Genomic DNA, 144,179 nt, shown 5'->3' with positions numbered 1-144,179 from the left:
CTCTACATGTGAATTCTAAAGAAATGTCGCTTCTTTCAAGCTTCCACCTCGATACCTTGAGAAAACTTCAGTCTCTTCCGAAAAGGACAGCATGTGCATCAGTATACCTACTTCTGGGAGCTCTACCGCTTATTGCTGAAATTCACAAAAGACAACTTAGCCTCTTATTTGGTGTTCTCAATAGCGACAATGAAACTATTAGATCACTAGCTATGCGTCAATATATGTCCGGAAGATCAACAAGCTTCTTCACCAAAACAGCAGAAATTTTAGAGATGTACAACCTACCTTTCTTTCTGGAATTATGCGAAAAGAAGTATTCAAAAATAGAATGGAAAAAACGGACAAAATCAGCAATAAACGGTCATTGGACTAACAAACTACGCCTAGAATGTGAAGAAAAATCAACTCTACAAAATTTAACAATTTCGAACTTAACAATAGGTGTCACACATCCTGTTTGGGCTACAGTTTCTTCATCAGTCTCGGACATTAGAAAAGCAATTACAAAAAGCCGCATGTTAACGGGAACCTATCTATTACAAGCTCATAGACACAGATTTAACCAGGCCGAAGTAGACCCGATTTGTCCAAACTGCAGAACTGAAAACGAAGACCTATGTCATGTGTTAACAACTTGTCCATTGTATATGAACATCAGGATAGCGTTATATACTCCAATTAAGAACTTTATAGTGAGTATTATATCTGAATCAACATGGGTTACTCACTTCAGTAACCGTGAGGCAATATGTACACTTATAGTAGACTGTCAAAGCTTCGCAAATCTGAACATTATACCGAACAACCCAGAAATACTTGGAAAGATTGAAAATATGTCCAGAATATACTGCTATGAAATTCACAAAAAGAGACTATCAGCCGAGATATAACACGTCCCTAGGTATCACAGCTCCCCAAAAAGACACTAATGACAATATTTACCACCATGTGTCTATATCTGATATATATCATAAATAGTAAAATAGTTGCCGTAATTAAAATACTTTAGTGTGATGTTTATGCATAAATATTTAGAACGTTAATATCTGCTTGCTTAACTATAATATACACCATATATACAAGCCTGAACGTGTGTACTGTGCAAGACTTTAACATTTGAGTACAATGTAGAACTAACTCTTATAACGCAAAAATATATCATTGCTTATTAACAAAGATATCAACATTAGATAGAAAATAACCATCTGTAGCATCCTCTAAATGCATAGTATTTTAGCTTGCACTTCTTGGCTCCCATACGAATGAAGACCTCTTAATTCATTAACTCTATCCAGTGAATTCAACAGCCAAAATAGTTAATTGATCTTATTTAACTAGACATTACTTTTATCACCGTATCTACATCCTGGATAACGGAGGAATCTACCTGAACAAAACAGAACCTGGATAATGAATGGGTAATCCGTGTATATAATATGTACATTTCTGTAAATAAATTTTGTGCATGTGCAACGTTCTGGTGGAGGATTTCATTGCAATTTGGAATAACTTGTGGATATTTTAACATTTTTAAAAACTAATCCGTTAAGGAAACACAGCTAGCTGTGTGTGCTCCAACACTGGAGGGATTTACATAAAGAAGAAGAAGAAGAAGACGGCATACATAAATGCAAAGTCACGTAAAGTAGAAATAACAAAAAACAGACTACACAGTAAAAGTAATAATAATAAATAAAATAAATGTGTGGTTCAAAGTATGACGGGATACATAAGTACAGAGTCATGTCAAATGTATATCATAAAAAAGACTTTACAGAAAAAGTAGTATAATGAATAAAATAGTTTTTTCATTCAAAGTATGACAAGACCCATAAGTAAAAGTAATATTAATAAATGAAATAATTTTGTCGTTCAAAGTATGATGCTCACATTAAATCTGTACCGATACAGTGTGTTAAATGTCTTCCTTTTTACACCATAACCCATGGTGGTGCTCCTACTAAAGGAGGGAGATACGGAACATACATACATACATAAGCGCAGAGTCACGTCAAATAAATATCTCAAAAAACTGACTTAACAGTGAAAGTAATATTAATAAAGACAAATACAAGAATACTATAACACGTTAGTAAGATGATAACCAACGTCAGTACGCAAAATCTATACTTCAAGACCATCTTGTATTATTTGTGAAGTTGATACGGAATATTTATCAACAAGTTCTTGGTACCTTCCGATGAATATTTTTAGAAAAAGGACGAGACGTTCTTTAACATACCCCTGGTTCAGCCTACAACTGGTTACAAGCTGTAAGTGACCGCGATTTCGCGGTTTGTGTTCTAGTAGATATTGAATATTGCAAGTTTATACAAATATCGCGAATTTATAAACATACATGTCTTACTCAAAATAAAAAAAACATGAATACTGTCTGTGTATATTTAATCTCATTTCTTCATCTCAAACACAATAAACCATATATATATATAAATGTACATTGTAAATATACAGGTAAAAGGGTAAAATCAACAATTGTAAAATAAATAAAAAATAAGTCTCTTAAATTCTTTTTATAGGTAAGTTTTGGGTCATATTCAATTTTACATGTCATGATTTTGATCACAGTTTACAGGTCTTTGGTATGACTACTAGTATCGCATTTACTTGTTTGTGAGACTGTCATGACATTAAAACTTAGAAACATGTACACACTAATGAATGTTTATATATCTACTTGTAAAGGTATCTTGCATTTGAATGACATTCTCTAGTGATATTAATTATTAATAAAAAAAAATGAATAGGTCTTCTTTTATTTCAAAACTTAAAAAATAAACACAAAAACATCATTTAAATATTCAGTAATTGGTAAAGTTCAACGAATTATAAAAAGCAAATTATCCCGCCGTATTAAATTTCGTTTTATGATGACTTGTTTTGTATATCATTTGTATATGACCTGTTGGAATTAAGTAAAATAAGGATGACATATATAGGAGTATTCCCAACAGTTACATTTTAGAGAACGAAACAGTACCAACAGAGAGAACGATTAATAGGGGTTTTCTATGATTTGTACTTCGTCAGAATTTTGTTTTAATTATGGGTGCCTTTATGGTGTCAATTACTAGACGGATAGCCATTCCTGTATTAAACTTAATCAACCGTCTTTGGATAGTCATTATGCAGGAGAATCTATTATTGAATTGTGTTTCATTGGTTATAATCACATTGAACAGTTATTTATTCTAGTTTTGCCAAATATTGAATGGAAGTAACACTTTATTATCATGGATGAATATCCTTCACTAAAACCAAAGATTTCTAACGGAATAGAAACGAACTGGAAAATGTCGTATTGTAAGATAGTATATATGATACAAGGAGCATTTATAATACTAAAGTCTAATACAATATATAAGTAAGGATTTGGGGTATGATGTCAATGAAACAATTATAAGAAAATACGGAGAATGAGGGTGTACATAACAAATACTTATAACTGAATTAATATCAACGAATTCAATATCATTATCAATAAACTAGAAACCTATCCTCCCAATTACACATATTAGAATAAGCCTAATTGCTATTTGTCACATCATATACAAAGCTAGAAGAAAATTTGAGATAAAATTTCTTTTTTTAAAATCATCGGACCAAAATGAAATCGTTTTGACAGCACAATACATTTTCTGAATTTATACATGCACACTATTTAAACATAAAGGAAAAGTTGATTATATACAAGAAAGTAATGAATGCCTTGATATTGTAAATATATGGTGCCATCTTGTTGAAATAATCACAGAGGAATTGCTGAAAACTCAATACATGAATCTCAGTATAAAGCAGAAAGAAGCGGTATGACTGCCAGTGAGAAAACTATTTAACAAATTTAAATAATGTGGAATACCATAAAATTTTTAATCAAGTATTATAGTTGTTTAATCTGCATATACCGACCCTAAAACATTGACTCGGTATGGCAAACTATTAATTGTCACTACTTAAACGGATCATTTTAGTTGAATCTGTATATTATAACCAGTTTGAATATAGCTGCCACTGATGTGAACATGAAGTATGATTAACAGGAATATACAATCATTTCGAAAGTAAATTAGAACTCACCAAAATGAAAATGGAATAAAAATAATAGGATAGCAGATGCTACGTACCTTCATTAGACATACTTGAGATCAAAATATATAAAAGTCGGCGCAACAGTTAAAACGTCTAGGTCTAATATTTTCTTACAGGTTGACGGTTGCAACGTTACATTAAGCACAACTTCCAATGTTATATGCGACTGATTTCATACAAATTAAACTTTTGAATCAATCCATAAAGAAAAAAAGGGAAAACAAAGCATTACAATAACAGAACAGTAAAACAATATACAGCAATTATAATACAAATGTCTGATGATGTTTGAATAGACTCAGTACTTTGTTCATTTTGTCTTTTCATAACCTGACATAGCACCATTCAGTGGAGATTTAGTGAAGATTCGAAGGCACGTCACTGTTGAACAGTCTCCAGTTTCGTCCTCTGTGTCCATTTCAATTTCCTGCTTATGTGTGACGTAATCAATAACATCAGGTAAAGAAGAAAACTCCCGCCCAGCAAATTTTAAATGAGCATTGTATGGAGATTCGGTCAGAGCTGTCTTTGGATTACCCTACATATAAAAGACAATTAAAATTGTCATTTATTATACAATTCAACAATTTTTACTAAAACAAATTATCAGCTTCATTTTACAATGCAGCATCCTAGTATTTATAGGAAAGGAATGATATAGACAGTTTAAAATGCAAATGTCAATAATGAGTTATCTTATAATTGTGTGTTTTAATTTATGCTTTCTAAGCAAAAGATCTGTTGGTGACCTTCTGCTGTTGTTTTTTCTATGGTCGGGTTGTTGTCTCTTTGACACATTCCCCATTTTCATTCTCAATTTTATGTAACTGTATATTAATTATCATAAAAAGTCAAGAACGCAGCAAAACTTCGTCGTATTTACTGGTATAAAGATGAAAAAGGAAAGATATTGATGCATATATACCACAGTTAAAGCATTTAATAATTAAAAAAGAATCGGTGAAATATACAATAGGGCAAAAACTAATAATTGCATAGATAACAGATCTTTATGTCCATTTATATGTAATCCATACAAAACTGGTTTGATGAGATAAGACATATAATAAATAATTTAATTTAACTTGTAAAATATCTAATACATGAATAACTCGACGTAAAAACTGCAGAAGATTGCATTTTTTTCTTATTTTTGGATGTTTAAACACATTGACACATCAAGCTTGTTCAAACTCGTGTTTTCAAAACGAGTTGATCTATGTTTGAGTACACTTACGTCATGTAACTTTCAGTTCATATCAATTGCTACTTTTATCCTTTGCCTTGTTAATGTAATAGGTATACTTGTAAGTTTGAAAAATAGACGGTTTGATTTTAAATACCTAGACCTCTTTTTTAATAATACCTGTATTTTCAGATGATGACAATGATCATCGTGTCTCACAGACAAAGCAAAATCTCCATCTCCTCCATCTGTACTACTAATCCTTCAAAAACAAAAACTTGTATAGAATAGAACTCATGGGTGAATGTATCAAATGAAGACAGAAAAGTATAACTGAAAAACGCAACTTTTGAAAAAATAAATGTGAAAACCAATAAAAAACCGGTACTATACGTTATTACGCCATGGAACCAGTGCAAAAAACCCTGTCATATTCTCAATAGGTATAAGCCTTTTTCGAAAAAAGAGCCAAATTAAAGCTGAAGTTATAGCTAGCCAAACATGCCACTTGTATGATAGAATTGTATCATTGCGTTATAATAGTAAAATTGGTTGAGTAACCCAAACGAAATAATAGGTTAGTGTAACAATAATATTTGTCTGAGAAAGAGAAAGACAAGACTGTTGGTCGTATTTTAAAAAGTACTCCTGTTGTTAGTTTAATTTTTATTCTTTCTCAGGAAATTCAGTGTTGATGTTTACATATATAACTGTGTTACATGGTTTTACTTTTTTGATTGCCACTAGATGAGAAGTACTGGTTGAACAATGTATAGGAGGCAAAATTTTGTCTCGTAACATATCCTTCTGAGAGCTATAGAACATAGCACTTTACATGCAAACATAATGGCCTCCATCATTGTAAATATTACGGAATTTGATGAGACTGTCAACAAAGTGAGAAGTTTAGCGCTATAAAACCATGTTTAATCCACCATTTTCTTCATTTGAAAATGCCTGTACCAAGTCAGGAATAAGACAGTTCTTGTCCATTCGTTTTTAATGTGTTTTGTCATTTGATTTTGCCATGTGATTATGGGCTTTCCGATTAGATTTTTATTCTAAGTTCAGGATTTTTGTGATTTTCCTTTTTTTTCACACGAGATATGGATTTGAACATATCCATTCAAACCTAACATGGCAACGATCGCGAATTTTTACAACCTGCGCCACAAATCTGATGCAGCACTTTAGCAATGATTTAATTTCCGGACGAGATAACCACATTTGTTTACACAAGATATATGGATTTATTAACTATAAGATGGTTTAATCATTAATACATTTTTCTAACTAGATGGTTAGCGCAAGTACCAACCTTATGAGATAGGTTTTATCTTTACAGTCCGTTGCCAATAAACATTCCTCGGCTTCTTTTCGAGTCATATCTCCAACAAACCAACTAATAAAGAAAAAAAAAGTGTTTTGATTTTTATAAAATCCCAATGAAACGTTGATTTGTAAAATTTCTCTTTACTCGTAATATTAGAGAATTCACATATATCAAATCATGGATCAAATGTATTCAATTTATTATTGCTTCTTAATTTTTTCTTTCTATATGCCATAAACTAGAAAATTGAAGTTTACAATGTTTCTTAACTCTATTGTCCTGTAGTTTGTACTGTCGTGTATTTCTCTGTCTTGAGTGTCCTTTCATATATGTTTACTATATCCCTATCAAGTTATGTTGTCATTTTAGCGGTATTTTCAACATTGTCATATAAGCGGAAAGTTTGGCTAGACATAAAAACAGGTTCAACCATTCATTTCATTCTAATGTCTTGTACCAAGTCAGGACTAAAGCAGTTGTTATCAAATAGTCTGCTTTCATTTATTGGTGTTTGGTTTTGTTGAGCTTCGGTGTTTCTGTTGTTCGTTTTTTCCCTCTGATAGTTGATCTGTTTTCCTCAGTTTGGTTTGTGACCCGTATTAATTTTTGTTATATCGATTTATAATTATTGAATAGCGCTGTACTACTATTGCCTTTTTTTTTTTTTTTTTATCTAAAACTTCTATAAGATAGATAGTTTCAAATTGTAATTGATGCCAACAACCGTAACCCCGTCAAAACATAACAGTTAGATTGTTCATGACGCGTTAAAACAATATCGATTTAGTCAAGTTATATCTTTTAATTGTCGGTTTCTAGTATCTATGATATATATTTCGGCATTTGATGAACAGCAGGAATTTGCAACAAGAAATGTCGATCCTTCATGAAAGCCTTTGAAGAATCTATTTCTCAATTTTCTGAACTATGCACCTCCCAACATCTCCTCACTTATAATATCTATAGTAAAAAAATAATGAAATTGATTGGGCGGCTTATGGTAATCTAAAGCGCATGAAATGATCAAAATCTTCTACCTTACTACATTACCTGGATTTGATTCTTTTGTCCTTGTCTCTTGCCTTCAGTGATCTTTTAGTTAATAAATGTAACTGAATAAAACAACAATTGCATAATGAAAATAAAGTGAGGTGAAATAAAAAAAAATAACATATGGCAACATGCTAGGTATTTTATGCATATAATTTGCATTACGTGACTTTAGCTTTTTAGTTTCGATTTCTTGTTTCCGTACGTTTGATATGTTAAAGCTTTCGATTTTGCCAATTGATTAGGGACTTTCCTTTAAAATTAATTTTCCTCGGAGTTTAGTATTTTGTGATTTTACTTTTTCCTTAGCTAGGCAAAGATGAAGTTATAATATTTTGAAAAGAGTCTTACAAAACACATAAGAAAACAGGTTATATATAACCTGCAAATTAAACCTTAAAGTGTTCCTTTACATTGTATCGTAATTTCTAATTTGAATCCTACTGTTTGTCGATATGCTATGAAGCAATTACACAATGATTATGCTTGCAATTGTTAAAGCTTTTAAAATACTAGACACTGCGTATTTGTACACAAACGGAAGGTAAAAACTGACATGCACAATTCAACTTTACGCAGATAAATTGCATATACCATTGAAGAATGGGCCTCTCCACATTTTTATCTTAGGAGCATGAATAATTCTTATGTACGTGTCAACACGTGTTTGTTTTTAACTTGAAACAAACTGTATTGAAAACTGTATTTTTTATTCAAAATGTAAGTAAATTTAAGACAAAGCATTGTCCTTATCGCGCTATTTGTTAAATGTGATATATTTTCTATGAATGAGAAATTGTTAAGGGGAAAGTGTTTCCCTCGGGTTAAGTTTGTAACCCATATTTGATTTCTCTCATTCGGTTTTTGACTTTTGAACAGCGGTATACTACTGTTGCCTTTATATAAAGCAGTTTACATAATATATTGGTCTATCTTATATGCAAAGCTATGTAGCGTATGTACAAGCACTACACACCAGTAAAAGTCTGAAATAGCCTATATCTGTACTCGACTGTACTGATATTTACTCGACCCGTCTGAATTGGTCTGAATTGTACTTAACATTACTTGACCCCAGTCTTAACCATACTAGACTGTACTAATTTATATTGAACCATTATATTTGCCATTGAAATCATGTACTGGACCTATTTTGTCTGTCAAAACCATACTCGACCAAAGGTCTGAACAATACGTAACGAGTTTGAACCATACTAAACCAAATAAACTCTACTCATTTTATATTTTAACCGTTAAAATAAATTTCTTTTTAACTCTCATGACAATATCCAAAATAAAATAAAGATATACAGTATATGAAAACGGATGTTTACATTGTTATATGATTCTCAGATTTATGAATTAGAGATAATTAAATGAAATGATCTTAATATATGTATAAACTTAATTATGATAATTTTAAAGTTTAAGAGTTTTGTTGAAGAAAACAAATGCTTTACCTAAAACCCACACATATACTGAGGGGAAGTAAACTTGATTAATAGGCTTCTTGTTTGGCCACTAAATCACTGAAGTTGTTTAACTTCATATTTAAAATATATCTATTAATATTATTTTTGATATATAAAATTGAGAAAGGAAATGGGGAATGTGTCAAGGCGACAACAACCCGACCATAGAGCAGACAACAGCCGAAGTCCACCAATAGCTCTTCAATGTAGCGAAAAACACCCGCACCCGTAGGCGTCCTTCAGCTGGCCACTTAAAGAATATGTATACTAGTACAGTGATAAAAGAGGGACGAAAGATACCAAAGGGACAGTCAAACTCATAAATCTAAAACAAACTGACAACGCCATGGCTTAAAAAATAAAAAAGACAAACAGAAAAACAATAGTAAACATGACACAACATAGAAAACTAAAGAAATACACAACACGAACCCTGGGCGTCATACTAAACTCCGAATTATACACAAGAAACTAAAATTAAAAATCATACAAGACTAACAAAGGCCAGAGGCTCCTGACTTGGGACAGGCGCAAAATCGCGGCGGGGTTAAACATGTTTATGAGATCTCAACCCTCCCCCTTTACCTCTAGCCAATGTAGAAAAGTAAACGCATAACAATAAAATTCAGTTCAAGAAAAGTCCGAGTCCGATGCCAGAAGATGTAACAAATAAAATAAATAAAATGACAATAATACATAAATAACAACAGACTACTGGCAGTTAACTGACATGCCAGCCCCAGACCTCAATTAAACTTATTGAAAGATTATGTCTTCATCATATGAATATCAGGCACAATCCCTTCCGTTAGGGATACATATATATAAAACTGTTCTTCTGATTAGTGGTGAAGTATAAAACAATACCTGCTGCTTGGGGCAAAATCATTAAAATTATCACACCTAGTCAGAGAGTATTTCATTTTAAATTATATTTATTTAAAATTGCAACATCCTGTTTAACTTAAATTGCAAGACCTTTTTCATCCACAAGATAAGTAATACACGAGTTTCAGAAACATAGGGCTTTCTTTTTACCTGTAAAACACACATGTAAAACTTATCAAAGTGCTTCTAGTTAGCCATGTCTTTAATGTATAGTGTGTAATGTATTTAAATTTAATTAGTTGAAGTAAATGTTTACTGTAAATTTGGAACAGATTTTCTTTTCTAAAATGTTGTCAAGGATTGGACGGAAGTTAAATTATCTTAGTTATATTAAATTCTCGGTTTAACAACACAAAGGTGTCGGTTTTTTAAAAATTAATTAAGTTGCTCTATATACTTTTTATGCCCCACCTACGATAGTAGAGGGGCATTATGTTTTCTGGTCTGTGCCTCCGTTCGTTCGTCAGTGCGTCCGTTCGCCCCACTTCAGGTTAAAGTTTTTGATCAAGGTAGTTTTTGATGAAATTGAAGTCCAATCAACTTGAAACTTAGTACACATGTTCCCTATGATATGATCTTTCTAATTTTAATGCCAAATTAAAGTATTGACCCCAATTTCACGGTCCACTGAACTTGTAAAATGATAGTGCGAGTGGGGCATCCGTGTACTATGGACACATTCTTGTTTATATATATCTTAATAAAAAAATAAATGTTAACTCTATTAATACCTTATTAGTTATTAAAGGTACCAGGATTATAATTTAGTACGCCAGACGCGCGTTTCGTCTACATAAGACTCATCAGTGACGCTCATATCAAAATATATTTATAAAGCCAAACAAGTACAAAATTCTGAAAAGTTATGCGAAATACGGCTAAGATAATCTATGCCTGGAATAAGAAATCCTTAGTTTTCGAAAACTGAAATGACACCATTGATGTTTACTAGGTTACAGTTAATGGTGATAATTGTCCAGTAACCACAACATATATCTGAAACATTAAATTGTTTAAGCTTTTGTTAAAAACAGTTCCTAAATTGACGAAATACAATAGATAGATACAACAAATAGGTGAAGGTTAGTTAAGACTAGGTCGAGCATGGTTTAGACGGGTATAAAATGGTTAAGAACTGGTCAAGTACAACTTCAGACGGATAAGTATGGTTCAGACTACAGTCGAGTAATTTCAAGTTAATTTCAGACCAATTCAGACAACTGGTCGAGTAAAAATCAGCACAGTCGAGTACAGATATGGCCATTTTAGACTTTTACCGGTTTGTAGTGAAGGTAAGCGTGTCTTTTTCTTTGTTAAAATAGGTTTGCAACCAGTTTGAAACTGGATCCAAAATGTTTTTATTTACAAAATACTGAACAAGTAAATTGTATTCTTAAATGACAGCAAGTAACTAAAATATATACAACTGCTCTTTGCATTCAAAGATAACTATTTTGATTATCTAAGTCCTTGGTCTTATGGCTCCTGCTGATGAACCTGAATGGTAGCCGTAGGCTACAAGTACATGAAGGAGGTGGTATTCTTACAAAAAGCCTCATTGCTCGTAATAAAATTTCCACTAGAACACTCCTTCTCATTTGTCATGACTTTAATATCTTATTGTTTTCTATGTTTTATCAAAATATATACTAATACATAAAAAAGGCTTCTGCCGAAACTATCGCACATAAGATACAACATCACCACACAAATTTATATACCTGACGTATCAATTCACATCTGTCGTCCTGCTTTTTGATTGGACCAAACAAATCAGTTATCCTCTTCAAATCGGACAGCTTTATACCAGCAACAGGGTCTTTTTTAAAAGAGTGTATATTTATATAAGTATGATGCAAATGAACATAATTATGCTATGAGTACATCGAATAAAAGAATTAAAAACATAACAGATTCCTTACATTGCATGCCTGTGTTCAGTAATTCAACAGAACTTCATCGTTTTACAATGCATGATAAAATAGTACAATATAAAAAGTAAAAACTCAAAGATACACATACTGCCGTATCTAAAATAAACATAGTGAGCCGAAATATACAAGTCTTGGTGCGAGTTTGTTTAACATTAAGATTACGATTAAATTATATATAGTGCAGTGAATATATACTGCATACCTTTTGCTATTTTTATAAACAGAACAAAAAGACGAAGCAATAAAAATTACCTTTTTGGTCAACTTTTAACAGAAATTTCAAAAGATTTATGGTACTTTTAAATTTCAGACCTTCTTCTCTCGGAAATGCATCTTTCAATCTCTCCAGAAATTTTTCAAAGAACTATGAATAGAAACGAACAGATGTCAATAAACATAAAACACATTTGCAGTAAATTTTAAACTGGTGTAATAACACGGGCTTCTCAGATCCCCTGGAGCCTAAAACTAATATATCAATAAGTCTTTTTAGCGGAACCCATGACCTTATTTTGGGAATCTAGAGCCCGATAATAGGAGTAATGAGCAAATAACAAAACATTGCTTAAATGCGCTCGGAACAAATTACGTTGAACCTTGAGTCCCACTTTACAATTAGGTAGCTCCCTATCAAACTGTATTTAAAATAGTTCAGGAATATTTATATTACGTCGAGTAAATTATAATGCATGATTGAGAAATATTTTCGTAAAATTCGCATTGAAATAACAAAATGTCGAGAATTTAATTCAAACCGATTTATAACTAAATTAAGATTTTTTATTATCGAATGTATCTATTGATAAACAAATTGTTTATTGATATGGGAATATACGTAACACCAAATAATAATAATAAAAATAATAATAATAATAATAATAATAATAATAATAATAATAATAATAATAATAATAATAATAATAATAATAATAATAATAATAATAATAATAATAATAATAATAATAATAATAATAATGAAAATAATAATAATAATAATAATAATAATAATTATAATAATAATATTAATAATAATAATAATAATAATAATAATAGTAATAATAATAAAAACAATAATAATAGTAACAAAACAATGATCAAATATGTATATATATATATATATATGTAAGTTTATAAAGCATGCACAAACCTTAACATGACAGCTATTGTCAGGAATTGGTCCTTCATTGTCAATTTCTCTCCAGAATTGTTTTGTCTCCTCACAGTTCAGTTTCTGCATCAACAGTTTACATACAGCACCTGTGTAAAAATGGCTTACATTGATACCCTAACAGACAAACGTATTTTTTCTCATTACAAAAGCAATGAATAATTCAATAAGCCAGCTATTAACAAGAATTCAAATGACGGATATATATGCAATTGTTTGTTACAGGAATACAGAAATAAGAAAATGTAGTATGAGTGCCGATTAGACAACTCTCCTTCAAAGTCACAACATGTAAAAAGTAGGCAGTTTTAGGTCAAAGTACGACCTTCAACATGATTAATAGTCTCACACAGAACAGCAAGCTATAAATAGCAAAAAAAATACTTTAAAAATAATTCCATCAGGAAAATCAATGGTCCAATCTATGTAAATAAACGAGACTGTTCTGAATAGTACATGTCTTAAAAAAAATCTCTAATACATTTAAACAGGTCGAGGACTCTAGATTTCCTGACATCAGAAGATATTTGCATAATAATTTCCAAAACACAAGACCAATACAATCTTGAAAAACTGACCAATCGAGTCATTGAACTACAATGCATTTGGGCTACTACGAATTTACTATCACACTTTGTATAATTTGAAAACTGTCAACTAATATATTACCTGGGACTCTCAAAATAAATATTTTTGATCTGCGAATATTTTTATTGTAAAACATATAACACAATCTTCAAATTGCATGCTCAGATTAAAAAGGTATTGTTCACGGGCCTCACGATTCGACTTTCTTTATCGCCTTGTAAAAGTAGTTGAACAGGTTTTTGCCATTGTATAATTGTACCTGTGCAATAATTTTACGGCGTGAAACAGTGAAATTTCAGATGAATTGACCACTGTCTGGTATGATTTTTTTTAAACTCTTTAAACCTGAACAATGTCATTCCAAAAACATTTCTGCCTCGAAAAACATGAAAACTGGCACTAAAACACTTATATTTGTACTGGATAGGTAAATTTTTTTTCAGGATCTGTACTAAAAGTAAGAGCACCATTATATTCAGTATTCTAAAAATAAGCGTTGTAAAACGGGAACGGTAAATAGCTTAACACACTTTGTGTTGTTTCATCCATCGATAAAGCCCGCCTGTTGCTATTTTTTTCTCAAAATATACCTCCATATTACCTATAAAGTTTCTAAAACGTGCGTCGTATATAGAAATAAGGAAGATGAGGTATGAGTGCCAAATGAGACATCTTTGCATCCAAGACACAATCTAGTAAAGTAAGCAATCATAGGTTCAATGCTGAAAAGTAAGCTATAAAGGCACCAAAAATTACTTGTGTAAAACAATCCAAACAACAACAAAAAACACCAAAACAACGGCCTTATTTAATATACAAAAGGAGAATAAATTTATCCAAAAATAAATGAAATATAATAGGTTTATTTCCAAAGCTGCAATTTTCACATAACATATCAAAGCTCTTACCTTGTCGCACATAAACATGGATAGCATCATTAACGGTTGTAATAAGGTTGGAAGCGGTCCGAGTCCGTTAAAAAAACCCACAATATCTCCATTAGAAAAAATCAAACTTTGCAAAGACGAAAAAAAAATGAAACTATAGTTGCTGCTTTACTACCTTCAGAAAAAAATGGAACAGTTTGAAAGTCCCAAATACTGAAATATGTCAAAAATCAATTATACCTTAGATTTTGTTAACATTGTCAGACAATAATCTAAAAAAGGTTTTGTGCAGTTCAATGAAAAATGATGGATGATAAAGGTTTTGCGCATGTTCTGTATCTTTTAAATTTTCATTATGAAAATATTACTAAGTGTTCTACAGACGTCAGTAAATATTTCATAATGGAAAACCGTGCTTTCTCAAAGATGTTTGTATACAAACATAAAGAGATGTGGTATGATTGCCAATGGGACAACTATCCATTAAAGCTCAAATGAAGTAGAGGCAAGTAGTGATTGGCTTCTGTAATGCCGTCAACTAGGAGAAACACCCATACCGGATAATCGGCTATAAATGGCCCCGATTGATGAATATTCGTTGTTGTTTTTTACAGACAAAAGAAAACACACATTCTTTTCCTTGATTTAAGTTACTGTTTAATCATAAAAGAAGGTAAAAACTTATAAAGTTTAGTGAACTCATCAGATATTTGACAAACTTAAGTCTTCGCTTTTTTAGAAAAACAAAACAAAAAAGCCCCGGCTATAATCGACGACTAACATTTCACTAGTAAGTTTGTCTGATGGGAATTGTGTGTTTCACTGATGTTTCGCTGCTGTCTGGTGGACGAATACCAGAAATATCCGTGTCATCGTCAAACATAATAACGGCTGTATATCGGATAATTCAAACACTTGTTTCTTCGCATAGAAACATCTCTTCGTTAATCAGAGCATGGAACGAATGCTTTATATCAAGAACTATAAATATGGATACAAAAAATGAAAAACTAAGTGAAATTGTTAATCCCGCATTGCACGAAAAAATGTGTTGTTCTTCAGTAAATAACACGCGTGTTTGGTTGATTGTAAACACGTAGTAGTCCATCATGCATTGTTACTCTTGTAGTGGATTGGTAAAAAACCAAGGTAAAAATAAAATGCGTCACACGTAAATAAACAATTACATGTGCGAGGACATAAGTATGCTAATCTTTTTTTTTCTTTTTTTTATAATTCATGCATTTCCATATAAAGTAGTGTTCCCGACCTGTTATAGCATCCTGAGTTCCCCAACTGTATAATATTTAAAAAAGCGTTCTTTGAACATAAATCATTGCAATAATTGAGTAAGGACAATCAGTTAGTGAATAATTAAAATATTTGTATTAACCTCATATATGCGGTAACATTGCTAAGGTGAGAATAGTAAAGAAACAAATAAAAATGTACATATCACAAGTAACATTTACAATGGTAACACATTAATAACGGAAGAAGAATGTTTTGTAGTCTATTTGGATTTTCCTTCACAATGTATTTATTATCTTTAAATTTAAAATAGGAAGATGTGGTATGATACAACTATCTGACAGACTCCAAATGAAGTGGATTTCAGCAATAATGTGTTACAGTAAGGTCCTCAACACCAGCCAAATCGTTACCGTAGTGCATGCTTTATAAATGCAGGTTGAAAACAAAAGATCAATTTAAAAAGATGAATCATTGGTTTGGTATTCATCGATGTGACTTAAGTCCTCACTTTAAGCCATAAAAAAAGACTAGTTGTTATAAAAAAAATATATTTTCAATGATGTAATATAGTAAAGATAATAGTAATATGGTACATACAGTCTCTATTAAATGAGCCACTAAAACGACTAGATCCTCGGCTTAATTCAAGTTCAGAATAACTACTAGTGTCAGTGGATAAAGCTCTAGCTAAACGTAAGTACTGTGTTTCTACATCTACAGTATTTGGACTGTCTTCGACCACGGGGTTTCCCTTCTCAGACACTCCATCTTCATGTGTATTAGCCAGGGGATTGGAGAAAGGTTCAGGATGTCTTCCTATTTCGTTATGGTGGTCTAACTCCATGTGTTCACATGCAGGAGATCGCCGGTAAATAATGGTACGTGAATCATTTGTTTGTGACTGCACTGACGTATTTTTTGTGTCTCGACCACATGTTTCTCCTCTAGAAGTACAAGGACAAGCTTCTTTCTTCGGCTCTCGTGGACTTCCAGACGGACTCTTATTGTTCATATCACAACCAAAGCCTATGTTGAAAAATTGCAATCAACCAATGTCTTAGAGGAATCTATCTTAATTTAGAAAATAAAGTTGCAAACACTGAATTTAATTTTTTGGAAGTTGTTTGTCCTATGAGTATTTTGTTTTGTGCTTTTTGAAAAAATGATGAGTCATGCCTTTTTCTTAATTTGTATTGTTTCGAACTGTGACATTGCAGAAGGAGGATTGAGTACTAACAAATATGTACCATATTGCATTCCTTGTTCACTTGTTCCAAGTCAGAAATTTGTGATTAAGTTGTCGTTTTTGTTCTTGAATGCCCATCATGTTTTCTTTCAACGTTTTTAGAAAAGATCAAACCATAGCTTCTCATTTGAAATGTTGTTTATCGCCGTAAAACCCGTTTGACTGTTAATCATTGTTTAAGGCTGTAATCTGATCTTCATCGTTACTGGTGCTTCTTATCTTTTTGTATTTGATGCGAAATTGTCTCAACTGGAATTATAATTTTATAATTTTAAGACCTTTTGTGTAACTATAGGGAGTTCGATGTCAAAGTCAGATCTTTGACATTCTTTGCTAATTCGATTTCAATAGAAAATCTATAACTGTCTCTGATTGATTATTCATAACATTGCCAATCTTGGGGGGATTCATTAATTCATATTGTTTGAAAATCGCAGATTAACCTCTAGATATTCAGCAATAGTTATCTCATGAGATGTCCATAGGGCGGTCTTACACTGAAACACCAAGTCTGAATGGGATGTCTATTTTACATCCCAGCTGTTTTGAATTAGACAAAATCAATTAACAGTTCATACAATATAGTTTAGAACGCCAAACAACTATTATAATATACTTTATATATTTCTATATAGTACGTGTAAATACCCTTTGTTATTTGATTTTGCCATGTGATTATGGACTTTCCGAATTGATTTTCCTCTAAGTTCAGTATTTTTGTGATTTTACTTTTTATGACCCACTAACACGATGTTTAAATTTGAAACCATGTCAACTCGGAACATTGGCCGATCAGCCCACAATAAATCGCCACTTCCTAAAAAATCGAACCACTCTTGTTTACCAACTCGCCCCACTTTTGAAAAGACTAAAATCTTCGTGAATAATCAGTCTGAAAACTCGCCTTATTTATGAAAAGGGTTAAAATCCTACTGAATAAAGGTCTACCAGGTAGCCCCACTTTTGAAAATATCTTGCTTCCTTTAAATATGTTATATTCTTCAGGGTTGGTATTCAGTCGTCCTGGTGAAGGGGTATGTGTCGTGGGTTGATATGCTACAGGTATGGAGATTGAATCTCTGCATAGACACCGGATTATTTTCTAAATAAATTTTAAAAAGGAAAGCATGCAAAACAAAACAAAACTCAAGCTGAGGTGATCTGGAAGGGATGACCCGGCTCACATCAACAGGGATGTAATGTAGAATTAAAAGATTTGATTTAAGATTGAGTGCCAATGAGATAACATTTCTATATTTAAGTAGGTCTTGATTTCCTTTGGGTTTTTCTCGTTGTTGTTCGTTTTGCTGTGTCCTTTCCTGTTATCTAAATATGTTTACTTACCGTTATGGTTAAAAGACTTTTGTACTGGATATTTTAAAGATGTAAATTATCTTTAAATTTCTGAAAATTAAAAGAGATGATTAATTATGTAAGTTTTCCGATCATGCGGTTTTGTATAAGTGGATAAACCACAGAACATAACATCTTAAGTAATCATTTCCTCATTTACGTTATTAGAAAGGTCAAGGTTATCAATGTACTATGTTAATTGAGGGGATCACAAAAGAAATCAAAATATTTTTTCAAACACTTTTGCTATATCTCATTTACAAGAATGCAATGAAGAAAATTATTTTTCTTTGTATGCAGATGAAGGAAGAATTCAAAAAGTATTCTATTATCATCAAACTAATTATCGTTCAATATCGGTGTAGTGTCAGTGACAAAACTTAAGATTTTGAAGAAACGAGGGAAGGGAAATTTCTTTAAAATGTAAGACGCTAAAGATGAAAAACATATTATTAGAAATATTGCCACATATTTGAAGTGCTTTCTCTAAACTACCATACCCACAGAACTCGCACTCTGTTTTCCATCATGCAGTAACATATATGTAGTAAGATATGTTAGACACACACTATCATTTTAGAATGAATATGGGAATATAAATAATGCGTAGCGTTTTACACTAAGAACACACGTGCTTATATCGTCCACTTCCTACCACAAACAATATTGAATGCAAGACCTAATTCTATAACTTATATTCATTGTCCTTGCTATATCTAAACACAAAATTACCTATTGTATGAAATATGATATATTAATAAACATAAAGTAAAACTTCGTTTCATGGAGTAGAATAAAACTATATATTCTCCTTACCTGACATAAACATCTATTCACAATAATGAAAAAGAATTCATTGACTTTAATTACATTATTGAGCATGTTGAATATTTACAATAAATACTTCACGGTATGAAAAATTCAAATATTTTGAGCGAAATGACAATAAAGATGTGTGTTAAAGATGTGCAACGTGTAAAATATGAATTACAACTTACTTCCTCTGTCACTTCCTCTGCACTGCATAATAGTAAATGGTTTTCCGCGAAGACAAAAATAACTTTTGCATTTCCCAGTAATGATTGAAACATTGTTAAATTTAAATTGAACAGGTAAATATTATTATTGGATATTATCAAATTCACACAACAACAGTTAGGTCAAACATGATTAAATGTATTATGTTCATAAGAATGAGTAAACAAAAGTTCGAACCGGGATCACCTATTACATGTATTACATAACTATTATTAGAACCACTATTTCATGTGTATATGCAAGATGTCTTAGATTGTTAATTAAAAAAGATATACAAAAAATAAAAAATGAAAAATGGTTTTGGAGAAAGAGGGTGGAGGTCCATTCCTAATTAGAAGAAACACATTGCTGACGACCTGTATATCTGTAAGTCATGCCTCATTTTATTTGATTAGACCATAATATTGAGATAAAAAATATGATTGAATATTTCGTTAATTTTACATTAATGTTCCAGAAAATTTTATTTTTAGATGATATGAATATGCCATGAAACATTAAATTGACTGAGATTTAAGGCGGATATTCCCTTACTCTCAAATTCTGTAAAATAGGGGCATCATATAAAACTGTAGATATATTTCGTCAAGCCTTGAACCAACGTCTATATGTATTCGACCCGCCTTTCGCATAAATTATGGGCGGTCTAGTTGAGATACTTGATTGTATAAGATTATACATGTGATGGTTTTTATTTCATTAAGGTTCATTATAACAAATGGACAAATATGGCCGTATTTTCACCTCAAAAACAATTCTGAGTACAGACTTACCTAAGCAGTTTGGAAAGGTTTAGGGCTTAGCATCCACTAGATATAATAAAGTTAAATGTATTATGCATATCAGAAAGATAAAAAAAATATTTTGATTTTAATAGGCTTTTGTTCCGTTCGTGCAGAAGGTGTAAAAATAAACTGAGTTTGATACAAGTTCAGATAATCATTCTCAGGTAAAAACTGGTTTGTATTGCATTGATTGTCCTTAATTGGCATGGACAATAGAATTCTACACACCTATACCCTTCAGGTGAAAAAAATGCCAATCAAATTCCAAAAACAATTTTATGTTTCTGAAACACTTTTATATATCTAGTGGACAACAGGCCTTAAATAGTCATGCCTCATTTTATTTGATTAGACCATAATATTGAGATAAAAAATATGATTGAATATTTCGTTAATTTTACATTAATGTTCCAGAAAATTTTATTTTTAGATGATATGAATATGCCATGAAACATTAAATTGACTGAGATTTAAGGCGGATATTCCCTTACTCTCAAATTCTGTAAAATAGGGGCATCATATAAAACTGTAGATATATTTCGTCAAGCCTTGAACCAACGTCTATATGTATTCGACCCGCCTTTCGCATAAATTATGGGCGGTCTAGTTGAGATACTTGATTGTATAAGATTATACATGTGATGGTTTTTATTTCATTAAGGTTCATTATAACAAATGGACAAATATGGCCGTATTTTCACCTCAAAAACAATTCTGAGTACAGACTTACCTAAGCAGTTTGGAAAGGTTTAGGGCTTAGCATCCACTAGATATAATAAAGTTAAATGTATTATGCATATCAGAAAGATAAAAAAAAATATTCTGATTTTAATAGGCTTTTGTTCCGTTCGTGCAGAAGGTGTAAAAATAAACTGAGTTTGATACAAGTTCAGATAATCATTCTCAGGTAAAAACTGGTTTGTATTGCATTGATTGTCCTTAATTGGCATGGACAATAGAATTCTACACACCTATACCCTTCAGGTGAAAAAAATGCCAATCAAATCCAAAAAACTATTTTATGTTTCTGAAACACTTTTATATATCTAGTGGACAACAGGCCTTAAAACTTTCCAAACTGCACAGGTAAGTCTGTTCACAGAGTTGTTTTTTAGGTGAAAATACGGCCATATTTGTCCATTTGTTATGATGAACCTTAACACTTGTTAAAAATTATTTAATAGATAATATAATATTTTATAGTAAAGGTGGAATAATCTACCACTAATGAGCCTGTTCTTCGTGTCAAATGGGGAAAGGTAATTTTTCTTGTTTGTAAAAAGGAACAGTATTTCAATTTCTTTCAGTGAGACATGATTTATATGTGTTTAAGGCGGGATCAAACTATGTGTCAACGGGAATATTCTGAAAATAAATCAAAGCATATTCCAAATTCATAACGGACAAGTTCACCAGTTCAAATATCTGGATGAATTTTAAAATATAAAACGTAGAAATCGTTAAACTTACATATGACACATGCAGTAGAGTCATTGTAAACATGTAAAAAGTGACTTACCTGTTTTAACCTTACACAATACACAATACTACATTTAAATAACGTAAAAACATATCAATTATTTATAACGCGGTGAAAGTCATTCACCCATGTCCTATCAGAATATTAGATAAAAAAAAACAAGTCCATGTAGTCATAAGGTAAAAAGACGTAATTCTAATATGAGTAATATGAGACAATTTTTCTGTATCTAAATAAAGAAAAAAACTGGATTGTGGATGGTAATGCGATTAAACTATGATAATGTGTATTTTAATAAATATTGAAGGAGTGATTTAAAATTGCCCATTTTTTAAAAACAAAACAAGATACAAATCATTGGCACTTTGTACTTCTTTGGCTTCATGGTTACCGTAATATATATTTGCGGTAGATACAGTTACGTGAAGAAAAAAATAATGCTTGCAAATACTAAAGTAGATTTATATAATATTATGTATATTATGTCTAATATCAAAACTTAAATACTTTTTCCTTCCTTCCTTACAAGATGTATCATGTATAACACTATTTACGAAATGAGGTTGATTTGTAAGCACATCAATGTGCGAAATTGTTATAAAATTTGTCTACCATACTGCTCAAAGAGAGATAACAATCATGTTTTCCTTGTAAATTTTGTTGAAGAATATTTATAGATAACTGTTTTCTCTTTCTTCATTGTATCTACTGTGTGCACTGTCTTATTAACTAGCTGCTGTATTTTGATGTTTGTATCGTTTTATTGTAAAACAGGATGCTTAGTTAATCAAGACAGTGAAGTAAATCAATTTTAGTCTAAACGGTAATTTTGATCTTAACATCTTAAAAGACTGAACAATAAACTGTACTGTCAGCATAGTCAGATTTAGTCAATCGTCAGACTTATATCCTGACGAGGTATACTTGATAAGTAAAGACATGTCAAATAGCAACAGTGGATATTTCACAATAGAACACTGTGAGGTCCGTTGCAAATAAAGGTTCTTTTGCATCTTGTTAAATGATTGTAAATTACAATGCTATCAAATGTTCGAATGAACTATTTTCTATGGGGACCAATTTACAACGAAAACTATTCATCTGTTTATATCTTTGCTTTTTAAAACAAATCACTCTACCTGTTAATAAAGAACTGATTACTTTAACAAAGGATGCAATGGTGTCATGATTTAAATTTGGTTAGCATCAATAACAAAAGTAAAATAACAAAAATATCGAACTCCGAGGAAAAACCTTAACGGAAAGGCTATTGCAAAATCAAAAAATCAAACACATCAAACGAATGGATAACAACTGCCATAATCCTGATTTTGACCAGGCATTTTGCATCTTGTGTAGAAAATCGTGTACTAAATTGTGTTATATAGCTAGCTAAAACCCTCACTTGTATGACATTCGTATACAATTCCATCCTATACTGACGACGATGTCAAACATAGGGGTACAGCAGTAATCATTGTGTAATAATCTTAATCATTATAAAACAAGCAAAAAGGTCATCAAAATTAAACACAAAGGCATATAGAAAAAAGCAAATTAGCAAAAGATTTTGCTACTAAAGTAAGGGAAATTGATAATTTCAAAACTGAAATCGTCTCGATTGTCATTGGTTCTGTTACTTATTAAACTGCTTATGACAAACATTATTGATAAGTCTTAAAAGAGACAGAGGCAGCTAATTTCTAGATCTGGAGAACATACTAATGGTAATCATTAGAAATGTTTGAAAGAACATCATCAATATATCTTAATGTGAAATTAAATGATCTTGCATCTTCTATCTTCTTGATTTATTTTGACAAGTGTCTGAAGGACCTCCGACTCATATGCAATAAAGAAAAGGTCCTTCTTTTAGGAATGCCGATAATTTGTTACAAACTTTTACCTCCAAACTTCACAAATATCCTGTCAATAAGACCCTCCAGAATACTGACCACGTGTTCCTCTGTGTAGCGTGTTTTACCCCTTTGCTCACTTTGAACAAAATATGCTATTTGAAATCCTAATGTGGTAATAGTATTTGTATTGTGTATGCTACCATTTTTATGTTGAGAAGTATTGATAATTATTTATTGAAGACGACTTTCCCATTTTACAGGGGGGGGGGGGGGGGGGGGGGGGGGTGGTTTACAAGGTTGACAAATAATACTTTTTGATAGAACTAATTTCAGAAAAAGATATATTTAAAGAGTTAAAATTATCCTGAAGTTCTTCAAAGTTTATTTTTTTATCCACTTCGAGAAAAAAGAGTTTCACAGTAATTTCGTTTATTTGTACTGTATCTCTTTCACATATTGCCAGATATGCGGGAGGTGTGGCATGCCATTCAACCAAGTTCAGTCCACATTTTTTTCTATTAGCATTTCTTATATCAAGGCAGGAATATGACAGTTATTATCAAATATTCCGTTTATATGTATGTTGGCGTTTGTTTTGTTCAGTTCAGTGTTTCTGTTGTTCCGTTGTTTTCCTCTTTTAGTTGATAAGTGTCGATCGCTTTTTCTTACCCGGATATGTTTATGCTTAATCGATATAGGACTATTAAACATCGTTTTGCTACTGTTGCCTTTATGCATAGTATCTGTGAATTATTTTAATGTTTGCAAATCTTGATAAGTTAAAGCAGTTTCTGCTGATATTGTCACCTTATGAGTGCGTCTTTTTTATTTTGTGGCATTGTGTTAAAATAAGCCAGCAGATGTGAAACATTAATAACCATAATAAAGATACATGTCTTTAAAAAATAAATATAATAATATAGAAATGATATGCAATATCTCAAATTATCATTGCATTTACTAAAAATAATATATTAATCATCACACTCTAGTATTTTTTTTAATTGAAAGTAATAATAAAAATAATAATATAATCTTGGCAATGTATAAACGATACTGTTTTATCACTTTTGCATGAAAAAGGTAGCAACCTCTTTTTCATTTTTATTGACTTTCTCTTTCTTAATTGACATTGGAGTGGGGTATTTTGCCGCTCACTTGGCGGTATTTTCGATTGAGCTGACTTATAATGAAAGATGCGTTGTAGACCAAATTTGAGTTCTGAAATTGTTGGTGTAAACCAATTGTACGAATATGATGAATAACGAACGGCTTATACATTTATCTAAGCGACAGACTGTGTCTACGTCATGGAGCAGAGCTAAAATTATTCATCAAGTTAATCGAGGGATTGGAAGATCTAAAAGATTAACTTTACCATCAATCTTGTTATTGCAACTAAATGGTGTTGAAGTTGCTCGTGCTTTTAAATACGGTTGTCTTCTGTATTTTTTTGAAAGGTGTTGCAAGGTAAAGCTTGTTAGTCATGTCGATGGCGCGAACTAGCATAGAAAATATTGAACTATCAGATCGTTTAAAAACTGTACATTTGTCTGTTTTTTTATTTGATATTTCTATTTTGTGTCATGTGTACTATTGTTTGCCTGTTTGTCTTTTCATTTTAAGCCATGGCTTTGTCAGTTTATTTTCTAATTATGAGTTGACTTCCTCTCTGGTATCTTTTGTTCCTCTTTTGATTCTGTAATTTTATATTGATCTACCTTATTATCTCATTTGTCATAAGCATTTGACAGTTTGTCGACTGTCTGTCAGTGCGGACAACACTTTCATACGCCTATTGTCTAAATACTCATATTTGGATGCTGCTTTACTGACATTGACCCTTTAACTCATATTATTCATGTTTCATGGTACTTAATTACATTGTGTATTATTTTTAGAACAACAAATATAAAATATGCTGTCACAACTATAGCTTTAATTACTCATCTTTCTTCAATATATACATATCAATTATTCATTTTAAAATATAACTTTTCACATTACACATTTCACATTTGATTAAACACAAAGGATAAGGATGTATTATAACAACATATTGCTTTTGAAAAAAAAGCTTTCAAGAATTAAGCAGTCATTCTTAAACAAAACAAAAATAAGGAAACAACGATATTTTTTAAAGTTTAAAGATTTTTTAATCATAAAATGAAAATGTGATGAAAGTCTGTATTTAACGACTTTACAGCTAAGATATAATGGCACGGGAAAATATCGTAATATTATGTGATGTTGTGAAAAACTGGTGCGGGAGAGTATAGGCAAACATCTAGCTCCGTAAACTAAGGTAAAGCCAGGGATTCAAATAAATATAAAGTGTGAGATTAGACAAATCATTAAATGTAAGATACCCCGGAAACTTTGCCCTTAGTTACACTCTCCAAGTATTTTCCCCTTGAACCTGCAGAGAAAAAGGTATTCTGATTCCATCTTGTCTATTTCTAGCTTCCATGAACGCAAAATTGTGGACCTGCAACTGTTGATGAAATGTGTAATCCTGTTACAAGATTCAAATGGTAATGAAATGAATCAACAACAATATCATGAATATTCAACGTGCGGATATACACCGGAAACGTTTTACTAAATTTGTGAAAGGTCACTAGTTAAAACTAAATTCAAATACCATAAATAACAGATACAGATGATAAAAATTGTTTTCGAGTTATATCCCCTTTGTCATAATACTATCTTGTGTCTTTGAAATATGAAGGCACATGAACAAATAGTAATATTTCTTCAAACTTTTGGGACGTGGTACATATTTATAAACATATAGATATATAACAGTTTTAACACGATAAATTCATATTTACATACATATTATATTTATCGGTTAAACTGTTGACATCAAGACGGTAAATTTAAGAAGCGAATCTGATGCGTTTAAAATATTTATAGCTTTCAGAGCATGTAGGGATTAAAGAGCATATAGAGATTACTGAGCAGTGTGTTAACTTAGTACGACACTTGATTATCAATTAACAAATTAGTTATAAGTAAAACAAATGGTCAATGATGAATAATCGAATGTTATCACATTCTGACATTCGTATTTTATAGTTATTCTAGACTTCGTATTTTGTAGATATGATAATGAACAAACACTGAACTTGGTGAATGACGTTCATACACTTAATAGCGGTTTCTCTCTTAAACAAATAAAGCAATGGTAGCATGTGATCTAACAAAACATGTTTGTGTTAAGGGCTCTTTTTCACACATAGATGATATTCAGGAAACTTCAAATATTACTACCAAACTTGTTAAATGATTATGGTTAGAAATGTGTTAAAATGCAAATATTGAAGGTAGAAACAAAACTTGTATGTTTGTTTGGCACTATACAAAACAATACTACGATGCATGTTTCTTTACTAGCCTTCACTTCAATGCTTTCGTGTGTTCAACTTAATAAATTAGTTGGGCTTTTAGTCGGCGATTGTTTTAAAAAAAAATCGAAGTTCTCTAGTTAGACTACAAGGCATAAATATTCATATATCGATGTTGGTCTATTATACAGCAGTAAATTGACATTTCAAAATAAATAATTCCTCGTTTCTAGTTTAACACTCATCTATTAAATGAGAACCGTAGAAGACCTTACCCACGAACTTAACAGGTTTTGTGCATTGTTAAGGTCGTACAATGATCTGTATTGTTCACATATTGATCATTTGGTTTATTAATAGGTGACAAACTACATCTCCTTTTTTTTTATCAAACCATAATCCTCTGACAAATTATCCATACATATATATATACAAATCCTTTGTTTTCGATCGTTCGATAGATATATAATCTTACAATGTAGATAAAGTTTTTTGAAATTTCACCTTATTTGAAATGGCTATTGTCTATGTAAAGCTTGCCACATGGCCATTGATTTATGAGGATTCGTTAACATTTCGTTCCAATGTTTCCCCTCATGTCCCTCACGTGATGACCCAAGTACGCATTTTCCAACTATCAGGTCATGATCTATAACAGTTATTTCAAGGTTAACTTTAGGTAAAACTTCAGCAGGCACATTAAATGAAAGGGCTTCGTTCCATACTGGAGCAGTTGTTCCTTTCTTTACTGAAGTCTTCTTCCTTTTTATTTTCTTTCCATCCACAATGAGAGCTACTCGAATATATGGGTCTGTTAGAATGAGAAACATAAAAGTGCTACATTAACAATATAAATTAAAAGAGATGACGAATATACATAAAAAGACATCAAGCAGAATACAAAACAAAAAAGAGACGTTACTACCACCCCCTTCCCTTTTCACGAATGTGACCTATAGTATAAGACTTTTTACCGGATTTGTAATAATTTGAGCAATACGACGGGTGCCACTTGTGGACCAGCATCTGCTTACCCTCCCGGAGCACCTGAGATCACTCCTAGTTTTTGGTGGGTTTCGTGTTGCTTATTCTTTAGTTTTTTATGTTGTGTCTTATGTGCTGTTATTTGTCTGTTTGTTGTTTTCTTTTTTATCCATGGCGTTGTCAGATATTTTCGATTTATGAGTTTGACTGTCCCTTTAGTATCATTTGTCCCTCTTTTTAAAGTCAGCAATAGGTGATCTTCAACAACTGACCAGTATTTACACATCATATAAAAGTCTACGTAGCTCAAAAATCAAGACAAAGTCTAAATCGTGTTCATATCAGATTAATATTATCTAATCACTACAGAAACATTGGTCGTCGAATGGCACCCACTATCATATTAACACTAACACAACCTTATCCCTTTTAATATAGACCAATCAATATGTATAACAATCGTCATTGCACCTAATGTAATGCAACCATATACCAACAAATACATAAATACAAGACTTCAATCTGCTCAATTTATAGACTTATGAATTAAGAACAAGACGACTTCAGTGTGTGCTGAAAATAATGATGAAAACAAATATTCCTACAAGCTAACACAAGCAATACGACAGGCGTTACATGTGGAGCAGAATTTTCTTACCAATCCGGAGCACCTTTTTGTTGAGGTTCGTTTTGCTCTTATGTTAGTTTTTTATGTTGTTGCATTTCTTTTTTGTTTGTATTCTGTTGTTGTCTTCCATAGTTTTTCGTTTTTAGACAAGGCGTTTACAGTTTGTAAAAATAACGATTGAAACATGATTTTACGTATTCGGATTACATTTGCGATTTTTAAACATTGATAAACTGCTGTTGCCCCTTATTTGGTAGAATTGTTAATGAAGTCTTTATTACCTCCCGTTAGTTTCAAATCTTTAGCTTTCATCAATACAATAGTAAGCCTTTCTGCAGCAGGTAAATATCCGAGTGACAACAGTAAATCCCCACTCTCACCTGTAAACTATAAATATATAACAGGTAAATATCCAAGTGACAACAGTAAATCTGCACTCTCACCTGTAAACTATAAATATATAACAGGTAAATATTCTAGTGACAATAGTAAATCCCCACTTTCACCTGTGAACTATAAATATACAACAGGTAAATATCCGAGTGACAACGGTAAATCCCCACTCTCATCTGTAAACTATAAATATACTACAAGTAAATATTCAAGTGACAATAGTAAATCCCCACTCTCACCTGTAAACTATAAATATATAACAGATAATTATCCTAGTGACAACAGTAAATCCCCACTTTCACCTGTAAACTATAAATATATAACAGGTAAATATCCAAGTGACAACAGTTAATCCCCACTCTCTCCTGTAAACTATAAATATATAACAGGTAAATATCCTAGTGACAACGGTAAGTCTCCACTCTTACCTGTAAACTATAAATATATAACAGGTAATTATCCTAGTGACAACAGTAAGTATTCACTCTCACCAATACACTATACATATATAAAAGGTAAATATCCAAGTGACAACAGTAAATCTCAACTCTCATCTGTAAATTATAGATATACATGAGGTTAATACCCAACGAAAACAGTAAATCCCCACTTTCACCACATCTTCCAGTCACCTCCTCGCCACCCTTGGCATAATACGCCAATATTTGTTATCACAATGCTTTGCCATCTACCGATAGATAAAAGTCACGCCCATTCATCATATTTGACTGCAGCTTATATTTTTTGCGTGAGAAACACACCCAGGTGCTATAATAAGTTAACTTAAAAATTTCATTAAATATCGACACATATGTTAAGGGGCTTGTTGCACAATAGGCATGTGGAAGTTTCTACATTTTCACGTGATCATCTCAAGAGAGGCGATACATATTATAGGGACATTCAAACTCAAATAGCACCAACAGACAATCAATAATAAACAAAACACAACATACAAAACTAAAGACTAAGCAACACAAACCCCATCAAAACCGGGAGTGATCTTAGGTGCCCTTGAATGGTAAGGCGATCCTGCTCCACATTTGTAACCTGTGGTGTTGCTCATGTCAGTACAATCCCGGTATAAGATCTAAATCGGAAGGTCACATTCGGGAAAAGGGGACGGGATTGTAGTTTCAACAATAGGAATATTTCAATTATAATGTTTGAAACGGATAATCCATAACGGTCAACAAACTATTGAGGCTTTTTGATTGGACGCAGCATGCTACTACTGCAACGAATAGAACATCATTACATTGTAGATCCGAAATACTATATTATTCCCCCAAAGGTGAAGAGGAGATGACTGGCTTGAATAACACTTTGCTAACGAAGATGATTTCACCTGTAAACAATAAATAAACAACTACTAAATATCCTGGTGACAACAGTGGCTTTCTACTTTCACCTATAAACTAAAAAAAATACAACAGGTTAAGAGTCATTCTCTGTAAGCATCAAAGAATTACAAAGGAAATGAACAATTTATTCTCCAGGATTTCCTTTGTTTTTACATCAGGGGTTGGTTATAGTGCACTAACAACAAATATAACTTTCATTTCGAAAGTTGTAGTGTTGTTTGCTTAACATTGCCATACAAAATTTCAATTAAAAAATCTGAGGTTTTTACTGAAATAATGATTGATTTTAGCAAAAATTCACAAAAACCCATCTTTAGTTAATAGGTGACAGCTAATATCCGCTATCTTAGTGTACATAATTGTGTAAGTTCAGATTCGCCCCAAGGTATATTTCATATTAACCCAAAGATATGGTCAGACTATCAGACCAAAAAGAATGCTTAGGATTAAGAAAATTGTGCAAGAACTTAAGTGAAATAAAACGAAGTTTATTTTGTACCAAATATCATATTAATGCTGCTTTCAGGAACATAGTGCATAAGATTTCAAAAACATCCCAAAAAATACCTAGAATAATAAGGCTGAAAGCATTGTCTAGTTTTGTCACTTATATATAACACAAAAACAATGTTAGATTACCACTGATGTGTGTAGGAGGAAAAAAATAATGATGTAATTAAAATTATGCCTTAAAACAGGAAGATAGTATCGAATTTTGAAGATAGTTTAGAATTTCTTGACATCGTTCCAACTCTGTTGAAGTGTTTCTCGAGAGACAATTACATCTGCCATTTACTTATCTTTGAAACTGAGGAATGTACTTTACTATTTGTGTCAGATATACCAACAATACTTTACACTTGTCGTTGTCAAAAGTCAGCTATCTCTTCCAAGTTTGTCATATCACCGGCTGCGACTTGTCTTCACATGTTTACTTATTATGATAGCCACAAAATTGTCACTTATGGTTGGGCTCTGTTTTTAAACTTCACATCTACTGTGGTGTTCGTAGTCTTCGTGTTATCATTTTGTAGTGGTCACTGTTTTTCAATCCTTAATGTGTAAGCTGTACTTGTCCTGATGACCCTTGTTTTCTATGTGACAATTGGGGAAAGTAATTATTTCGTATACTAATGGATTTAGTGCTTTTGATATCGGTTGGTAATCTTTGATAGTTTAGTTTATTATAATCCCAAAAAGTATAACAATAAACCAAATGTTAAGGCAAACTCAAATTTATAATCTAGATTTGTACCATATTTTATATTTTACACAAATAATTATGATCACTTCTAAATTTGTTTTCTGTTGTGTTTCATGGAACTGTGTAATAAGTGTAACGCCCATTTTTTGTTTTTATATTTTGAACATTCAAAGAAGATAATTGAGACTATATTTTGTGGTTGAGCCGCACTGCTCGATCTATACGTGGATACAACATATATTTGAAAATATGCGGTATAAAAAGTGTACATTCGATCAGCGTGAAAATGGCTTACCGAAAATATATTCCATTCCTAAAGTCGGTGTTGTACGAACATATTTACTTTTAGTGTTAATATTATGGTTTCTTTTTTATAATATGTTTTTATTGATTCAGGTGCCTTATCATAAATTTTGAAGGTAAACCATTGTTCTAGAATTACAGGATAGTACTGGTTCAGATTTACATGTACTACAATGAATGATGACAGATTTCGCTCCCTCTATTCTTAATATAAGTTTTACTAAATTAGAAAGCATTAAAATGAGGTGTTTAAAGTATCACATAGAACAGGAGTACTATCGACCGAATAAAAGTGTAATTCCGTAGGCATGATAAGCTATCTCAAGACTTCAGAAGCCACAATAAATGCTTGTCAATCCACAAATACAAAACTTTTGCAAGTGTGTGTGTTTTAACTTTGATTTAGCACAGTAACATATTAATTTGAAATTGAAATTTACAAAATGTATCATTTCAATTATGACAAAATATCTACCTGACAAGAACGTTCGATTCATGTTTCACACGGCAAAACGAAGTAATATTTGTAATCTTTCTTTACGTTTTACTACTGTTGCCTTTACTTAAAAGACGTCCAGTACATACAAATTGTGAAGACCATTTTAAGTATTATAGCTTTCTTATAATTTAATTACTAGCAACTTTGACAATTTTATGGTAAGTTTGTGTCTGATAATACTGTGTATAGAGAATCTGACAAAGTTACCAATAAAGTAGGGAATTGTCTAATGAAATTGTTTATTACATTGCTCGTTTAATCAAGCGAACTTAATTAAATATCTGAAAATGCTTTGTTGTGCAGCTGTTTTTAGCGATGGAATCCTCCAATGGCTACATTTTATAATTATTAACTTGTCTGATAGGAATTGTTAAAACTAACGATGTTTTCCAAGGTTTCAGTTTTTCTTTTTATCAGGAGATGTAAACTGATTTCCATTAAGGATGTCATCTGTGTTTGCAGTATATTCTGAAGTTTAATTTGCTGTTATATTTGAAAAAGAAATATAATAGTCAAGACATACCTGGCTTGTGTATATCATATATTATTTGCAACAACATGGAAAACTTCTCTTATCTTGAGCCGCATTTTTAATCTTATATATAGCAAAGTTTGGTAATCTATTGTTAACATAACACGTGAACTCCCTTTTTTGCGTTATCGATATTCCTTAAACGTATATGCATGCATTATATCGAATAAACAACATATCATGGACGTAGATATAAACAGATGTGTTTTGAGTGCCAATGAGACAAGTCTCCATCCAGGTTACAATTTATGAAAGTAAACAAATATAGGTAAAAGTACGGTCTTCAACAAGGAGTCTTCGCTCACACCGAACAGCAAGCTAAGATATAAAGGGGCCTCAAATATCATATATTTGTTCTCATATTTACATTTCGAATACTCATATATTGAAAAGAAATGATAATCGATCAATCAATCAGGTTTTAATTTACAAGCTTTTGTTTATTGTGGAAGGCCGTATGGCTATCTGTAGTTGCCAAATTCACACCCGTAAGTCTCTATTTGGCTAGTAACACATGTAACATGTGTATTTTCACTCATACCTCACAACGTAGATAAAAAACATAACCGATGAGATATTACAAGCTATACAAATTTCTAAGAAATTACTACCACATTAACCTCTTAATACTGAAAACAATACTTCGTTATCAAGTGATTATACACACAATGTAAATTGCAGGATTTATCGCCGGAAGTAGTCCGACGTCCTGTTTCTGACGTGTCCGGAAGTTATGGCGAAAACCTATTAATAGAACGATGTTTGTAAATGTCAAAAGAGATTGCAGTAATAGAGTTGTTTACCAAAGTACTGTTAGTTTTAGATTATCTTTTATCGACCTTTCGGGGATTAGAGCATTTACATGATGCCGAATGACCGGATATCGCTAGAAAGCAATTATAACACATATTGATTTCCTTAAACAACAATTCGATAGAGACATTTGGTTTAAATACAAACGATTTGTTAAACTAGCGAATGTGTTATGTTTTCTTCTTTACCCTATTCATAGTCCTATAATTTGACAGTGACAAACATAATTATAATCGAATCTTTTGGTATTGTATAACAATAATATAAAAAGATTGTTAGATCATTTAAGATGCATACTTTACATTACAGTTCCATGTTTTGTCTTCTTCTTTTTTGCAAACATCAGGGTTGGGCACTATTTTGTATGCATCAAAATTAACATGCAACTATTTAAACTTTATTTTTGCAAAAGAAATTGCACGAAAAAGCATATATTCACGTAATGATTTTGCCTTTTAAGGGATTTGTTTGAAGCGTCACTGTCAGTTGTAGACGTACCTTGCGTCTGTTGTACAAACTTACCAGCTTTGTATCGTTGGGGATATTTATTTTATACAGGGGATTGTTGTGTTATTATGTCTTTCCACTTTTCGGGGAATGATCTATTGCTATTGTTCTGATTACTATTATTTTTTCCCGCTTAATTTTTTTACTTCGCTGTTTTGTTGTTTTAAAAGATGGCGCATAGATATTTGGAATATTGTATCGTACCGTGTATACGCTTATGAAACCCTAATTGATAGATACCTAGGATCTTTTGATTTGAGATGCTTGGTCAATGAAAATGAAAATGAGGTCAAGGTCACCTATTTCAAAAATATTAACAGAATTGTTAGTTGCAACATGTCGTAACACATAAATTTAAGTTGAAAAGGTACGTAATTGCAGTTTTCACCCCCTTATATCTAAAATTAGCTGTATGGTAATATAATTCATTAACAATTCATTAGCAGAGACCTAGAACCTTTTGTTTGGAGGCTCTTGTTTAATGTCTTTAAATTGGGTTCAAGGCCAAAGTTTGATTTGGCATTTTAGATTTTGACCTTAACTCTAACTTTTAATTGGTTCAAAGTAGAGCAATCGAGTCTTTTACATTGGGTTACAGATATATATGACCTTTAATATAGGTCAACCGTCGGGACCTTTTGTTAACCGGAAGTGGTCGCCTTACTTCGTGTACAATTTACTAGAACTTTATAAGAAGGTTCGAATCGTCCTGAAAGTAGTATTTTGTACACTGGAAGTACCATCTTATTTCCCTTATTTTTCTTAAAACTTTAATAAAAACATGCATTTTTGGAATAAGCATACATTAAGCTTATACCATTATAAACATTTTAAACCTACATTCTAGATTTTTTTATATAGAAATGTCTATTTAAATAGGGTAGAAAGACCTTTAATTTAAATTAGAATTATTACGGTACTGTGAGTATACATTGTTGGTCTCGTAAATTTTAAGACATATTTATTTATGATATTAATGTAATACAATGTTTTGATTCATTTACAATATTTATTTACAACTTCTGGACATTTCTTAAATGTATAATATTGAACATATCGCATTTATTCTTTTATACACAATTGAACACAAGCGATTGTGAAATATCCTTAAAAAAACAAAATCTTTTATAGATGTTTATGATGCATGATTGTTAAAAGTGCTATTTATTGCTTTCAACATTTTTTCTTTTGTTTTAGTTGAATAACATCCATGTAATCAATTTCTATTTTCTTTCAGTAAAAATCAATGAGTATTAATATTTATAGTGACAACAGCGTCAGCAGTAAACTGTAGACATGCACAGCCAGTGATCTCAGATAATAAATATATCATGCACACTGAAATGTATCTTAAATTAACACATAGTTTTGAGAAACTTTTGGGAAATGTACATTTTGAAACATCAAAACTACCCAAGTTTTATGCAAATTTAAAACGGGGAAAGTCATTTAAATGAGGGAGAAAGATACCAAGGGACATTCAAACTCACCAAATCTTCCTCTATAGAAATCAACGGAGCGAATGGAAACAACTGTAATATTCACGACTTCATAAACTATGGATTCATTTTTATTCATGGGATATCAATTTTCGTTGATATCGTCGGTAAAGGTGAATCCCAAATTCAATTGTTCAACGAAAAACAAATATTCTATAGGCTTGTATGTAGACTTTGGCAAAACAACGATTTTTAATATCCATGTTTACTAAATCAAGGACAATTGATCCCCACGAAAATAAATGAATCCTTAGTATACATGCATTCCTGAAGAAAGGGGTGAGTCAATAGTTACCAAAGGTAACGTTAAACATGGTTAACTAGCTCAATTTCGCATGTGTATGAAATTTCTTTATTGTTCCTTTACAAAAACAAAAACCCAAAGAGTCATAATTGGTTAACGTGACAGACTATCATAACGTTACGAATGCTATCGGTAAACACGACCTCGGACAGTTTTGTCGTTTCTGTTGAGACGCATTTTTTTTCTAATTTGTGTGTGTAAACAGTTGTTAGCTTTGTTCTTTAATTCCTGATTTAATCTATTTCTGAAACATGTAGTTGTTTTCCTCATAGGAAAATTTATAACTTTTGTTATTATTCCCCCGACATTTTTATTATAACAACAAATCCTAACGTAAGCCACGAATAAAGCAGAATGATTTTCTCAACATAGACTAAGTCAATATTTGATAGTATGAGGTATTGTCAATTGCCGTTTGACTTGTGGGCGAAAAGCTATATTTAACAGGACGAATGCTTAAGTAATAGAATTACCTTTTGATATTTTTGGATGTCGCACCACATTTCAACACTGTTACTGACATCTATTTTCCCTAGATCAACTTGTACCTCTCCTATACATTTATGTCTTGAAAATTTGTCGTAATCGTAGATAAGAAAAACAATTTGTTTATCCCGAACATCATCAAATGTCACAGGGAATTTGAAATATTCATTAAAGAACGGATTACAAGTCTTTCTCTTGACAGATGATTGACGGATTCGTTCATCAACTTCCGGTGACATGCAGATTCTTACGTAAGGATCTCCGAAACTTACTTCCGCTTCACGTGATTCTGGCAAACATAGTTCCTGAGCTGAAAAATAATTAGGCATCCGTGACTATTATAGTATATTTATGTGTTAATTTATTTCAAATGAATTATATGGTCTAAACTTATAAGAAAATAAATTTCAAAAAAACGTTAAAAACATTGATAATTTTCTGCTGATAAAACCGTTTTACGAAGAACAAACAAAGGATGCAATAATTACTAAAAGACAGACAGAAAATAAACACACTCCAAAAAATAAAACTGACAAAAATACCAGTACACATAGATCTACACAAAACACTACAACAATCCTCAATTGAGCACTACGTGCATAATTGTATATTAATTGCAAGACATAAATGACGAAAGGAAATAAAAACTTGGCCTAAAGAAATACTAGATATCATGAAACCACTACCCATGTACATTTCACCTGTACAGCATCCTCGCTTTCCTTAACTAAATATTCGTAGGGGCACGCTGTTTTTAGTCTTAAGAGATGCACAACAATTAATTATGATGGTATCCAAAAACTACAGCAGCAGATGAAATCGGTTTTCAACGAGGCCTAACTTATGGATTTATGAGGCTACCGGAAATAGTACATTTACTTTACAATAAAAACGCAGAATGCTGTATTTTGTTTATCTTAAAAGCAGCAATTCTCTCTCTCTCTCAAGAACACATTGTAAAACATACATGTACTCACTTAGTGTATCAATTAAAGGGTATTTAATATAAAACATTTTACAGGGAACTTGAAAAAAAATTGTATCAACCAAAGGGAAGTTAATAATATCTTCGAAAACACCTGCTTCTTACATGCTGTTTCGCATGTACTTAAAAAAGGAAGTAATAATTAAGTTTTCAATTCTTTTATATAAATAATGTACATTGTAAGGTGTCAGTCATCTTTACTGTTGATGTTTCAGTCAAAGTATGAAACATATCCAACTACAACAGCTAACTGTTTTTCTATTTTCTATTTTGAAATATAGGTAAACGCGACGAACCTCGCCGCTAACATCGAAATTGACATCTGTACAAAGAAACTTCCAGTTAAAGGGTGATGTTCATGTGTTAACATTTGTCTGACAAATATGGAATAAATAAAAGTATGTATGGAGATCAATCGGGTCCAACACCAAATATGGTGACGGATTCAACAAACAACACAATAATTATGTAATTTTGTAAATTTTAGATGAAGATTTTTAAGGCAACTGTTTCTCTTATAAAACATAACCACTAAGTTATCTCTATTTTAAAATAACAACTACCTTCAATTAAGTGTATAACGACGTCTGAAGTTCTAAAGTCATATTTAAGTCTGATGTGTAGTCGTCCTTGGCATTGATCTAGTGAAGACTGCTGTAAAACTGCATCTTTCCTCGGATATAAATCAGGTCGAATTACACCTAAAGAATAAATAGATACGTTTAAAGATTAAATTTAACACATTAAAAAGATAACACTGATCAAAACGTTCAGAACACAACAATGAATACAAACTTTGCCAAACATTATTTTGAATTACTGCTTTTGCCTTTCCATACCATCATTGTAATGAAATTTTTTTGGACGAACATTGTAAAAATAATTGTATAAAATTCGAGATTTCACGTAAGTTACGTAAGCGCGTCACTTTTTTTGATATCCTGAGGTGTTTGTCGTTGATGGAAATGCTTGTTATTGTTCTGTGGTTTGCATTTTGTGTCGATTATATTATTTGTTTGTGTGTTTCTCTGTTATGAATGTTCTTGCGCGTGTTTGTGTTGTATTTCTGTCACATAGTGTTCTCATTTTAGCAATATATTTAACATTGTCATAAAGCGTGAGGTTTGGCTAATCATTATACCCGGTTTAACCCACCTTTTTTTCTTAAAATGTTCTGTGCCAAAGTCAGGAATGTGACAGTTGTTTATAATAGTTCGTTTTAATTTGTTGGTGTTTGTTTTTGTTGCATTTTGGTGTTCCTGATGTTTATTTGTTTTCCTCTTGTGTTTGATGTTTCCCTGTTTTGGTTCATAATAACACCGGTATATTACAGTTGCCTTTCTTGTTGTTTTAGATTTTCATTTTATTAGTATGCAAGTATTAAGTTTACCAACTTATTATTGATTAAAAAAATTCTTTAAAATTTGAATTTATTACAGAAATTTAAAAGAAACGAAATATAATTTACCAACAGACGGATCAAAAACAAAACTATCAACACTGGTATCACTACGAGCACTAATACTACTTGTGTCTTCTGTAAAGGGATCGCTTCTAACACTACCACGTGACATTGTAGAAATGCTGCCACGAGATGTTGTAGACGACCTTGGCTGAACTGTCCTTGACTCCTTTGACAGATGAACATCCTGGAAGAGTCAATTGAATTGTAGTGATTAGCTATATGATAAAACATATACTAATATAAGATATCTGGGATTAATCGACCGCCATTTCTTCTCAAATGAGAAATTTCCTGGAAATTAACGTGTTAGCAATCTTGATTATTCATGTACAAAAACAACTTATGTTCGATGTGGTGGTTGTATGAGTTTTATTCATGAAGATTACTATCAACCGTGTAAGAAACCTTTCAATATAAGCATGATTTAAATATGTCTTTTAAAAAAATCATATAGTTCTCATTAAACTTTAAAATCAAACAATTTACTACAGATAGAATTAGCTATCCGATTTAAATAGGACTTTTATTGCTACTCAAAAACTACTTGAAAACACATGAAATACGATTAGCATTCAACATATTTACGTTAAGTCTGATGTATTCCTCACGTGATCGAGTACATTCAGATGGAACGTGTTGGTGTATTAACGTGCCAAATCTAACCCACCGTTTTTCTTAAAATGTCCTGCATCAAGTCAGGAATACTGCAGTTGTTTTCTAATAGTTCGTTTCTATTTATGTTGCAGTTTCGTTTATGTTTTGTTATACTTCAATGTTTCTAATGATATCTTTGTTTTTCTCCTATAATGGCCGTGGTTCCCTTGGTTTGAATTTGTTACCCGCATTTGTTTTCTCCTAATCGATTTATTACTTTTGAACAGCGGTACTGCTGTTGCCTTTATTTAACAGTAAGGCGGATAATACATGGAAAAAACGAAAATGACACAAAGAAAAACAAGTTTACAAAACATAGAGCACCAAAGGTTGAGCAAAACGTACCCCACCAAAAACCAGGGCTCGTTGTTAGTTACTAAACCAACCATAACATAAAAATCTAACGTAAAAAAGTGTAGAATAATAACATTAACAACTTAAAACCAGTTTAAAAAAATTAGCAAGAAGTGTTTGTACATATAAATGAGGATAGGGGATAAACACGGGTGTGCATCCAAAACATTGCTAACGAGTGATGGCTAAAATTCGCTTGTGAATTTTAAAACTTGATAAGAATCTATTTAAGGTTATTTATAATTGATGTTTTATTTTTAATATTTTTCCTAAATAAAGACTTTGAAATGTGGTATAAAAAATCCTAGTACACCGAACTCTGAGGGAAATTTACACGGAAAGTGCTTTATGAAATGGCAAAATCAAACGCTCCCGTCGAACAGTTGGAAAACAACTGGCGATTCCTAACTTAGTGTAGGCATTCCTAGTATGAAAAATGGTAGATTAATCAAGCTGGTTTTAAATCTAGCTAAATCTCTCAATAAAGTAGCATTGAGATTTTACACATATCGACGACATATTTTCTATAAATACAAACTTGCAAATTTTATAACAGTAGAAAACTAATAATATTGACACAATAACGTCAACATATATCAATATAATAACCAAATACTACATTGGATTACAGAAAAGTTACTTTACCATAAGTTTGATGACTGGAATTCTAGCAGACAATATGGTGTCGTCATCTAAAGATTTGTAAGTCAGTCGATTTAAACATATACCCATGTTGTCCTGTCATTTTTACTATAAACCATGACTTACAATAAAAGATTTACTTTAATGTAAAACTTGTAACAATGTCACATCTGGGTTTAATCGTTAACAAATCAATTTATCAAGGCTAAAACCTTTCTGTTAAGAAAGTATATAGATATAACTAATGCTGGATACTATATCAGTTTTGTTTGATTAAAGAAGGACTGATCTTCAAAAAGAAAAACAACGAATCAAACAAATAAACACAATGTAATTAACAAAACGAAAACAAAACAAAAAGGAAATCATACAACGTGTTAAATAAAAAAATAAAAAAAAACATTAAAAGATACAGCAGTACGTGTAGATACACATGTAATTAAAATATGAAAACAAATATATTATTCCAGCTTCAATAGACAACATATCATTAAGCAAGTCCGGTAAATATAATTAAAATGAACGTGTTATCAATATAGCAACGAGAACGCTTGACATATTAAGACAGTAGCTGGTCCCTATTCGAAAAATACTTTATGACGTATAATTTCCGGACGAGCTAAAATAACATGATACCATAGAAAAGGTTGTTTATGCTTCATGGGTAAACCAGATTAAAGGACGAAGAAAATGAGCTGACACTGGACAATAAAATGTTTGAATTAGTAACACGTTATAATCCTCATTTGACAATGTATTGTTATGTATGGACCAATGTTTTATTGTATTGTGGTCAGATATCTTGTTTGTATTTTATGTAATATAGAGCTTTTATACATATAACTCATTACTGACTGTTACAATGTATGATGTGGGTTCTCTTATAACTAGGCGAGCCAATTAAAACTATTCGTTATATAAAATGAATTTGAAGAATATATGATGTACGTCTTCCTATGACTAGTCTACTGATATTATGTATTAAGTTAACTGTTTGATGGTAAACTGTTGAATATATTCCATCGCGCTTTAAAGAATGGTCTCATATTATGATGAAATTCACACAAAAAAATAATTGCCAATGTTATTTTTCAATTTGTATATTTATTTTACGCCCTCTATGTATGTTCTCACATATGTCTTTTGCCAGTAATTTTCTTAATGGTGATTGAAGTTTGGATGGATGTTAAAGGTCTTCTGTTTGTCTGCAAATCTGTTTTGTTTATCAGCTCATATACATGATTTTGTAACGTGACTGTTACTTCATCCACTTTTTTTTATGATTTACTCATTACAAACTGGAATTTAGAATTATATATAAAAGGAACAACTGTAATATTTCATTCGCAGTTAGTCAGTGTGCAAATGTTTCATGTTATTTCTTCATAGAAAGGGAAAATACTACAGTCATTCTTCGAGTATCAAGTACTTCGTGTACTACAATATTCGACGACTCCTTTATATTGTGTTTATATTACCAACAGTGATTATTTGTAGTAGTCACATATCATCTAATGTCATTTTTTTCATGCCTGATATCTTGTCATTCATATGACATCTAATCGGAAATAATATTTGTCACGTGAACGTCAATGATCGTCTGCTATAAAGTTTGTCACGTGTGCTCCAATGATAGACTGTTATCAAGATTGTCACGTGTACTCCAATGATAAACTGGTATCAAATAAAGGCAAGAGTAGTATACAGCTGTTCCAATGAAAACTCCGATGATCATCTACACGGTAAAAATTCAAGTTTGTCAGGTGTACGCTAATAATCATCTGGTATCAAGTGTTTCACGTGTACTGCAATCATCATCTGGTATTAAGTGTTTCACGTGTACTGCAATCATCATCCGGTATCAAGTTTGTCACGTGTACGCCAATCATCATCCGGTATCAAGTGTGTCACTTGTACTGCAATAATCATATGGTATCAAGTTTGTTACATGTTAATAGACGTGTTAGGTAAGTCGACACTACTGCTGGCGCTCGTGTTGGATGGCAAATGAATACAATATGATGTTGGGACCATCTCAAAAAGTAAAAAAACTAAATATTGTTGTTACCTGTATGGATAAACGTGTTTGATAACTCTGAGATTAATTTTTTTTTCAAGTTCAGCGGTAAAAAGTCAATTTCCAGTCGTTTCAGGATTTTGATTAAACTTGCTAATACGTAGTCCTTATGAATATCTAGCTATAGAATCTTATAAATTTACGAGGTCAAAGGTCAAGGTTACTGTTAAGCTTGTTATCTATTTTAACCTCTAGACTTGATCTTGACTTAACTTGGCATATACTTAACCATTATGAATATATATGTAACCAAATTCATTTTCAAGTTCAGCGGTCAAAAGTCAATTTTTGACCACAAATTTTTACACCATATAAGAGACATCAATTAAGGCAGAAAACACCGAGCGAAAAAAAATTAAATAAAGGAATATCAGAGTGCAATGTGTATGTTGAACACGCAATGAGACGTTTAAAGACAGACAGGGTTGTTTGGAACTTTTTGGAGAAATTAAAGGAACGAACTAAATCAAATAGTTGAATTATGTACCGGACTTGTCGACGGATACTTTTGTAGTTAACCAATACAACTGAATGCTATGTTAATAAGCACGTAACCAAAAAATTCCAAATTTGCATATTATAATAAATCATCGAGCATTCATCTTGTGTAAAAGGGGAAACTTATGTCTAGTATCCAAAATAAATTGTGTTACTCTTATTTGTATTTTTAAATCGTTCCAGAATTATAGTATAAGTTAACGATGATTTGTTTCAATTGGGAGATAATATTAAAAAAAAGAAGATGTGGTATGATTGCCAAAGAGACAATTCTCCACATGAGACCAAAATGACACAGAAATTACCAACTTTAGGTAACCGCACGACCTTCAACAATGAGCAAAGCCCATACCGCATAGTCAGCTATAAAAAGCCCCGAAATGACAATGTAAAACAATTCAAACGAGAAAATCACGGCCTTATTTATATAAAAAAATGAGCAAAAAACAAATATGTAACACATAAAAGACAACCACTCATTTACAGGCTTCTGACTTGGGACAGGCACATGCATAAATAAGACCAAACAAAACTCTTGTTCCTTAATTTTTTGCAAGATCTTGTTGATTCTGAAACTAAATAAAAACAGGCCATCCTCACCCTTTTTCTCAACAAGAGGCATATACAGTATTTGCCTAATGGTTTTATTATATGTTGCATTCTTAAATCAAATAATTACAGTAACATGTATGGTTATACTCATATCTTCAATCATGGTATCCCACGTAATTTATTTCAAAATTCACATTAAGTTAATAATGTTGGGTCTTTAAAAATGATTGATTTGCATACTATAAATAAAGTATTTCAGTGGTCATACAGGTAATAAAAAACGATATAGTACTTATACTTTTGGAGATGACCCCCACATCATATTGTATTCATATTCCGTCCAACACGAGCGCCAGCAGTAGTGTTGACTTTCCTAACACGTCTATTCAATGACCACTTGGTATCAAATAAAGGCAAGAGTGGTATACCGCTTCTCAAATGAAAACTCTGATCATCATCTGAGTGTATGGTATCAAGTGTGTCACGTGTACGCCAATAATCATATGGTATCAAGTGTGTTACATGATATTCAAAGACCACTTGGTATCAAATAAAGGCAAGAGTGGTATACCGCTTCTCAAATGAAAACTCTGGTGATCATCTGCATGGTATTTAATTTGTCACGTGTACGCCAATCATCATCCGGTATCTAGTTAGTAATGTGTACGCCAATCATCATGTGGTATCTAGTTTGTTACATGTACTCCAATCCCCATCTGGTATCTAGTTTGTCACGTGTACGCAAATCATCATCCGGTATCAAGTGTGTCACTTGTACTGCAATAATCATATGGTATCAAGTTTGTTACATGTTATTCAATGACCACTTGGTATCAAAACTCTGGTGATCATCTGCATGGTATTTAATTTGCCACGTGTACGCCAATCATCATCCGGTATCTAGTTTGTCACGTGTACGCCAATCATCATCTGGTATCTAGATTGTCACGTGTACGCCAATCATCATCTGGTATCTAGTATGTTACATGTACTTCAATCTCCATCTGGTATCAAGTTTGTTACGCGTAAGCAAATCATCATCTAGTATCTCGTTTGTTACATGTACGCCAATCATCATCTGGTATCTAGTTTGTTACATGTACTCCAATCTCCATCTGGTATCAAGTTTGTTTCGCGTAAGCAAATCATCATCTGGTATCTCGTTTGTTACATGTACGCCAATCATCATCTGGTATCTAGTTTGTTACATGTACTCCAATCCCCATCTGGTATCAAGTTTGTTACATGTACTCCAAACCCCATCTGGTATCTAGTTTGTTTCGTGTACGCCAATCATCATCTGGTATCTAGATTGTTACATGTACGCCAATCATCTTCTGGTATCTAGTTTGTCACGTGTACTCCAATCCCCATCTGGTATCAAGTTTGTCCTGTGTTCGACGATGCCAATATGATTGTATGGTATCTAATCATGCGTCTAACGTGTTACGTGTATATTATGTATGACGCTTATCCCTCATGATTGCCTGATATTACATATCTGAAAAAGACATATAACGGTAGGTCATGCGTCCTTTCTCGTCAATGTTGTAACTGCTTTCATTTACAGCGGCGAATTTAGAACGATAATTTTTTTATCATCAGTAAATAATCAATATATTCCCTTGTTCGCTTTTTAAGACAACGTTATGCATGTTCACACAGTTCGGGCTGTTGGAACACAGTTATTGTCTTATCAATCTTTTATGTCGGTTGTAAAACCAATTTTGTAAATATAATTGAACAACTCTCATACAAGTCTAGTGGAGGTTTAATTAGCTATACAACCAGGTTTAACCGATAATGTGTCTTCTAAATATGATTAGGTCTCACACTTTGTTGATTGTGTTGTTATGACTTCCTCCATTTTAATTCACCTTGTAGTTTGCTAGTTTGCAATGTTCTTTTTTATAGATTATTCTTCAGTATAAAAGGTTTCAAACAAAATATATGATAAGTCGTTATTGAATAAGGAAGTGGTTTTCGTATTCCAGTTTTTTAAATACATAATGAAAAGAACGAAAGTTCATAGCATGTTTTCAAACAAAAACCAATTCTTGTAGTGTAAATGAAGGGCTGCCTCAACTGCACTTAGTTAATCAATCTATAATCACCATCCATTTAAACTAGGCATATAACATTATCATAAAAAGAACTTTATATTTGACTCTATAATGATATGTATTACTGCTATAAACTAGCGTTTCCACCTCCAGATTTAAAACGTGAAATGAAGAATGTTTGATTTCTTATTTTAAAACCGACTTTGATGGTTTAGTTATACAGCAAAGATTTGAATGATCTTTTATCAGGAGATGACAATTGATCAATTGGATATTGACATCCGGGTAATTACTGATGTCAAGATCAAACTACTGAAGGGAGATGATTTGTAGTAATCAAAGTCAGCTTCAAATACAACTATATAAGACGGTGGGTAATATGAAACTATAGTAGAGGGTGCGTCACATTAAAACAAGAGATAATATTGGCAATTCGGTTAAATTATTCCAAAAAAGAATAATGACCTGTTTTGCTTTTGTTTTTCATTCTTAAAAAAGAGGTTCTGAACATAATGATCAATGTCCATCTTTTTAACTTTATACATTGTCAACATGTGCTGAAAACAATTTCAAAAGGAACTGCTTAACCCAATAATATAATCTATCAATAGTATGGTTATCTATATGTAAGTATAAACTCCGGGGTTCTATTGCACTAGTGGTAAGTAAGCACCACACCAATTTACAATCGAAACTCAATCAATGCGGTTTGCTGCTGGTTAATAAGTTTGGCAATGATTAAACGTTATAGAAGCTGCTGGTGAATAAGTTTGGCAATGACTAAACGCTATAGAAGCTGCTGGTGAATAAGTTTGGCAATGACTAAACGCTATAGAAGCTGCTGGTGAATAAGTTTGGCTATGACTAAACGCTATAGAAGCTGCTGGTGAATAGGTTTGGCAATGATTAAACGTTATAGAAGCTGCTGGTGAATAAGTTTGGCAATGACTCAACGCTATAGAAGCTGCTGGTGAATAACTTTGGCAATGACTAAACGCTATAGAAGCTGCTGGTGAATAAGTTTGGCAATGACTAAACTCTATAGAAGCTGCTGGTGAATAAGTTTGACAATGACTAAACGCTATAGAAGCTGCTGGTGAATAAGTTTGGCAATGACTAAACGCTATAGAAGCTGCTGGTGAATAAGTTTAGCAAAAACTAAACGCTATAGAAGCTGCTGGTGAATAAGTTTGGCAATGACTAAACGCTATAGAAGCTGCTGGTGAATAAGTTTGGCAATGACTAAACGCTATAGAAGCTGCTGGTGAATAAGTTTGGCAATGACTAAACGCTATAGAAGCTGCTGGTGAATAAGTTTGGCAATGATTAAACGTTATAGAAACTGCTGGTGAATAAGTTTGGCAATGACTAAACTCTATAGAAGCTGCTGGTGAATAAGTTTGGCAATGACTAAACGCTATAGAAGCTGCTGGTGAATAGGTTTGGCAATACTAAACGCTATAGAAGCTGCTGGTGAATAAGTTTGGCAATGACTAAACGCTATAGAAGCTGCTGGTGAATAAGTTTGGCAATGACTAAACGCTATAGAAGCTGCTGGTGAATAAGTTTGGCAATGACTAAACGCTATAGAAGCTGCTGGTGAATAAGTTTGGCAATGACTAAACGCTATAGAAGCTGCTGGTGAATAAGTTTGGCAATGACTAAACGCTATAGAAGCTGCTGGTGAATAAGTTTGGCAATGACTTAACGCTATAGAAGCTGCTGGTGAATAAGTTTGGCAATGACTAAACGCTATAGAAGCTGCTGGTGAATAAGTTTGGCAATGACTTAGCGCTATAGAAGCATAGTCATCGAATAAATAGTTAAAACGAAAATTAATGCTTAACTTAACTGACAAGAACTTCATCACACATTTATAATTGAAGTTTATCTATATTTTATAATATAATACATACAAAATACCAAACACGTACCATCGCACGGTTTAAATTTCGATGATAGGGAAACCGAAAGACATTGCTCTTTCTTTACACACATTTATTCTTTATTTTGGAAAATTTTAACGTGTTCAGTAATATTATGTCCAATACATATGTGAGCATCGATTTACTCACGTTACTTAAGTATTTTAACCGCTTGGATCCTTGATGATAGGAATCATGCATTGTTTACCTTACTTATCAAATGTAGCTGTACTTTTTCTATAAAGGTCACGTGTGTACGTCAGGGTTTTACCTTTTATGCAATTGTTATGTTGGGTTTCTACGGTTCTATATATTTGTTTCAGTCTTTTATGGTTAATTTTGTGTGGGCAAAGTCATTATCTTTGTGAAGATAGTGTTTTAATGTAGCGGAATTATCTATACCGTACAAAATATGAGCAGTTAATATCATTCTATCGAACATGAACATTAAAGCATTGTCAGTTAAAAATAAATATCAATTGGCACATTCCCCATTTCCATTCTCAATTTTATCAATATTTTTACAAAATATAAGCTACTTATGTACTCTTTGATTATGAGTTTGTGTAGACTGAACACAATTGAAAAGTAAAACTGCCTTTAGTGTCTGGTCATAAAAAAAAATCATCTATCAAAATTAGAAGAACTATGAGATATATATGTCCATGAACCAGCAGTGTAAACCTATCGACGAAAACAATAAACATCCATAGGTCAACACATGTCGGTCTTCCAACAATAGACATCCATAGGTCAACACATGTCGGTCTTCCAACAATAGACATCCACAAGTCAACACATGTCGGTCTTCCAACAATAGACATCAATAGGTCAACATATGTCGGTCTTCCAACAATAGACATCCATAGGTCAACACATGTTGGTCTTCCAACAATAGACATCCATAGGTCAACACATGTCGGTCTCCCAACAACAGACATCCATAGGTCAACACATGTCGGTCTTCCAACAATAGACATCCATAAGTCAACACATGTCGGTCTTCCAACAATAGACATCCATAGGTCAACACATGTCGGTCTTCCAACAATAGACATCCATAGGTCAACACATGTCGGTCTTCCAACAATAGACATCCATAGGTCAACACATGTCGGTCTTCCAACAATAGACATCCATAGGTCAACACATGTCGGTCTTCCAACAATAGACATCCATAAGTCAAAACATGTCGGTCTTCCAACAACAGACATCCATAGGTCAACACATGTCGGTCTTCCAACAATAGACATCCATAGGTCAACACATGTCGGTCTTCCAACAATAGACATCCATAGGTCAACACATGTCGGTCTTCCAACAATAGACATCCATAGGTCAACACATGTTTGTCTTCCAACAATAAACATCCATAGGTCAACACATGTCGGTCTTCCAACAATATGCATGGTTTTCTTTTATTTCTATGCAATATGTCATGCTGATAATCAACCCAAAAAGTAGTTGATGAATATAACAGGGACTATGAAAGATTTGCCATCAACGATAAATAGTTTCACCAATTACTGATAGGTTACTGTTTACTGTACTGTTGCTATAATGTTTGTATCTGTCATATTTATCTTCTACCAGCAATTTAATTTTAATATCAAAATGTCCCCGAAGAAAAAAAAACAAAGGTCCATGCTTTTTTTCAATTTCGATGATAAGGACCGTATTTTTTCAAATACTGATTTTTAATTTTTTTTTTACCCTGCACGAAACTGTTGAATCGCTCGTTTTTTCATTGTTTTTATACTGCAGCAATAATTGCTACAACTAGTTACTAAAAAATATTTCATATCCTAAACAAACCCATGATTGTAAAAAAAAAGATACATGACATGACATAGCTTGAATTGAAACATCATTTTATTGCACTATTTTGTAAAAAAAGACAAATGAAAAATTTCCTTTATTATCATTGTTATCTTGCCTTTTTTATAAGACAACGTCACGTGTCATTCGCGCTCTACGTTGATTATAAAACACAAAATACTCGTAAATATTGAAGCATAAAAATGAATTTGTACTCGCAACGAAAACTCGACATATTTCGCTTATCATTCTGTTTCTAAAGCTAGATCAAATATAGTCTACAGTGCTGAACTGTATATCTTATGTCACTCGTTGTGTTGTTTTCCCTTGTACTATATATAAATAAGACAATGTAATATGGATTGCAAAGCGATTACTTTTTATCAGAGACAAAATGACGGAAGAGTTGTCAACTGTAGGCCACTTAAAGGTTTCAACGTTGAGCAAAACTTCTACCGCATAGCAAGTTGTAAAAGGTCTAAAACATGGTAAATTGTGACAAAAACATACATAACGGTGCGGGGTTAAATAAATGTATCATTGTTGGAATATGACAGTTGTTATCCATTCGTTTGATGTGTTTGAACTTTTGATTTTGCCATTTGCTTGGAGACTTTCCTTTTTGAATTTTCCTTGGAGTTCAATATTTTTGTGATTTTACTTTTTACTAATAGTATATCGCTGTTCGAAAGTCATAAATCGATTGACAGAAAACAAATCCGGGTTACAAATTAAAACCGAGGAAAACATATCAACACAACAGAAACTCTGAGTACAACAAAACACCAAACGACAATGTAACAGACACAGAAATGAACTTCAAGATAACAACTACCATTTTACTGACTTGGTACAGGACATTTTTGAAAAAAAAATGTTGGGTTGAACCTGGTTTTGTGGCTAGCCAAAACTCGCGCTTTTATAGCAATGTTAAATATAACACTAAAAGGACAACTTTACATGACAGGACTACAATACAAATAAAAAATACAATAATTCATTTCGGCATGCTAATAGCATCAATAACTTAAAATCAGTTTAAAAAAATTAACAAGAATAGTGTGTACCTATAAATGAACATACAGGATAAACACGTGAGTGCATCCAATAGTTATCAAAGGTAGCAGGCTTATAATTTCATACACCAGATGCACGTTTCAGCTACATAAGACCCATCAGTGACGCTCAGATAAAAACAGTCAGAAAGCCAAACAAGTACAAAGTTGAAGAGCATTGATGACTCAAGATTCCAAATACGGCCGAGGTTGTCTATCTATGCCTGGGATAAGAACATCCTCAGTATTTAGAATAATTCATACTTTTGCAAACAGATAATTTATATATAAAAAAATGACCATATAATTGATATTCATGTCAACACCGAAGTGCTGACCAATCACATAATATAACCGAACACGCAAAACAACCTAGGGCAGCACATAAAAACAGCACAATATAACCACATTATCTATCACACGACTGGATTGACGTCACAAAATGACGTTACAGGTATACAAAATGTAGTTCAAGATTAGGTTTGAGATTATCTTATTTCATGTTTTTGATAATTAATTGTATTATCTAGCTATATCTGTATTTCTTCTGAATCAAACTGTAAAACAAACAAGTCGTGTACGTTTAGTTGCTTTAAACTAAAATCTTACAAATGATCTGTGTGATTAATTATCTATATTTTTAAATACGAAAAGAAAAAATAAACATGCTTGCTGTTGAGCACCAAACCATACCCTTAATCTAGAACAGTTGTGTAACAGCACAACTAACGAACAAACTATATAAATCTGTAGAAATGGCCAAACCTCATTAGATCAAAACAAAGAACACAAAACAAAACAAAAACACTTAAAACATAAAATAACAATCTGAGAGTACTCAAAATTACTGAAAGCAGCTAGATCAAGGCAATAACAAAACAGAAATAAATCATGTATCAGAGAATTAAATACCATTATAAATGATTACACATCCAACAAATTTAGCGAACAGACGCCGTACACAGTCAGATAAAACATGACGTAGTGAAATGTTAAGTATATATATCGTCAGGAGAAACAACTGAACATGCCAAATTGAGAATGAAAATTGGGAATGTGTCAAAGAGGACTACAATCAGACCAAAAAAAAACCCAGAAAACAACCCGAGGTCACCAATGGGTCTTCACAACATATCGGGAGAATCCCCACCCGACCTTGGCTTCAGCTGGCCTCTGATATGCATAGCTGCATACAAATTATATTATTTTCTAATCTATTGACAACAAAATCAATGTTTGCATCGATTAAATCAATTTAAAATTTATCTGTCTCGTAAATTTCTATCTTAGCTGTTTGTCTGTTACATTTCTTTGAATAATTGGAATTGCACTAGTCTTACATAAGCTTACAAAGGAGTTATAGAGATGCATTAACTAAAGCACACACTGACAATTTTATATATAAAACCGGATTATAGTTTGTTCTTGATAAACAATCATTTTATTCTATTCTGTCCTTTCTTTTTTTAAGGGCGATATCGGAACTAATATGAAAGACATGTTTCAATCGGAATGATATTTTAATCATTTAATCTAATTTAAATTAAAAGTAATAATTCCGATAATAATTCACTTCGATGCAGCTCTTGAAAAAATAATTGCCATGCATACACAACATGATGGCGTTAGGTTTTCCAACTTAGTAACGTTAAACTGCAAATTCCAATGAGACAAAATGAAATTTATTTACAATTAAAAGTCTTATAGAACACGACTTCTTGTCTGATAAATCTTTAAATGTGCCAGTATGTTGCGTTTTAACAAAATAACATTCATTATGATTCGGAAAAACCACACAGTGCAGAATTAAATGAAATGCATTATTCAATTTATCAAGTAATTTCTATTTTAGGCGAAATGGTTTAAAATGATGGAATTTATGGTGAATACAGCAACATGTGTTCTTATATGGACGATATCATCGTTATAAAAGTTAGTTTACGATCTTATTATTTTACTGCTTGGTTTTGCTGGTAGTCTTTTACTACATATGAATGTTAACTTTTCTATATCGCAAGAATTGACTTTGATATACAAATAAAGTTATCTTTTTAACTAAGTAAAACTATTTCAAACGGGTGCCAACTGGAATTTCGGTTTGTACAAATCCCCCAACTATTTCTGGTAGGAATGTGGCCCCTAAATCAGGAGCCCCCTACAACATGTAGATTAAAGTGATACGCTAATCTTATTGTAAAAGACATAAACAATACCGTATGGTCGGCTATCAAAGTATCCGACATGAAAAATATGAATTGAGAAAAACGAATGGCCTAATTTATAATAAAACAATAGTATCATCTACCTTAAGCAGGCAGGCATTACGCAAACTTTTTTTTTTCTGATAAATTTATGTTTTTGCACATATTATGAGGACAACACACGGAGCAAATAATAGTTTCTATTGTTTTTAAATCCTTTCGCAGGAAATCTGTCAGACAATTGTCGTTAAGGATAAACGAAAACGAGATTCATTCAGCTTTCGTGTGGGAGAGCTGTTCGGAACAGGTCATGGAACATATTGTACTGGATTCTCATTTAGTGGAAATCGGTTAGGTAATTAATTGATTGCTTGGCTTCCAGTTGAAAAACATTTATGCATGTTCAAAGCGATTTAAAAATATACGAGGCAAAACAAAAACAAAACATAAACGTTACAACAGAACAGAACAACAACAACATTCGATATACGGAGGATGCAAAAGGTCTTTTAAAAAGGCACCAGAGCCAAAATCTTCCTTGTAAACAACACACATAACCAGTGCCGAATCAAACCAACTGTTTTATTTGATTAAGCATGCTTGTTCTGCTGAGACGAAATAGTAGAAATGGGGGATTTTATGGTAAAACCAGTATAGGAATTAGAATGGACTTCTGCATTAGATAATTGACTTCTTCCGAGTTCATAGTTGTCATTCACCGCTTGTTTAGGTATACTTACGCCTGATAAAGTTCGTACTCAGGTTAATTGTATAAATCTTAATCAACATTGTCATAATGAAAACGAGTTTTATAAGATAAAATGTGTCCATTTAGTAAAATTGAAGTTTAACGCTTAATGACATATGTACGATATTATGTAACGCTGTTTGTTATCAATTATTATTTTAAATATTTCGTTTCTTCTAATTTGCCAGCAGCCATAACGCCTAAGTTTTCTGACAGTTCTTTGTTTGAATATTTTTGCGTGGGAAAGTGTCTTTATAATCAGCTTAACTAACCTCGATGTAAGAGAAACCCTAAGGTAATAAGAGTTAATAGAGGTTATATGCTGAACCATTATCGTTAATACCTTCCAGTTCTGATTATAGACAATTCCAACATCCGAGCATAGCACATGAGAAAATTTTGTTATGTTGCCTGTAGCATATTAACGCATTTCATAAGCTTCTGACTAAATTATATATGTTAAAGTTGTTATTTTCTGTGAAACGTTTAGCGCCTTCAGCACAACTAGAACTCAATCAATTGGTGTCAATTAGGAAACCAGAGAAGAGAGACAGAGAAAGAGAGAGAGATGGATTTAAAAATAAAAAAATACTTATACGAAAAGATTCAAATTTTCATGATATATTTAATTTTTGCATGTAACAAATGTTTTATTATTTAAACCATGATGTTATAATTAGTATTGGATATTCTGCTTATATCATGCTATGTTATATAATGAAGTCAATTTGCCTTTATATCACTCTTTTGGCAACGTTTGAGGAGCGCTTTATCATGGAGAATGCATCGTTCAGCTGATATGCTATTCAAAGGCTTGTGATAATTGTTGTTACAAGAAAGCTATATTCTATGTTGTGTTTTGGGATTTTTGATACTCAATGCTCTTCAACTTTGTACTTGTTTGGCTTTATAAATATTTTGAGCGTCACTGGTGAGTCTTATGTAGACGAAACGCGCGTCTGGCTTACTAAATTATAATCCTGGTACCTTTGATAACTATGTGTTAACTGTGGTTTGTCATTTGTCATTTTTTGTTTTTTTGCAATGGCGATGTCAGCTTGAAATGTTTTCAACATGTGAGTTTAAAAATCTCTTTGATATCTTCCACCCCTCTTTATCTAAATTATTGAAACCTGTCAATAACATGGTAGCATTAACAAGAACAGCATGGTGTTTCTAATACACAAAACATATCTGGATTAATTATAATTATTTGCGGTGAAATATGACTTTATTGATTTTTGACAAGTGAAAATTTCACTTATTGTATATCATAGCAGAACTTCTACTCTAACCAGTATTTATAGAAGGCAAACGATATACTTTTCGTTTTCAGAGGAGACCTTCTATAGTTAAATATAGTCTAAAATACTTTCGACATCGACTCTTGATGCAATGGAATGGTTCTAAGCTGCTATCAAAAACCAACAGTACAAGAACAATATTTTTAACATCATATGATCTAACTAAAACACAAAACACAACAAAAAATACTCTGTACAGGAATGTTAATATTCAGGAACACGAACAAAATCAAAAGTGTGATCTCAGCTGCAGGTGCTCTGGAAAGGTCAACAGTTTCATTTAATTAGTTTGATCCAATGTACACCTTACTAGCGCACCTGAATCGTGTTTTCTTTAATCTAGACACTGGTTCACTGCAATGAAGAGCTGTTCCAGTCTAACTGGCTAGTTATTTTCTGCTTTGTACCGATCAAATGTTTTAAGCCCTTTTCAGTGGACTTAATAGCGGTTTATTTTTAGTTTGGCTGTTACACAACTGGCCTAGGTTATGGAAAGGGTTGGACGTCTGTCACATTTAGGTTAGTTTAGTTTAAACATATTTATTTATAGTGGATTGGGAAACAAGTTTTGCAATTTAAATTTATCCCTTTCCACTTTGCGGGTGCGAGTGCTGGACGTCTGTCACATTATATGTGTTCTACATATTCCCACATATCACGGCCGTTGGTTTTCAAGTTAGATCTGTTTTTCATTTGTCATTTCATGGCCTGTTATAGATTGCTACGCGGTTTTTTTTTTTGCTCATTGTTTAAGGCCGAACGATGACTGTGATTGTTGAATTAGTGTCGTTTGTCCCTGGTTAATAGTTGTCTCATTAGCAATCATAATACTGCAACGAAGATCAAAGATTAGAAATATCGAAAATAATATACCCTCTACTATTAGAAAGGATGTTATTAATATAACACTAATACTCTTAAAGTGATGTCCTGCTTTATTTCATATAAATTATGTGAACCAGTCAAACATGATTTTAAAAGCTTTGGTCTAGAGAACCACCGAGATAAACTGTTAGCGATATAACCAGAGAGAGACACACACACACAAAACAACAACAAATAAATAAATAATACCAAATGAATAAATAAATAAATGAATGTTTAAACAAATAACTGACAACCAAAAAACGTTACCTGTGAACTTGTAGAAACGGACATTAAAGACGGTGGTTTGTAGTCTCCAACAGCATCATATCCACAGGGTGACAAACACGTGCGATGTTTCCGCTTCCGGTACGTCCGACATATTATCACTATGACAACAGCTACAATCATTCCAGTCATTCCACAAACCACACCCAACACGACAGCAGATACCATCTTCATTGGTATCTGAAAATGTACAAATATCTCTATCCATTAGTGTTTTTTTTTTAACTTGTCACTCTATCCAAAGCCTATACTATTGTTAGTCGACAAATGTGGATTTTATTTTTCCCTATCCTCATGAACATTTCTTGTCATTATACGTTCTCACGTGAACAATCTGTTGCGCGTGTATTAGATTTGTAAAATTATTCTACAAATCAAACCCGACAAGAGCAACATGCATTTAAATAACACATAATAGTACATCAAGTCTTAAAAGGATTCAAACATAAAAGTACTTTTAAATGGGAAGATTTAAATGAATGAGTAAAATTCTATGGGGGCAATCTCACTGACAAACTATGAATAAAAGAAAGGCGGGAATATAAACACAGCACATACTTGATCGCATGTCATGGTGGTGTTTTACTCAGTCAAATTTAATTATTATCCTTCAAATGTTCCAACCGGGAACAGTATTTTCCACATTTACAAATTTTATAGTATTTATAGACTGTAATGTCATACAACTTACCAGTTCAGACAATTTCCATCATGGAATATAAACTACACTTCCATGAACAAATCTGTGTTTATGTAGAATTAGTTATATAATGATGCCCAATACTTAATACGACGTATTTATGGTTTTATTTCATTTTAACGGTGTAATCAATGAGAAAATCCTGACGTTGCATTTTCTTTATATAAACGTTTCAAACCAACTCTACTGACATCGTCCAAATACTAGACGCGGTTATTCAATGGATTTTGGTGGATGCTGACTATCTTATTTTGCTTTTTGTTTTTTGTTTTGAAATCAATCGTGAATTGGTATATCCTAGCACATGTATTCAAATGACTAGTATTTTCAAGATTTGGTATAAATTAAGGCATGTAATTGTTACGTCCTTATTCGATATAACCTGCGCAGGTATTGTTATTTCCTAAATTGATACAAACAAACACGTGTATTATTATGTCCGTTAAGTTGGTATATTGTTACGTCCTTATTCGGTATAACCTGCGCAGGTATTGTTATTTCCTAAATTGATACAAACAAACACGTGTATTATTATGTCCGTTAAGTTGGTATATTGTTACGTCCTTATTCGGTATAACCTGCGCAGGTATTGTTATTTCCTAAATTGTTACAAACAAACACGTGTATTATTATGTCCGTTAAGTTGGTATATTGTTACGTCCTTATTCGGTATAACCTGCGCAGGTATTATTATTTCCTAAATTGTTACAAACAAACACGTGTATTATTATGTCCATTAAGTTGGTATATTGTTACGTCCTTATTCGGTATAACCTGCGCAGGTATTGTTATTTCCTAAATTGATACAAACAAACACGTGTATTATTATGTCCGTTAAGTTGGTATATTGTTACGTCCTTATTCGATATAACCTGCGCAGGTATTATTATTTCCTAAATTGATACAAACAAACACGTGTATTATTATGTCCATTAAGTTGGTATATTGTTACGTCCTTATTCGGTATAACCTGCGCAGGTATTGTTATTTCCTAAATTGTTACAAACAAACACGTGTATTATTATGTCCGTTAAGTTGGTATATTGTTACGTCCTTATTCGGTATAACCTGCGCAGGTATTATTATTTCCTAAATTGATACAAACAAACACGTGTATTATTATGTCCGTTAAGTTGGTATATTGTTACGTCCTTATTCGGTATAACCTGCGCAGGTATTGTTATTTCCTAAATTGATACAAACAAACACGTGTATTATTATGTCCGTTAAGTTGGTATATTGTTACGTCCTTATTCGATATAACCTGCGCAGGTATTGTTATTTCCTAAATTGTTACAAACAAACACGTGTATTATTATGTCCGTTAAGTTGGTATATTGTTACGTCCTTATTCGGTATAACCTGCGCAGGTATTATTATTTCCTAAATTGTTACAAACAAACACGTGTATTATTATGTCCGTTAAGTTGGTATATTGTTACGTCCTTATTCGATATAACCTGCGCAGGTATTATTATTTCCTAAATTGTTACAAACAAACACGTGTATTATTATGTCCGTTAAGTTGGTATATTGTTACGTCCTTATTCGATATAACCTGCGCAGGTATTATTATTTCCTAAATTGTTACAAACAAACACGTGTATTATTATGTCCGTTAAGTTGGTATATTGTTACGTCCTTATTCGATATAACCTGCGCAGGTATTGTTATTTCCTAAATTGTTACAAACAAACACGTGTATTATTATGTCCGTTAAGTTGGTATATTGTTACGTCCTTATTCGGTATAACCTGCGCAGGTATTATTATTTCCTAAATTGTTACAAACAAACACGTGTATTATTATGTCCGTTAAGTTGGTATGTTGTTACGTCCTTATTCGATATAACCTGCGCAGGTATTATTATTTCCTAAATTGTTACAAACAAACACGTGTATTATTATGTCCGTTAAGTTGGTATATTGTTACGTCCTTATTCGATATAACCTGCGCAGGTATTATTATTTCCTAAATTGTTACAAACAAACACGTGTATTATTATGTCCGTTAAGTTGGTATATTGTTACGTCCTTATTCGATATAACCTGCGCAGGTATTATTATTTCCTAAATTGATACAAACAAACACGTGTATTATTATGTCCGTTAAGTTGGTATATTGTTACGTCCTTATTCGGTATAACCTGCGCAGGTATTATTATTTCCTAAATTGTTACAAACAAACACGTGTATTATTATGTCCGTTAAGTTGGTATATTGTTACGTCCTTATTCGGTATAACCTGCGCAGGTATTATTATTTCCTAAATTGATACAAACAAACACGTGTATTATTATGTCCGTTAAGTTGGTATATTGTTACGTCCTTATTCGATATAACCTGCGCAGGTATTATTATTTCCTAAATTGATACAAACAAACACGTGTATTATTATGTCCGTTAAGTTGGTATATTGTTACGTCCTTATTCGGTATAACCTGCGCAGGTATTATTATTTCCTAAATTGTTACAAACAAACACGTGTATTATTATGTCCGTTAAGTTGGTATATTGTTACGTCCTTATTCGATATAACCTGCGCAGGTATTGTTATTTCCTAAATTGATACAAACAAACACGTGTATTATTATGTCCGTTAAGTTGGTATATTGTTACGTCCTTATTCGGTATAACCTGCGCAGGTATTATTATTTCCTAAATTGATACAAACAAACACGTGTATTATTATGTCCGTTAAGTTGGTATATTGTTACGTCCTTATTCGATATAACCTGCGCAGGTATTATTATTTCCTAAATTGTTACAAACAAACACGTGTATTATTATGTCCGTTAAGTTGGTATATTGTTACGTCCTTATTCGGTATAACCTGCGCAGGTATTATTATTTCCTAAATTGATACAAACAAACACGTGTATTATTATGTCCGTTAAGTTGGTATATTGTTACGTCCTTATTCGGTATAACCTGCGCAGGTATTATTATTTCCTAAATTGTTACAAACAAACACGTGTATTATTATGTCCGTTAAGTTGGTATATTGTTACGTCCTTATTCGGTATAACCTGCGCAGGTATTATTATTTCCTAAATTGATACAAACAAACACGTGTATTATTATGTCCGTTAAGTTGGTATATTGTTACGTCCTTATTCGGTATAACCTGCGCAGGTATTATTATTTCCTAAATTGTTACAAACAAACACGTGTATTATTATGTCCGTTAAGTTGGTATATTGTTACGTCCTTATTCGGTATAACCTGCGCAGGTATTATTATTTCCTAAATTGTTACAAACAAACACGTGTATTATTATGTCCGTTAAGTTGGTATATTGTTACGTCCTTATTCGGTATAACCTGCGCAGGTATTATTATTTCCTAAATTGATACAAACAAACACGTGTATTATTATGTCCGTTAAGTTGGTATATTGTTACGTCCTTATTCGGTATAACCTGCGCAGGTATTATTATTTCCTAAATTGATACAAACAAACACGTGTATTATTATGTCCGTTAAGTTGGTATATTGTTACGTCCTTATTCGGTATAACCTGCGCAGGTATTATTATTTCCTAAATTGTTACAAACAAACACGTGTATTATTATGTCCGTTAAGTTGGTATATTGTTACGTCCTTATTCGGTATAACCTGCGCAGGTATTATTATTTCCTAAATTGATACAAACAAACACGTGTATTATTATGTCCGTTAAGTTGGTATATTGTTACGTCCTTATTCGATATAACCTGCGCAGGTATTATTATTTCCTAAATTGTTACAAACAAACACGTGTATTATTATGTCCGTTAAGTTGGTATATTGTTACGTCCTTATTCGGTATAACCTGCGCAGGTATTATTATTTCCTAAATTGATACAAACAAACACGTGTATTATTATGTCCGTTAAGTTGGTATATTGTTACGTCCTTATTCGGTATAACCTGCGCAGGTATTATTATTTCCTAAATTGTTACAAACAAACACGTGTATTATTATGTCCGTTAAGTTGGTATATTGTTACGTCCTTATTCGATATAACCTGCGCAGGTATTATTATTTCCTAAATTGATACAAACAAACACGTGTATTATTATGTCCGTTAAGTTGGTATATTGTTACGTCCTTATTCGGTATAACCTGCGCAGGTATTATTATTTCCTAAATTGTTACAAACAAACACGTGTATTATTATGTCCGTTAAGTTGGTATATTGTTACGTCCTTATTCGGTATATAACCTGCGCAGGTATTATTATTTCCTAAATTGTTACAAACAAACACGTGTATTATTATGTCCGTTAAGTTGGTATATTGTTACGTCCTTATTCGATATAACCTGCGCAGGTATTGTTATTTCCTAAATTGATACAAACAAACACGTGTATTATTATGTCCGTTAAGTTGGTATATTGTTACGTCCTTATTCGATATAACCTGCGCAGGTATTATTATTTCCTAAATTGATACAAACAAACACGTGTATTATTATGTCCGTTAAGTTGGTATATTGTTACGTCCTTATTCGGTATAACCTGCGCAGGTATTATTATTTCCTAAATTGATACAAACAAACACGTGTATTATTATGTCCGTTAAGTTGGTATATTGTTACGTCCTTATTCGATATAACCTGCGCAGGTATTATTATTTCCTAAATTGATACAAACAAACACGTGTATTATTATGTCCGTTAAGTTGGTATATTGTTACGTCCTTATTCGGTATAACCTGCGCAGGTATTATTATTTCCTAAATTGTTACAAACAAACACGTGTATTATTATGTCCGTTAAGTTGGTATATTGTTACGTCCTTATTCGGTATAACCTGCGCAGGTATTATTATTTCCTAAATTGATACAAACAAACACGTGTATTATTATGTCCGTTAAGTTGGTATATTGTTACGTCCTTATTCGGTATAACCTGCGCAGGTATTATTATTTCCTAAATTGATACAAACAAACACGTGTATTATTATGTCCGTTAAGTTGGTATATTGTTACGTCCTTATTCGATATAACCTGCGCAGGTATTGTTATTTCCTAAATTGATACAAACAAACACGTGTATTATTATGTCCGTTAAGTTGGTATATTGTTACGTCCTTATTCGATATAACCTGCGCAGGTATTATTATTTCCTAAATTGATACAAACAAACACGTGTATTATTATGTCCGTTAAGTTGGTATATTGTTACGTCCTTATTCGGTATAACCTGCGCAGGTATTATTATTTCCTAAATTGTTACAAACAAACACGTGTATTATTATGTCCGTTAAGTTGGTATATTGTTACGTCCTTATTCGATATAACCTGCGCAGGTATTGTTATTTCCTAAATTGATACAAACAAACACGTGTATTATTATGTCCGTTAAGTTGGTATATTGTTACGTCCTTATTCGGTATAACCTGCGCAGGTATTGTTATTTCCTAAATTGATACAAACAAACACGTGTATTATTATGTCCGTTAAGTTGGTATATTGTTACGTCCTTATTCGGTATAACCTGCGCAGGTATTGTTATTTCCTAAATTGATACAAACAAACACGTGTATTATTATGTCCGTTAAGTTGGTATATTGTTACGTCCTTATTCGGTATAACCTGCGCAGGTATTATTATTTCCTAAATTGTTACAAACAAACACGTGTATTATTATGTCCGTTAAGTTGGTATATTGTTACGTCCTTATTCGGTATAACCTGCGCAGGTATTATTATTTCCTAAATTGTTACAAACAAACACGTGTATTATTATGTCCGTTAAGTTGGTATATTGTTACGTCCTTATTCGGTATAACCTGCGCAGGTATTGTTATTTCCTAAATTGTTACAAACAAACACGTGTATTATTATGTCCGTTAAGTTGGTATATTGTTACGTCCTTATTCGGTATAACCTGCGCAGGTATTATTATTTCCTAAATTATTACAAACAAACACGTGTATTATTATGTCCGTTAAGTTGGTATATTGTAACGTCCTTATTCGATATAACCTGCGCAGGTATTATTATTTCCTAAATTGTTACAAACAAACACGTGTATTATTATGTCCGTTAAGTTGGTATATTGTTACGTCCTTATTCGGTATAACCTGCGCAGGTATTATTATTTCCTAAATTGTTACAAACAAACACGTGTATTATTATGTCCGTTAAGTTGGTATATTGTTACGTCCTTATTCGATATAACCTGCGCAGGTATTGTTATTTCCTAAATTGATACAAACAAACACGTGTATTATTATGTCCGTTAAGTTGGTATATTGTTACGTCCTTATTCGATATAACCTGCGCAGGTATTATTATTTCCTAAATTGATACAAACAAACACGTGTATTATTATGTCCGTTAAGTTGGTATATTGTTACGTCCTTATTCGGTATAACCTGCGCAGGTATTATTATTTCCTAAATTGTTACAAACAAACACGTGTATTATTATGTCCGTTAAGTTGGTATATTGTTACGTCCTTATTCGGTATAACATGCGCAGGTATTGTTATTTCCTAAATTGTTACAAACAAACACGTGTATTATTATGTCCGTTAAGTTGGTATATTGTTACGTCCTTATTCGATATACCTGCGCAGGTATTGTTATTTCCTAAATTGTTACAAACAAACACGTGTATTATTATGTCCGTTAAGTTGGTATATTGTTACGTCCTTATTCGATATAACCTGCGCAGGTATTGTTATTTCCTAAATTGTTACAAACAAACACGTGTATTATTATGTCCGTTAAGTTGGTATATTGTTACGTCCTTATTCGGTATAACCTGCGCAGGTATTATTATTTCCTAAATTGATACAAACAAACACGTGTATTATTATGTCCGTTAAGTTGGTATATTGTTACGTCCTTATTCGGTATAACCTGCGCAGGTATTGTTATTTCCTAAATTGATACAAACAAACACGTGTATTATTATGTCCGTTAAGTTGGTATATTGTTACGTCCTTATTCGATATAACCTGCGCAGGTATTGTTATTTCCTAAATTGATACAAACAAACACGTGTATTATTATGTCCATTAAGTTGGTATATTGTTACGTCCTTATTCGGTATAACCTGCGCAGGTATTGTTATTTCCTAAATTGATACAAACAAACACGTGTATTATTATGTCCGTTAAGTTGGTATATTGTTACGTCCTTATTCGATATAACCTGCGCAGGTATTGTTATTTCCTAAATTGATACAAACAAACACGTGTATTATTATGTCCGTTAAGTTGGTATATTGTTACGTCCTTATTCGATATAACCTGCGCAGGTATTATTATTTCCTAAATTGTTACAAACAAACACGTGTATTATTATGTCCGTTAAGTTGGTATATTGTTACGTCCTTATTCGGTATAACCTGCGCAGGTATTATTATTTCCTAAATTGATACAAACAAACACGTGTATTATTATGTCCGTTAAGTTGGTATATTGTTACGTCCTTATTCGATATAACCTGCGCAGGTATTATTATTTCCTAAATTGATACAAACAAACACGTGTATTATTATGTCCGTTAAGTTGGTATATTGTTACGTCCTTATTCGGTATAACCTGCGCAGGTATTGTTATTTCCTAAATTGATACAAACAAACACGTGTATTATTATGTCCGTTAAGTTGGTATATTGTTACGTCCTTATTCGGTATAACCTGCGCAGGTATTGTTATTTCCTAAATTGTTACAAACAAACACGTGTATTATTATGTCCGTTAAGTTGGTATATTGTTACGTCCTTATTCGGTATAACCTGCGCAGGTATTATTATTTCCTAAATTGATACAAACAAACACGTGTATTATTATGTCCGTTAAGTTGGTATATTGTTACGTCCTTATTCGATATAACCTGCGCAGGTATTATTATTTCCTAAATTGATACAAACAAACACGTGTATTATTATGTCCGTTAAGTTGGTATATTGTTACGTCCTTATTCGATATAACCTGCGCAGGTATTGTTATTTCCTAAATTGATACAAACAAACACGTGTATTATTATGTCCGTTAAGTTGGTATATTGTTACGTCCTTATTCGATATAACCTGCGCAGGTATTATTATTTCCTAAATTGTTACAAACAAACACGTGTATTATTATGTCCGTTAAGTTGGTATATTGTTACGTCCTTATTCGATATAACCTGCGCAGGTATTATTATTTCCTAAATTGATACAAACAAACACGTGTATTATTATGTCCGTTAAGTTGGTATATTGTTACGTCCTTATTCGGTATAACCTGCGCAGGTATTGTTATTTCCTAAATTGTTACAAACAAACACGTGTATTATTATGTCCGTTAAGTTGGTATATTGTTACGTCCTTATTCGGTATAACCTGCGCAGGTATTGTTATTTCCTAAATTGTTACAAACAAACACGTGTATTATTATGTCCGTTAAGTTGGTATATTGTTACGTCCTTATTCGGTATAACCTGCGCAGGTATTATTATTTCCTAAATTGATACAAACAAACACGTGTATTATTATGTCCGTTAAGTTGGTATATTGTTACGTCCTTATTCGATATAACCTGCGCAGGTATTATTATTTCCTAAATTGATACAAACAAACACGTGTATTATTATGTCCGTTAAGTTGGTATATTGTTACGTCCTTATTCGATATAACCTGCGCAGGTATTGTTATTTCCTAAATTGATACAAACAAACACGTGTATTATTATGTCCGTTAAGTTGGTATATTGTTACGTCCTTATTCGATATAACCTGCGCAGGTATTATTATTTCCTAAATTGATACAAACAAACACGTGTATTATTATGTCCGTTAAGTTGGTATATTGTTACGTCCTTATTCGATATAACCTGCGCAGGTATTATTATTTCCTAAATTGATACAAACAAACACGTGTATTATTATGTCCGTTAAGTTGGTATATTGTTACGTCCTTATTCGGTATAACCTGCGCAGGTAATATTATTTCCTAAATTGATACAAACAAACACGTGTATTATTATGTCCGTTAAGTTGGTATATTGTTACGTCCTTATTCGGTATAACCTGCGCAGGTATTGTTATTTCCTAAATTGATACAAACAAACACGTGTATTATTATGTCCGTTAAGTTGGTATATTGTTACGTCCTTATTCGGTATAACCTGCGCAGGTATTGTTATTTCCTAAATTGTTACAAACAAACACGTGTATTATTATGTCCGTTAAGTTGGTATATTGTTACGTCCTTATTCGGTATAACCTGCGCAGGTATTATTATTTCCTAAATTGATACAAACAAACACGTGTATTATTATGTCCGTTAAGTTGGTATATTGTTACGTCCTTATTCGATATAACCTGCGCAGGTATTGTTATTTCCTAAATTGATACAAACAAACACGTGTATTATTATGTCCGTTAAGTTGGTATATTGTTACGTCCTTATTCGATATAACCTGCGCAGGTATTGTTATTTCCTAAATTGATACAAACAAACACGTGTATTATTATGTCCGTTAAGTTGGTATATTGTTACGTCCTTATTCGGTATAACCTGCGCAGGTATTGTTATTTCCTAAATTGTTACAAACAAACACGTGTATTATTATGTCCGTTAAGTTGGTATATTGTTACGTCCTTATTCGGTATAACCTGCGCAGGTTTTATTATTTCCTAAATTGTTACAAACAAACACGTGTATTATTATGTCCGTTAAGTTGGTATATTGTTACGTCCTTATTCGATATAACCTGCGCAGGTATTATTATTTCCTAAATTGTTACAAACAAACACGTGTATTATTATGTCCGTTAAGTTGGTATATTGTTACGTCCTTATTCGGTATAACCTGCGCAGGTATTATTATTTCCTAAATTGATACAAACAAACACGTGTATTATTATGTCCGTTAAGTTGGTATATTGTTACGTCCTTATTCGGTATAACCTGCGCAGGTATTATTATTTCCTAAATTGATACAAACAAACACGTGTATTATTATGTCCGTTAAGTTGGTATATTGTTACGTCCTTATTCGATATAACCTGCGCAGGTATTATTATTTCCTAAATTGATACAAACAAACACGTGTATTATTATGTCCGTTAAGTTGGTATATTGTTACGTCCTTATTCGGTATAACCTGCGCAGGTATTGTTATTTCCTAAATTGATACAAACAAACACGTGTATTATTATGTCCGTTAAGTTGGTATATTGTTACGTCCTTATTCGGTATAACCTGCGCAGGTATTGTTATTTCCTAAATTGATACAAACAAACACGTGTATTATTATGTCCATTAAGTTGGTATATTGTTACGTCCTTATTCGGTATAACCTGCGCAGGTATTATTATTTCCTAAATTGATACAAACAAACACGTGTATTATTATGTCCGTTAAGTTGGTATATTGTTACGTCCTTATTCGGTATAACCTGCGCAGGTATTATTATTTCCTAAATTGTTACAAACAAACACGTGTATTATTATGTCCGTTAAGTTGGTATATTGTTACGTCCTTATTCGATATAACCTGCGCAGGTATTGTTATTTCCTAAATTGATACAAACAAACACGTGTATTATTATGTCCATTAAGTTGGTATATTGTTACGTCCTTATTCGGTATAACCTGCGCAGGTATTATTATTTCCTAAATTGTTACAAACAAACACGTGTATTATTATGTCCGTTAAGTTGGTATATTGTTACGTCCTTATTCGGTATAACCTGCGCAGGTTTTATTATTTCCTAAATTGTTACAAACAAACACGTGTATTATTATGTCCGTTAAGTTGGTATATTGTTACGTCCTTATTCGGTATAACCTGCGCAGGTATTATTATTTCCTAAATTGATACAAACAAACACGTGTATTATTATGTCCGTTAAGTTGGTATATTGTTACGTCCTTATTCGGTATAACCTGCGCAGGTTTTATTATTTCCTAAATTGTTACAAACAAACACGTGTATTATTATGTCCGTTAAGTTGGTATATTGTTACGTCCTTATTCGGTATAACCTGCGCAGGTATTATTATTTCCTAAATTGATACAAACAAACACGTGTATTATTATGTCCGTTAAGTTGGTATATTGTTACGTCCTTATTCGATATAACCTGCGCAGGTATTATTATTTCCTAAATTGTTACAAACAAACACGTGTATTATTATGTCCGTTAAGTTGGTATATTGTTACGTCCTTATTCGATATAACCTGCGCAGGTATTATTATTTCCTAAATTGATACAAACAAACACGTGTATTATTATGTCCGTTAAGTTGGTATATTGTTACGTCCTTATTCGGTATAACCTGCGCAGGTATTGTTATTTCCTAAATTGTTACAAACAAACACGTGTATTATTATGTCCGTTAAGTTGGTATATTGTTACGTCCTTATTCGATATAACCTGCGCAGGTATTATTATTTCCTAAATTGTTACAAACAAACACGTGTATTATTATGTCCGTTAAGTTGGTATATTGTTACGTCCTTATTCGATATAACCTGCGCAGGTATTATTATTTCCTAAATTGATACAAACAAACACGTGTATTATTATGTCCGTTAAGTTGGTATATTGTTACGTCCTTATTCGGTATAACCTGCGCAGGTATTATTATTTCCTAAATTGTTACAAACAAACACGTGTATTATTATGTCCGTTAAGTTGGTATATTGTTACGTCCTTATTCGATATAACCTGCGCAGGTATTATTATTTCCTAAATTGTTACAAACAAACACGTGTATTATTATGTCTGTTAAGTTGGTATATTGTTACGTCCTTATTCGGTATAACCTGCGCAGGTATTGTTATTTCCTAAATTGATACAAACAAACACGTGTATTATTATGTCCGTTAAGTTGGTATATTGTTACGTCCTTATTCGATATAACCTGCGCAGGTATTGTTATTTCCTAAATTGTTACAAACAAACACGTGTATTATTATGTCCGTTAAGTTGGTATATTGTTACGTCCTTATTCGGTATAACCTGCGCAGGTATTGTTATTTCCTAAATTGATACAAACAAACACGTGTATTATTATGTCCGTTAAGTTGGTATATTGTTACGTCCTTATTCGGTATAACCTGCGCAGGTATTATTATTTCCTAAATTGATACAAACAAACACGTGTATTATTATGTCCGTTAAGTTGGTATATTGTTACGTCCTTATTCGATATAACCTGCGCAGGTATTATTATTTCCTAAATTGTTACAAACAAACACGTGTATTATTATGTCCGTTAAGTTGGTATATTGTTACGTCCTTATTCGGTATAACCTGCGCAGGTATTGTTATTTCCTAAATTGATACAAACAAACACGTGTATTATTATGTCCGTTAAGTTGGTATATTGTTACGTCCTTATTCGGTATAACCTGCGCAGGTATTATTATTTCCTAAATTGATACAAACAAACACGTGTATTATTATGTCCGTTAAGTTGGTATATTGTTACGTCCTTATTCGATATAACCTGCGCAGGTATTATTATTTCCTAAATTGTTACAAACAAACACGTGTATTATTATGTCCGTTAAGTTGGTATATTGTTACGTCCTTATTCGGTATAACCTGCGCAGGTATTATTATTTCCTAAATTGATACAAACAAACACGTGTATTATTATGTCCGTTAAGTTGGTATATTGTTACGTCCTTATTCGATATAACCTGCGCAGGTATTATTATTTCCTAAATTGTTACAAACAAACACGTGTATTATTATGTCCGTTAAGTTGGTATATTGTTACGTCCTTATTCGGTATAACCTGCGCAGGTATTGTTATTTCCTAAATTGTTACAAACAAACACGTGTATTATTATGTCCGTTAAGTTGGTATATTGTTACGTCCTTATTCGATATAACCTGCGCAGGTATTGTTATTTCCTAAATTGATACAAACAAACACGTGTATTATTATGTCCGTTAAGTTGGTATATTGTTACGTCCTTATTCGATATAACCTGCGCAGGTATTGTTATTTCCTAAATTGATACAAACAAACACGTGTATTATTATGTCCGTTAAGTTGGTATATTGTTACGTCCTTATTCGATATAACCTGCGCAGGTATTATTATTTCCTAAATTGATACAAACAAACACGTGTATTATTATGTCCGTTAAGTTGGTATATTGTTACGTCCTGGCCTTATTCGGTATAACCTGCGCAGGTATTATTATTTCCTAAATTGATACAAACAAACACGTGTATTATTATGTCCGTTAAGTTGGTATATTGTTACGTCCTTATTCGGTATAACCTGCGCAGGTATTATTATTTCCTAAATTGATACAAACAAACACGTGTATTATTATGTCCGTTAAGTTGGTATATTGTTACGTCCTTATTCGGTATAACCTGCGCAGGTATTATTATTTCCTAAATTGATACAAACAAACACGTGTATTATTATGTCCGTTAAGTTGGTATATTGTTACGTCCTTATTCGATATAACCTGCGCAGGTATTATTATTTCCTAAATTGTTACAAACAAACACGTGTATTATTATGTCCGTTAAGTTGGTATATTGTTACGTCCTTATTCGATATAACCTGCGCAGGTATTGTTATTTCCTAAATTGATACAAACAAACACGTGTATTATTATGTCCGTTAAGTTGGTATATTGTTACGTCCTTATTCGGTATAACCTGCGCAGGTATTATTATTTCCTAAATTGATACAAACAAACACGTGTATTATTATGTCCGTTAAGTTGGTATATTGTTACGTCCTTATTCGGTATAACCTGCGCAGGTATTGTTATTTCCTAAATTGATACAAACAAACACGTGTATTATTATGTCCGTTAAGTTGGTATATTGTTACGTCCTTATTCGATATAACCTGCGCAGGTATTATTATTTCCTAAATTGATACAAACAAACACGTGTATTATTATGTCCGTTAAGTTGGTATATTGTTACGTCCTTATTCGGTATAACCTGCGCAGGTATTATTATTTCCTAAATTGATACAAACAAACACGTGTATTATTATGTCCGTTAAGTTGGTATATTGTTACGTCCTTATTCGGTATAACCTGCGCAGGTATTATTATTTCCTAAATTGATACAAACAAACACGTGTATTATTATGTCCGTTAAGTTGGTATATTGTTACGTCCTTATTCGGTATAACCTGCGCAGGTATTATTATTTCCTAAATTGTTACAAACAAACACGTGTATTATTATGTCCATTAAGTTGGTATATTGTTACGTCCTTATTCGGTATAACCTGCGCAGGTATTGTTATTTCCTAAATTGATACAAACAAACACGTGTATTATTATGTCCGTTAAGTTGGTATATTGTTACGTCCTTATTCGGTATAACCTGCGCAGGTATTGTTATTTCCTAAATTGTTACAAACAAACACGTGTATTATTATGTCCGTTAAGTTGGTATATTGTTACGTCCTTATTCGGTATAACCTGCGCAGGTATTGTTATTTCCTAAATTGTTACAAACAAACACGTGTATTATTATGTCCGTTAAGTTGGTATATTGTTACGTCCTTATTCGGTATAACCTGCGCAGGTATTATTATTTCCTAAATTGTTACAAACAAACACGTGTATTATTATGTCCGTTAAGTTGGTATATTGTTACAAACAAACACGTGTATTATTATGTCCGTTAAGTTGGTATATTGTTACGTCCTTATTCGGTATAACCTGCGCAGGTTTTATTATTTCCTAAATTGTTGCAAACAAACACGTGTATTATTATGTCCGTTATGTTGGTATACACTGACATATACATTGCTTTGTGCGCACATACTTTTTCAATCAAAAATATACTTAAAATTTTATGAAGAAACAAGGAAAATCACGAAATTTAACATAATATGCAAATTAAGTCATGATTTGTTGCCATGGTAACTTGTTCGATGTCAAATTTGTTTTGTTTTTCTTAGTACCTTATACCTTAGTCAAGTTTTTCGTTATTTAGGAATATGTATGATAACTTTAAAATTTGCAGTAATTTGTGGGCCAAATAAGGGCCTTATTGCCCCTACTCCTTTGGTATACCACGAAGAAGGTATTGTAATGTCTTTAATTGGTATAAAATAACTTATTTATTGTTATGTCCGTATTTGGTTTAAACTGACACATGTATTGTTATTTCTAAGTTGATATAAACAAATTTATTATAATTTCCTTTTTTGGTACAAATCAGCATATGTATTGAAGCCTTGTTTAGTATAAACTGAAGCAGGTAATATTATGTTATCTAGTACAAATTGACTCATGTATTAGAATACCCATGTTTGGTATAGATTTAACCAAGTATTGGAGGTCCTGATTTGGTATAAACTGACACATATATTGTTTTATTCGTATTTGGTATCAGCTTACACAATAATTTGTTTGTCCTCATTTTGTATAAACTGACAAATGTATATGCACAATGGTTTAACCTTTTTTTCTAAAATAAAGAAACCAGATAAAGAAACCAGATATCAAAATAGAGGGTAAATCAAAAGATTAAGCCAATTTCAGACTGAACACCATGACCAGAAAACTAGAATACCAATATCAACAGTCTTTAAATCACTTAAATCAGGCTCGATCAACACGAATCCGAGCAAAAACCTGAGGTGCATTCTACTAGTTATAGCATTGGTATTACTCAAGGAAAGTATAACTTCCGGTATAGATGTTAAAATCAAGGACAGATAATAGTTTTGTTAACCCAAACTTTCAACAAAATAAAATACCAGAACCAAACATAATTTGCATGAACTATTGGACAAAGTATTTCGATTACCATATTGTAACATGCGGTTTTATTTCAGCGAATTTGTATTAAGTAAAGACCCAGGCTCTTTCGTAATATTAATTGTATATGCAATTACAGATATGTTGTCTAAGTTATACAATGCAAAATCTCTGTTCCTACTTCTGTTACTAAGAAATATAATATAATTGAATCATGGAAATATTGCCATTCCATGTAAACTCTACAAATGACAGAAAATTAAATTTCCTACGGACAAGCGTTTCTAAATCAGGACTATCTACTCGACATTTATAGATTTTCTCAATCTTTGTGAACGGCATTTCCTGTCTTAATAACGACTTGTAATGACACTGACAAAGGTTGGCTATAATAATTACATTGTTTGACGTCATACCATTCAGAACTTCTCCTAGGAAATAAACATTAAAATCAGCTGTAAGGTGAAAATGGGAAACATTTAATTAGCGATAAATCTCCTGGAAATGATGTTTGTCACTCGAAATTACAAGGTTGTCCTAACATTGGAGAGCAAAGCAACATTAAATGTATAAATAAACAGGTAAAACAATTCTCTACAGGGTATAGATAGTTCGATCATCAATATTTATAAAAGTCATCTGACTTGTATTGTCAGTCTAACATGTGTTTGGTGATAGACATGTATTGTTAGGATACTGTCCTGTTGCTGTATATCACATTTCCTTTTACTAATAGGTAAAATGGAAATATGTTTCATTTAATGAACGACCATTTAACTTTAAGGTGGGAATAATGGCTTTTTCCTAAAAAGTCATTCTGATCCAAAATTTGATGAAAAAGAATTTTCTGGTCAAGCAGATTACAAAACAAAAATTATTCTGAATCCAGATTTGCCTCATACCTGATAATGTTAAAATTTTGAAAAAATATTTAATTTAATTGATAGCGTCCAAAAACTAAATAAAAGTTCATGTTCTTACTCAGAAAAGCATATATAACCACCACCCTATCCCATTTAAAATTAAAAGGTTACTCCTTAAGAGAGGTCATAAGTGTTTCAGTGGTTGAAAATGTATTATGTGCAAGACCTTTATCCTGGTTTTTCATTTTCACGTGGATTTTATGACAGGGTGTTGGGTTGTTAAGTATGATATCAAATTCGAGTTTTAATCAAAGAAATTCATAATTTCACATAGAACGAGATGTTAATAAAATTGAGAATGGAAATAGGGAATGTGTCAAAGAGACAACAACCCGACCATAGAAAAAAACACAACATGTTTGGTCTTTATAATAAAAACCAAAAGTAAGTATCGTAAATAATAACAGTAACGGTACCAATTTTCCTGCACCAGATGCGCATTTCGACAATACATGTATGTCTCTTCAGTGATGCTCGTGGCCACAATATATGAAATCCAAAGCTTATATAAAAGATGAAGAGCTATAATTCAAAAGGTTAAAAAAGTATAGCCAAATCCGTGAAAGGAATCAGAGCTTTGCATGAGGGAGATACATTCCTTAATTTATAATAATTTTTAACATTTTGTAACAGCAAATTTTAATAACACAAAAAATCGGTATTTTATATATATCTATCCAATGCATCTTTCCAACGCGTCGTTTCAGAATCTTGTAAAGTTTGTAGTCGCACTTTACATTAATTACGTGTCGCATCATTGGGCAGCTTCTTAATATTAAAATGTGTAGATTTCTGTAATATAACCAACAATAAAGGTTATAATAGGTATATGACAAACATAAAAGTTGTGATTCTCTGTGACTAATTGATTTCTGCCCTAATTAATTAACACACAATGACATTATCGGAGGATACTATGCTAATCAATACTGGAAAAACCTGACGCCTACTGACCGTACTATAGTATGTCTATTGTTTTCTAAAATGATGTCAGGTAATCGACTCCATGGCAACCAAATTGTCATAATTAAACTATATAATACTGTGAATGATATATTTTATAATTTCTTTGATGAAAATGAATAACACTATTTATCTGATCAACTGCATATTAAAAAAATCTTTACGTATGGTAAATATGATCAAATATATACTTTTTCATAAATATTGCAATCAATCTGTGAAATCAATTTTCATTGGGAAAAAATTAAACGAACCAAAGCCTAAGGGTATTGAAAAAATGTAGAACGCTTGACCCCCCCCCCCCCCACACACTTTTTGTTTTAACTTCAACTTGATTTGTACCACACCAGTCATAGCAAAACATAAAATGCTATTTCCGACACTGAACTTCGTAAATTTAGAATTGGTTCCAGGGACGGAGAAAAATGATGGTATTAACCAGGTTTTTATAGCCAACTAAACCTGTCGCTTGTACAGTTGTTTAAAACATGAGGAGATCATAGTGTCAAGAGAGCTAGCAGTCACAATTCTGTAAAAATACATCACATAAATAAAACTCACTTGGCTTCATAATCAAACAAACATTCAGAAAAATAAAATACATTAGGCTAAAAACTTTATGATGACAATCCTATGAATTAATTATGATATTTAATATTTAGTGATTATTATAACCAAATCCAGTCATCTGTATATAATTAAATGTTTCCTTATGTTTTAAGGTGTATATAGTTGCTAAAATTATACCCTTTAGGTAGTGCTCCACAATTAATGGAGGAATATACAATAAACTGAACATCAGGCTAAAATCCTGGCAATGTAAGAATAACCTACCGTAAGAGAAGAATTATCAATGTACGACAACTTGAAAAAGGGACAATATCATCATCAACAATAAAAGTTCATCAATGCGGGGTATTTACAGAAGTGTTCAACATAAAGTACAATCTTTATGAAATATCAGTTTCTGAACTATAATGAAGGTAGATGAACTCGTAACAAAGTCAGTGTCTGAATAAAGAATAGCTATTATAGTGGTCATTATTACTTGTTTTATATAAACACTATAAAGCCATTGTCATTCTCATCAAAGAACTGAAGACGAAGGTTTTCTCACTCATAATAGTATTGTAGGTTGGGTAATGATAATAAACTGTCTGTTGGAATAATGACACGCTTTTATTATGCTTATTTTATGGTCGTTCCGTTTTTTTAATATTCGACAGATAACATTTTAATGATCACTTCCATGATTGTTTCGATCGAATTGCTCCACAATGATTTTATCGATTGATTTATTCCGCACTGACTGTATCGATCTAATCGTTATGCAGACTTATCGTATGGTTGTAGAAATATGAAAATATCTTATTAAAGGAAGTTCCAATCGAGGTAAAAATAATGTTGTCATATTATTTCCACAACTCTTTGTGCGTCTACCTAATCAACTATTTCAAAATCTGCGATAGAAATTTCCCAAAAAAGAGAGATCAAGAGTTAAATAAGGATATAAAAATAATTGCACATGAAATTATCACCATGACGGCTTATATATTCTGTAATCGTGTTAATTTGTGAAATAATTGGCCGACAATTAGTGACTATATTTATGAGTTCTACATGTACGTGTAGTTATTTTTATTTCCGTAGTATCTTTTAAAAGAACCGGTATGAATTTCGCAGGTAGAACATGAAGAAGAAAAAAAACCGATCATGGCCAAAATCAGAAACATGTGTGCTAATGTATGTCAAGAAAGATAGAATATACAGTTTGTAGTAGATTTCAGAAATCAAGTATTTTGTATACTAGTATATATTATATATAAAACCTATCGATATTTGCGATATTTGATAGATTTTGGTTGATGTTGATTTGGTAATTATTTTAATCATGCTATCTGTAAACTTCAGAAAATTTCATTCCATAATGACAAAATAGAGGGACTGAACAATAAACATACACAGTAAAAGAATTGCTGGCATCTTGGTTGACTATTTTATATTCATTGAAATACGCGTCAACACATAAGTCATTGACAGAAAACATAGGAGTACATCAAGGATCTGCGTCGACCATTTGAACAACCGAAAGAAAGTCACATTTACATTAACAAGGTGTAACTTTGTGAAAAGTATTTCGTACTGTTCTTATGCATAACACATTTTAGATCATTTTTTTTTATTGAAAACTGCTCTGTATTATGTTTTGCTTGTAAATTTTTATTTCTATATGTTTTATGTGCAGGGCCGTAACTACATTGAAGCAAATGACTCATGTTTTAAATTTCAAAAAAAAAAAAAAAAAACTAAAACAAAAGATTGTCTTCATATGATTGTCTTCAAATTGTTTTCACTTAAAGTGTCTTGCAAGAAGCAAGTTCTCTTCACTCTCTGATGTCGCCCCTGCATATTTTTCGTAATCCATGTTTCTATTTTACTTTTGTTTTTCAGAGTTGATGGTCTATTGTTTGTACTTCTGTGTCCCGGGTTTGTCTTTTGTTCATTTATTGTCCTACTTAATGACTAGTCTGAGTGATAGATTTTCATTTGTAAACGTGTCACACTGTGTAATGTTGCATGTCCACCGATGTCCAGGCATTATGCGAGAAAATATTTTAGGAATATACGACGCTACTGGACACAGAAAAAAGTGGTCGTTTCTGCATGGAAAAATAACTGTATCATATACACAAGCGCCTGTGGATAAAACTAGATAGCTGACATGGTTTAAATTAAAGTAAGACCACCAATTTCCCGGTATCAAATCTTTTGTTGAAAAAACATCAATGTATTTCCATATGACCTTTTACATTCAAGGGTTAAATTTGCATCAAGTCGTGTTCAGACCCTTTAACAGAAAATAAAGGAATATGAAGTACACGTGCACGGGAGCTAATCGCAAACAATGTAAATGTATAGAAAAAAATACAAATGATCAATGGTCAAAGTTTTTATTCCTGTTCTTCATCTTGATAGTTGCTGGAGGGTCTTCAATAATGAAAAAATCATAAATACCGTAAAACAAGGTCATGATATGGTCCCTAGTGTCGACTTGAGCAGTACCAGTATTTAACGTATATTACTGCACTAATGACAGTCACTATATTTAAATCTAGTCATAATAAAATCTCTAGTCAGCACAATACAAGACAAGAACAGACAGACAGATCCGGTATTAATGATTATGACAATTACGATTTTTGCTTTATCCTACGTATCGGTCTTTTAATGTTTTGAATTTCCCTAAAACTTTAAAGTCTTAAATAACAATGAATCTATGTTTTTGCTTTGAGACCAGAATATTGTCGAAAAAATAGCTAAAAATGATTTGCGTTTCTATTTAAGAAAGAGTCCGGGAAACGCTCAGAATGCACGATTTTGCGTTATTTTTCTCAGAGCTTCCAGACCCCTCGCCAAAAGTTTGTCGCCTCGCTACGCTCGGCGAATATAATTTGCCTCAGTATCAAAAGGGGCTAGTTACGGCCCTGATGTGTTAAGAAGATGTATTTGACACTCACTTGGGAAGGGAAGGACTCGGACCGGCTTAGTGTACTATCTTGTGCGTAGTTGATGCCTATTTTCCAGATATATTTGTTACACGCATTTCCCCAACATTTTTTATTAAGTTTATTCAACAAACATGTCTCTGTACATTTTTTAAGCAAATCTGATGGGAATTATTCCATAAACATGTGTCTGCTCTATCTTCGAAAAGAAAGTTTATATAGTTTATTCCACAAACACATGTTTGCACTTTCCCTGAACACTCCTGATGGATTTTTTTTCCAAAAACAGTCGTTATATGCATATCTCAGGAGAACCTGACCTGACCTTTTTATTCCAAATGCGTGTTTGTGCATTTCTCTAGCGAACCTGGTGAACTAACAACAACTTTTACGTCATGTTGGGTTCTTATGCGAAGTTTTATAATTAGCAATCATACCACATATTCATATTTTTTACTGCTGAAATAACTCCGTTAAAATAAGAAAATTCGCCTGTCTACTAGTATTATTTTAGCGTACCTTATGAAAAATATTGCACAATTCAACGTGATGCGTATTTCGGAAGGTACCTCATATGGGATATGTTTTGCGCATTTTTCAGGCTGTAGCTGACAAATATTATTATTCTAGAAACACATTTAGTGCGCATTTTTAGAGCCGAAGAAGATTATCAAAAAAAAAAACACGTGCGGCACGCATTAAAATCGTTGTCATTTTTAAGAATTTAATGCTTCCTTAAGTATTAGGATGTAAATGTATTGACTAAAAAATATTTTGTATGAAGCGACCCAGTGCTTCACTCTAAAAATGTGCGCATGGTCAACGCTTTGACAACCCTACATAATTTCTAAACGAAGCATTTAATACTATAAAAACACGATTTCTATCAAGTTTTTCTTTCATTTATCTGTGCACTTTATTGTGGAAGCTCGTGTATCATAAATATTACATTTTATTTTGAAATGTCAGTTAATTTCAAAACGACACGAGCTTACAGTTAGTCAATCCAAGTAAAGTATTATTATGATGTCACGTGACAGATGTCATGTGAAATGTCTACGTGATTGTGTGACTTAAGATATGATGATACGAGCAAATTAGATTTAAAAAAAACCCAGTTTGGTTTAAAACGAAACACAATTTGCCAAGAAACGAGAGAGTGCGTCATATCCGGGACTATATTACCGCCAATGAAGAATGCCACTATAGTATGGCATGTAGCTACTTAAATACTGTTTAAAAAATCTGCTTCCAATGCGATGAATTGAGACAACTGGTGTCTTTAAACAATGTAGTTCTATTGGGAAAAAAACTATTAAAATGTATTGAGATCGACTAAAAGAAGGTAGTTCGTACTAGATGTTTGTTTCTAACTTCACACATGCAACACATACTCTAATGTTGTTCATAATATGTTTATATCCTCTGTACTATTTATGAGAATAACGTGTTCATGCAGTTACTTGTTCTAATAAAGGTTTTTATTGCCAAATTAGAAAAATAATAATGCTGCATTTTTAGTACCGTGACAATGAACCTGATGGTATACGTTAATATAAAACCTATCACGAAACAATAACGGTTTACGTCAACGTTTCTTCTAATTATAATTGCTAGAATTATTTTGCCTTTCGCCTTCTTTCTAATTATTATACCTCAGTATTAGTCGTCACGTAGAACCTCCTAGCTATCAGAATGACTATAGTATTTATCTACATGTGTCAAAATCAATTTGGCATATATGGAAAAATCATCTTGGAGTTTCATTTCTAATTAATTAATAAGGTTGCACCGGAATTGTATCTTGAGAAGGATTGGCCAGTGATAAGTAAATGTGGAAAGGCAAGAGACAACAATGTAAAGTGAAAAGATGGGGTATTTCTGTTAAAATAAAAGCCTAATATTTTCAATTTCCTCCGTTTATCGTAGTAAAAAAATGCCTTAGTCTGTTAGATATGTCATAATCAACTGTATAACTTTGTACTTGTTTGGCTTTATAACTATGTTATACCGGCGTCACACATCAGCGTAAAAAGGAAAAAACGTCTCCTCAACGTATTTGAGACGCGTCCCGGTCGTATCTGGGACGATAATCCGTACTTTCGGCGTGTCTTGGACGTTTAATTATGGGTTGTTTGTTACAAACACACCCGCATACGTTTAAGTTAAAGTCGAACGATCTTGAAACGTATACAACGTGCCCAAAACGTCAAAGTTATCTCTAGCGTTTTCAACGCGCTTGTAGCGTATGTATTATGTGCGTGTAGTGTACAGGTATACGCTCGACAAAAGTTTTAGCTAGATGAAAATTTTAAGCTGCATAAAAATTTCCAGGAGTTATAACGTTCAGTAAGCGTATATTTTTGCATTTCGACGTACTTCAAACTTATGCAATGCGAGTTAAACGATTACTTAGCGTTCAACTAACGTATACAGACTTCGTAATTTTCTCTGTACGTCTGGTGCACGCCAGTCTATACGCCAATGTGTGACGCGGTCTTGGCGTCACTGGTGAGTCTTATGTAGACGAAACGTGTGTCTGGCGTATTAAACTATAATCCTGGTACCTTTGATAACTTTGTATATAATCAGTGGCGGATCCAGAGGGGGGCGTAGAGGGCGTACGCCCCCCCCTCTTTGCTCGGGCTTTTTTTTTTTTGTAAAATGATTAATCCGACTAGACTTCATGAACTTTGCCATTTCCTGTGTACTGTAGTATTCAATTTTATGCGACAAATCTTTACTTATAAAGATATTTTTCGCTGGAATTTACTGATTGTCAAAGTCATGTCATTCTCTATGGTGGAGTTGAACAGTGCGTCGAAAAAAACGTCGCTTAGTCATTTTGAAATTCAAATTACAGTAACACATTGCTTAGGCTAAGGATGACAATCATGACACCTTCAAAGAGACACAAGATTGAGCAAGAACGTATTAACTTCTATTTCACTATTCCACCAAACAATCTATAGACTATTACACTAACATGAAAAAAAGTTCCAAGGCAATATTATTTACCTACGAAAACATGTTTAACCCCAAACGCCCCAGCCAATTTTAAGATAACATAGCTGAATAATAATCCCCAGTCAGTATAGGCTCTAGATATATTTAAAGTCTAAGGTACGAACCATTTGATTTGAGGAGACAGTCTGAGATATTTGAGAGAAAAAAAAATAACTCTGATTTTTGCCTTAAACAAAAATTCTGGCTGTATCTGGATTGACAACAATAATCATGTCCACTGTTTTTGCTATTAGAAACAAAAATTTACAACAGAATTATTTAGCATTAAGGAAGTACACCAATAATTCATGGTCCCATTGCTTTCTATGTTAAATTCCTCCATTTCAAGCAGGCACACCTCTTTCATTTTTAGTTCAAATAAAGTGACAATCATTGCATGTCAAAGGAACACTTTATGGTGTCTTCTACTGAAAAAATCAACACACCTTTAATGGCATATACGAAAGAACTGGTTCCCGGAAAAAGTCAACGATATGTATACAACCAACTGAATGCACCAATAAGTGTATAATTTGGCAAAGTCACCGATTTTTGTATTTTCTGTCTTAGTCAGCGATATTTGTATAATGAGCCACAGAAGTCTCTTGAGTAAGAACCAAGGCATACGAAAACTAATCCTCCTTTATTTTTTTTAAATTTTGTATTATCTGCTTAAACCGCCTTAGTTAGCGAAATTTGTGTAACAAGCTTATAAGTTCATCAATAATTGTTTAATAAGTTGTAGTCGGCGATATTTGTATTATCAGCCATACTAAGCGATATTGTACAATTCACGGAATTCACCGATTGTCATTGGACGCAATATTTGTTTAATAAGCCGAAGACTGTATCCCCTTATTTGATTTATCAGCTGGAATCTCCGATATTTGTTTAATCGGCCATATTCAGCGGAATTTAAATAATCAACCAAAGCCATCGATATCTATAAAATTAATCAGCAGGAGTCAATCTCCGAATATCTATAGAAGTCTCTTAAATAAGTACCAACTTGAAGACATACGAAAAGTACTGCTGCTTTATATATTATTTTGTTGTTATCTTTTTACTTCATCATTATACATACAATAATTTGTCTGTCCTGATTTGAGTGAACACAAGAAGCGGGGATAATATTCTATGCATAGAAACGTGTTTATAAATTATATATACTTGTTTTCGACAAGTGTGGGTGTTATGTTACTTAAAAATTCGGTAAAACGCATAAATATTCCCTATCAGGATTTCGCAATTAACAACGAAGGACTTAAAGCAGGTTTCATTACCTACAATGCATTAAGACAGAAGCTTTCTCTCTGTAGATATACAACGTTGCTTGCTTCATGGTAAATATATAAGACAATTCAATAAGTCTTCTTAAGCCAGATTGATTGTAATGTTATAACGAGATTGTCTGTCTGATAACAAGTTTAAACCTATGCTACATCTCTCGCCGGCGATTTATACTAATAGAAAATATTTCGTACGATTATCCGTAGGCAGAAGTCTGTACAGATTCAAGTTCTAAACTTCAGACACATTGTAAACCATTCTTTTAGAAAGTGTTTTTTCTTCTTCAGTTATTCATAATTGGAGAAAGTTATAATAGAAATAATAACAAAAATCGACCTCCTCAAAGTAAATGAACATGACCATGATGTTGATTAATTAGACTAATATTTCTATTTTTGGATTGCTTTCACACAATTTGGATACATGAACGTAATCAGGAAACTTGGGTTTCAAACAAATTAAATGAGTATATCTGTATAAATTAAACACCTTTTGTTAACATATAAAAATAAAGAATCATGCGGGCTAGCTATGAGGTGTAATAAAGATGAATTAAGCACCTTCTGTTATTATATAAAAATTAAAAAAAAGCTTGCAGCCATGCTATTTGGTAAAAAGAGGTAAACCACACTCCACACTATTATTGGCTTTTCATCTAGTTAGATCAAATATATGGTTGAGTATATAGATAATGCAAAGAATATACCATTTGATTAGGGACTTTCAGTTTTGAATTTTCCTCGGAGTTCAGTATGTTTGTTATTTTACTTTAACCTGCAGAGTATTCATCTGCTGGTGGTTAACAATAAAAAAGAACCTCTTATCCTTTTTTTTTTATATAATACTATAGGCCAGTCAAATCGACTTATAGCAGAAACTGGAATATATAAAGACCATGTAGGTTTATTTATGTCAGCAACCACTGTCAATGCCATTAGCGACTTATTACTTCTTTATCAAAGGGTCTTATCGATAGTCGTGTAAATATAATATTGTGTGGTCAAAGGATCTAATTGTTAGACAGTATACATGATATATTGCTTGGTCAAAAGGTATAATCGTTAGACATATCATTCTAATGCAACATCGTTTGTAAAGGACTAGGGGCTGGCTATAAGCCCCACCTCCAAATTTCATTTAATTTGCCATGTTGTAAGTCTATACCATAGACCTTCTGAAAATAATTGAGCATATAAAAGACTATTAAATTTTTAATTGGATAACGTCAATAGTAAACTTAATGTGGTTGCCAAGACCTGCTTGAACATTTTAAGTAGAAGAAATAGTCTTTTATATGCTTAATTGATGGTTATGTTTTATAGACATGATAATTGTAGTTGTATGGTTTTACATAACAAAAATGTGTTTATAGAAATGATAAATATATTGTTATAATTTATATCGATTTCTATAGTCTCTCATAATTCTTTATAGAATGGCACTTGTATTTTAATTTTAAAAAATATTGTTTGATTCAATGTATATATTATGATGATTGTATAATATGTCTTACAAGTGGTGAGACTCAAATCTGATTCTTTGCGACCATCAAATCACCAATTGATTAAATACAATACAGTTATCGCCTTAATGCGTGGTAAAGGGTATAAACGTTAGACGAATAAATGTTATCTTGCTTGGTCAAAGAGTCTAACCGGTGGACGAATAAAGTAATATTGCGTGGTCAAAAGGTCTAATCGTTAGACACACAAATTAATCATGCGCGTTCAAAGGGTCTAATCGTTATATTTGTTACTTTGCATTGTCAAAGTGGCTAAATTGAATCGTTTGTCGTATAAATATAATGTTGTGTTGTCAAAGGGTCTGATCATTATAATATTACTGTGGTCAAACCGTCTTATTGTATACTATTGCTGTGGTCAAATGGTCTGATCCTCAGACGTATCAATTGAATCTTTCTTGGTCAAATTATCTAATCGTTAGTTGTATGAATGTAATATTGTAAATGACAGTTATTCAAATTTCAAGTCGAGGTTGGCACTGGCTTTAATCTTGTTTGCATATATAACATACTTTGCTAAGGATTCCTTAACTGTATAATCAATAAAACCTTTGATATACTTGATAGATGTTGGAATGAGAGGCTCACTGGAGAAGCTTTAAGTGCTGTGGTCTGTGCTCAAGTACATTTTGACGACTGCGATGCAAGAGTACAAACACACATTCTTAATTCTATAATCATGACAATTTGATTTTAAGTAAATATTTCTGAATAAAAATGACTTTTACCAATTAACTGTATCGCATTATATAGGAAATGCCTAAAAACAGGTTTTGCCAACAGAATTTCATATTATTGTTGACGCTACCAATTTCGTTAAACCCTTCTGGATTAATCAGCACTTTAACATTCGTATTGGTTTTGAATTTACATTATTTTGATCTTTTTCATCACTGAAGGTATATTAATTGTCGAAATGCGCATCTGATGCAGTAAAGGTAAAATTGGAATAAATAGTGTCAATACAAAAACATTTACAATACAGTATTCTTTATTTAAGCTACCCCCGGTATTGCAACAACTTCTTTTTATTCCGCACATAATATTTTATAAACGAAAATGTCAAACTTAAGTATTCTAAGCAACGAAAAAATCCCGACTCGAACTACTAAGAATCAACAGAAAATAAACATTTTCGGGTGCGTTATGTTCTCGCTGCATTGAAGATCCATTGGTGGCCTTCGGTTGTTATCTGCTGTTTGATTGGATTGTTGTCTCTTTGACATATTTCCCATTTGCATTCTCAATTTTAACACTTATCATAATTGTTTATATTACTCTTAAAGTCAGAGAGAAGCCTTCAACACATAACAAAACCTGTCAAGAACTGGTATGAAATATCCGTGAACGTAAAAAAGAATTTAGTATTATAAGTTTACTACGTCTCTCTCTCTCATATTTATAACTAGCACCAAGCTTCTACATATGTATATTGAACGGAAGGATTCGTTGTTTGTTAGTTTATGATTTTAATACCGATAACATAAAAAGATAGGGATTATTATGAGTTGTAAATCGAAGAAGGCATGGTAACAAAATGGACATAAAATAAAACAGAATGTTTCTTAAACTGTTTATAATCCCTTTATATAAACAACAGAAAAGTGATGTATAAAACAATTTATGGGCGTAACATGTGATGTATCCACGATCATCCGCTTCCTACGTTGGAACCCGATCGTTAATCAAATGTCCCCAAAGATTTCATTTCTATATAGAGGATTATTTATATGAGTTGTTACAAGTAAACAGAACGCCTACATTCCAAACATTTGTTTGTAAACACTGCTAAGTTTAAACGATGAAGAAAGAAGATATTCATTTAAAACGTCAATGGCTCGCTTTTTTTCTATTCATGAAATCAAAACAGTTTCGTTTATTCTTTAACGCTGCAGTTTCTTCAAAACAGTTAGTGCCCTTCTTGTATTTACGCTGCAGTTTACAATAATTTAGCATTAATTTTCTTAGTATTGTCATTAAAAAAACAAAGTGCCGTGATGACTTAATTTTTTGTTGTTTTTATATCAATCATAATTATGAAGTTGTTCTCAAATTCACATTCGAATATAAAGTTGAAATGTCTTTATATCCATCTTCATTTGTTTCTACAAAACATTCTATCAGATCAAGATTTATAAAGTAGTTCTTGACTATTAAAATCCTTAATCTGATACAAATATATACGGAAATCTGACAACAATAAAAACAACATCAAAAGCATTGAAAAAAATGAGAGCCTGTTTTACCTGTTTTATCTATTTTCTTTCTTCATGATTCCTCGTATCCTCCTTGTTCATTTTCACTTTAATCACGCGTGATTTCACTTTAATCACGTAAGGTAACGTCTCAATATAATAACCTGAACAACTTGTTGCTCGGAATAAAATCCAATAAAATCACTTCGATTTTTTTCTCGTTATAAACAGTAAGAATCTACAGCTTCTATACATCTGATCAGTGAAAATTATTGTCAGTGTCAACGGGCAGACGACAGTGGAACGTAACGTGCTAATTGTGTAAACGCGCAGACGACACTGAAACGGAACGTGCTAATTGGTTTTTTTAATTGTGAATCGCGTCTGCTATTACAAGATCCGTTTTATTATAATGCTATTTTGTCTTTTAGAAGAAAAACTTTAACTTGAAATCAATGTATTGTCTATTAACATTAGAATGTGTTAATGATGTGTTGCCCTGATGACAACGATGTTATCTCCATTCACCCACGTGAATATTAACTCATTCATACATTTTTATTAGAAATATTATATATACAAGAAATTACCATCTTGATATTGAAATCACGTATTTTATCCTTTCTTAATTAAAAACGTTTATTGTTGTCCAAAGAAAAATATTGTGTCCCTCTTTGTACAGAGTTGCATGTAATGAAACCGTAAATGACCCGAGGCAAATATAAAATTTAATATCTATACTAATTTAGTTTTGTACAAGTGGAAACTGTCAAATATACCCTACATTTTTGTAATTTAGAACTTCAAATCTATAATTGGAAACCTCGGGGTGACATTTTGTCAAATTAAGATGTATAACACAAATGCTTGTGTGTGGTATATACATGTATACGCACATAAATGTGTAACTGGAACAGAGAACAGTTTCACACAATTTTACAAACATATATAAGTGAATCGACACAATGTCGGGTTGTCATAGGTTAGTTTTCCATCTTTCTATGCCGATATTGTATGGGCTTATTGTATTGTTTTATTCGTTTTAATTTTACGGAGTTGCTTAATAAATATCATAGATCTATTCATGTTAGAATGAAAATCAACATTGTTAGTTGCATAGTGTGCTAGTAGCCTAATATGATAAATAGGGTACTAAGTAAATTTCGTATCGGGTGAGAACGAATTTATTTTGATATATGTAATTTTGATTTGTAGCCTATCAAAGTGATTAAGTCTGCAATACAGTTAGTATTAAGAACCTACTTTCATTGTTCTATACAAAACAAAGCCAAAAAGCCAACAACAACAACTTGGGACGAAAGATACCAAAGGGACAGTCAAACACATCAATCGTAAAATAAACTGATAACGCCTGGCTAAAAATGAAAGAAGACAAACAGAAAAACAATATAACACATGACACAACATAGAAAACTAAAGAATAAGCAACACGAACCCCACCAGAAACTAGGGGTGATCTCAGGTGCCCCGGAAGCGTAAGCAGATCCTGCTCCACATATGGCACCCGTCGTGTTGCTTATGATAACAAATTCGGTAAATAGTCTAATTCGGTAGGTCACATTCATGAAAGGGTAGGGGATTGTAGTTACGACGTAAGGAACATATCCGATATCATTTGTGAAACGGTTATTCCATAACGGTCAACCAATTGTGATGGCATCTGTAAAATTTACGAAGGGATGATTTCAACTTCACCATTTGGAACTCTTGGTTTAATAGCTTCCTTGTGAGGAGCAACCCTCTATAAAAAAAAATCATGATAGGATATGCAAGTACGGGAATATCGTATCAATTGGGAGATATATACCCCGTATGCAGGTGCTTCTGGAATGTTGCTACTTAGAAATGGAAAGTTCACAATTGGAAAGCTGAAATCATCTCTTTACATGTATTATATGAATTCATTTCAATCGGTCATCATCAGTTTCTTCGTCTGTTTAAGATTGTTCCTCAACACCGTGTTGACTTAATTAAAAGACCACTCCTAACCGTGTATTGAAATAAACCCAATTCTATTTCTAAAAAATATAATTCCAGGTTAACAAGTAGTTATGACTATATACAGGAATATTAAAAACAGCATAAGGTCAACGTTTGGTCTATAACAGCCAGATACTCACACACACAGATGCGAGCTTCAGCTGGCCCCGAAAAATAATGTATACTAGTTCAGCGAAATAGACGCTATACATTATACTCCGAAACAAATACATGATATGAAATTTAAAAGCACACAAGACTTACAAAGCCTAGAGGTTCTTGACTTTGGACAAGCGCAGTTAAACATGTTTTGTGAAATATCAACCATCCCCTATACCTCTAGCAATTGTGGAATAAACATACAAACAGTAATACGTACAGTAAAATTCAGTTTAAAAGAAGTCCGATATCGAAGTTAGAATAGGTAACAGAGAATTAAGCAAAATGACAATAATCAAAATAAATTAACAAATGACTACTAGCAGTAAACTAACTGACATGCCAGCTCCTGACCTCAATTAAACTGCTTTTCATCATATGAAAATCAAGCACAATCCTTCCCGTAAGGGATTTAAGGTTTTTGACCCCTTCTGTAGCCATTTTTGTACGAATTTTTTATACTTCAATTGTATCAAAACTACAGATGTAATGAATAATAGAGATAGACCATTTTGTACATATACCAAGGGGGAACGTGATGCAAAGCCTTATTATTTACTGTTTCGTTGTATTTTATAGAATAAGAGTACTTTGTGGCAAATAAACCAAGATTTTCATAGAAAATTCACAGCCTTTAATACAGAGATTTTTGTTATAAAATTTGAAACATAGATTACTCACTTGCTTTTCTTTGATGTGCTATTGTTATTTTTTTACACAAAGTTCTAACCAACCTGTAAATTTCAAAATACCTAAAGTTGAGCACACCCTAAAAGGTGTACTTGACTTGGTCCATATTTTTATTTGTTTTATCCAATAACTACATTAATAAACTTGTTTTATGGAAATCAATGCTAGCACTGCATGCATTAATCCTATATCTATAAGTCATCAAATTGCCAAATATGAGAGTACAAGGATGAAGGCTGTGGATTTTCTATAAAATTTCCATATGTTTAGCATTGAATCAACACAAGGGTACATAATCCTTAATTAAGCATGACATCATAACATCTACGAGAAGAGCATAGCCCGTATCATATCAAATTTTGTTTCAGACGTTGTTTTGATTGGTCTTATCTGATTTTAGCTATACATGTACATACATTTGTAGTAATTTGTAACAATACCGAAACAGATCCGCAATACGTGTTGTACAGTTGGTCTTCATTTGAAGCCGATAAATTGACGATATACGGTATCTCCATAGCGGACACAAATGGTATCTACGACAAATTCAAGTGCTGTTATCATATGATAGAAGGTGCAATCAACATTATTATTTTGTTTTTTGTTACTAAAAATGACTTAAAAGTGATTGAACACGTATAATTGCATTCTGACCTTTTAAAAACCCAAATTGAAATACTATAGAATTTTACTTGTCGACTGTCGTTGAAGTATCTCTAGCTTAATTGTTTGTCCACACTCCAATGTGAACATTTAGTAGACGTGTAGTACCTATCAACGATTAATTCTTTCAAATTTTCTGGTATTACTCCGCTAACTCTGCAGTTGTGTCGGTTTGTTTATAAGTACAAATTCTGCAAACATCTTAATTTGTACATTGTATACTGTCATTTTCTCCTACATCTAACTAATACTTTGATTTATATTGACATTTCGGGACGTTTTGAATGTAAAAATGCCATTTTATAGTTTGTATGTGTATACTCGTATATGTTTTTACATGCCTAATATTATTAGTTACATAGTGTGTTAGTGACCTGATATGGTATATATGGGGTTAGTAAATTCCATATGGAGTGAGAGCGAAGCACACTATGTAACGAATTTATCTTACCGACTATCTTAACGTGTGAAATGCAGACTAGTGACCTAGCAAAATGAGCAGGTCTTCAATACTGTTAGCAATAAGAAACTACTTTCATTGATCCTACAAAAACAGATACCAACAATAACAACTTGTTAGGTTTAAATGTGTTTTATGAATTTATTCCAATCTTAATCATCAATTTCTTCGTCTGTTAAAACCTTTACGATTTTTTCTCAGTACCGTTTTGTTTTTATAAAGGGACGTAACACCACTAATAACCGTGTATGAAATAACCCCCGCCTCCCTACTACCTTATATGGTATGTACAGGGACGTAACATCACTTCTAACCGTGTATGAGATAAGCCCCGCCTCCCTACTAACCTAATATGAAATATACACGGTCTCCACGAGGGCGCTTTTAACCAATCATATTCATAGAAATGTATAGGAGGTAATAAGAGATAATTGTAAGCAATTTATATTCTAAATTCGTTTTTTCTTATACATGTACATGTAGATTTGAGCAAGAAAGCCCTCAAACTTAAGAGAATGCGCAAACTTTGTATGTTTGTGGAAAAGAACTAATTCAAAGAATTGGGTTCAACTGTAACAGAGATATTTTTACACATGTTTCATAATTCATGGGTAAAAAATGCGAAGATATTAAAAAAAACTTGTAATCTTCAAACCCTTACGCTAACCCGCCCCCTCCATAATCACTGAACTATTTCATTTATGTTTAAGGGCCAGCTGAAGCATGCATCCAGGAGTCGGATGTTCTCGCTGCATTGAAGACCCATTGGTGGTCTTCGGCTGTTATCAGCTCTTTGGTTGGGTTGTTGTCTCTTTGACACATTCCCCATTTCCATTCTCAATGTTATTACATGGTCAAATTGAAGCAGAGAAGTTCCGTGGAACGACACTAAGATGTCGTTTATCTGAATATTGGACATTTGAAGCATTACATTTGCCATGCTATACATGATGGAATCCTTGGTTGGGGGGAGATAACCTAGTTTGAACAATGTAATCTATTTCTTTTCATGATATCTCTAATATTCAGCTTTTTCAGAAGAACGAAAGTCACTGTACCAGCATCAATATTATTAGTTACATAGTGTGCTAGTGACCTAATACGGTATATATGGGGTCAGTAAATCCCCATATGGAATTTACTGACCCCATATATAAAGTATTACGTCACTAGCACACTATGTAACGAATTTATCTTACCGACTATCTTAACGTGTGAAATTAAGACTAGTGATTCTCAAAATGAGCAAGTAACACTGGACACTTTTAATTTGCAAAACACTCATTTGCAAATCCGCCGCCGCCTCAAACAAGAGCTACAATATCATGTATATAACCAAAATGTGCAGAATTACATGGGATTCAATAATTTCATTAGTTTTCTACAGTTACTTTCATATTTATTTTGCAATTTGAATTATAAAAACATGGGATTTTCAATATCCCATGGGACAGGGCAAAATCCCATGGGATTTACCATTATCCCATGGGATTTTGGTTAAATCCCATGGGATTTTTTTTTGTCCCATGGGATTATTGTAGTCCCATGGGATATTTGTTGTCCCATGGGACAAAAAAAATCCCATGGGATTTTTATTATCCCATGGGATTTTTAATATCCCATGGGACAAATTAAAATCCTATGGGATTCTAATTGTAAATATATAGATATAAATAAACAGTAATGTGTATGTTACAATGTTTTCTATTTGGTAGTAAATTATTATAAGATGAATCTTTTTAATTGAATATCTTTTTTTCTTGGGAAATGTTAATTTAGCATATTGTTCTTTAACTGTTCAAAACTAAACTTTTAAACAACAAAGCAGATAATGTAAGTATCAATATATGTTTATTCATGAATTATAGAATACTTTCTTGAAACACAATTATTTGCCATTTGAAATCAATAAAAACTCTATTGTTAGGCTTAACATACTAGTAGCTATTTAAGTAAATCTATTTTTTTCACAATATCCCTCAACACAAAACATTAATAGTTTCTTATCATCCAGCATTGTTTGATGGTATAGTCCACTTTTTGGACATTCAGCACAGAACTTTGACATTATTGTGGTTTCAATATTTTTTTGAATTTAAAAGAACTTCAAATCATTGACTGAGTGATGAAAATAATAACTGATCCAACTTTTGTCTTTGAATTTATTCTGGTCTTGTTTTTATGTTTTCTCCATTTATTCTAGGTGTTGAATTTCAATCCTTCTGAAAAAGAACCAATAAAATCTAAAGTAATGGATTATACAAAATTGTTTTCATACATGTAGCAATAATATGATTTTCAATAAAAATAGCTATGCGATATGGATTTTACTGATTGTTAAAGGTTGTCCAGTGTCATCAGTTGCTAACGGCCTACATCCTTTGGTCTCTGATGGAGGGTTGTCAAATTAGCAATATACCACATCTTCCTATTCTAATACCATATAACAATCAATTAATTTATTCTTCTTTATAACATTTGGGTATTTTCCCAAGTTATATACATAATATATATATATACTGTAAATTCGGAATTAATGCGAGTTTTTTTTTATTGCGAAAAATGCAACGGAGTTGTAAACGCAATAATTTAAACTCGCATTATGAAATATTTTATATGGATTAAACAGGATTTTTCTCAAAATCGTAAAATTTAAAATCGCATTTAAGTCTAAAATGACAGAATCGCAATAATAAATGCACGCAATAATTTATGAATTTACAGTATAAAGATCAATGTTAAAACTTTAGACAACTATAATAACATTCCATTATTCACAAGAATTTGCAATATATTATACAAAATGCAGACAACAGAAACAATATTTCTTTAAGCTTTTGAAGTTCAGACAGATTTCAATTTGTGTTTTATTTCAATGAAAAAATACCTTGAACATATTGGAAATTATAACATTGATACAAAAAAAATATGTATGTTTTATCCTTATTTTTTGTGTTGTTGGCTTGCTGTCTCATTTTAATATACATTTAAACATACATCAATAATCTTCTTCTTTATTAAAAGTAAAAATGGGATATTTTTGATTTTGATATCCCAAAACATTATAGTTCTATCAAACACCAATGTGTTTGATATTAATTTTAAGACATGTATAAATGTTCCAGACCATATCAGTATTCGGATGTTACTTTTACGGTCCAGAACTTACAGTCCCACCATATGTGTACAGTCAGACCATTTAAGTATATTTGTACTGTCTGGTACCAGCTCGACCAAACCTGTGTTTTTATTTTAACTGCAATTAAACTTTTTGTATTAATCTATTAAAGATTTCAGTTATGTTGATCTGTACTGTACATTTGTTTGTAATAAACTTGACCAACTTCTTAAAATTGGGCAAGCGTACAGTCCAAATACTTGTTTGTTCTGGAACATAAACATGATTAACAAGCATTTGGCAGGATGTCATGCTAAAATCCCATTAATATTAGTACTAAATTTTGAGTATATACATGTGAATCCACAAGTTACTTACTGAAATTCATGGTGAACACTCACCAAAAACTTACAATTTAGAGGAAAGACTGGAAAGATGAATGCACTAACACTATCAAAACAGAGCATAAAACTTACCGAAAAACAAGATGTTTTACATTTATCCAGGAGCAGGATAATTGAAAAGTTGTTTTTTTCTTTCTCTGCTGTCCATCATATAACCTTTGATTTCATTCATGCAAAATATGAAAATCTGCAAAGGTAAGACCTAGAACCTCAACTTATCCACATTTTGAATTTTGAACTGCATACTTGTCCTTTTCATCTTGCTGACAACCTAAACATAAAAAAATGATAAAAACATAATTCTAGATTGACTTTGTGTTTTTATTTTTGTTGGTACATGTACAAACAATTTTCCCAACTTTAAAACGAAAACATCATCACCAAAGAGGAGGTCATACTAACCTCCGAAATATTTAAACAAACCGAAATTATTACTTGATTAAGATCTTGTCGTAAATTAATGGCATAGATACTCTTATTTTTGAAAACTTGATGTCTATTGCATACTTATATTCCTTTGTACGAGAGTATGCATATTAAGATGGACTCCATGGACTTTAATGTTAGCATGATTAATTTTACAGTCACTGACAGTTTTTCAGCTCTATGTGTACATTTTGAGAGAATCTTGCAATACTGTATATTCTGATATTCAGAACTTATTGTGAGGTTTTTATTAATACAACTGAAAGCTGTATCTCGTTTTCATTTCTGATACATATTTATGAGCTGAAGACCAGTGCCGAATTTTTCTCACTGCATTGAAGACCCATAGGTGACCTTCGGCCGTTGTCTGCTCTTTGATTGGGTTGTTGTCTCTTTGTCAAATTCCCAGTTTCCACTTCCCATTTTATATCATGTATGCTGATTTTTCTTAAATTACAATATTCAATCATGCAATTTTGTCCATTATTGAAAATACGATAAGCAACAAGTGAAACTGCGAGCTACTGCTCACTGATGATACCCCCGCCGCAAGTGGATAATATTAATAGTGTAAAAATATGCAAGTGTTCGGTAAACAGGAAGTTGTCGAGTGATGAATCTGAAAATGCATCACACGGTATAGCTGACTTATAAAAATCCTGAAACCAAATTTCAGAAATCCTTGTATTGTAGTTCCTGAGAAAAATGTGACGAAAATTTTCAACTTGGCTATCATGTGTAAAATCATACAAGTGTTCGGTAAACAGGAAGTTGTCGAGTGATGAATCTGAAAACGCATCACACGGTATAGCTGACTTATATAAATCCTGAAACCAAATTTCAGAAATCCTTGTATTGTAGTTCCTGAGAAAAATGTGACAAAAATTTTCAACTTGGCTATCATGTGTAAAATCAGACAAGTGTTCGGTAAACAGGAAGTTGTCAAGTGATGAATCTGAAAACGCATCACACGGTATGGCTGACATATATAAATGTTGATACCAAATTACAGAAAGCCTAGGGTGGATGTGTAGTTCCTGAGAAAAATGTGACGAAAGTTTCATGGGACGGACTGACTGACGGACTGACGGACTGATGGACGGACGGACTGACGGACGGACTGACAGACAGAGGTAAAACAGTATACCCCCCCTTTTTTAAAGCGGGGGTATAAAAATAAATGCACAAAAAATTTAACATTGTTATATATGTAAAAGACTTTTTTTTAAATTCAAAACAGTTGCCTACACTGTTAATTTCCTTGTTTGATTTCATATTTTTAAAGCCTTTATAGCTAGCTAGATGGTATGCCGGGGCGGATCCAGCCATTTTAAAAAGGGGGGTTCCCAACCCAAGACAAAGGGGATGATCCTATATTCATTTGATTTGTTTTATTGTCTCATACAAGAATATATATGGTTTGACGGTGGGGATCAGGGATCTCAACCATTTAAAAGTTTCTCAAACATGTGGGGGTGGGGGTGAACCCCATGGACTCTCCCTATATTTCCTTTTATTTGTTTTATTGTTCTATACAAGAATATATAAATATGGTTTAGGGGTGGGGATCTTGACCGTTTACAAGTTTTCAAACTAGAGGGGGTGGGACTTCACTTTTATTTTATTTCATTATTAATTTTATTGTCCCCGACAAGAATATATATGGTTTAGGGGTGGGGATCTGGATCGTTCACAAGATAATAGCACATTCTCAAATTGAACAGAGTGGTGAAACCCCCAAAGACCTCCTTTTAATTTCATTTGATTTGTTTTATCATCCCATTCAAGAATATATATGGTTTAGGGATGGGGATCTGGACCGTTTACAAGATAATAGCATATTCTCAAATTGAAAGGGGTGGGGATTACCTCCCATGGACTCACCCTCCCTTCTTTCTTCCCCCCCGAAATCCCTTTTAATAAGCCCCAATGCACAGATAGTTCACAGTATTTTCCCTTGATTTACACTAAAGAATATACACTATACAGGTGTAATTTTTTTTTTAAAAGATAATACAACTGAAGACCACCCTGACCACAGTGGTGGATCCAGAATTTTTCATAAGTGGGGTCCACCGACTGCCTAAGAGGGGCCTGCTCCTGCCATGACTCAGTGATTCCATATATAATCAACCAATTCTTTTCCCAAACAGGGGGCCCTGAACTCCTGATCCCCCCTTTTTTTCCTCATTTCAATCACCCTGATATAAATTTAGTTTTATCACTTACAATAGGAATGGTTTGAATTCCCCAATAATTCTTATATACCATTATTATCAACATATTTCATTTTTGATAAATGAAAGGCAAAAGTTTTCTATGGGTAGAAATGGATAGTGGGAAGCTTTCAGATTCACACCGGTGGCTGTGTTCAAAGTGCTGGGTTTTTATTACCCTCGTTGTTTGCGGACTAACTATTTAGGCCAGTGGTGGATAATAGTGTGCGTGCATTAATCTTCTATACCTTCTTAATCAATATATTCAAATACTGACGGCAAGTGTGTGTTGTAATGATGTATCAATGTCTTTTTGAAAATCACCGTGCTATTTACATGTGGGATCGAGAATGCAGGGGAAGGAAACTTGTCAATTATGTTTATTTCTAAGCCAAAATAAAATGAGCCGCCGTAAAATTAACCTTGGGTAATAACTTATTACCCAAGGTTAATTTTACGGCGGATTATGAACCTACGCAGTTTTATATTAACTCTAAAATGAGAAGTGTACGACGATCTATAACGAATATATACATCCATCATGTGTGCAGATACGACGGCGACTATATAGGGTCTGCCATGAGTGCACTTTGTATGTCCTGCATGTGTGCACCCAGGAGGTCCTCCTGAGCGGTGTTTAGACGTACCGGGAAAATCTTATCTGATTCAGGATCAATTCATCGGTTACACTCCCCTGTCACCAGTGATTCTTTTTTGCTGACATTCTGAAAAAGTATTGTGTAGTCCCTGTGTAAGTGTTGACTCCCAACTTGCACATGTGATTAACACTCCCCGGACTTCTGCAAAAAACAATTATTCAGTTCACTGATTTAGATGGAAGGTAAACGAACAGAAAGTCACAGGACATTCCGACAAAAAGTCACAGGACAAAAAGTCAAACATATGTCAAACTCAGGCATAAAGTAACAAAGTTGATAGGACAAAAAGTCACAAACAATTTGTTGACAATTGATTGAATATAAATGAAAAAAGATTTTGAAATATCTTCTTTTTATTACATATATTCATTTTTAATTTTAGGAAATTGTTCATAATATAAAAAAGAAGATGTGGTATGATTGCCAATGAGACAACTGTCCACAAGAGACCAAAATGACACAGACATTAACAACCATAGGTCACCAAACAGCCTTCAACAATGAGCAAAGCCCGAGGTAAAGCCCGAGGTAAAGCCCATACCGCATAGTCAGCTGTAAAAGGCAATCATACTATATCTTTTTTTTTATATTTACATGTTAAAAAATGTGTGCAAATGTAATCAAAAGCTGCACACAAACGTAATGATTTTTATGTACAAATGTAATGGTAATGTGCGCAAACCTAATGCACTGATTTATTTGTTTTTAATAAATTTTAATTTAAAAGTTGCTACATCATGTTCATGTATAAAACTTCAAGAAAAATACAAAAAGAGTGTTTTCTTGTTCAAAGAAAAATAATCTCAAAACTAAATTGTGACTTTTTGTCCTGTGACAGTGTGTGACTTTTTGACTGTGACTTTCTGTCCTGCATTCAGATTGAATAGGGGAGTTTGGTTGACCCCGCCTCCCTCTATCTGAGACTACTATCTCAGTGATGAGCTTTGTGTTTCATGTACAAATGTATTGTGCTTTAATTTATGTACAAAAAAATTGAAAAACAGATATGTTACACATAAACAAACGACAATCACTGAATTATCGGATCCTGACTTGGAACAGGCACAACCATAACAAATTGGCAGGGTATAAGGAACTTTGAAAATATTTAGTTTTTGTGGTTTGGTCTATTTTCCGGATACTGTAAGCAATAAGGCCCCTTTATTTAGTGAATGAAATAATTGTAAGATGCACTTAGCTGTCTGTCATATTTTATATGAACTTGACCACATTTTCATGCATGGTTCATTGGTCAATGAAACACTGCATTGTTTTGTCAGTTTATCATATGTTTAAAGTTACAGGTAGATTATATTTGGTAGATATGAAACAATTGTAAGGTGTGCATGTCTGAATGGCAGATTCATATATAAACCATGACCGCATTTTATTGTTCTTTGGTCAATGATAAGTTTTCTTGGTTTTGTCATTTTATCAGGCCACATTTAAAAGAATGTCTGTTTCCCCTCCCCCGGGTCTACCCTTTGTAAACAGACCAGGAAGGCAGGTTTTTTTTAGCTCACCTGACCTGAAAGGTCAAGTGAGCTTTTCTCATCACTTGGCGTTCGTCGTCTGTCGTCCTGCGTCCGTCGTCCGTAAACTTTTACAAAAATCTTCTCCTCTGAAACTACTTGGCCAAATTCTACCAAACTTGGCCACAATCATCCTTGGGGTATCTAGTTTAAAAAATGTGTGGCGTGACCTGTCAAACCAACCAAGATGGCCGCCATGGCTAAAAATAGAACATAGGGGTGAAATGCAGTTTTTGGCTTATAACTCAAAAACCAAAGCATTTAGAGCAAATCTGACTGGGGTAAAATTGTTGATCAGGTCAAGATCTATCTGCCCTGAAATTTTCAGACGAATCGGACAACCTGTTGATGGGTTGCTGCCTGTGAAATGGTTATTTTAAGAAAATTTTGCAGTTTTTGGTTATTATCTTGAATACTATTATAGATAGAGATAAACTGTAAAAGCAATAATGTTCAGCAAAGTAAGACCTACAAATAAGTCAACATGACCAAAATTGTCAGTCGACCCCTTAAGGAGTTATTGCCCTTTATAGTCAATTTTTAACAACTTTTCATCATTTTTTGTAACTTTTTTAAAAATCTTCTTCTCTGAAACTACTTTGCCAAATTTAACCAAACTTGGCCACAATTATCATTGTGGTTTGTAGTTTAAAAAATGTGTCTGCTGACCCAGCCTACCAAACAAAATGGCCGACATGGCTAAAATTAGAACATAGTGGTAAAATGCAGGTTTTGCTTTATATCTTTGAAACTAAGACATTAAGGGCAAATCTTTCAAGATTTAAATGTCCATCAGAATAAGATATATCCCCTCACAAATTTTCAGTTGAATTGGACAACCTGTTGTTGGGTTGCTGCCCTAAAATTGGTGATTTTAAGGTAATTTTGCAGTTTTTGGTTATTATCTTGAATACTATTATAGATAGAGATAAACTGTAGACAGCAATAATGTTCAGCAAAGTAAGATCTACAAATAAGTCAGCATGATCAAAATTGTTAGAGGACCCCTTAAGGAGTTATTGCCCTTTATAGTCAATATTGAACAACTTTTCGTCATTTTTGTAACTTGTATAAAAATCATTTCTAAAACTACTTGGCCAAATTTAACCAAACTTGGCCACAATCATAATACTAGGGTATCTATTTAAAAAAAAAGTGTCTAATGACCCCGCCTACCAACGAAGATGGCCGACATCAGTAAACACATTAACAGGTGAGCGACACAGGCTCTTGAGAGCCTCTAGTTTTTTTTAACTGGATGTGATTGTCATAGCATGGTCACATGAATGGTTTGACTTGTCCAGTCCAGGCCACTTATCAGTTGTTTGTGCTCAATTTGAGTGTATTTATTTAGATTATCAATCCTTCTGCTTTCAAGCACTTTCCAAAAATGGAAACAAATTATTTTCAGGAAAAAAATAATTTCGATTTTTTTGTGGAAAATAATTTTTTGACCCGGGCGCTTATTTTTGACCCGTGTGGGGGGAGGGGAAACAAACATATTTTTAATTTTGGCCTTAGATTTTTTAAGCATAGGTCTACTTGTTGTATGGAATGACTACAAGGTATCAAATAAAAAAATATGTCTGCCTGCCAAGGTTAATTTTACTGTGACCTCATATTCATAGAATAATGATAATATTCATGATATTGAACAGCAAGAATGATGAGTAAGTTGATGTTATATACAAATAAGACAAAATTTTCAGTTGCCTACTAATTATGTAATACATGTAGTAGTTATTTTTGTCATTAAATGATGTTTACCCTTTTATGTGTAGGGCAAGAACATGAAAGATAAAGGGGAAACTATAAACAGAAGAAATTATCAACAAAATAAGATTTACAGAGGTCAACAAAGCCTAAATGGTAAGTCCACTGTTATAAAATTTTTTGTCCTTGAATGATAATTAAATATTTATTAAAATAAGATGTGGTATGATTAAAGAGAAAACTATCCATCAGAGTTCAATTTAGTGGATGTAAGCATTGTAATTACTTATTAGAGGCCATTGATGACCTGTAAGTAATGAGAAAACCCATACCCTATACATGTTATAGTAATCTATAAAAGTCAACACTAACCAAATTTGAAACAGAGCATCAATTCAAACGTCAAATATACCAGACTAATTTATAAAAACAAAAAATTATGAAAAATAAAAATGACGGGTATGAACCAACATCAACCACTGAACTATGTACAAGCTCCTGATATTAGACAGGTTGATATGGCTGGGTTGATATAAAAATAAGAAACACTTAGCAGTCTGATTTCCAATGAGACATTTCTCCAATAGAGATCAAATGACATTTAAGGAGGCTCTAGGGTATAACAATTTCAGAAAAATGTTTTAATATTTTTTTTTCATAACTCAATTTATTTATATCTTTATCATATGGTACACCAAATCATTCAAAACAATCAATTTGGTTTGGCCCCAGATGACTTTTAAAATGCATATATCATTGAAAAAGCTCCAAATTATCTCCCTTTGGTGCAAAAATGCCATTTTTTGGCATTAAAAATGTAATATCTTATTTAACTCAACGGTGGCCTATATTTTTTATTATAATTTTAAATAAGCTGTACTTTAACTAAACTATTATAAAATTTAAGCGATTTCTGTAATTTAGTACTTGAATATTTAAATGAAAGTTTATCATATTAATCATAAACATGATAAAATAGCCATTTTATTGATCTCTTCACTGATAATTTTTGAGTTTGTGTATTTGTAGGTCAGAAATCTGGATTTTCATGGTCATCATTCACAGATCAATACTGAAAGGAAAACTTAAAGCTGATATTTTTCTCCATAGTGCGACTTTTTTATTAATTTGAAATGGAACATGTTTTTTCCTACATTTATTTGAAAGAGGAAATTTCAACATGATGACTATAAACAAAAAGGAGTCATATCATCACGATCATTGATGCACAAGAACTTGATCATATAAATACGGTTCATTCTGGCTATTCCTACATTTTGAAATTCATAGGTAAAATAGTAAAATTTTATGTAGGAGTTCCCAGAATTTTTGTGTAAACAATGGGATTATGTAGGATTATGTTGTAACAACATTAAACTAATGAGATCTATTGAATCAAGGTAAATGCAGGTAATTCTTGTAGAAAATAAAGAAAACGAATAATTTATATCACAATCTTATATTTCATTTAATAATTTCAACGGCACAGTTTATGTAAATAATATTCAAATGCACAATATGCATTCATAGCAATAATCGCATACACAAGTAATTCCAATTATTTACAATAATATATACAAGTAAATAATATCATTTGAAATATCAATGTTAAATCACTCTTTAATCAAAGCAATAAATGTTGAGTTACACTAAACAAAGCACCAAAAGTATACTATAATTTTAAATTTATTTACAACACTCACATAGTACATGTAGTAATACAACATATAAGAGAATACAAAGTCTTAATCAATGTACAGGAGATGAGAAGCAGCATCTCCATACTCGACTGGAGTAAATTCAACATTCTGTTACCTTATTTTCTATTATTATCTATGATAATGCATTAAGTACTTTTGATATAATATTCATTTTTAAAAATCATAATTTGTTAAAATAATGAAATTAATCAATTCTTTGTGCCTGTCCCAAGTCAGGAGCCTGAAATTTAGTGTTTATAATATGTTACATATTTGTATTTCGTTCATTTTATATATATAAATATGGCCGTTGATTTCTCGTTTGAATTGTTTTACATTGTCATTTCGTGGCCTTTTGTAGCTGACTATGCGGTATGGGCTTTGCCCATTGTTGCAGGCTGTATAATGACCTATAGTTGTAAATGTCTGTATCATTTTTGTCTCTTGTGGACAGTTGTCTCATTGGCAATCATACCACATCTCCTTATTTAAATTTGAGGCTGAAGTTGAAAGTTTGCAATGGGTTACTATTAATTTTCTTTTTAAATACTTTTTTTCCAGACTTTCCAGACTTTTTTAAATGCTTTAAATTTACTACTTTTTCTTTCATTTTTTTTTATTTTTCCAATACTTTTTATAGAAATTTCATGGTATAAAAGAACTTAAAATGATTACTTTATGCATGTTTTCAAACAAAAATGTATCATTTTTTACATATAATTAATGATTTTTATTTAATTTCCATAGGTAAATTAACTTTCGACCAAATTATACACTAATGACTAAACCAACAATTTTGCAATAACAACATGTATTGTTCTTCCACTAATCCCCCATGTAGGAATAGCCAGAATAGTAAAATACAAAATGTAGGAATAGCCAGAAGACACCATAAATACAACAATGTAATTATCAATTGAAAGATGGAACGAATGAACAAGATATTAGAATGTTGTTGTCCAAATAAACTTGCTTTGTCTTCTCATTTGAATCTCTCGATTCAATAAAGATGTACAGAGGAAGATCTTTGAAGAACAGATTGAAAAAATGTTTTGTCTAAGAATTGCAGGAATATTCTAGTGAATGAAATTATTTATTGACTTCACTCTTATATAGTGGACTGAATAATTGTACATAGCAAGTTGTGAATAAAGAAAGCAAAAACTTTAACAAAAAGTGTTTATATTATAAATTTGCAAATATAAGCATACTATTATGTACACCACAAAGTTATATATTATAATTCAAATCGTTTGCCTATACAAGTATTGCAATGAACCTATAACAAAGAAAATCTTACCTCATGAAAAGAGTGAACTATTCAGTCAGAATATGAAATATTTTTTCAGTTCTATTTTTCATAATAGAATAAACAAGACAAAGATTTCAAAACAATATTTTTTCATTTATTTAGAAATTTCATCATTTTGTTTCAGTGAAAGGACTTTATTCTTTGACTGTAAAATATTATTATTATACATTCCAAAATAAGAATAATCTTTATTGTCATATAAACAAATAAAAAACATGTTTGTGACAAAATTTAAAAAAAATTATATATATGTATATATAAAAAATATAAAAAAAACTCGTATACATTTAAAACATTTTACTACCAAACAGCATTCATTGTAACATACACATAACTTTATATTTATATATATATATATATTTATAATTTTAATCCCATAGGATTTTATTTTGTCCCATGGGATATTAAAAATCCCATGGGATAATTATAGTCCCATGGGATTTTTTTTGTCCCATGGAACAACAAATATCCCATGGGACAACAATAATCCCATGGGACCAAAAAAAATCCCATGGGATTTAACCAAAATCCCATGGGATAATGGTAAATCCCATGGGATTTTGCCCTGTCCCATGGGATATTGAAAATCCCATGTTTTTATAATTCAAATTGCAAAATAAATATGAAAGTAACAGTATAAAACCAATGAAATTATTGAATCCCATGTAATTCCGCACATTTTGGTTGTATACATGATATTGTAGCTCTTGTTTGAGGCGGCGGCGGATTTGCAAATGAGTGTTTTGCAAATTAAAAGTGTCCAGTGTTAAGTCTTCAATACTGTTAGCACTAAGAAAATACTTCCATTGATCCTACAAAAACAAATGCCAACAATAACGACTTGTAAGGTTTAAATGTGTTTTATGAATTTGTTTCAATCTTAATCATCAATTTCTTCGTCTGTTGGATCTTTTAAGATTTTTTCTCAGTACCGTTTTGTTTTTTATAAAGGGACATAACACCATTACTAACCGTGTATAAAATAAGCTCCGCCCCCTTCTTACCTAATAAGGTATATAAAGGGACGTAACTCCACTACTAACCGTGTATGAGATAAGCCCCGCCTCCCTACTAACCTAATATCAAATATACACGGTTTGCACGCGGACGCTTTTAACCTGGAAATGTATAGAAGGTAAGATAATCTATAATGTCGAGCTGTAATACAATATTTCACTCTCTACCTATCAAACTGATACATATACGGAAATAAAACCAATGCCAAAAAAAACCAACTCATCCAGGTATTAAAAGGATTTGTTATAAAGTTAGCAGCTAAAGATCACCGCACGACCTTCAACAATGAACAAACTCAGACATTGTACTGCTTATTAAGCTATAAAAGGTTCTGGTCATTTTGGTTATTTGGTAAACTTAATGTTTACATAACAATAATTACATTAGATGTATGTTTCATTATAATATTTTATTCTGATTGGCTAACTGCACATCACGTGTTATTCCGTAAGCAGTTGCATTGCTCAATACAACTTTTCACTCATGATAACACGTGCTCCAACAATAAAGTGCACAGGTGAATTAAATAATAAAATATATAAAATTCGTGTTTTCATGATCATAGCTAAAAAATGTAATTATAAGTATTGAATGCTTCTTTTTGTAACTTTATAGGGTTGTAAAAGCGTTGACCGTGCGTACATTTTTAGAATGAAGCGCTTCCGCGCTTCATACAAAATGTACTTCGGTCAACGCTTTTACAACCCAATAAATTTACAAAAAGAAGCATTCAATTCTTAAATAATTGCAATGTGTTGCATTGGTATTTACCTTTTTTGGTTAATTCATTTACTTGTAGTTACCATTAATAGTAATACATTATAAAATAAATTTATTTATAAGTTGGCTACAATATATAAAGCATATAAATCTTTAAAACTGCAGTACTTTATTTTTCACATTGTTATTTCATTATTAAATGATTTCTGTTTATGTCTGACTTCAACTACTTCCAATGCAATAGATAACTCCTTTACACTTGTCGTTGGTCGTATGTCTGATTTCAACTACTTCCAATGCAATAGATAACTCCTTTACACTTGTCGTTGGTCGTTGATGATGACCGTTCATATGCCTCTGTTTTCGAATGTATGACTTGATGTCTTTAAATTTGCCTCTGTTTATCAATATATGGTGCATGTGATGTCCGATACTGTTGGCCTTCTTTTGCTTGTACATAGTTTCGTAAATGAAGAGAGGATTTCCTACAAAAAAAAACATGGAACTGCATTTAAATCTATAAAATATGGAATATAAGAAATTTGCGAGAAATTCAATGTTTAATATTAGAAATTTCCAGTAAAAGTTTGTCATGTTTTCATAAATTTTATGCAATTTCTTCGTTTGAGTACCAAGTTTAATATGAAAATATGAAAATTGCGTATGCCACCAAATCTTTATATGAAAAAACAAAACTGTCATGAACAAAATGTGGTCTTTTTTTGTATCTAACTAAACGTATAGTCTTGAAAATAAAGATAATAAAGTTATTGCCGCCCATTGCATGTGATTTTTGTTTACCAAATTTGACAAGATGTAGACTACTTACATTTTTATGTTCTAGGAATTTTGGGTTTCCTTCAGACAGTGTTTTGGTTCATCAAAATCTTTGCGATATCCATTGCTGTGAACTCAAGCGTGTCTGTAGAAAAGGAAAATATAGATTTATAAAAGCAAGCAAGTGGTTCATAGGCGTTTCTCGTTTTCTCATTTTTTATGCCCCACCTACGATAGTAGAGGGGCATTATGTTTTCTGGTCTGTGCGTCCGTTCGTCCGTCCGTTCGTTCGTCCGTTCGTTCGTCCGTTCGTCTGTCTGTCCCGCTTCAGGTTAAAGTTTTTGGTCAAGGTAGTTTTTGATGAAGTTGAAGTCCAATCGACTTCAAACTTGGTACACATGTTCCCTATGATATGATCTTTCTAATTTTAATGCCAAATTAGAAATTTTACCCCAATTTCACGGTCCACTGAACATAGAAAATGATAGTGCGAGTGGGGCATTCGTGTACTGAGGACACATTCTTGTTTATATATATATTTAAAATATCTGAAAATTTACTATAATTATCTCCGATCAACAAATATAATAACACAATAACGAAACGATCACGATCAATCCAACTTCTTAGGTTGTACTAATAAAATTGCTTAGTTTCCTACCAATGCATCCAAAACGCTATATTATTATTCATATATATTTATACCTTCTGTTGAAACGTATGTTCTGATTGCATCCTTTATTTGTTGTTCCTTGTAACTTCCCATGCTGAGTAATGCCTGAGCAGCTGTTGTGTAAAGCAAATCATCCGTGTACAGATCACCTCTATCTGAAAGAACAGTATACATTAAATCTAATGGAAATTATAAACAGGGTTTCGTCAACTTCATGTCGTATAAAAAGGTTACAAGTTTGTTGTTGTTTGCGTCATTATAGTTAGATTTATTTGTATTTTGTGGAATATAAATATCTTCTGTGTTGTATGTCTGTGGTGCTACTATGTCATCACAGTATTTGACTGCTGGCTCCCAAGTATTGTCAGGATTACCAAGTACGTTTATGTGTGGTGCTCGCCCAGATTTTCCAGTACAACGGACTTATAAACCGTCATATATGTGGCAGGTTTACCTAGCATAAAACCAGGTTTAATCTTACATTTTCTATTGAAATTGTTTGACCCAAGTCAGGAATAAGACCATTGTTTAGCATTCGTTTAGATGATTGCGCGTTTGATTCTGTCAGGATTAAAGAGTTATCATTTGATTTACCTTCGAGTTCTGTATTTTTGTTAAAACATTTTTGCAGAGCTGTCTCCATTTGGGTTTACAATTAAATTATTTTCTTTTAGTGTTCTTTCAAATAGGAATAGTAATTATTTAAAATTAAGGGCTGTTGATAAGAAACATGATATTACCTTACAATATAGCTTTGTAATATTGGAAACATTGCAAAATAAATGAAAATTAAATAATGCATATATATACCTAGATGAGGGAAATATATGTGTCTTATATAAATCACAAAAGTTGTATTCAAGACAGGACAAAAAGTAATACATCTTTTTTGTTTGAAACAATTTTCTGATATAAATAAGTTGGTGGTGAAAGATTTTTCTTTTTTTTTATAATTTTTTTTAGTTTTTTTTTCAGAAATGTACAAATAGAACAACTATCCTTCCTAAGTAGTATGAAAAGTGAACTGGTCATATCAAAAATATTGAATCGATTAGTGAAAGTTAAATAACTCACTATTTAACTAATTACAAGTACATGTACTTACTTGGTTTTCCAGTATAAAGGTTTTCGTCCTCTATCTACAAAATAAAAAAACAAAACATTTTCAATTTGTTTCCTTCACTATTAATGCCATTTTAATATTACGTGAGCTTACTTACTGCGTCCAAGAAATGTCTCCAAACAGAGAATTTGAATAAGTTAGTCGGAATTCGTATCCTATAATGATTTTAAAAGGGAATGATGGATATATATATATATATAATATGTAGTAAAACAACAAATTTTCATCCTAAAAAATGAATATAAAAAAGGCCTCAATATGCACTCTTAGCCTGACCGTACAGTGTGGCATATCTACATATAAATACCAGAAATACCAGAAGCAAGAAACAGAAACAGAATCATCATAAACTGTTTCAATGATTCGTTCCTAAACTCGTTTGACTTTTTCTTTTCTTTATTTAACAATGTTTAATTATCAATTTTCAAAGCTGGGCTTCTAAATGACATTCTTATGTTGTACTGTTATACAACTGTCCCAGGTTAAGGGAGGGTTGGGATCCCGCTAACATGTTCAACCCCGCAACATTATTTATGTATGTGCCTGTCCCAAGTCATCAGGAGCCTGTAGTTCAGTGGTTGTCGTTTGTTTATGTGGTACATATTTGTTTTTCGTTCATTTTTTTACATAAATAAGGCCGTTAGTTTTCTCGTTTGAATTGTTTTACATTATCTTATTGTGGCCTATTATAGCTGACTATGCGGTATGGGCTTTGCTCATTGTTGAAGGCCGTACGGTGACCTATAGTTGTAAATGTCTGTGTCATTTTGGTCTTTTGTGGATAGTTGTCTCATTGGCAATCATACCACATCTTCTTTTTTATATTTAGTAGTAAATCAACGTCATTTGAACGTTTGTTGATAGTTTTCTCTTTTTATAGTTACTATGCTTATTTACACGTTGATGACCTGTTTCTTACTTGACACGCATCATTTCTTATTTATAATTTTACTTAGTCATAAAAATATCCCCGTTATAATCTAGTCTATTTTAAGATATTGGACTTTCCAATGAACATAATTATATGAATCAATGTTATTTTTAGATAAAGTCAGATGCATTTAAAATATTACAAATTTCTATGTTTGTTTTTGCATAAGGATCTAAAAAGTCATAGACTGACAATACATGTACATGTAGCTCTTATTTTGTAATTTTAAATCATGAAAAACTAGTATCATGATCGAGTATGTACAATTAAAAGGAAAGCGTTATATATAGTTGGTTGACGTGTGTTTATTACAATCATATACCGGGAATATGAATATTAAGTGCAATTGTACCTAATACATTTGTTATAACCATTAAAATAGAATATTCATGAACTCTATAGTGTTAAGTTAAAATTAACAAAAAAATAGTCAGCAAATGAATGACAGAATGACAAACACACGCACACAAACAGACACACTAATAAAACAAATAATATATTTAATATTAATTATATAACTACCTCGGTTAACCTTTTGAAGAATTCTTTTCCTTTAACATTGGACACATGGGGGCAGTGTTTCCCGTGTCTGGCATGTTCTATCCATGGATCATCGAATACATCCCAACTTCTCAACTTTAATCCACAATAAAAACATTGGACCACATCTTCTGTACCTATAAGTATAATTAGTCCAAACTAACTACCGAATACGAGTAATGCGTAAAATTATTATGAAGATTAATAATTTAAAAAGAGAAAAATGTGAATAAATTTATTGACCAACACGTCCTTGCAACAACTAATTCAAGATAGACCACACAGCAACACAGTAATTAATAAAAAAATATATACCCATTTGCTATCTATTGTATGTATTTTTCTTATATGTGTGGTTAAGTTTTAATTGCAAGTGATATTCTAGAAACGCGTCTCGTGTTCGCTAAATTCGGAGTTGATAACTTTTTTTGTAATTATAGTTTTTTTTTATAAGATACTTAAAATTCAAGACATCTGTTTTTTGCCACTTCTAAACAATATTCTGGTGATCCCTTGTGTGATCTATTTTTTAAATCTGGAAGTCCAGCGTCAGTGCCAAACCCGTCCTCAACGTCCACCAACATGACCAACATCAACATAATTAATGTGTACAAAAAAGTAACAGTATATTCAAGTTATTACTTATAGTTTACCTGTGAAGTAGAAACCAGTTTCTGATAGATCTACAGGTCTCGGACTTGGCTTACCCCAACACTGAAATGACCGTATATACATCATGTACATATAGTTTACCTGTGAAGTAGAAACCAGCTTCTGATAGATCTACAGGTCTCGGACTTGGCTTACCCCAGCACTGAAATGACCGTATATACATATAGTTTACCTGTGAAGTAGAAACCAGCTTCTGATAGATCTACAGGTCTCGGACTTGGCTTACTCCAACACTGAAATGACCGTATATACATATAGTTTACCTGTGAAGTAGAAACCAGCTTCTGATAGATCTACAGGTCTTGGACTTGGCTTACTCCAATACTGAAATGACCGTATATACATATAGTTTACCTGTGAAGTAGAAACCAGCTTCTGATAGATCTACAGGTCTTGGACTTGGCTTACTCCAATACTGAAATGACCGTATATACATATAGTTTACCTGTGAAGTAGAAACCAGCTTCTGATAGATCTACAGGTCTCGGACTTGGCTTACTCCGATACTGAAATGACCGTATATACATATAGTTTACCTGTGAAGTAGAAACCAGCTTCTGATAGATCTACAGGTCTCGGACTTGGCTTACTCCAATACTGAAATGACCGTATATACATAAAGTTTACCTGTGAAGTAGAAACCAGCTTCTGATAGATCTACAGGTCTCGGACTTGGCTTACTCCAATACTGAAATGACCGTAGACGGGCAGCAACCATTGTATAGTCGTTGTTAAATGGTTTCTTCAAACAAACTCCTAGTGTATCATCTCCATTTGAATTCTTAAAGCTGCTTTCCTTCATTTTGTAATGATTCATCTTTTCGTCTACTTTTAAATTTTGCATTTTACTGTGAGATACAACAAAGTTTATAGCGACTTGTTATCTGAAACTCGTTATCTGGAATATTCTGACATACCCACAAATCTAAAAATAACTCGTTAAAAATCCCAGTTCTGAAAATAGAAAATAGAGTAACGCTTTTCTTTTAACATGTTTAACATGTTTAATAATACAAACATTTGTATTTCGAGAAAGTTAAGATACTGTAGAATGTTTAACAGTTTAAGTATTTAGTTTTCAAATTTACATCTAGTAGACAAGTTAGGAAAGGAAGAATTATATAAAAACAATCACTAAAAGCTGTAATCAAATTACAAAGAAAATTAAAAATAAAATCGTTGTTTTGTATTAATCCAGGTATTTCTATTCCTTATACATTTATACATGTTATATATATATCATAAATATACTAAAAGGAACTATTTAAATGAATGGTAAGTTAAAACTATCTATTCAGCATGTAAGAAAGAAAAATGAGTATGTATTACACGTATATATACAACTCGTCTAAACATCAACCAAACAATAATAATTAATGTTAGATCTGTAAACATGGTAAACTTGCTTTCTCAAATTTTGTTGTTCTTCCCTCGCCGGGATTCGAACCCATGCTTCTGAGATATCGTGACACCAAATCGCCTGCACTGTAGCCGTCCAGCTTTTTTTATGTCCCGCTAGACCACACGACCATGCACCTAGGCTTCATATATATATATATACAACTCGTCTAAACATCAACCCAACAATGTTAGATCTGTAAATTTGCTTTCGCAAATTTTTGGTTCTTCCCTCGCCGGGATTCGAACCCATGCTACTGTGATATCGTGACACCAAATAGCCTGCACTACAGCCGTCCCGCTAGACCACACGACCACCTGGGCTCTTAAAAAAGAGCTTTCGCTGGCCGTGTGTTACCTTTCCACGTCAGTTTTAATCTAGCGGCGTACTGCAGTACATGATATATAAGGCATGAAGATGTTATTGTTACAGATCAGCTAAATTATCTATAGTAAAGGATCCTACAAATTAATGTAAGATACAGTCACAGAAAATAATTATATTTATAAGTACGTACGTCTGAGTCAGTGACAACCCTACAACAGATGCATCCATCGGATCCCCATCAATGATGGTGATACATGGCTGTGTACATAATGTATATACAACTCGTCTAAACATCAACCCAACAATGTTAGATCTGTAAATTTGCTTTCGCAAATTTTTGGTTCTTCCCTCGCCGGGATTCGAACCCATGCTACTGTGATATCGTGACACCAAATCGCCTGCACTGCAGCCGTCCCGCTAGACCACACGACCACCTGGGCTCTTAAAAAAGAGCCTTCGCTGGTCGTGTGTTACCTTTCCACGTCAGTTTTAATCTAGCGGCGTACTGCAGTACATGATATATAAGGCATGAAGATGTTATTGTTACAGATCAGCTAAATTATCTATAGTAAAGGATCCTACAAATTAATGTAAAATACAGTCACAGAAAATAATTATATTTATAAGTACGTCTGAGTCAGTGACAACCCTACAACAGATGCATCCATCGGATCCCCATCAATGATGGTGATGCATGGCTGTGTACATAATGTATATACAACTCGTCTAAACATCAACCCAACAATGCTAGATCTGTAAATTTGCTTTCGCAAATTTTTGGTTCTTCCCTCGCCGGGATTCGAACCCATGCTACTGTGATATCGTGACACCAAATCGCCTGCACTGCAGCCGTCCCGCTAGACCACACGACCACCCGGGCTCTTTAAAAAGAGCTTTCGCTGGCCGTGTGTTACCTTTCCACGTCAGTTTTAATCTAGCGGCGTATACTCTGGATCTGGTTGAAGATTAACAACTATTTTTAGTTGTCCAGCATAAAATGATGATGAACATATTTACCAAGTCATCAAACCATTATATAAATGGGATGACATCTCAGAGCCTGTAGAGTCTTGTTTGGAAGATATCAAAACTTGGATGTGTATGAACATGTTATAGATAAACCAGAACAAGACCGAATTGATTGTTAGTGAATCACCAAACTCTCAGCATGCAGCAACATACCTCTGTATTAGAAAGATTGGATTATGGTTATGCTTTAAAAAAAATTGGAATTAGCAGACCACAATTCTGGAATTAAAGTACTTTTGTGACATATTGAAGTGTTGTTTTGTATTACAAATTCATAGAAAATGTGATAAACAATACTGAGAAGGAGAATTGATCTGTTGTCCTTACATTTAAAGTATATTTATAGGCAAAATATTTAGTAAGAATGTAGGTTATGTTAAAAGAAAAAAGGTCATGCGTGTTAGATATATTGAATTTCAAGGTTTTATCAAATTTGAACAGTGAAAATCTGAGAAAAAAAGAGTAGTCAATTTATTCATTCATATCTTATTTCTATTTTGATTGTTGAAATACAGTCGAGATGTTGTGATTTTTTGCAAATATTTCATAATATGTACGTATAGGATTGAGGCTTCATTAAAACTGCAAACCCTAGAAACAGGTCTTTTTCATAGAAATTTGAACGTGCTATTTTTTTACGGCGTGTTTAAAATGTAATATGAAGTACAAGGTACATTCAATTGCTTGAATACTTAGTAAGCGTCTTTAAATTATACCACTGCGCAAAAGGATAAATGACAGAATTGCATTATGTATGAATGGTCTTTTTATATTTATTTAATATATATCCTTACGTAAACATTTAATAACTTAATCATTAACCGATTTATGTTCAGTGATCTAAATGTGAAAAATCATATTAAAAAAACTTAAATGACTAGGTATCAAAATTAGACAACAAAGTTAATTGCGTACATACTAATTGCTGTGAGAAGGAAGGAAAATATCTGCAGTATACTATTGTTGTGCCAATGTAATAGAAAATATCTGCAGTATACTATTGTTGTGCCAATGTAATATATGTTTTCTATACAGAACGCAAGCCTGTAAGTATGAATTACATTACGATTTCATAGAAGTACTTTACACGCATGGAACTGTGTGCAAAAAGTGAATTCACAAAAATACTGAACTCAGACATGTCAGAGGAAAATCTAATCGGAAAGTCCATAATCACATGGCAAATTCAAATGACAAAACACATCAAAAACGCATGGACAAGAACTGTCTCAACAAATTCCGTTATATTTACAATGATGCGTGAACTAAACAGACATTAATAAATAAAATAGTCACAACATGGGTACAGCAGTCATCACCGTGTAACAATTTTAAAAGGAACAGTTAAACAGAACACAAAAACATCTATCTACAAAGACATTCATTGATTCACGTGTCTGACGTCAGAAAATTTTATACGTCACATATATTTGTCGTTCAATGTATATACACACAATTTTAAAATTTCACATGGCCAATGTTAGCATACCAGGTGAATAAATCAAAATTATGTAAGAATTAATTTCAGAAATAGACCGAGATTTAAAATAGTCTAAAAGTTGTATAGAATTTATAAAAATCCACAAATAGTTCATTCCACTACGCGATTGAATAATTTTGACGTTTTTGGTTCAACGTATTTTCTAATTCATAATATATATATCATAATGACATATAATAGAACACTATCATACTGACGGGATCTTATAAAGTACAGAGTCGCGTTTTTTTTTAAAGAACCAAAGAAACACAAAAAGTCGCATATAAAAAACACACCAGCCAAAAAAATTAAGATAATACAAACACATTGACGGGATGTTTAAGTACCGAGCCACGTTAAATGGATATCACATAAAACAATCCAACAGTAAAAGTAATATTAATAATAGAACAAAGACAAATGAAAGAATAATATAACACGTTGTTAAGATGATAAATAACATCAGTACGCAGAATCTATAGATCAACACCATCATGTATTATTTGTGAAGTTGATACGGAATATTTATAAACAAGGTCTTGTTGCAACACCAATATTTAAAAAAGCAAACAATAACTGAAGGTATGATCTATAAATAATTCGGATATAACCTTCATCTGTGAGAATATATATACACGACGCATTATAACTTAAGGATCACTTAGATTTGAATTATGGTGTGATATTGTATTAAACAACATAAAGAAAGGCACCATTGGTTTAAAAAGAAAATAGTACTCTTTAGGTCACACCTGAAATATAACTGTCACCTTAATAAAATAAATGCATTTAAAACCAGGTTTAATCCATATTTTTTTTAAAAGAAAATGCCTGTAAGTCATGAATATGACAGTTGTTATCCATTCGTTTAATGTGTTTGAGCTATTGATTTTGTCATTTGATTAGGGACTTTTCTTTTTGAATTTTCCTCGAAGTTCAGTATATTTGTTATTCTTCTTTTCCCTAATTAGACTTTTCAAAAAATCAATATCTATTCTAATCGACCAAATATTAGATATATTCAGATTATTCTTTTTAAAAGAAAATAATCATAGCTTTTCTAATCATTATACATTTATTCCTTTATGATGGCTGTTTAACGTTTTTCCACAACTACATGTACATTTGCAAATCAATAGTAATTGAATAGATTACATAAAGTAATCTTTTAGAGATTAACTATGTTTTGCAAATATGAATTTTAAAGTTCTGCGAAACTATTCCTATTTTTATTTTAGTCAGCGAACCGACTAAACGTACTCATATTATCTCGAAAGATTATAATATAACAAAAGCTTCATATATGTTCATACAAACATGATCAACTGATTTTATATATCCTGACAGCTGCTTTGTGTTCTACATCAATCATTTGAAAACCTGCAATTAAATGTTATAAGTAGAACAAATATTGTAGGACGATTAAGGTGAACATTTTTTAATATCTTTTAGAATGAAATGGGTACAAGTTGAAATATAGTTTAAAAAAAACTAGGTTTATTTCCTAGAGGGAAAATCCTAACTATTAAAAAAATATCTACGTTTCTCCTTAACCATGGCTATTATTTCAAAGTTTGCTAGCGAAACTATGTCGTTGTAAAAGTCTGCATTTTTTTTTATCTCTATAACGTGGATGAACCAATGGTTAATTACTCATTTTCAAAAGACAAGTAATTAGTGTGGCACATGTACCAATTTGAATGACAAGTTTTCTTGAAAGGCCTCTTCTAGATGATCTGTATATATTTCACACACGATGATAAACCATTGAAACATAATATCAAATGTTACATCGTTCGATTACTACAACATAGGGTTCTACCTGTAATTTGATATTTGGTTGCGTAACAGAAGATAAACTAGGTGAAGTTATATTAGTAGGCAATGTTATAAGGCACATAATATTATAGTGAAGCTCGAATATTCCCAATTGGAATTTACTGAACCCATATATAAATCGTATTCGGTCACTAGCACACCGTGTAACGAATTTATTTTACCGACTATTTTTGCATGTGGTCTGTATACTAGTTGCCTATCAAAGTGGAAAAATCTTCAATACCGTAAGTATTAAGAACGTACTACCATTTGCCTATACCAAAACAGACGCAAAAATAACAACCTATAAGCGTTAAATATGTTTTATGATTTTGTTCAATCGGTTATCATCAATTCTGTTGTCTATTGAAAACTGTAAGAATATTATCTCAAGATTACGTTGTTTCCTGTTCCGCGTTGTGCATGAATTAATGATGCGCATTCTTTATATCATGCAAGAATAAACTTGAAATTTCACAACATTGACAACAAATACAAGCATAGATGGTTGCGGTGAATAAAACACTTACTTAGTGCTGATAAAATTACTCCTGTCCATTACTTGTATTTGGTCCTGTGGTTGGTAAACATTCATGCTAAGCTATCGTAAATTCGCCTTTTCTTCCAATAACAAATAATTGCCCGTTTATTCCATACATTCTTCTTTTGAAGGTCTATGCTTTTTATGACTAATATGTTTAATAGATGTTTATGCACAGTTAAGTTGGTTCAACTGAATTATGTTATTTGGCGCAATTGAATCATTTGAAAAGTTATATTTGAGTCAAATATAACATTGTGAGACTAGCAATGAGTAAAAATGAACTGCAGCCATTTTGTTTCGTCTTATGCTTTTGAGAACAACACATTAAAATTTCATTTCTTACTTATAAAAATACACCATTTTTATTGTTAAAATACATCATTTTTATTGTTATTAATTTCAGGACAGCTAGTATGACTTAAGACAATGTCGGACTGCTGTAAACAACATAGTAAGTGTATTGGCTTTGTATTGGTACTGGTTTTATTTATTGGTTTGATTATTGGCATGTCCAATGTGCTTCACAACAAGAAAGACGAAAAGGACCGTAAACCAATATACTATCCACAGCATTCGTCTTCGACATCGTTCCTTGGCAATATCGTTGGCCAACCATCTCGACTCCAATGGAAAAATACCAGCACTAACTCCTTTATCAAATACAACCAGCGGATGGATAGATTTATTGTGAGAGAAAGTGGTATTCTTCTTATCTGGCTGTCGTTGCAAATTGATGTGAAGAACATGGGAAAAGACACAATTTATTCTGCGTGTATTGAATACAGCAATGATAATTTTAAATGCACGGCCACAATTTATAAGAACTTGGATGCAGGAACTATTCAAGTAAAGGATAAACTGTTTGTACTTCCGGGATTTTATTTTACAATAAATGTTGATCAGACGTTTTTACTAAATATACCTGGAAACTCTAACATCATAGTGATGGATAAATCCTTCAATGGTGGATTGGGGATTCAAGGCAATATTACAGAGTATCATTAATTACAAGAAATCATAAGAATTGTTTTTAAACACAAAAAAAACTAAACATGATATTATAGTTCCTATATTATTGTCTATTGATCAGTTTTTACCTGTTTTAATTCATCAAGTTTATATTTTCTGCATTAGGTATTGTCAAGCATTGGGTAAAACTCTGCTGTTTCATTCGTTTTTTTTAATTGACTATTGCAGAATAAAAACAAAAAAGAATATACATTTCATGGCAACATTAGTACCTTATGCATGCCGATTGTTGTAACTGCAGTATAGTCATTCCCTTTTCATAAAGACCAATTAATAAGCTCGTTCTTCGATCCGAATTTCAAAATCCGTTTTACTTTTCAACTCGACACACCACATGTCCATAAAAAAACATTTCTATATTAAGCGATGTAAAACTTCATTATCTCACAGCTATAATCTATACCCTATACTTACTCTTCCTTTCTAATACAACATAACTATAATCCTCAACCTATTATACTCACTCCTCCCTTCTGACGAATTATTCGTCTTCCTTTCTATAAAAATGTAATTTGTCTCCATCTTTTTTCCCTTCCCAATACATAAACGCATATATGAAATCCAGTAATTATTATTGTTAAGTTCATTTTAGTAACTTTTTTTCTGTCGTCTGCCTTTCATCATATAAATGAAGTGTGTAACAGTATAACTTTTTTGTGTATGGAAACGGATAAAAATGAGAGCATTGTTCTTATTAATTCGTAAATTCATGGGATGTGTCCGTTCTTATTCTATAATTTATATTTTGTTATGTACTATTAATCTATTCAGTCATATATTTCACTGTCCGGAGCTTTTTTTGTGTTTGTATTGTATTCCTGTCAGGTATGTTGTTTTTCATTTTAGCGGTATTTTCAACATATCCATATAAGATGGAGTTTGTGGCTAGCCATAAAATGAGGTCTAACAACCAATTTTACTAAAACTGTCCTGTATCAAGTCAGGAATATTGCAATTGTTATAAGATCGTTCGTTTCTATGTATGCGTGGGTCTGATTTTGTATAACAGCTAAGTGTTTCTGTTTTTTTCCTCTAATCGTTGATGTGCTTCAACCGATTTTCGTTTGTGACCCGGATTTGTCTTCGGTTAATCGATTTAGGACTATTGTCACTATTGAACAGCGATACACATCTGTTGCCTTTATGTATAACATTTTTAAAATACCTGTATATACACTTAATTCTTACTTCTAATACTTATACATGATGAGTTTAATTATAAAATATCTTTACACATATGTTTTTGTCATCAAATTGACACCTCATCACTGTTTTTGTGTGACAATGTGCGTCGCTGTACCCTCGTGTCTTTTTCTGGTCAAAACCCTGGAAGTGTGCTGATATATGATAACAATCCTATGTAATTATATAAGTAATGATAAAAGTAAGATGTATGTATGCAATAAACAAAATAACAAATAAGTCCATGCACGAAAAAAAAAAGATATAACACAAAAGAAATTGTATTATTATTATTGAATTAAAGAAAATTAAGATATTCAAATGATCATACTCTAAAAGAGGGACATAAGATACCAGAGGCACAGTCAAACTCATAAATCGAAAATAAACTGACAACTCCTGGCTAAAAATGAAAAGGACAAAAAGACAAACAATAGATCACATGACACAGGATAGAAAACTAAAGAATAAGCAATACGAACCCCACCAAAAACTAGGAGGGATCTCAGGTGCTCCGGAAGGGTAAGAAGATCCTGCTCCACATGTGACACCCGTCGTGTTGCTTATGTTATAACAAATCAGGTAAACAGTCTTATTCGGTAGGTCAAATTCATAAAAGGAAAGAGGATTGTAGTAAGGAACATATCCGATATCATTTGTGAAACGGTTATTCCATAACGGTCAACCAACTCGTGGTGGCGTCTGTAAAATTTACGAAGGGATGATTTCAACTTCACCGTTTGGAACTCTTGGTTTAATAGCTTCCTTGTTAGCAGCAACCCTCTATCAAGAAAATCATTATAGGAAATACAAACACGGGAATATCGTATCAATTGGGAGATATATACCCCGTATGCAGGTGCTGCTGGACTGTTGCTACTAAAAAATGGAAAGTTCACAATTGGAAAGCTGAAATCATCTCTTTTGTCATAAAGTTTTGTTTTAACCGACCCTCATTGTCAATTTTTAGATGGAACACGTTCAAGATATGAGGCCGACTTAACAGTATATGTTGTATTCTTTATCTCTAGTTCGATGGGATAGATGCGTTCAACATAGTCACCAAATTCTGAATTATTTAGTGAAAGAACGTCATCTGTATAGCGGAAAGTAGAGTTAAAGGACATTGCTAACTTCTTATCTTTGTTCATAAGAAGTTCCTGTATGAAGTCAACCTCATACTTATAAAGAAACAAACAGGTCGGCAAGAAGAGGGGCACAATTGGTTCCCATTGGAATGACGACAGTCTATTGAAAAACACGTCCTCCGAACGTAACAAATCTGTTGTCAATCACTAATCAAGCATTTTGATAAGCGTGTTCTTTGTTTTTTTTTTTAACTCTTTATATTGTCATAAGGTATAGCTGTTGTTACTGGTCATTTAATTGTCTATGTGAGTATGAGGAGCTGCACTCTAATGTTGTCTTCGTTCTATAGGTTGCATTCCTGTAAATATTGACAATGTAATTTCCCATACGAACTCCTTTTACGGCTAAAACTGTACCACTTTTACTATGAAGTTTTGAAAAAAATCTTATCCTAGAATTGAAAGTTCATATGCACTACAATTTTTTTCAAAGGTTAAAATATAGGGCTTTGCGGCATATTTTCAACGTTTATATGCCCTGAACTTTGTAGAGTTTAAACTAACATTAATTTTCTTAACTACCCCTACTTCAAATGAAGGGTTACCACAGATTTCAATGTAAACAATATGCACATGTATATTTACTGGTAACATTCCCAAGTTATGTCTCTGTGAGATGGAACACAGAGAGCATAACTAAGAACCAGTATGTAAACAAAATTGATTTCTATGAATATTCTAGATCTCCCTAAAAGAGGCGTGGTTTGAAAAACAGCTGTATTTACGAAGTGCAAGCTATAAGGAGGTGAAATGTAAGATCACAAAAATACTGAACTCCGAGGAAAATTTAAAACGGAAACCCCCTAATCAAATATTAATGGCAAAATAAAAAAACTAAAACACAAGAAACGAATGTACAACAACTATAAATGACTGAGTTAAATTGTGTATTGATTCCGAGGTTACACATACGCCATTGTTGTTAACTTGCAAAAATTTAATTTTGGATGTAACGCGTCTTCTGGTTTACATAATTTAGTCATGTGATCGTGACGTCATCAACGTTTTTTCATGGTTTTCTACGGTTTAAAATGGAATTTAGAATTAAATTATAAGAAATGACTGTAATATTTTTTTCTGTCTATTCGAAATAACATAAAAAATGTGGTGCACACTGTTAAATAACCCGCTACGCGCGTTATTCAGTGTGCACCAATTTTTTTATGTTATTTCTTAATCGACAGAAAAAATATTAGTCATTTCTTAAATGGATAAAAAAAAAAACGTTTCAAACATGTGTTATAAGAGCATCATGATAAGTTGAAGATAACTTAATGCTAGACATAACATAATAATTATGTAATAAATTGTAATGGTAAAAATCAGCAAAAGTTGATCACGCTTTCTTGTCTGATCAAATCGAGTTAAATTGTCATCAGAAACATCATTGAAGAAAGGTACTTTACTTTAATTAGACTTTGACCGGATATATCTTTCCATTTGATCCTCATCTTACTTGTCACATACACACAATACTTAACAGGTGGTCATTAAACATTAAAAAAAATATGTAAAAAGCATCAGATTTCATGTGGGAGCTCCTTCAATAAGTTAATGCCTAGTACTGTATGTTTATTACCAATTCTATTGTGTAAGTCAGGAAACAACTTGTCAACTGTCAATATATTATTTTATCTTTTCGGAGAAAATAATGCTTCTTACAAATGATTTAAAAGGAAAAATAGGAAATGAAATGAGTCTTTTTAAATATATTATAACGTCGTTTTAGTACACATACCTTATCGCTAGGAATATTGGTCAGGTGTATCAAATTCTACGAAAATATAAATATACAAACAGTAAGTGTTTAAAAAATAAATACTAGGTAAAAATTCAAAATTAGATTTTAAGAAAACCTTAAAGTAGTTGGAATTATAAATAAAAGAAATACGTTAAACCTTGTAAATCAACATAGTTATATAATAAGCACAGGTGTATACGAAATACATAAGAAAGGACATAGATGTTTTGAGAGTGATAATTGGTACATTTTCAAAGTAAAATTATTTTTTCTACATCAAGCTACTAAAAAAAACAGCTATCGGTGAGTATCATTATTACTTCTATACAAAATAATGCAAATAGCATCGCTGGGCTTCAAACATGTCGTGTATGACTCTTGTTTTGGCTAGAACTAATTCTCAAACAAAGTCGGGATGGACTCTGTGATATTCTTATTACAAAATACCATACTTTAAGACTAATCGAAACGTTTGAAATTACACATGTGACAAAATTATACCGAACTCAATTGTTTATATAAGTTTGATTCCGAAATGTTGTAAGTAAAAAAATTGTTGTACAGTGGCTTTTTGAAACCTTTAAGTATCTTTGTTTCTTCAATAGTAAAACGTGTTTTGGTGTTTTCCTAAAATGTCTAAATCTTTTTTTTTATATTTAACATCCATTTACAAAATTTTTCAAGTTCACCTACCACATTTTGGAAGCATGCAATTAAGTTAATTTTGTAAATACATAAATGTAGATATATAAGATGATGTGGTATGTGTGCCAATGAGACAACTCTCCATCCAAGTCACAATTTGTAAAAGTAAACCATTATAGGTCTTAGTACGGTCTGCACACGGAGCCTTGGCTCACATCGAACAGCAAGCTACAAAGGACCCCAAAAAATGACTAGTGCAAAACCATTCAAAAGGGAAAACCAACTATCTAATCTATATAATAATAATTAGAAAAAAAGAAACGAGAAACAGTTATGAACAACATCAACAAACGACAACTTTTGAACATCAGATTCCTGACTTAGGACATGCGCAAACAAATACATCGGGTTTAAACGTTTTAAAAGTACCAACCTTCATCCTTAAAAATCTGTTTGTGAGTTTTTTTTGTTTTTGTCCGTGAAAATGAAAAGAGACATGCGTATTACGACAATGAGACAGCATTCTAACTACATATTTACTTGAACATGAACACATATATTATCATCTACATATATGTAAAGGAGAGACGATAAATACAGAAGAAATATTAATCAAACTCGTGACATGGCAAGAAACCAAAAAACGACTTAAAGACAAATAGCAGATAAAACACGCAATAGAAATACAAAAGATTGCGTGTTGATTCTAATAGACTGTTACATGTGTTATAAACAAAGTAATTATTATTTTTATAACGTACAAATAAGAAAGTGTACAGTACGAGGCACAATTATTTTTATTTCTGTTGCAACACTCCTTTATATATTTGGTGAAATATATTTAGATATTTTTAAGATGATCGATATTTATTACCAAGATTTTTAAGATATTTTTTTTAGATATTAATAACACGAATAACCTGCATACCAGATTGATGTGAGGATACATTTATACAGCTACTATATCGTATTCCGAATGTTAAATATCTACTATATCGTATTCCGAATGTTAAATATCTACTATATCGTATTCCGAATGTTAAATATCTACTATAATTATTACCAACACGCATTTAATTTCTTTTATTAGTGGACTTCAATTTTAGTATACTTGGAAATTTAAATTATAAATAGATGTCGGTATTCACCTTCTTTGTTCCTCGTGTTCAAGTTCTATTCTTAGATCTTTAAATACAATTTCGGGGGTTTTACTTACTAGTATTTAAATGAATAATACACGACACAATCCGACCAAACCTTTAAAATCTTTAAAGATAACATCATAAAGAGTATACAAATATAATCTACTGTAATATATATACCTAATTTTGGAAACAGACATTTCTGAAAATTTCACCACTATTTGTGTATGTGCGTACTACAATGTATTGCTTGTATGTGTCAAAGAATGTTATGAGTTGTCGCGCCTTTCTTTACATTGAATTACATCTTTTACAGCTCATCAACAGATTTGAATACATATCTGTATTAAAAGATACAAAGCAGCAAGATTTAACAGAATCGAAGTGCATTCTACATATTAAACACAACTGAAACAGGTACTTTAACAGCCATGTTCCTTTGCAACAAGAAACAAGGATGCGGAAACTGCTTTAAATATTTATGTATGTTACTCGTCTTCGTTATCTTTGTTGGGCTCATAGTACTCCTAGCGAGGATAATGCCAAGTGGTGATAAAGTGACATTGCGGCATCAATCAAATAACACTTCATCAACTCGGCGGCCACAACTACTGTATAAACCTTATATAGGAATGCCACCATTGTATCGTATGAGTTGGGTCAGCTGGTTTAACATGAATGTCACCGAGTTTGTATCCTATGATCACAAGACCAACACATTTACAGTACAAGAAAGCAACATTTTATCAGTACGATTGTCACTAAATATTGATAGGAAAAATGTGAGGAAAGATACGATAAACGTTGTGTGTATTGCATATAGTGACGAGACACAGAAATGTAAGGCCACACTTTTCAAAAAGGGCGAACACGGAGCACTATATATCAAAGACAAAATCTTCGCACTCCCGGGATTCTCATTTACCATAACAGTTCTAGATACCACTATACTTAAAAGACATAGTAAACACAATAACTTTATAATAGCCAAATCATTTACTAGTGGCCCTGAATAACCTTGTTATTTTAAAAGCAACATTCTACCTCAATCGTATTTACAATGCACAATACACTTGTGAAATGCTACTTCCGCTAGCGATCTAAAGCAAAAGGAAGACAATCAAAGTGTAAAAAGAGAACAAGTGTTTCCTAATTTCCATTCTCAATTTTAGCAGTCTACATATAGCAAATAATATGTACCTGCTAATGGCAATAGACCAACTAGGATGTACGGCTCAAATTGATATTAAATTATTATTTGGTACGCAAAAAAACACGAAAGAACGAAATCTGATTTAAATGTTTATAGAACTCTATTAAAGAAATGATATATAGCCTGCATGGTGATTTTTAATGATGTATATAGTTTAATATGTACTTTATTGGTACTTTCAAAATGATTAAGTTAACCTTATTATTTAACATGCTTTAACGTTCAATATGTACAATTATCTGTTCAATTGATGCATTTATTCTTGTACCCTCTATACAACAGAGGAACGAGACTACAAAAATCAAAAAAATTAAAGTGTACGTATCATGTCCATATTCAGTTTTCTTTAAAAAAAATCACTTAACAATAAACAACGGACGTTTATAACTTTTGCGTAGACAGCGGGAAAACACCATATTCATAAAAGTTATGGAAAATTAGAGATATTGGAGAGATGATTGATTGATTGTTCGTGTTAAACGGCATCTCCAACACTCTCCCCCTTATTGTGACAGCTAATGTAACGGGGCTTTATTGTGTGTGTATGTGTGTTTTGGAACTACATGTCATTATTTCGGGAATATGTATCAGGGATCGATAACTCCATCTTGTCCGTTATATATAAATATAGGGAACTAGCACTCGCATATTTTTCTTCATAAAGTCACTGTTAGAACTGCATGTATAACTAAGTCTACTTAATGTTCACATCTTTAATCTTGTAACAGTACATGTATAGATAATATTCACAGTTATTAAATTCCAATATAAAACTACATGTTATTTCATTCTCAAATATAATGCAAAGTTATTTCAAACTCTTTAAAACGACAGACCAATATAAAGTTTCTCACAACATCGAGCTATTAATATCTGTTCTTAATTTATGTAAGGCATAATTGATTAATGGTCTTAGATTATTTGGATAAACTTGTAAATGCTATTGCAATTAATTCAACTGTGCAACTAATGTATCGTATAAAGTGTCACATTAATCAAGATGAAAGATCATTAAACTGATTAAGAACTGACCATCAAACTGATTAAGAAATGACCATCAAATCTTAGATGTTATTGACCACGCTACACTAGCTTTAATATACCCCCGGTAGGCGGGAGAGATACGTTTGCGCCAAAAATGCGTCCTTTTGCGCCACAACATTTTTCTCAAATACTACGTTTGCGCCACCTGTTTTAAAATTACATGGTATCATTTGCGCCAAAAATAAATCATACGATTGCACCAATTAGAAGAAATATGACTTCCCTTCTCCGTTATTCGGACTTGGAACCGAAAATGTTGCTGCATGGGTACTTCGAAATTTAATGTATTTAGTAGCTTGCAACTTCACTTTATTGTCAAAAAAAAAATAAAAAAATTGAAGAATGAAATGCACAAAACAGTTCATGATACATGTATTTCCTGTAGAATGCTTTTGCTCCATTACTGGTACGTCTTGCGGTAGATAGAGTTTAGCCGATACGGACGGTGGGAACAAGGCACTGTGTCATCAACATATGCGGCTAAAACATTATTAGGAAAAGCTTCTATTTTCTTCACTTTTGGCATATTTTTATGCCCCACCTACGACAGTATTGCTTTAACTTTTTACTTGTAAGGCCAAATTAGATTTTTTTACCCAATTTCACGGTCCATTGAACATGGCAAATGATAATGTCCGTGTACTTTGGACACATTCTTGTTTATTAGACATTCAACAAAGCAATAAGTTTTCTTCTCTCTCTGTACATGTACTGTCTAATGCATTTCAAGTAACTTCTCTCACGATGCTCATCTCAGGCATGGTGAATTATCTCCGAATATATGATATTTTTTCAGCCAAAAATAAGAATAAATTAATATAAATCATTTTAAAATTTGTATTATAGATATGTGTACAGGTAAATTGACGCAAATGAGTTCCGAATATTGGCGCAATTGATACATTTGGAAAACAAAATTTGGCGCAAATGATACCCCTGAAAAACAGTGATTGGCGCAAAAGGACTGCTGACCGGTAGGCAACGTGAACATTTAATTGTTACCCTTGATATTCCTTTCGTCTATCTGTCCGTCCGTCCGTTTATCTGTCTCATTTTTGTTCCGAACTCTAACTTTAGTTTTCGTCAAACATTTTGTGCACTTCATAAACCATGCTAATAATCAAAATTCGCAGACAGAGTTCAAATTCGGGCATTGAGTCACTAGTGATTCAAGAGTTATGGCCCTTTCTAGCTTGGAACATTGCAAGATTTCGTTTCCGCACTGTAGCTTGTAAGTCTTCATCATCTATATTTTATGAAATTCGAACACATTGCTAAGAATCAGAACTGATAGGCAGTGTTTGGATTTAGGTATTAAGTACAGCATCAAACGACAACCACTGAATTACACTCTCCTGACTTGTGACAGGCACGCCATTTTTCTTGGCCCTCATTCCTATTTAGGTTTGTTTTTCTTCTTCCAAAAATTGTATGGGGATTAATGTGCATCATCCAGAATGTGTTCTACAAGGATCCGCAGTACTCTAACTTTAATTTGATACCTTAATAACTAAAATCTATATTCTACCAGAGACATATATACACATATGTGTATATATGTCTCTGATTCTACATAGATCTATATTTATACCTATCTGTAGGAACTATTGTATTTTGAATATGTACTACTATCTTATACATTCTTTTGTCACCGGGTCCGAATTCTGAGTGGTTCTATACCTTCTGCTAGTCCAGTTAAGTGCAAATAAAAGAATTTACATACAAACCTTGTCAGGAAATTAGCACAGACATCCAGGCACGCTCCATGTAAGTCATTCTTATTTCTTTGAAGACAAATTCAAATAAAAGAAGAAAAAACATCCCTTCTGTACTAATTTTTATTGACGGTTTTTGGTTTGTTTATGTTTTATATCAACAAAAGTCAGACTCTTTTCGAAAGATTGCGTGGCTCTAAAAAAGAGCTGTTTTCAATGTTCAATTTTATTTGTTCTGTAATGATCTGTCTGGGTGTAATGACTTTCACTGCTTCTTCGGTAGTGTTAACAGCTGGGCCTGCCTCATACACTGCAGTACAGTGCGTGTTTCTCCTAAGTTCCGGCATAGCGTTGTTACTTATTTACAAATTAACATTAAAAATCTTATCTTAATTTATTACTGATGTTTATCATTTAAAAAATCTTTATCACGGCACCCCCTTTTTCCAAAAGCAACAACTTAACACAAAACAATGGACAAAAACAAAAGTTAACACACACAATAAAAATGTTTTCCAGACATAATACGAACCAAAACTAACTACTTCTTCGGAGGTAAGCACATAGGCGGATCCGGGCCCCCCCTTTCGTGGGAAAAATTTGGTTGATTATATAGGGAATCATTGAAGCATGACTGGAGCGGGCGCCCCCCCCCCCCCCTTACGTCAGTCAGCGCCCCCCCCCCCCCCCCCCCTTAGGAAAAGTTCTGGATCCGCCACTGAAGCATACGATGTAAAGGGTTTGAAATCGTTATATAGTACCTAATTTGCTTAATTTCTTCAGAGAAGGTATTGAAAACAACCTGGATCGTTTACAAAAAAATGTATATACATATTCTATACGTTTGTAAGTTTTTTTGGCCTTTTCCGTATTATTTTTTTAAATTGTAAGTTGTACTAATGAAAATTAAACAGTATCACATTTAAACAACGACTCAATCATAAAATGAGTATTTATCATGGTTTTATTCTGATATCAAACACAAATATTGCAGAACTTTAAATATTTCCGTATTATCATACCCTTTTTCAGCAAATAAACGAATACATATAAGTTTCCAAAGCAATATTTGTTATATATCCCGCAGTTTAGTTAATACAGGCGACTGCTATTGGGAATGTACCTCTCAACGGTACTGAGTAAAACCCGTACGTACACGGAGTCGACGGAATTTGTTATACATGACACTCTATCTCTTTCTGTGTGTAACGTTGTCAGATAAAGAAAAAACTTAAGTTTAACTTCTTACATTTCCCTTTCCTTTGTCATGTCGCTATGCTCTCCTTCCCCCTCAGAATCGCGTGTTTATTTAACGAATTTACAGTTTACGAATTACTTAATATTACTACAGTAACAGATATGTATTTTCGGATTTTGCTTTGTACTTTTTATCGTTGAAAACGGCATCAAAAATCATCCCTTTATCCTTGGTGGCTACATAAGACGCATTTACTGTACAGTTGTTGCTAGGGTGCTCTCTTCGAGGTCCGCGTTCCTAGTATAAATAGTAGGCAGCTTTTAAGTAATATTGTCACATAAAAAAAAAGTAATATTGTCATCTGTACCGAAGACAGTGAACGAAGTAGACCAGAAAGCAGGAGAGCAAAGAGTTTCAAGCAGGATTAGTTAAATAGTGAAGTGTTTGAAACTTGCTGACAGAATATAGATAGGAGGACAAGAGGTACAAGTTGTCCAAACAGGACTCTCAGTATTGCAGTGAGTGTTTGCTGATAAACAATGCCTAAGTGCTACCTTGTTGTTCCGACAGTTATAGACACATTTGTTTAGTAAAGTTTACATAGTTTAAATTTGATTCATACATTAAATTTCCAATAGGTTCCATACATTGAAGTTTCATCCCAGTTCCATACATTAAGGTCTCAGCTTATATTTCTAAACATTCGGTTTTAATATTGATTTTGATAGCAGTAAATTAAAAGCAAACTAAATATTATTTGTTATATACATATGCACTTTCATGGATCTACAGTATGTCGATACCTTTATCTTGGCATTGCACAGGGTCATGTTTTTCTGTGACTTTTATGACGTCTACATGTATACACCAATGTCATTGAATTTTTTCTCTTTTTATGAAGTTCTATTTGGTATGGGTTTTGTTCATTGTAGCAGGACAACGTTCAACAATGATCTAATAGCGCTCCCATTCTCCTTCCTTTGGTGTTTGGCAGATTGTTATCTCATTGGCAACCACCAGTTATTAGACATTCTCATCATTTATAAATACAATGCATACCAAATTTTATAGTACTTGTAAATAGTCCGACTCGGTTTGTGTACGTGTGTATGTGGTAAAGTGTTATTTTAGGATATATGTATTTTATATATAAGTAATACTGTAGTATTATATTATTGCATGATTCAAAATAAAATATATCGACTGTTTTGAATTAATATTTACAAATGAAGGTGATGTAATGTGGTTTGTTTTCTAGTCAAAGAAAGACAATTCAATTTATAACCCTGTTAAAATAATGTATTGCAAAACAAACGAAAAGCTTGATATATAACTATTTATATCACGGTTGTAGCATAAAAATGTTACAGTATTAAATGTTTCTTTTTAAGTGTTACAGGGTGGTAAAACCGTTGATCGTGTGCACATTTTTATTTTGCGCTTTCGCATTCTGAGTTGCATACACAAGCACAAAAGTGTTTCGCTAAATAATTAACATCCAAATTAAAATTTAACAAGAATGTGTCCCCAGTACACGGATGCCCCACTCGCACTATTATTTTCTATGTTCAGTGGACCGTGAAATTGGGTTTAAAACTCTTATTTGGCATTAAAATTAGAAAGATCATATCGAAAGGAACATGTGTAGAAGTTTCAAGTTGATAGGACTTCAACTTCATCAAAAACTACCTTGACCAAAACCTTTAACCTGAAGCGGGACGAACGGACGAACGGACGTACAGACCAGAAAACATAATGCCCCTCTACTATCGTAGTGGGGTATAAAAATAGCCATTCAGTTCTTAAGTGAACATGGTTTATAGACAAAACCAAAAAGAAAACTTTGTTCGTATTTTTTTTAGGAACCTGTTAATCGGTAGTTGTTAGTTCATCGTGTCTGTAATATTTGGTTTCGTAAATGTTTTCTAAAATTCGGACTTTAGGTTTTTTGTTGGATAGAATTGATTACTATTTTTCATGTCGATGCCTTTCAATACTGAGAATGATGCGTTTTTGCACTTTCTCAGGTCGTATGGTTTCCTATTGTCGATTATAACATACACGTCATGTGAACCCTAGTGGGTAGTTGAATCATCGACAATCGTACCAAATTTTAATATAATTCCAATTCTTAAAGAAACACATGAACAAAAATTAGTCAATCAGCCGTCTTGCCTATTGGTATAAAAACAAAGCGACAACTTGTTTATTTTGTATATATTCTTTGTAAACCTCCAAACAAAGATATACAGTTTAAATCAACAATATAAATACGAAAAACCCATTCACAAAATATATCACGAATGTCATAATGTTTTGTTTGTTACTACCTTATTTATAAATGAACGAGATTAATCAAGAGTACATTATAAAATGAAATCACATGCATCTGAACATGAACTGTCTGTGTGAATATTGTAGTACTCTACACCAATTATAAATGTAAAGTTTTGACTTGATTTTCTATTCGTCTTTGTCCTAAATTTATTCTTGACCGAACCGTTAGGTGCCATAGATATCACTTGGTGGTTTCTACAAAACAAAGCGCTCGGTATAAAGATATTAACAAATATAATGCCAGCCCATGTAAAAATGTGCATAGAGCATGGAATGACAGAATTATTTCTTAATTGAAGTACATGTATAACGTTATGTAAAAGATTAAAACAGAAGTAACACAAGCGTATTACTTTTTAACTGAAAAAGCAATGTTCACCTAAAAAAACTTTGTTAATCGACTCTTCCGGAACACCTTTATTACTTCTTGTTTTTAGGGAAGGTGGTGAACTTGATTGTTTTGGGTTTTTAGTTTATAGTTGTTTACAATAGAGTTGCCTGTATCTCATTGACTGCGAGTTGAATGACGCAATGGCATGTCCCTTTGTTATGTTCCTTTGTAAAAAGTAAAATAACAAAAGAACCGAACTCCGAAGAAAATTCAAAACGGAAAGTCCGTAATCAAATAGCAAAATTAAAAGCTCAAACACATCAAACGAATGGATAACAACTTTCATATTACTGACTTGGTACAGGCATTTTTGTATTTAGAAATTGGTGGTTAAAACCCGGTTTTATAGCTAGCTAAATCTCTCACTTGTATGACAGTCGCATACAATTGAAATGTTTTTTGGTATGTTCCTTTGGTATGTCCTTTTGTTATGTCCCTTTAGTACGTTCCTTTTTGTATGTTCCTCTTGTTTGTTCCTTTGATATGTTTCTTTGGTATGTCCTTTTGGTGTGTTACTTTGAAGCGTTCCTTTGATATGTTCCTTCAATATGTACCTTTGATGAGTTCCTTTAGTATATTACATTGTAGCGTTCCTTTGATATGTTCCTTCAGTATGTACCTTTGGTATGTCCTTTTGGTATGTTACTTTGTAGCGTTTCTTTGATTTGTTCCTTTGGTATGTCCTTGGTGTATTACTTTGTAGCGTTCCTTTGATATGTTCCTTTGGTATCTCCTTTTGGTATGTAACTTTGTAAAGTTCTTTTGATACGTTCCTTCAGTATGTACCTTTAGTGTGTTCATTTGGTATATATGTTCCTTTGGTATGTCATTTTGGTATGTTACTTTGTGGCGTTCTTTTGATATGTTCCTTCAGTATGTACCTTTGCTATGTTCCTTTGATTTGTCCTTTTAGAATGTTACTTTGTAGCGTTCCTTTGATACGTTCCTTCAGTATGCTCCTTTATGGCGTTCCTTTGATATATTCCTTCAGTGTGTACCTTTGATATGTTTCTTTGGTTTGTCCTTTTAGAATGTTACTTTGTAGCGTTCCTTTGATACGTTCCTTCAGTATGTACCTTTGCTATGTTTCTTTGGTTTGTCCTTTTAGAATGTTACTTTGTAGCGTTCCTGTGATACATTCCCTCAGTATGTACCTTTGATATGTTTCTTTGGTATGTCCTTTTGGTGTGTTACTTTGTAACGTTCCTTTGATATGTTCCTTCAGTGTATACCTTTGTATGTTCCTTTGGTATGTCCTTTTGGTGTTCCTTTGTAGTGTTCCTTTGATATGTTCCTTCAGTATGTACCTTTGATATGTTCCCTTTGGTATCTCCTTTTGGTATGTAACTTTGTAACGTTCTTTTGATACGTTCCTTAAGTATGTACCTTTAGTGTGTTCATTTGGTATATATATTTTTTATATGTAACTTTCATATGTTCCTTTGGTGCATTCCTTTTATATGTTCTTTTGGTATCTTACTTAAATATGATCTGCTACTTTTATTTAATTATTATGTATGATAACATAAATCAGTCAAAACCCACGTCTAAATGTTGATTATTGAACGTACATATTTTGTTTGATGAAATGGTTTAATTTAAAAAAACAAATTACTAAAAGAAAGCTTAATTTTCTTTACTACTCGAGTATTTATATTGTAATTTACTACTCGAGTATTTATATTGTAATTCCCCACTCTTAAAAATTTGTCAGATTTGTAATCAGACTACTACTACATTTTTAATCTATATATTAACAAGGGCTGAGTAGATTGGTAGTATATATGTTCCACACCATATGAGTATTTGGACCGTACGCGTACGATCCAGACCGTCTACGTATACTCGTACGGTCCAACCATACGCGTACGGTCGGACCGTATGAGTATACTCGTACGGTCTATTACGAGCTGACCATACATGGTATTGTTCATATGGGTTAACTTTAAACAAACATTTATCAAAATCTTTATTTATTTTTTACAAATTGCTATCATTACAATTAGATAGATAATAGTTATCAAAGGTACCAGTATTATAATTTTGATACGCCAGACGCGCGTTTCGTCTATATAAGACTCATCAGTGACGCTCAGATCAAAATAGTTATAAAGCCAAACAAGTACAAAGTTGAAGAGCATTGAGGTCCTCAATTTGAGGACTCAAAATTTCAAAAATTGTGCCAAATACGACTAAGGTAATCTATTCCTGGGATAAGAAAATCCTCAGTTTTTCGAAAAATTAAAGGTTTATCTACAGGAAATTTATTAAAATGACCATATAGTTGATACTCATTACTGGGCTGGTGATACCCTCGGGGACGAAACGTCCACCAGCAGTGGCATCGACCCAGTGGTGTAAATAGTTATCAAAGGTACCAGGATTATAATTTCGTACGCCAGACGCGCGTTTCGTCTACAAAGGACTCATCATTGACGCTCATATCAAAATATTCATTAAGCCAAATAAGTAAAAGTTGAAGAGCATTGAGGATCCAAAATTCCAAAAGGTTGTGCCAAATACGGCTAAGGGAATCTATGCCTGGGATAAGAAAATCCTTAGTTTTTCGAAATAGCAGGACTTTTTTTTAAATAGTTAAAATATAAAGTTTTTATTTCAGTTACAATTGAACTTTTTATATTAATTTGAGAGTTAAGTTATGTTGATCTGTTATATGCATTTGTATATAATAAACTTGACAAACTTCTTAATATTAGTCAGGCCGTATGTGTACGGTCTGACCGTATGAGTATTTTGAAAAAGTACGAGTACGGTCCAAATACTGATACGGTCTGGAACAAATACGATACGGTCTGGAACAAATACTGATACGGTCTGGAACAAATACTGATACGGTACGGTCTGGAACAAGTACTGATACGGTCTTGAACAAATACTGACACGGTCTTGAACAAATACACTATCTCAATAGTCTGTCAAAACTAAGGTTATGAGTTCGGATATCAAACAAACCTCTTATTTATTGTTTAGATTCACTTAGCTGACTGTGGATAACTGTGGCGATTTCAACAGCAGTAAACTCTATTGTTCCTACAAAAATTAAACGGGTGTGTTAGAAACATTAACATTTCTAAATACAACTTAATATTATAGCTCTTTTGAATGTGTAACTTTGGAAATTATATCACGGTTCCTTTCAAAATGAACATGTTATCTTTTTTTATGCAAATCTTTTGGTTTTGGTTATGGTTTTGTTTTGGCATACAGGCCACGTTCTCGCGAAGAAAACAAAATGAAATGTAACCATATTTAAACGGTGTGTCAATATCATTATATATTTAATTTTGAAACTATTTGAACACAGTTTACAAAGTTACATACCATATTTGTGAACATATAATCGAATTGCGTCCATTACATCTCTTGGTTTATAGCATTGCATCTTTAACAATGCTTGGCCTGCCGTTGTAAAGATCAAATCATCTGTATACACTTGTTTTAATGAACCTGAAATGTTAATATACCCACTATAACCACTACTTATCTTTATATAGATTGATATAATTATGGTTACACATGGAACATTTCGTTTCATGAATATGCATGTGTCTGGAATCAAATCGGTGTGTTGTGTCTTTGTTAGGGTTTGTATATGTTTTGTATCTGTCTGATGAGTTCAACCCTCTCCAATAAGTTTTGTCCATATGTTGTATTGTTTAACAACTGTTCCATGTAAGTGAAGTGTTTGGCGGTACAACCTCGCCTAATTCCGTATGTGTTTATCCGAAGTCAGTGAAATGTTTGGCGGTACCACCTCGCCTCAGTCCGTATGTGTTTATCCCAAGTCAGAACCTGTAATTAAATAGTTGTAGTTTGTTGCTATATATTAAGTTAAGTTTTTCGTTTATTGTTTTGTAAAATAATTAGGAAAGTTTACCTCTCCATTTTGTTACTTTGACTAACTATCAAACCATATGATATATCAAACTATCTTCAATGTATAAAGCTAGTTGGTTTCAGTCTTTTATTTTCTTGTTTATCATTTATCAATTGTATGCACATTCTTCACAAATATAAAATATTATATTGAAAAGAACTTTTATTATAAATGACTTACTAGGAGGGCTGTCTGTTTCGATATCCTGACCGGTGTTCAAATCTGTAGACTGTAAAGTAAATTTTAAAATCTCAAAACTCGAAAACATATGCATTTTATAATAAAGATATAGCATAATTTCATAAGGGAAGCATTAATTTATTTTTAATAACCTAGTAATGGAAACTTTGAAATCGACAATCCGAAAATACGGCAGTTGTTATCAATTCCCTTGATCTGTTTAGGCTTTTGATTTTGACATTTGATTACGAACTTTCCGTTTTGGATTATCTTAGGAGTTCGGTATTTTTTTTACCTTTTAAACTTCTTTTCTTTGCTACCAAACGTTTAATAAGTCTTTTATATTTGTTACAGCAGATTCCAACGAGTATGAAGCTAAATGTAGATTATTTGGTTAGCTTCCTTGCAAGCTCAACCATGAAATCATTATTAGGTAAGGTACACAAGCCTTTGGGTGGAGTCAATAGTTAAACAGAGACCCAACCAGAACTAGTGACAGAATATAAACACTGTAAAACTTGTTTTACAAGTCAGTTTAAAAATAAGTTTTCAATCTAAATTTAAAATTTATTGATAAGTATAAGATCCTTTACAAGCATATTGTAGGTGTGTTTGATTTGCCAATTTTATTTCAATCAATTACTCTGTTCATTTATAAATCCAGTTATGTGTATGTATAAGATTAATGACCCCTCCTGTAGCCTTTGAATTACGAATGTTTCAAACTGCAATAATATAAAAACAGCAAAGATAATGAATAAAAGAGATCGGCCATTTTGTACATTTACAATGAGGAAACTTCGATCAAGCATTATTATTTGTAGTTTTATTGCATTTAAAAGTTAAACGGGATTTTGTGGCAAATAAACCAAGATTTTTTTTAGAAAATCCACAGATATTTTTGTTATAAAATTTTAAGCATAGATTACTCACTGGATTTTCTATGATGTGCTAGCGTTTATTGTTTACAAAAAGTCCTAGACAACCGTTAATGTAAATAAAAAAAAAATCGTCCGAAGTCACGAAATCCGAGCGCACCCTAGAAGGTGTACTTGAATTGTCCATATATATATTTGTTTAAACCAATATCTAAATTTATAAACTTGTTTTAATGAAATCATTGCTAGCACTGCTTGCAAAAAATCCTCCATATATCAAGTACTAAATTGCCAACTATGATAGTGCAAGGGGAAATGTTGTGGATTTTCCATAGAGTTTCCATTTGTTTAGCATTGAATTAACACAAGGGTACATCATCCTTGAACAAAACATAAACCGTAACTCCGCTTCTAATTTATTGTAATACATAGAATTTTTTAATTCAATCAAAAACTATAAGAAATGAAATTTAATTTGCAAAGTTGTTTAGGGAAACCTGTTTGTATGAAACATACATATTATAAACAGGCCATTGATATGAGTGTTTTCATTGGATGATGAATTGGTGCTATGATCCTCCCAATTTTGAGGTAATAATCATTTCATGGTTGAGCTAACAAGGAAGCTAACCAAAGAATCTACCTATAGCTTCATACTTGTTGGAATCTGCTGTAACATTACTGTTCCGAAATCAATATTTGAATTCACTTTAATGTCATTACCGGTTTTTTACACCTCGTCTCTTTATATACAATATACAATACACTTACAAGGGCACTACTAATGTAATCTTTGCCTTTCATATTGATGACAAACGGACAATTTTTACCGTGTCGAGCATGTTCTACCCATGGATCATCTGACGGATCCCAGTTCCGGAGCTTAAGTCCGCAGTAAAAACACTGAACAATGTCAGATGTACCTAAAACAATAACAAAAAGTAAATGTTCTCCCGTTCTAATAGCTGACGATATATAATCTAGTACATATGGTGTATTTTTAGCTTGATATTATACTTTTAGCTTTGGAGTCTTTTCTGTATACGTGTTATTTTGAATAAACAAAAGGATTTGTTCTCATAGCAAATCAAACAAAATTTACATTTCCTACTATTTTCTTGAATTTCTTTAAACAGAATCAATGACATTTTCACATTATTGAGCTATGAGAAATATAAATGCATTTTGATAATAACAATTGCAAAGGTTTCAGAACTTCTCCTAGAAAAATCGAAATTTTAAGTTGTTCAGTTCTTATTTGGTAAATGAATGCTTTCTTTAAGAAAAAAGAATGTTCAGCATATACACGTGGATATACTGTTTTTCTTTGTTCTCTTGTAGATAGAATTTAAATATTAGATCAATAAAAAAAAAATGCTTTGCATCATTGATCTAAGTCTTGACATTTGCTTTGAAATTTTAAAACCAATAGCTAAGTTGTACAGTATTCTAAACCAAACATAACAATACTTTTTTCTTTATCTGAATATTGTAACGTTTACGGTTAGTCCAGCAAATGCATTATTTGAGGAATGTTTAATTTACACTAATAAATGTACATAATATCTTGGATATATTGTAGGCTCATCAATAAACAATTTTGTTGGTATAGTTTCAGATTTTTTCCGGGTACAAATGTTAAAATTTTAAACAATCTTTATAATTAAAAAAAAACTTTGAAGTTTTGATCCAGCTTTCTAAAGAGTCGACTACCTGTGGTAAGGATTTTGATAACCTTAAGCATTTAAAATTGATATTGCTGCCTTTTTCTTTACTATGCACCGTTTTAAAAGACAATTGACGTTACGTTTTTAATAGATAGTTTTTAAGTAAAACACATTACACTAGTAAGTTAAAAGTCTAGCACACCATGTCGTTCTAAAAATAATTCGGTGGATTGGTATCTCATTCGCATACTTTTGTTCTCATCATGCACAATATGATTGCTGTTTGATTCGCACAACAGTGCCACGCTCTTTGCACGTTAAGAACCCTTACAACAACTCGTTGAGGGGTCCGGAGGTAGCCTGTTGAAAAGCAAAATTTCTGTCCCTATCCAATATACCCCCATTTTCCAGTGGCAGTCCAAATTTCCCACGACCATCATCCCGAATAACCTCTATTATGACAAGACCTACCTATTTTATTCATTGTTAACTTGTTCTCGTCCTGAACATGCATGAAATATTTGCCAACCAACAATAAATCAATCAATCAATGATTCACACAACAATAATTCAACAATCAGCTGGTCATGAAGTTTAGCATTTTCAACCAAGTTCATGCAGAAATTAGAGAAAATAAGATAAAGATTTTTAAAACAAAAACAAAATGACTCCTGTGGGTTAAACAAACCTTGTGTGACAAAACTTTTAAGTATTACATGTTTTATATATTTAGTTAGCGATTAATTTTTATAGACTATTATTAGGTCAAACTTCCTGATCGATAAGAGGGTTTCCATAAATAGTTAATAAATTAAATATTTATTTCATACACATTTAAAAACACATTTTGTATAATACCAAGACATTGTGTACTTCCTCGTCTATTGTAAAATGTCAACGACATCTAAACTGCACTCAATAATGAATAAAGCATTCAACAGTACGTCTGAGTACATCTTCTACATTTATGGATATGCAATATTTACACTGACAATGACAAAGGTCTTTAAAGGCTGACTGAGAGCTGATGAGTTTGACACTAAAGGTAGAGAATTCAGTGAAGCATTTGAGATTCGACACAAAATATTGAAAAAAAAAAAAATGCAAAAGTTAAAAAATTCGATATTGCAACGATACGATATAATATTTTTATGCACCCTCTCAGAGGTGCAACATGAACAACACTACAAATAATCCATATACAATATTTAGCAAACAGAAAACAAGAAATAATGAAAACACGAACATTTAATGAGAATGCCACACACTTACTAGTTAGATAAGAAACGTCGACCTTTTTGCAACTTACAGATCGACTTAGAAAATTGCATGATCTTAAGATTTATCATTTTGCATGGCATCTTCTCAACTCTGCAATTTGACCTGTGTTGATTTTGCTAATTACGGAGTTTACGTTTTGCTTTGGCATATTTTGACGAAGATAAATCAATACTTGTACTCTGATTGAATCATATTTGGTACATAAATCTAGTGCCATATTCTTTCTATATGATTATTCTTATATTTGTCGGGTGGTCTGACATAAGCTATTCACCAATATGTCGAGACAAACTTCATCTACAAGACGACTATGAATGTTTCGATCGTCCGAGCACTGTTTATGCCTTCGGAGATTTTTTCTTGTTCTGTATTGATTTAAACATCTCTGTGGGTATTTAAGAAATGAAAGAAAAAACAGTACCGTACTCAATAAACTGCTGCTGCTTGTATTTAGTATTAATTTTAGTCTATTTATGATACAAATCATTGTTGTTCAATCTACGTATATTGCGATACATAATTCTTTACTCACCAGTATAATAAAATCCGGCTCTCACAGTATCTGCAACATTTGCACAGAAAGTACAAGATTGAAATGATTTAAGTCTTGTATTCTGGTCTGCAAATGATTTATATCTTGGCTGCTGTAAACAAACTCCTAATGAGTCGGCTGTCGATGGAGATTTATGTTGATAGTTCACGTTTTGCATTGCTATTCAAACTTCTTTTCCATTTGTACATATATAAATAGTAACTTAGTGGTTCTATACCCGGAAGTTTAATACAGTTTATTGTTACCTTATTGGGGAAAACCAAATTATATATTTATCGATTTTGGCTAGACAATATACTTTCTTCCATTATGATGAATAGGTAGACATGTGTTTGGCAAGATTTCATTATGGTTAGTTTTTCTTTTTTTGCCAGTGTTATTCATATGAATAAGACAATGGAAAAATAAAAATAAATAACACATAATATCAAAAAAGTATTTATAGATATGATTTATTTTATTTATTACAGCTTTTATATAGCGCCTATCTAATAAACATAATACTCTAAGCGCTTAACATAATATATAATTGAAGGAAAATATATATCACAATGCATACAATAATAGCAATTATATATATATGTCGTGTACAAGTTGCGATTTTGTACAGGTTATAACATGTACAAAAATTTTGTACATGTTATAATTTGTACAATGCAAAAATACAAGTTATAACATGTACAAAAGTACCTCATACATGTTATAACATGTACAAAATATTGCTTAAAAATGGTTTTAACTTGTACAAAATTTGAAAATAAAAAATATGGTTTTATCATTACAACACATGCCATTAACCTCAATAATATTTTCATCATCTTTTTTTGTCCATTAATGTTAGTGTCCAACCTTTTTGATACAGTTAATGGGCTGATAAATATTTTTATAATTACTTAATATCTTAAAGGCTTTTAAAATACACATGTAGTCAATAAACATTATTTAGTATTCTTACCTGGTATTCAAACAGAGGAAGACTTAGAAGCAATATTTGAAGCAAGTTCTGTATCCAACAATACTGATAGTGAAGACCCTTTTACAGAGACAGAACATAATACCGACACTGACAAAACAATTTCAGAGACAGATATTATTACTGACACAAACACTTAAAATGATGGTGAATTGAATGGTCATGATTCAGCAAACAACATTACAATGAACAAACAGTTGGGTTAGAAACAGAAACAGAAACAATAGTAATTGAATGAAGTGATGCTAACATGGTTGGTGGGGAAGTAGCATCATGACATCTACTGGTTCACTTCCTCGTAAGAGTGCACTTTCTGGTGGTGATATTTCTGCTGTTAATACTAGTGAGGGTTTGTTTGAAATTTCTAATATTGACATTAAGCATGCACGAAAGAGGTCCCTTTCTGGCCTTTGACAAAAAATTCAAAACCAAGATTAATTGTTCTCTCCCAAAGTGACAACCTTATCATTCCTATTCCGTACATTGATATGGGCCCTGCCGATTAGAAAAACATAACAGGCGTGGTGATGAATGTGAATGAACATAGCGGCTTTGAAATTGGAACTAAAGACTAACAATTTGTGTAGTTGGACAAATAAAGGGATAATTCAGTAAATTCTAGGTTCAATGTCTTGCAAATGATACTTTTAATGTGTCTGAAGTCCAAACGAGTGATACGAGTATGAGAGAGATGGTGCCTAAGATATCATTAAGTGGATGGCAAAGTGTTGTGCATTGTCAGTGTAAGAAAGGCAGTTATAAGTCTGGTAGGTGTAAATGTAGAAGAATGAAAGTTTTATAAGTTTTATGCAACTCAAATGTGTCACATGTCTCTGTCTTGTAGCAAAAAGTAATAAAAAAACCTTGTTTCTAAAATGTATTAAATTGAGGTATTTTATGCATGCTTTATATATTTATGGGTAGACTTTACATAGATAAATTCAGCCGTATAGGAAAAGCAAAATGAGAATGTTGAATTTGATGTATGCCTTTTTGTGCTACTTTGTTACATTTGTTGTTTATGTAGTGATATTAAGATGATAACACAATATTGACTGTTGTACCCCTATTTTTGACATTTTTACTCTTTGAGTATGTTTGTTTTGTTCATGCATCGTTGACAATGTAATGGAATTTGATGCGACTGTCATACAAGTGAGAGGTTTAGCTAGCTATAAAACCAGGTTCGATCCACCATTTTCTACATTAGAAAATGCCTGTACCAAGTCAGGAATATGACAGTTGTTATCCATTCGTTTGATGTGCTTGGACTTTTGATTTTGCCTTTTGATTTTTGATTTTCCTTTTTGAATTTTCCTCGGAGTTCAGTATTTTTGTGTTTTTACTTTTTAAATAATGCACCTTCTTTTGCATTTGATTACTGTTCTGTATTATTTGATAAATTTCAATTGTAAATGTATATTCTGCTTTATTATTATTTTAAAATTTTGTACAGGTTAAAACCATTTTTAAGCAATATTTTATACATGTTATAACATGTATGAGGTAATTTTGTACATGTTATAACTTGTATTTTGGCATTGTACAAATTATAACATGTACAATATTTTTGTATGTGTTATAACCTGTACAAAATTGCAACTTGTACACGACATATATATATATATGTCGTGTACAAGTTGCGATTTTGTACAGGTTTATATGAAAAAAAATTGAGTTATAAATTTACATAAGTCATGCTGAAGGCCAAACATGTTGAAGAGTAAATCCAAAGATATTGATAATGAAGCGTGGTCCAATGAAAACTATTTCAGCTCTCTCTTGCTTTTACAGAGTAAGCATATTGTTTTAGTCTTTGTATGCTATAAAACGAGAGGGAGGAGTATTACCCCAAATTATTAGGCATCGTTCTTAAATTTTTTGGAAAATTTAGTTACTAGTATCTAATGTAATTGTCATTGAGGAAATGCAAGCTTTTAGTAAATAGTTTCACACTTATTTAAGCCTGCATAAAACATACAATTACATGAAAACACATTTTGACAACATAAGTCATGAAACATATATTTCTGAAATTTTTTTATCATTGTCCTCTACAAAAAAGCGTTCAGGCCTATTTTTTGTTGTTCTTTATGCATTGGTGAATTTAAATGTATATTTTACTTCATTAAGATTTATTTTTAATTTTGTACAAGTTAAAACCATTTTTAAGCAATATTTTGTACAGGTTATAACATGTATGAGGTACTTTTGTACATGTTATAACTTGTATTTTTGCATTATACAAGTTATAACACATACAATATTTTTGTACATGTTATAACCTGTACAAAATCGCAACTTGTACACGACATATACATATATGAACATAAGAATAAAACAAAAATTAAATAGAATAATGATGTAAATTAAGGGCATTGAAAGGGGAAATATATATCACAATGAATACCATAAAAACATATAAAATATAACAGTCAATCAAAAATAAAATGATATGAAACATAAAAACATGTTCGACAAACATATATCTTACCTGGAAAAAATCGTATCAATAGTTATTTGTATATATAAAATAGGAAACAAATAAACTTCACTATTCTCAATACCCTAAAGAATATGATATTTAGTATTTTTGAAATACTAAGGCTTTTCTACCTCAGGCATAGATCACCTTAGCTGTATTTGGCAAAACTTTTAGGAATTTTGGTCATCAATGCTCTTCAACTTCGTACTTTATTTGGCCTTTTTAACTTATTTTTGGAATCGAGCGACACTGATGAGTCTTTTGTAGACGAAACGCGCGTCTGGCGTATATACAAAATTTAGTCCTGGTATCTATGATGAGTTTATTAAACTAAGTATTATATATTCCACGCTATTTAAGAGTTAACATATTTTAACGACGAATCCGCAGGATGAGTTCGTTTAAATATGTTTATGAGTAATACGTGGTATATATGTTTTGTAACATCATTTAAAAGTGGCCTGGTGATTTTTATCCAATAAAAAGCAGTGGGAGTGTCGTTCTAGCCCTCAGCTTAGCATGTGCACGAAAAATCGATCCAGTCATTTTTTCGAAAATCATCCGGTTCATTCAGAAATCCTTGTCCTCGTGCATTCACTTAACACTCAATCACATGGAGACGTAACAAAAAGGCGGATTTTAAATCACGGTTTAACATGAAAAATATCAGATTAAACCATAGTCCAAGCTCCGCCTATCTACATGAAGTTGTAAGAAAAAGTACGTCATGATTCTTTTAAATGGAATAACATATCAATCTTTATATTAAACCATGGTTTTTCAGACACAGAACTATTAAGCAGATTATCACGTAAAAACTTAAAAGGAAAAATGCAATATTATGTTACAATAATATATTAGGACGAAAGTTCTGTCTAACCTTTTTTTGTAACCTGTATGAATGTCTGCATATAGAATTATACTGTAAACAGCAATACTGTTCAGCAAAGTAAGATTTACAAATAATTCAACATGACCGAAATGGTCAGTTGACCCCTTTAGGAGTTTTTGCCCTTTGTAGTCAATTTTTTACCATTTTTAGTAAATCTTAGTAATCTTTTACAAAAATCTTCTCCTCTGAAACTACTAGGCCAAATTAATTCAAACTTCAAACGATCATCATTGGGGTATTTAGTTTAAAAAATGTGTGGCGTGACCCTTGCCAACCAACCATGATGGCCGCCATGGCTAAAAATAGAACATAGGGGTAAAATGTAGATTTTGGCTTATAACTCTAAAACCAAAGCATTTAGAGCAAATCTGACATGGGGGTAAAATAATCTATTAGTTCAAGATCTATCTGCCCTGAAATTTTCAGATGAATCGGACAACCCGTTGTTGGGTTGCTGCCCCATAATTAGTAATTTTAAGGAAATTTTGCAGTTTTTGGTTATTATCTTGTATATTATAATAGATAGAGATAAACTGTAAACAGCAATAATGTTCAGCAAAGTAAGATCTACAAATAAGTCAACATGACCAAAATTATCAGTTTACCCCTTAAGGAGTTATTGCCCTTTATAGTTTACCTTCTTAACAATTTTAAAAAAGTTTTGTAAATTTTTGTAAATTATTAGATTATATTT

General features: G+C 32.3%; 4 protein-coding genes and 4 long non-coding RNA genes across 15 annotated transcripts; 3 read left to right on the top strand and 5 right to left on the bottom strand.

Annotated features, from left to right (window-relative positions):
• Nucleotides 1-2,392: 2,392 nt before the first annotated feature.
• Nucleotides 2,393-21,783, bottom strand: LOC139493101 (uncharacterized). Of its 5 annotated transcripts, none has more exons than XM_071281259.1 (10): nucleotides 21,766-21,783; nucleotides 18,464-18,523; nucleotides 16,471-16,899; nucleotides 13,124-13,233; nucleotides 12,229-12,340; nucleotides 11,764-11,861; nucleotides 7,683-7,744; nucleotides 6,618-6,701; nucleotides 5,480-5,561; nucleotides 2,393-4,651 (listed from the first exon to the last, which is right to left on the bottom strand). In XM_071281259.1, exons 3-10 carry the CDS (start codon nucleotides 16,883-16,885, stop codon nucleotides 4,424-4,426), a joined length of 1,191 nt encoding a protein of 396 aa, XP_071137360.1. In that variant the 5' UTR covers nucleotides 16,886-16,899; nucleotides 18,464-18,523; nucleotides 21,766-21,783; the 3' UTR covers nucleotides 2,393-4,423. The 5 variants fall into 5 exon arrangements, with proteins under 5 accessions (XP_071137360.1, XP_071137358.1, XP_071137359.1 ...); XM_071281257.1 differs by lacking the exon at nucleotides 21,766-21,783 and adding an exon at nucleotides 19,471-19,674; XM_071281258.1 differs by lacking the exon at nucleotides 21,766-21,783 and adding an exon at nucleotides 19,289-19,431.
• Nucleotides 21,784-25,558: 3,775 nt separating this feature from the next.
• LOC139493100 (synaptotagmin-C-like) lies at nucleotides 25,559-85,987 on the bottom strand. Of its 2 annotated transcripts, XM_071281253.1 has the most exons (7): nucleotides 85,842-85,987; nucleotides 55,976-56,173; nucleotides 38,954-39,134; nucleotides 38,049-38,186; nucleotides 36,488-36,810; nucleotides 28,878-28,983; nucleotides 25,559-27,795 (listed from the first exon to the last, which is right to left on the bottom strand). In XM_071281253.1, the coding sequence occupies exons 2-7, from the start codon at nucleotides 56,165-56,167 to the stop codon at nucleotides 27,503-27,505; spliced, it is 1,233 nt and encodes a 410-aa protein (XP_071137354.1). In that variant the 5' UTR covers nucleotides 56,168-56,173; nucleotides 85,842-85,987; the 3' UTR covers nucleotides 25,559-27,502. The 2 variants fall into 2 exon arrangements, with proteins under 2 accessions (XP_071137354.1, XP_071137355.1); XM_071281254.1 differs by lacking the exons at nucleotides 55,976-56,173; nucleotides 85,842-85,987 and adding an exon at nucleotides 40,604-40,748.
• Nucleotides 85,988-91,371: 5,384 nt separating this feature from the next.
• On the bottom strand, nucleotides 91,372-96,334 carry LOC139493099 (uncharacterized). Its single transcript, XR_011656912.1, has 3 exons — nucleotides 96,176-96,334; nucleotides 93,358-93,556; nucleotides 91,372-91,985 (listed from the first exon to the last, which is right to left on the bottom strand). It is a non-coding gene; the product is annotated as an uncharacterized lncRNA (long non-coding RNA).
• Nucleotides 96,335-96,662: 328 nt separating this feature from the next.
• LOC139493098 (uncharacterized) lies at nucleotides 96,663-101,078 on the top strand. Its single transcript, XR_011656911.1, has 3 exons — nucleotides 96,663-96,768; nucleotides 99,900-99,987; nucleotides 100,861-101,078. It is a non-coding gene; the product is annotated as an uncharacterized lncRNA (long non-coding RNA).
• Nucleotides 101,079-104,726: 3,648 nt separating this feature from the next.
• On the bottom strand, nucleotides 104,727-110,236 carry LOC139493097 (baculoviral IAP repeat-containing protein 2-like). 3 transcript variants are annotated; one of them, XM_071281250.1, is made up of 6 exons: nucleotides 109,924-110,236; nucleotides 108,607-108,761; nucleotides 107,136-107,169; nucleotides 106,063-106,185; nucleotides 105,410-105,502; nucleotides 104,727-105,065 (listed from the first exon to the last, which is right to left on the bottom strand). In XM_071281250.1, the coding sequence occupies exons 1-5, from the start codon at nucleotides 110,138-110,140 to the stop codon at nucleotides 105,441-105,443; spliced, it is 591 nt and encodes a 196-aa protein (XP_071137351.1). In that variant the 5' UTR covers nucleotides 110,141-110,236; the 3' UTR covers nucleotides 104,727-105,065; nucleotides 105,410-105,440. The 3 variants fall into 3 exon arrangements, with proteins under 3 accessions (XP_071137351.1, XP_071137353.1, XP_071137352.1); XM_071281252.1 differs by lacking the exon at nucleotides 109,924-110,236 and adding an exon at nucleotides 109,560-109,811; XM_071281251.1 differs by lacking the exon at nucleotides 109,924-110,236 and adding an exon at nucleotides 109,278-109,367.
• A 2,598-nt stretch (nucleotides 110,237-112,834) lies between these two features.
• LOC139493096 (uncharacterized) lies at nucleotides 112,835-117,838 on the top strand. The gene is made up of 2 exons (XR_011656910.1): nucleotides 112,835-113,097; nucleotides 116,297-117,838. It is a non-coding gene; the product is annotated as an uncharacterized lncRNA (long non-coding RNA).
• A 3,168-nt stretch (nucleotides 117,839-121,006) lies between these two features.
• On the top strand, nucleotides 121,007-124,324 carry LOC139493095 (uncharacterized). The gene is made up of 2 exons (XR_011656909.1): nucleotides 121,007-121,296; nucleotides 123,097-124,324. It is a non-coding gene; the product is annotated as an uncharacterized lncRNA (long non-coding RNA).
• Nucleotides 124,325-130,152: 5,828 nt separating this feature from the next.
• LOC139493093 (E3 ubiquitin-protein ligase XIAP-like) lies at nucleotides 130,153-139,375 on the bottom strand. The gene is made up of 6 exons (XM_071281248.1): nucleotides 139,115-139,375; nucleotides 136,406-136,557; nucleotides 134,757-134,805; nucleotides 134,021-134,146; nucleotides 133,652-133,729; nucleotides 130,153-130,482 (listed from the first exon to the last, which is right to left on the bottom strand). Exons 1-5 carry the CDS (start codon nucleotides 139,290-139,292, stop codon nucleotides 133,659-133,661), a joined length of 576 nt encoding a protein of 191 aa, XP_071137349.1. The 5' UTR covers nucleotides 139,293-139,375; the 3' UTR covers nucleotides 130,153-130,482; nucleotides 133,652-133,658.
• Between the last annotated feature and the right edge of the window lie 4,804 nt (nucleotides 139,376-144,179).

This window comes from Mytilus edulis, chromosome 10 (genome assembly GCF_963676685.1).
Source record: "Mytilus edulis chromosome 10, xbMytEdul2.2, whole genome shotgun sequence".
Classification (NCBI taxonomy): domain Eukaryota; kingdom Metazoa; phylum Mollusca; class Bivalvia; order Mytilida; family Mytilidae; genus Mytilus; species Mytilus edulis.
The sequence above is the reverse complement of the archived record's forward strand: the minus strand, read 5'-3'. Positions and strand labels throughout refer to the sequence as shown.

Bases quoted from the DNA above. Each gene is read 5' to 3' on its own strand.
- LOC139493101 (XM_071281259.1), bottom strand. From the start codon at position 16,885: ATGAACAATAAGAGTCCGTCTGGAAGTCCACGAGAGCCGAAGAAAGAA. The intron at 5,562-6,617 runs GTTGGTACTTGC...TTGTTTTTGAAG, and splicing joins GATAAAACCTATCTCATAAG to GATTAGTAGTACAGATGGAG. The intron at 4,652-5,479 runs GTATTATTAAAA...TTTTATATGTAG, and splicing joins GTCATCATCTGAAAATACAG to GGTAATCCAAAGACAGCTCT.
- LOC139493100 (XM_071281253.1), bottom strand. From the start codon at position 56,167: ATGAAGATGGTATCTGCTGTCGTGTTGGGTGTGGTTTGTGGAATGACT. The intron at 38,187-38,953 runs GTAAATTATATT...TTTATTCTTTAG, and splicing joins TGTTTTTGATCCGTCTGTTG to GTGTAATTCGACCTGATTTA. The intron at 36,811-38,048 runs GTAGTTGTTATT...ATTATTTTTCAG, and splicing joins CGTTATACACTTAATTGAAG to CTCAGGAACTATGTTTGCCA.
- LOC139493097 (XM_071281250.1), bottom strand. From the start codon at position 110,140: ATGCAAAATTTAAAAGTAGACGAAAAGATGAATCATTACAAAATGAAG. The intron at 107,170-108,606 runs GTAGTTATATAA...TTTATTTTGTAG, and splicing joins TCTTCAAAAGGTTAACCGAG to ATAGAGGACGAAAACCTTTA. The intron at 106,186-107,135 runs GTAAGTACATGT...CTGTTCTTTCAG, and splicing joins CCTTTATACTGGAAAACCAA to ATAGAGGTGATCTGTACACG.
- LOC139493093 (XM_071281248.1), bottom strand. From the start codon at position 139,292: ATGCAAAACGTGAACTATCAACATAAATCTCCATCGACAGCCGACTCA. The intron at 134,806-136,405 runs GTAAGTGTATTG...TTTACTTTACAG, and splicing joins ATTACATTAGTAGTGCCCTT to TCTACAGATTTGAACACCGG. The intron at 134,147-134,756 runs GTAAGTCATTTA...TTAACATTTCAG, and splicing joins CGAAACAGACAGCCCTCCTA to GTTCATTAAAACAAGTGTAT.